At 41.3% G+C, this 129,227-nt stretch overlaps 1 protein-coding gene and 1 non-coding gene across 3 annotated transcripts; both read left to right on the top strand.

The window, feature by feature from the left end:
• Positions 1-7,631: 7,631 nt before the first annotated feature.
• CENPF (centromere protein F) lies at positions 7,632-55,048 on the top strand. Of its 2 annotated transcripts, XM_006089874.3 has the most exons (20): positions 7,632-7,750; positions 10,151-10,352; positions 11,105-11,301; positions 13,347-13,468; positions 14,312-14,403; positions 15,883-16,174; positions 17,285-17,487; positions 21,004-21,129; positions 23,235-23,363; positions 24,555-24,677; positions 30,021-30,156; positions 32,231-35,628; positions 36,835-39,645; positions 40,889-41,041; positions 43,769-43,945; positions 44,295-44,456; positions 46,865-47,030; positions 48,124-48,579; positions 50,464-50,609; positions 54,135-55,048. In XM_006089874.3, exons 2-20 carry the CDS (start codon positions 10,191-10,193, stop codon positions 54,330-54,332), a joined length of 9,249 nt encoding a protein of 3,082 aa, XP_006089936.1. In that variant the 5' UTR covers positions 7,632-7,750; positions 10,151-10,190; the 3' UTR covers positions 54,333-55,048. The 2 variants fall into 2 exon arrangements, with proteins under 2 accessions (XP_006089936.1, XP_023610521.1); XM_023754753.1 differs by lacking the exons at positions 7,632-7,750; positions 10,151-10,352; positions 11,105-11,301; positions 13,347-13,468; positions 14,312-14,403 and having other exon boundaries at positions 15,884-16,174; positions 50,464-50,608; positions 54,133-54,390.
• Positions 55,049-86,664: 31,616 nt separating this feature from the next.
• Positions 86,665-86,787, top strand: LOC111826286. Its single transcript, XR_002829570.1, has one exon. It is a non-coding gene; the product is annotated as a small nucleolar RNA ACA64 (small nucleolar RNA).
• The last annotated feature ends 42,440 nt before the right edge of the window (positions 86,788-129,227 follow it).

The following is a 129,227-nucleotide window of genomic DNA, read 5'->3' as shown; positions in this document are numbered from 1 at the left end:
ATGACACACATTGACCACCAGGGGACAGATGCTCAATGCACAGGATCAGGCTCCCTCCTGTCTGGATCGGGCCAAAACCAGCTATCTGACATCCCCCGAGGAGTACTGGATTGCAAGAGGGCACAGGCCAGGCCGAGAGACCCCTAGTTTTGTATAATTCAGATGCTTCAAAATTGTTAGCTTTTGCAGTTTCATTCCATCCTGGGATAGAATATACATTTGTGAAATAAAAACAAGGAGCTCCATCAAAATATTATTCCACAAGTCAGGATATTTCAAGGCACAATTATAGAATTTCATAATTAAATCCTGTAAATTGATTAAGTTCTCAATGTTTAATTTATTCAATTCTTCCCTTGCTTTTATAGGATAAATTTCAATATCTCCCCATTTCCAAATTTTGTTGTTAATCACTGCAGTTCTCTAAAAGTGTAATAGAGCCCAGCCCACATGGGTCAGTGGTTGAGCATCCACCTAGGAACCAGGAGGTTGTGGTTAGATTTCCGGTCAGAGCACATGCCCAGATTGTGGGCTCAGCCAACAGAGTGGGGCACATAGAAGGCAGCCAACTAATTATTCTCTCTCATCATTGATGTTTCTATCTCTCTCTCCCTCTCCCTTCCTCTCTGAAATCAATAAAAACATATTTTTTAAAAAAGCATAATAGAACATTTCTGCTCTATAGATTTTTTATTTAGCAAGAAATTTATTGACAAGAGAATGTATGAAGAATTTGTATTTCTATGATCTTCACAATAAAAATTTTTTATCTTCATTGTTAACATTTTTAACTGAATTTATGATAGCATTCATAATAAAGTCAGATGAACTTTTTTTACTTTGATTCTATGAATTTTATGAGAAAAACTGAACAATGATTGGAATTAATTTTAATTAGAAGCATCTGTTGACACATAAGAATGGAGTCATTTAGCTGTCTGCAGAGTTCTTCTGTTAATTAAACGAAACACATTAACAGCTATTGCTTCATATTTCATGCTTGTTTATGAAAACCTTAAAATAATGTCTAAGGTTTAAAGTAAATTCTGGGGCCTCTGTAGTATATTTATTACTTATAGTTTTCATTACTACAGGGCCCATGGTAAATGGTAAATGTTGGCAAACATTTTATTTATGTAATGTACTCATCATCAACTTTACTGAGAAATTAAAATTGTGTACTTAATTTTTCACTAAATATGCATTTTTGTTTTGGTTCTTGAGCTCATTGCTGCTGAGAGGGTTCATTAAAAAATCTTAAAAAAGATGAAATAGTAATGAACAATAAAGTAAATAAATAGAGCAGTTGTAGATTTATACTATTTAGTATATAACAAAATCATTTTAGCAGGATTGTTCATGCTACTCTATATAAGCTCTATGGCAGGCATTCTCTCTCTCTCTTTTTTTTTTTTTTGTTAATCCTCACAAGAGGATATTTTTCCATTGATTTTTAGAGAGCGTGGAAGGGAGAGGGAGAGACAGAGAGAAGAACATTGATGTGAGAGAGAAACATCAATCGGCTGCATTCTGTGCATGCCCAAACCTGAAACCTGGGTATGTACCCTGACCGGAATCGAACCAGCAACCTTTTGGTCACAGGACAAACCTCAACCAGCTGAGCCACTCCGGCTGGGCCTGTGTGCTATCCTTAAAGTGGAGGAGTTAGTTTCCTGTGTCAAGTAGGGTTTTGAAAAAGTGGGAGGGGTTATCACTGATAGTTTGGATTTAACCACTTGTTATATGTCTTTGCTTAGGCTATTTCACATACTACCAGAGAACACCATGGTAGAAAGTGGGAGTACAAAGTGAACTACCAAACCAATCTAGCATTATTTTTGATACACCTATCCTATATAATAAAAGGGTAATATGCAAATTGACCGAACGGCAGAACAACCGGTCACTATGACGTGCACTGACCACCTGAGGGCAGATGCTCAATGCAGGAGCTGCCCCCGTGTGGTCAGTGTGCTCCCACAAGGGGGAGCGCAGCTCAGCCACAAGCCAAGCTGACTGCTGGCGAGTGCAGCAGTGGTGGCGGGAGCCTCTCCTGCTTCCACAGCAGCACTAAGGATGTCCAACCTTATGGCTTAGGCCCGCTCCCCGCGGGCCTAAAGCTGTCAGTTGGACAGCTCCAGAGGGCTCCTGGACTGTGAGAGGGCACAGGCCGGGCTGAGGGACCCCCGAGTGCACGGATTTCGTGCACCGGGCCTCTAGTTAATAATAATAATATTCTGTTAAAAGCAGTAACAACAACTCTGGGACACATTAAAACAGACAGATACTAGGACAATAGAAATAAACCAGGAAGTATATTCACCTTATCTACTGACCACAGGAATGTTTCACAGATTTTTTTTTTTTTAACAAGCAAAAGTTTATTTAGAAAGTCACAGAGGTAGAAAAAGTGAGTCATAAAAGAAAGGGGCTCAGGAAACAACTTAGAGAGGCAAAAGAAGAACCTATAAATGGATTTCTGTACTCCACCCCAAACCTTTTTTCTTTCTTTTTTTTTTAGTGTTAACGGTTTTATAGATTTGTGAGAGAGAGAGGGAGAAGGAGAAAGAGAGAAACATCAATTGGCTGCATCCTGCATACTCCCTACCAGGGATTGAGCCAGCAACCTTTTGGTGCAAGGGAGGATGCTCAATACTGAGTCACACCAGCCAGGGCTATACCCCAAACCTTTAAATCAGAACTGGGTATAGCCTAAAATTTTGCATTTTAGAAAAGCTTTTCATGATATCCTTAGAGATACTAAAATTTTATTCCTGTTTTAAGGGAATTTCTTCACCTTTCATTCCAAGGTGTCAAACACCTGATCATAGATGTTGGGAGAATCATGCACTTTATTTTATGGTGAACCTAACACCTGGATCAAAGCTATTATTGAAAATGCGCTGGAGACCAATTGAACTGTCATCACCTTGAACAAACTTGTCTAGCAAGTTGAGAGAATGACTTTTGACTATATGTATATTGTCGTTTTGGAACCTTGGGCCTGTACCAGCCACTTTCTTTCTTTGGGCATCAGGTTTCCAACAAAGGAATAGAAAATATAATAAACATTGATTTTAACACTTTGGAAGAAATAATCACCACGTAAGCACTTCTTCCCTAAGAAATGCTACTGAAAATTTTAAATTATATAAATAATGCCACTTTATTCATAAAATTACTGTTTCAAGACTCATTAGAATGTGTTTTGAATTTTTATAAGGTAATTGATTGCAGAATGATGAGGGTTTATCTGTTTAAGCTGTTTTCTTTACTTGCTTTTTTTTTTTTTTTTGGCCTGTGAATTTTTGAAAACAGCTCAATCTCATTGACCTCAGCTACAAAATGAGGATTTCAGTCTAGAGGGAATCCAATGTTTGTTCTACTTTCCCAAGTTCATCTTTTATATCTTTCTTGAATGTTTGGAATTTCTTATCATGTGCATGTGTTATTACTTTGTTAATAAGAAAGATTATATAAACAGAAGGATTATGGGCCATTATTTTTTCTGTGGTTTTCCTCTACTCTAAACAAACAAATGTTATATTAAAACAAAGTAAACAAGAACATTAGATACATTGAAGGAAGAGACAGAGGGAGATAGAAAAGAGAATGCAGTGAGTCAGGGGGTGGGGCAGCAGTTACTTTTAAAGATTTTTCAAGGCATAGGGAATCACCTAGTGGTTGGAATAGAAAAAGCTTTTTAAAAGTTCAAGATCCTTTTTCTTGTGCTTTAGTTCATGTCACTGAGTAGTGTCCATATGGTTTGTAATCAATTTGCTTAAAACATATAGCCTTGGCTCACTTGGTTGAGTGTCATCCAGTGCACCAAAGGGTTTCCGGTTCGATTCCTGGTCAGGGCACATATCCAGGTTCCAGTTTGATCCCTGGTCAGGGTACGTGCATCGATGTCTCTTTCTCGATCTCTTTCTCCCTTCCTCTCTTTCTAAAATCAATTAAACAACAACAACAAAATGTTTAATATTTTTTTGTAATCAACTTTATTTAAATCATATGAATATGTTGAATATGTAATATTTACCACCCTAAGCTTTTCTTATCAAAAATTCCTTAACATCCAGCTTTGAAATTCTTGTCCCAAAGAATGTGTTAAGTTCACCAGTATTTTAGTCAAAAGAAGTCCAGATATGCACAAAACAAGCATAACCCTTATCTACCAGAAAACCCTGGTCTAAATCCACCTGCTACCAGGCACATCTATTATAATTACACTTCGAATATCACAGGTGAGGTAGGTGAGGTTCCATCTACATAACAGAAGCTTCTGATACATTTGGGAGACCAAGATGGATTTTTCACTCGATGAAAATAATAAATCATATGTATAGTTTGGGTTCTCTCCAAAGCAGAGACTGAGATAAGGACTTAGACGGAAGTTAAGTTGGGTGATGATTCCAGGAAGCAAAGTGAGGAGAAGGGAGAGTGACAGGGAAGGAGGAAAAGCCAGCCGAAGGGTGCCGTTTCACAATTGTTGTGGTCAGTGCCAGGAGTTTGATTCTTCCGGGATCTCTCAGAACAGCCCATGTGAAAGGTGCAACACAAGGCCTTTATTTATCCACTAGTTCCTGACCCCACTCATTGAGGATCACCCCTGGAAGCTCTAACTGCCCTCAAAATTCCTGGCTGTTCTTGTATGCTGGCTTAGCAGGCTTCCTCAGTTTCAGAGAAAGTTCTAGAGCAGGGGACTAGAGTGATCCATGGCTTGCACTTGAGGAGGAAACAGTCTGAGCCCACACAGAACTACCTACCTACCACAGTTGTGGCTGCAATCAAGGTGGGCCAAGGGGATGCCATCAAAGTACTTGCTATAGAACACACCTTAACCTACTCCACTTGCCTTTGTATTTTTTAAAATATATTTTTATTGATTTCAGAGAGGAAGGGAGAGGAAGAAAGAGATAGAAACATCAGTGATGAGAGAGAATCATGGATTAGCTGCCTCCTGCATGTCCCCTACTGTGAACCGAGCCCGAAACCCGGGCATGTGGCCTGACCTGGAATCGAACCGCAACTTCCTGGTTCATAGGTCTACGCTCAACCACTGAGCCACGCCAGCCAGGCTCTCTCTCTCTCTTTAGCATGCTGTCACCTTTTCCCACCCACTTCTTTTCTCAGGAGCACCCTCTCTGAAGCACGCCCACACTTTTCCCCCTCATCTTTCCTCAAGGCAGGTGAGTACCTTTGCTGGGTCTCCCTCTGTCTCTCTGTTTCTCTCTCTCCTAAGCTCCAAGGGCCCTTCTTTTGCCTCTGTAACTTATTTCCTGAGTCTATGCAGCCCAGCTGGCTCACTGCTACTTCTGTGAATTTCTAAATAAACTTTTGCTAGTATTAAAAAAAAATTGAAGTGTAGAAATATCACAAAAGTTGCTAGAATAGTTTCCATCACATGATTGTTCCAGAAGTGAATGGATTTCTTCACTATTTATTACAGAAGAGCATAGCACAAGGCTTGGCTATAGAGTGGCCACTCAGTAGACATCTAATAGCAAATGTAAATTTCTCATTCAAAACTCTCTATTACATGTCTTTCTATTTCTGTTTTCTTTAGGCAGCTAACAAATCTCTCTCTATAAGAAGCTAATATGCTAAGTGTCCCTCCGCCCATCCGACCGGTCGCTATGACGCTCACTGACCACCAGGGGGCAGACACTCAATGCAGGAGCTGCCGAGCTGCAGTGACTTGGCAGCGGCAGTTCTTGGGTGATGCACCCTGAAACCAGAGAGGATGGAGCCCAATTCCTCGCAGGGCCGTGCAATTCCACCTTCAGCCCTGGGTTATGTTGTTGCTGGGGCACTGTCGGCCCGAATCTGGTTCACTGCACACTTGCATTTGTGTTCCACACCCTGTACAACAGCAACTTTGCAGAGTGCCCTCTCACATTCTGGGACCTCTGGGGGATGTCAGAGAGCCAGTTTCGGCCCAATCCGCACAGGCCAGGTCGAGGGACCCTACCTACTGGAGGGACCCCGCTCACTCTGCAGACAGGGGAGGAACCACAGGAGGTTGGCTCCAGGGCGTGTCCGGCCTGTCTAGCCCAGTCCTGTCGGCCAAATTCTAATTAATTTTCTTTCAATGTGCATGAATCCATGCACCGGGTCACTAGTAGTTGAATAATAACCTGGGAAGCAACGGGTTTGTAATTGGTGTTGGAGTCAGAATTTGGTTAGAATCCCAGAATGACCAGATACTAGACTGTATGTGCGAAGTATAGGGAATTACAAGAGACACAAGGATGAACTGAAACAGATTTTACGCTATAGAAATTTTTCAGTCTGGTGGGGAACCAGACATATAAATAAATATAATGTGTAAGCATTATATTTCTAGGAAGTAATTATTTCTAACAGGGTGGATGAGAATAGGAATGTTTTATGAAGAAAATGACATTTGAATTGGGTTCTGAAGAAGCAGAATTTCAGTGAAAGGATAGGGGCAATATAGGTTGCGCTAACCATCTAAGGAAAGGTAGGGAGAAGTTTACACAAAATGTAGACTCTATTGAGGAGCATAACACCAGCAGAGATATATTAATTTAACTATTTACCCTAGCTGGTTTGGCTTAGTGAACAGTGTTGGCCTGCGGACTGAAGGGTTCGATTCCGGTCAAGGGCGCATGCATGCTGGGTTTGGGGACTCATCCCCAGTAGGGGGCGTGCAGGAAGCAGCTGATCAATTATTCTCTCTTACCACTGATGTTTCTCTTCCTCTCCCTTCCTCTCTGAAATCAATAATATATATATATATTTTTAAAAAGACTATTCATTGTTTTGCCCCTGTCTTCAGGAGCTACTTTTTAGATGAATTAGGAAATGAAACAAGTACATAAACACAAGCAAAACAGTGGGCTTCATAAAAAGGAGAGATTACACCTTTTTGGAGATTCTTCTGGCTTCAATGCCCTCCTGTGGAATCCCAGCTCACAAGTGTCCAGAATCACTCTTTAGAATATAATCAAGGCGGGGAAGGGGAGGGGTAGCTACGAAGAGCAGAGGGGGCGGGGTTAAAACCAAAAAAGAATATGATCCATGATCAATAAAGGACAGTAGTTAAGAGGTCCTGGGTTCAATGTCAAATCACATAGCTTTTATGTGCCTCGCTTAACTTTCAAATAAAATGAGAAGACTTACCTAAAAGAATGATTAAGAATGACACTGGATGAAGAATGCATGGCAAGCACAGCACCAAGTATCGATGCCGTACATTATTATATTTAACAAACAAGTAGAAAAGCAGGTGCAGTATTATATGTTTTCACCAGAGAGCACTCTCCGCTGGCAGCAGGTGATAGACCACACCCGCCTAATCAGCGGCCGGGTCCTCAGGCTTTTGCGGAAAAAGCGGTTCAAAACTTCCTCCAGCAAAAGCACGTGGGCTCCGCCTCCCGCCCCCCTCGCCCCCCTCGCCCCCCCTTTCCAACAATAACAACAAAAAGCACTGGAACTCCAGCGCCAGTACCTCACGGGGGGGGGGGGGGGGGTGTCTTGATTTTTAAATCCATCCGAAATGACCAATCAAAGGCGGCGGTCCTAGAGCGCGGACGCGGATTGGTCCACCGCTGCTTACAGCGACCAATAGCTTTGGAAGCGAGTTTGGTCGCGACCGGAAGTGGGCGAATCGTGAACGGGTGGCGGCCGCGGGCAGTTTGAATCGGGGTCTGGGCTCCGAGCCGCGGAGGCTGCCGCCGGCATCGACTCTGCGAGGGGATGTTTCTCCTTCCCGGCCGGTAAGGTGAGCGTCCTGCGTGGGTCCCGGCCCCGCGGCGGGCGTGGGGGACGGGGAGGGGGATGCCTGTGGGACTGCGCTCCCGGGCCCCGGAGGGGCAGCAGACCGCCCCCTCCCGCCTGGAGAATCGGGTCCCGGGAAAGCTGTGCTCGCACGAGGGTCCCGAGACCCCGCTCGGTCCTGAGCTCGCACTTCGGGGGCTCAGTTTCCAAGTCTGTGAGGCGAAGGAATTGGAGGTGAGCGTGCATTTCCTGTAACAGGAGCCAGGGGCTCCCATCTGATAGGCGGACGTGGGTCCTTGGTGGCCTGGAGAGATGCGAGCGTGGGTTTTGGCCTGAGCGGCGGCGGGCGGTGCGCTGCTGATGAGTCGCGAGAGCACGTCCCTGTTGCCTTTCTTTTTATGGGGACGCGTTTCTGCTCCGGGCTCTGCTCTGTTAGAGGACCCAGAAAGAGACGGAGTGAGTCCCGGCCGGGAGCGTGGTCTGCAGGAGCAGGTGTTTGCATTCTCGGGCTCAGCAGTGGCACTCTAGGCGGGAACTGGGGTTTCTCGGTGGAAATGCGGGATTCTGATAAAGAGAAGGCGTACCAACGGGCCTGCAGTGCTGGGGTCTGATGAGTCACAAGTCAGCTTCCTCGGGCACTTTTCGGGGTTGGGTGACTCAGGCATGAAGGGTGTCCTGCAAATATCTGAGATGGAGCATTTTCTGGCAAGGACCTTATTCCTGTAAATCCTCTTTGCAGGAACCTTGACTTGCAGGGCTTTTCTAGACCAAGCCCCCGCCCCGTTCCCCATCCTTTGCCCTCTACATTTTATTTTTAAGGTTTACATATTTTTTGTCACCCCCCCCCCCCCCCAGTGGCCCCGTACAGATTCTTGATGCCTTAATCAGAAGAAGTGTGCTCTAATCACAATTAGCCCGGGTCTGGTAGTTGCTTTAACCCCTTTATAGCTGTATCTTAGATTTTGAATTGGAAAAGCATCGGACATGCCAGCCTTCCTTGCTTATTTCATAACCTCATCTCTGTCATCCTTCTGAATTGCTCCTTTTTATATTGCGATGTCTGTGGCGTCTTGGTGGTATGATTTCAGTGGCGGGCAGAATTGTTGAGGTCAGTCGCAGGGTGTGCCTCTGGGATCCGTACCCCAGGCCCTGAATGGGTAAGCCTATTGGGACAGTGTAAATTGTCCTTTGTTGGTGGAGAGGCTTGAGACTCCCTTCAGGAGTTGTTTGGGCAAATGGGAGGGGAGTTTAAGATGCTGCGTTCAAAGAACTGACATCTGGAAGCAAAAGAATTAATAAACAGGCAGAGAAAACACCGCTTTCCAAAGTGTGATACGATATCTAAATTGTTTTCCCAGATCTTTGCTTCTCTCTCTTAATAATCTTTTTTTTTTATCATTCTTACTACTTTCATCAACTATTTATTAGTTATTCTGATAAAAAAAATTTCATTGATACAGTCGATTGAAATAAAACACTAAAATGGTTTTGGGCTTCATTTAGTAAAAAATCCTCAACCTGTTGCCAAAATAACTGGAAAATGAATGTTTTTTTCTTTCACTTAAGTACTAAAGACTGATGAATAAAGAACAGTTATCATGCTTTTTTCCCAGCTGATTTAAATGTCCTAAGATTTGGCTGAGAAGGAGGTAGGCCACTTCCCTTTTGGTACCATAAGCTGAAATACAGAAATGTGAAAGTGTTCTAAGGCTGTAGGAAGTTGCCATCATTATTATCTCTTTTTTGCAAAGGAGAAAACCTCTGCACAGAGCAAGTTAAATGACATGCCCAAGGTCACTGTTTCCTGGTCAAGGTCTGTCTGCAGCATGACTTGACTGCATATTAGTTCTAGTACTAATGTGAAGTAATAGCTTTGCCACTCATGCATTAATTCAACAGATGAGAACTGGGAAGGTGAGAGGGGTACCTGTGTCATGAGAAACTATGACCAGGTTGTGGATCTCCCAGGGGAAGAGGGACAAAGGCAGTGGGAATTGAGGGCATGAAGAGGGGTCGGGGGGAGAGCATTTACAAAATAACTTGTGTATTTTATTTGCTTATAGGACCCACTTCACCCAAAACATTATGGCAAAATATTCATATTTTATATAATGGAAACAAACAGCAGTAGGAAGCAGGTAGCAATCTAAGAAGCCAAAAAGGAGAAATAAAAACAGAAAGCAAGGGGATGCCAAACAAACCTATTACGTACTTCACAATCAGGCTTATTGGTGATCACCGTTCAGAGGACGGGGAAGACAGATGTTATGCTTTGTCATCTTTTGCAGTGAGAAGTTTTCAGACTTGATTCTTAGAAGTGGTTCTGTAGATTCATTCATCTCTGAGACTTTAAGTGTCCTTTCCCTCTCTATACTTAGATCAACAGTCCGGTTCTTCCCTTCAGTTTACTTACAGATGTTTGAATAACAAAGAAAGGAGTCAAAATGAGCTGGGCTTTGGAAGAATGGAAAGAAGGCCTGCCCACAAGAGCTCTTCAGAAAATCCAAGAGCTCGAAGGGCAGCTGGACAAGCTGAAGAAAGAGAGGCAGCAAAGGCAGTTTCAGCTGGAAACTCTGGAGGCTGCGTTGCAGAAACAAAAGCAGAAGGTACCCCTGAAACGCTGGTGTTTACAGCTGTGCACTGGTTCTGTGGGTGCATTGTTTCATCTTGGCCTGTTCGATTTTGAGCAAAATGATTTTGCTATATCTTTAGGTGGTAATGACCCCTCTCCTTTTTAGAATCATTTTAATTTCAATTACCTCATTTTTCTCCATCCTCTGTCCTCGTTTCTGCTTACCTGCTTATATTTAGGGGGGACAGGATAGAACACTTTGTGATCCAAATAACAACCACTTTTTGAGAGTGGGCTTTTCAACGTGATATTCCCAGACCTGTCTCTTCAGGGCTAGTAAATGAAAACGTAAACAGTCTTTCTTTCTTATCTCTTCACTAACCAGCAAAGTGGTGATACAGTTACTGCTTCTAAAATGTTTTTGACAGTGGGATAATTTTCCAGTTTCTTGCAATAACGGATTTTAGCAGTCAGATTTGAAAATGAGTTGCCAAGGAAGATGTTTAGGGCTTATTTTTTTGTTTTAATTCTTGAAAGCATACTAAAGCTTTTCTAGGAAGGGAACGTGTAGCCCTGACCAAAGGTAATGCATGACTTTGTAGGACTTTTCTTTCTAGAGGCTTAAAGGGAGGTCATTTAAATATCTGCATTCATCAAGCATTGCCACTGGATTATTACAACCCTGTCTCAGAAAATTAGTCGTCAGTGTTAAGCTCCGATTTACAAATCATACCTGGCAAGTTCACAAAGTAAGAGACCTCTTTCCTTTTAAATAATCCCCGTTAGGTTGAGAATGAAAAAACAGAGGGCACAAACCTGAAAAGGGAGAATCAAAGCTTGATGGAGATCTGTGAAAACCTGGAGAAGGCTAAGCAGAAGATTTCTCACGAACTTCAAGTCAAGGAGTCACAAATGAATTTCCAAGAGGGACAGCTGAGTTCAAGCAAGAAACAAATAGAGAAACTGGAACAGGAACTTAAAAGGTAATTTTTAAAATGGTATTTATATAGATGTCTGTGTGTATTCATCAAATGCGTTTCTCTTTTCCTTTAGGGATGCAATTATTTTTCCCAGTGTGAAAAAACCATGATCTCAGGAAAATTGATTCTTATATACTTCAGGCCTATCATTGCATAGCTCAGTACTATATAGATTCATTAAATGGTTGCTCATTTCATTTAAAAATATATTTTTTTATTGATTTCAAAGAGGAAGGGAGGGGGAGAGAGAAACATCAATGATGAGAGAGAATCATTGATCGGCCATCTTCTGCACATCCCCATTGGGGATCAAGTCTAGTGTGCAACCAAACAGTGCACTGACTGGAAATTGAACCTTGACCTGGTTCATAGGTCGATGTTCAACCACTGAGGCATGCTGTCTGGACTATAACAACTATTAAGAGTATAGTTTTCTATAGTCTAGAAACTGTTAAGAGTATAAAAACTAGACTACAAGAACTACTGAGTATAGTGTTTAAATTCTTACTGGTAACCTTCAAGTGCAGGGCAGGAACTTAATTTCTCCATCAATATCTACAGATGTTTCAGGAACATCTCGAACATGTTAGGTTGAACCATTTGAAAGGTTGATCGAAAACTGTTGACTATTGGCAATCTTGTGCAGTTAAACTTAACAGGAAACATCCTCATTGAGTGCTTTTTTTGGTGGTGATGATGGTTTGTGTTTTCTCCCTAAGAAAATGGAGAAACAAAGGTTTATAAAAATAATAGGGTATACTTTTATTTAATATTTAAAATAAACTTTCTGTTTTTAACGAAAGGATAGGGAAAAGGGGGTAAGATGTGAATTTGAGAGAAAAGAAACACCGATTTTTCAAGGTTTTTCAAAATTCACCTCTGGAATCACCAGCCTTTGACATGTTAGGTAGTCTGTAGATACACCTCCACTGTCCAATATGGTAGCCACTGCTACATGTGGCTGTTGAGCTCTTGAAATGTGGCTATTAAAAACTGAGATGTGCTCCAGGTTCTGCAGATTTAGTAAAAAAATACCTTATTAATAATTTATTGATTACAAGTTGAAATGACAGTCTAGAAAACATCTAGTTAAATATTGAGATGAAATCCACTTATTTCTTGTTACTTTTTTTTATGTGAATGGAACATTTCTTTTGAACAGTACTGTTCTACCTACTGAGAGTACAAATCTGAGATCTGATTTGCTGAGCAGTCATTTCCTGCTCTTACATTGCTTCTTCCCAGGTTGAAGTTAGGGCTGGGGGAGCTAGGGCACCGAGGTACTTTCTTCACCCTCTGCTTATTCACGCCCATGGCAAAAAGAATGGTGCACATTGCTAGCCATCCTCATAGGATGTTCATTATATTTCTGTGTTAAGTGAAAATCAGCGACATTAGAGACTTGCGAGAATTGAATCCTCTTTTAACTTAGGTTGCTTGATTCTGAAAGTCGCTCAGAACTGAAGTGGTCGGGAGACTTTGTACATATATACAATATATAGCTTACTTTCCCCATTTCTTTGTAACTGTTTTCAGTCATATGTTTATGCATTATGTTAACTTGATTTTTATATCTGTCTTAAAAATACCATAAAGCACATGGTCCATATATCACATCTATGCTTTTGTCATGTCTGGATAACATATGCCATCCAGTTTTGTGATTTCAGCCCAAGCTTCAGGGATACCAGTTTTCTCTGTTTCTGAAATTCTGGGTTCTTTATATCCCTGTGACTTCAAATGTAAAATTTACTTGGAATATATCCCCAGCCTCCCAGTTCTTGCTTGTACTATCTAGTGGGTATTACAGATCTTCTGTATAGCCTTTATGACATTGTATTTATTGGTTTATATTTCTGTTTCCCTGACTAGACTGAGTGTGTGTGTCTGTCACATAAGCCAGTTTAATTAAATGTCTGTTGGGTAAATGAAGAGGTTAGAATTCTTAGGGTGGGTTTTGTCAGGTTATTGTTCTCTGGGAATGTGTGGTGTTGGCATTCTGTAGCTTTCACTCTGATTTGGCATCCTCTTGGGTCCTTTTCTAACAGGTGTAAATCTGAACTTGAAAGAAGCCAGCAAGCTGCACAGTCTGCAGATGTCTCTCTGAATCCATGCAATACACCACAAAAAATATTCACAACTCCACTAACGCCAAGCCAGTATTATAGTGGTAAGGATTTTTTCCCCTCCTATAAATAGTTCTTTTATTGAGATTTCAATTCTGCCAAAGAAATGAATTAATTCAACTTTGAATTAAACTTTTATCTGGGCATTAAAAAAAAATGCAACTACTTGCTATAACATACATTTGTTTATCTGTTGAACTATATTGAGACATTAGGTTAATAAGTCTTTATGCTTTTTACTTAAACATTTCTTTTTCTTCACCCGAGGATATGCCTTTTATTTATTTGAGCGAGAGAAACATTGATGTGAGAGAGGGAAACATCAATCGGTTGCCTCCCGTATGCCCTGACCAGGGATCAAACCCACAACCCAGGTATGTGCCCTGAAAGGGAATCGAACCTGCCACCTTTCGGTGTGCAAGACAATGCTCCAACCCAACTGAGCCACACTGGCCAGGGCTTAAAAATTTTTTTTTTGCTAACATAGGAATTCCACCAAGTTGTTAGCATTAATTATAGGGAAGCTTTAAAGGAAGCTCCCATTTTCAGGGAATATAATGACCTCAATGTCCACTATTGCTAGCTTCTAAATTTCTGCAGAAACACACTCAGGTAGCAGATTTGTTGACTGGCTTACACTTTTCACTTTATCCTTCTATGGTGTGTTTCAAAAGTAATTCAGTTCCAGAATATTCAAAGCACCTGTGTTTCCATGGATTTTGATACTTGAGTAATTTGTTCAGTATCTGTTGCCAGAACTGAAATGTTCTTTCTGGTGTATTAAGGTAGTCATTTCTCAGCTATCTATTACATTCATTATTGATCTGAGAATTCCTTCACGGAATCAATGATCAAAATAAAACTGTTATCTCCTTGTCTGTGTTTAGGTTCCAAATATGAAGATCTAAAAGAAAAATATAATAAAGAAGTTGAAGAACGAAAAAGATTAGAGGCAGAAGTGAAAGCCTTGCAGGCAAAAGTAAGTCAAGTATGGGCCTTAGAGTATGCCGTTAAGAAAGTACTTTGATACAGGCTAGAGAACAAGATTAGAAAAATCTGCTTCGTGTAGAGCTGGTACATTTTTCTTACACCAAGAAAATAAAGTTCCTGGCTCACTGGTTATGATAGTTCTTAATTTAAAAATAGTAAAGAGTGAATAAAATAGAGTGGAAGATTGCATTATCTCTAAATGTTAAATGTTCACCAAATGCCATGGAAACTAGCAGTATGTTTATTTCCCTATTAAGGTCTAATGATAAGAGTCATGTTTGGAGAGGGTAGGACTAGTTCTTCCGACACTACGTTGTCACCTGGAGGAAATGGCTTCATATTCGGTTCCTCTGAAGGACTGTGGTGATTGCTGCCAGGGTCCTGGGGTTGAGGATACTTATTTATGAAATGTTTATTTCAGAGGAGAATGTTTTCAATATCTCCCCCATTTTTTTAAGTAAGTTGCTGGCAAGGGTTTTAAACTTCATTTTAAAAAGTACATTTTGGCACTTAATAGTGTATTGTAATTCTGCTAAACATAAGAACTGGATAAGATACCACAGTTTTGCAGATAGTTGAATGACAAATTTATAAGTAGATATCTTAATATTGAGGATCAAAAGTTCTTAATAGAGATTTAACAATTTTAATTCTTTTTGTGCCTTTAACCCTTGTTTTGGAGTCACCAGAATTTTCATTTGTGACAACAGCATTGCTTATGAAGATGAATAATTATTACTAATCCTATGGTTTATCCTAGAAATATCATATGCTTCGTTATCTAGTTCAGTCATTGTTATCAATTCTGCCCCTGATTCCCAGCTATTCTGTGGAGTGGGAGTCTCCATAAACATTAAACCTCTCCCTGTGACAAGAAAAGCACTTGCTATAAAAAATGAAATGTAGCATCTACAGCCATGTCTTTAATTGTCAGAGTGGGGGCTGCAAGAAGACAAAAAAATCCAAAGCATTAGGAAAATCCATAGATGCCTATTGTAGAACATAAAATATCTTTTGGACATTTTCGGGGGAGTGGTATGGTGGAAAGTGAGAGTCTTGAAAGTTTTTTAGGTTAATTTTCATTCTCTTTGTGTAAGGCTACTGAGGGGGTAGGGGGAGCAGGTATGATCAAGGACAGGGGGAAAAAATCAAATTTCAGAATTCAAAATTGCAGTGAATACTCACGTGTTTAATGGAGTATTTGAAGGATGTAAGCTAAGTACGAAAACTGAGCTCATGTGAAATAGAATGGGCCTCAGTAGCACTGGCTTAACCCTTCAGTGCTGGTCTGACCTTTAGAAAATCTCACTGGGTATTGGAGCTTAATGGTTCCCTTGACTTGATGAATGTTCTTTCTTGGTACCTAATGGAGATGCTAACCTCTTGGCATGACTTTATGTTCTATTTGAAAATAAGTAGTCTTGAATATTGATTTCTAAAGGGCTCTAAAGAGTTTCTATCTTAACAGAAAGCGAGCCAGGCTATTCCACAAAACACCATGAATCACCGGGACATTGCCCGACACCAGGCCTCGTCGTCTGTGTTCTCATGGCAACAAGAAAAGACCCCAAGTCGTCTTTCTTCTAGTGTTCTACAGACTCCGAGTAGGAGAGATTTCTCTGCATCTCACTTCTCTGGGGAACAAGAGGTGACTCCGAGTAGATCAACTTTGCAAGCAGGGAAAAGAGATGCTAACAGCAGCTTCTGTGATAATTCTAGCAATTCTCATCTTTTGGATCAATTAAAAGCCCAGAATCAAGGTAAACTAAGTTTAAATTTTCCTGAGATAATTTTAGAGGTGATTCCAGGCATTTTTGGTCTTAGAAAGTGCCGATGTGTTTTGTTAGACACATCAGTGGTGAGCATCCCAGTCTGATGATGTTAAATACTGTCTTTTCGATAATGAGAAAAGATATCACAGTTTTGGAGTGTATCTTGATTTGTACTAAAAAGCTGGGCCCCTGAAGCCTTCAGAAGTAGGACGAATGGCTTTGATTGTCTTTCCAGAAGCCGGGTGAGTAGGTTGGTCGACACTCCCCACGCTTCTCATCTGGCTCCTTTGTGCCCCATGGAACAGCCTGTGTTCTGGCCGGTTTGGGCCAGAGGTGTGGCATGTGTCTGCAGAACAGCTTTGCTCTGTGCTGCCAGCTTGTCCATATGGGAGCAAACCTGTAACCTTGGCTGCTGCCCCACGCTGCAGCTGACAGCCAAGGGTACCAGGTGGTGCTTTGGAATCTTCTCTGCAGACTACGATAATTTCCAGGGCTATGATATATTGAAAATCACCGTCACTGTTCACTGGTGAGAGCTGTCACACTGCCAGTGCCATTGGAACCAATAGTGTGTGTATGTGGGGGGAAAATGAGAAAAAATTATTGTTACTTTTGGCGGTAGAGGAGGCTCACACTGTCTTGATCTTTAGTGGAGGTAAAGCTACCCCAGGATATGGGAGGGTGAATTTTTCACTGTTTATCACTTACTTGCATTGAAATGGGCACAGAACACATATTAGTCTGCCAGTGTGTAAAACCAAGTGGTAATTTAAGTAAGGGTGTTATATGTGATGCACTTTTTGCAGCCTCGATCAGGTAATATTCACGATTTTAGAAAAGCATTTTCTACCCCAGGTTTCTCTGATAAGAAGAAAATTTGTTTCTCCTGCTTTCTGTAAGTTATTTAATATACGTAATAATAGAGACTAACCACTGAAATTAAATCCAATGAAAGTAGCTTCTGTGTTTAATGTGAATTGACTTGTGTTTGTCTCACCGAAGATTTCAGAGCAGAGTGACATAAATTCTGAATTGAGTTGTAAGTTTTTTGTGAAAAGTATATGTTAATTGAAGTATGGGTTTTGTTTGTGATTTAAGAGCTAAGGGGCAAGATTGGTGAGTTGGAACTGCGTCTACAAGGACAAGAAAAAGAAATGAAAGGCCAAGTGAATAAATGGCAAGAACTACAGCTCCAACTGGAGAAAGCAAAGGTGGAATTAAATGAAAAGGAGAAAGTTTTGAATAAAAGTAGGGATGAACTGGTGAGAACATCAGCACAGTATGACCAAGCCTCCGCAAAGGTACGTGACTGTTCATGAGTTACTGAAAAATCTCCACTTTTTATGCAATTATTTGGGAAGCGTACTTCACACTTAAATTATGAAATAAATGATAAAATGAACCTTATTAATAAATTCCAGGCAGTATCATGCCCTTGAACTAGTAAGTTCTTTAGAGTTGGGTATATCAGGGCTCAGTTCTGGACTGCCCGTTTTCCCCGCCGAGGGACTTGAGCCAGTTACTTCTCTCTCACATCTCAGAGGGTGAAGAATAAAGATTATGTATGCACAATACCTCCCACAGTTCCCGGCCCATATAAGAGACTTCAAGTAATGGAGCTTTGAATGACATTTAGGAATTATGATAGAATGTAATTGATCTATTGGGATCCAGTATCCATTTACTCCTAAAGCTCCAATTAAGGCCTGTTTGAGGGTTGCTTTTGGTTTTTTTTGGTGGTGGTGTGTGGGGGTGTTGCTTTGGCCCCAACCTATCTCTCTAGTCTTCTGTTATTCACTCATTCACTGACTCATTTGACAGGTATTTATAGACTGCCTACCTATGTCAGCCATTGTTCTAGACTTGGGGATGGAGCAGTGCGGAATTAGACAAAAATCATTGTCCTGTGGAGCTTCATCCTAATGGGTGATGTAACCTCAATATAGAAATCACAGGTAGTGTGGTATATGGGGACGAATGTAGAGAAAAATGAATTATCTTCTAGAACCACTGGACTTATTTGATGTCTCCTGGACGTAATCTTTACCTGGGCTCAGTGTCTTTCTGCTTCGCATACTCTCCTCTTGGAATACTCTTGACATGCTCCTCTTTTCATCCTTTTATCTCGCCCCACTTTTATATAATTTTAAGTGTTTTCTCTACATATATTTAGAACCATATCTGACCATCACTGTTATAATTTTTGCTTCAGCCCTAGCTGGTTTGGCTCAGTGGATAGAGTGCCAGCACTCAGTCTGAAAGGTCTCCAGTTAGATTCCCGGTTAGGTACCTTGTTTGTAGGCTCCATCCCTGGCCTGGTCACAGGGATGTTTCTCTCTCTGTCTTCCCTACTTCCCGTCCACTCTCAAAAAAAAAAAAAAAAAAAAAAAAAAATTCTTGGGTGAGGATTAATAAAAAAATATTTTTTTTCCTTAAACTGTCAAATAACTTAGAAAACTAAAGAGAAAGAAAGCCTATTTTTTAGGCTTGCTTTCCTTCCTCTTCTTTTCTGGTTCCTTTCACCATTTCCTTTTTGTTTAGACAACTTTTTAAAACCATTTTTTTAACGTTGGTCTGTTGGCTATGGGTTGTTTTACTCTGCCTTTCTCTGAGGATGTCTTGGTTTCCTCCTCATTCCTGGAAAATACAGCCTCAGGGTATAGGATTCTGGGTTGACTGAAGTTATTTTCTCTCAGCACCAACATTTTTTTTCCCTTGGGTCCCAAGGTCCCCAGTCAATCAGTCTAATCTCCTTTTAGAGTGTTCTTATGTCTGTTTTACTATACAGGGTTTTTAGTTCTTGATGGGAAAAATAGGGAAGTCTACATCTGTTCTGTCTTCTTGGAAATGGTAGTCTAGGTTCATTTTTAGATACTCTCCAAGTGCAGGGCCTTGCACAGAGAAATTCTTGATAAATATTGATTACATCTATGAAGGTAAAGTGGAGGGTCAATGGGACCATAGCCTGCCTTGATCCTTATATGTATTCTCCTTGTGCAGTCTGAGTTGGTTTTTTAAGTTAGAAAGACTTGGATTTGAGTTCTGGCCTTGCCACATCTCAATTGTATTGCTTTTGGGGCTATTTAATTAACTTCTGAGCCCAGTTGTCTAATCAATAAAACGGTGTTAAAAATGCCTGTGCCATAGGGTTGTTGTTATTATTGAAGTAATTTTCATAAAGGCTTTAGCATAGTACTTGGCACATGTGAATTATATTAATATTTGTAATAATCTTTGTTGCATAGAGTTCTTTGTCAATTAAGCTCATTTTCAGTTGCTTTTCTGCCAGCTCAGGCCTTCCCATATAGAAGAATTATACTTACCCTTTCACATTATGTGCTGTTGGTTTTCGTGTGATAAGATCACTGAATCTTCATTCCATCCGATACATCTGATATAGTGTCTTCTACCAGGTCATGATTGAAAACTGAGGACACAGTTCTGGCTTTCTTTCTATTAGTCGTCGCTCTGGGTTCTTAAGAATTGTTTGTTCCATGCTTTCTGAATTCCATTTTCCTGTGAGCTACAATCCACCTGACTGAAAATTCAGTCTACCTCTCTGGCTTGCCTCTAAGGACAATATAACCTTGTCAGATACGTAGCTGAAATCAAATTATGCATTGTTTATGCTCTTCCCTTAGAATTACCTATTAAATAAAATGGAGCTAATTAATCAAGATCAATATCATGTTCTTTAGTGAACATACGCTGTTTCTAGTTTGCTTCTTTTCCAAGTATTTGTGAACCGTGTGGCATATAAAGCTGTTGAAATCATGTAGAAACAAAGTGTTGGGGCTCGCAGCAAACCCGGAGTTGAGCACCCACATTTTAGAGATGAAACACAGGCCCAGAGCGCTGAGTGCCAGGGTCATGTGCTGCATATTTTCATGGACTTGAGCTCTGGACACTATTTTAGAATATTATGGAACATTCATGACATCTAGTGGTAAGCTACTTTTACATGGACTGTGCATGAGAATGTCATTCAAAAATTTTTACATAAAATATAAATATCTCATGAAAGCTCTTTTTTAACCTACTGTTTCTAGTAAGAAAAAATTATTGCTTCTGAGAACCTTTAATGGAATGAGTTGCAGATTGAAGGAGGGCCAGCAGAGGGCGCCAAGGGTTCAGTCATCTACAATGCCTGCCAAGTGTGGGGGGTTTTCCCATGATTGTCAACCATCAACATTTTGGACCATGTGGGCAGTGATTTTTATCTGAATTGTTTACTCCTGTATCTCCAGTATCTAGCACAAGGCTTGACATATAGTAGGTTTGCAATAAGTATTGAATTCATATTATAAATAATTTCTATAATACTTTTTCTTGGGGATTCAAAAATTCAAGAACAGTTAGGATAATGACAAAGGTGTCTGAAGGTCCAAGGCAATGTATTAATTTTTAAAAATATATTTTTATTGATTTCAGAGAAGAAGGGAAAGGGATAGAATGATGAGAGAGAATCATTGATGGGCTGCCTCCTGCATGCCCCACACTGGGGATCAAGTCCACAGCCCAGGCATGTGCTCTCACCAGGAATGGAACCTTGACCTCCTGGTTCGTAGGTCATAGTGTAAATGATGAAGTATTAAATGGTCAAAGGCTTTACATCCTTGCTACTATTTCCCAAACGTAAATTTTCTGTGTCCTAAAATAATTATAGTGCTTTTGGTATATGGCTAATAGTTTTAAGCCCAACTTTTTATGAAATATAAATGTCAAAGCACAATGTTAAACTTGGTACTAATTTTTCTAAAGTTCAAAATATTCTTTCCTTGAATAGTTTTGTATTGCACATTTTTATTTGTTGTTAGTGTACCGCATTGGAACAAAAACTGAAAAAATTGACTGAAGATTTGAGTTGCCAGCGACAAAATGCAGAAAGTGCCAGATGTTCTCTGGAACAGAAACTCAAAGAAAAAGAGAAGGAGTTTCAAGAGGTAAGGTGGATAGATTCATTAGGAGTTTGTCGGGATGTCACAGTTCCCTCATTGGAAAAGAGCCATTTGTCATCCTTTGGATGTTCTACTAGGGAAATGCTCTTGGAGGGAAAAAGGTCGCTGTATTTTCCTTTAGTCTTTCAGTTTTTGATCAGAGAAGGAACTCAGTAGTCAGAAATGTTCTTTTGTATCCATATTTTCAGATTAGTTTGAGATTATTATTCTGAGTAGGAAAGGGTCATATTCTTTTTTCAAACACTCTCCGTTGTGAAAGAAATTAAATTACAATCTCTGGCTGTTTGTAAAGCCTGTGGGTTGGCAAATACATTAGAACAGTAGCTGATGAAGTGGGGAAAGGCTTTGGCAGGCAAGTTAGAGCTGAGGATGCCCTTCTGTAAGTACAGCTGCCAATGTGAGGCGAGTTAGCCGGGAAGTGTGTGTGTCATACGGATTGAGGGTCTGCAGACTTCCAATAGGAGTGACTGCAGACTGGAGCTCATCTTGGTCAGACACCGCCTCATACATTGATTAAATTGTTTATTCCTTTATTGTTTATCTCACCAGAACTACTGTATACAGCAGGCATGATAGAGACAGTTACCCAGAAGGAAGTAATTGCGCCTCCTGGGGAAATTATAACCAATTGTATATTTAAATATTTTTTAAATTTAGTTTTTTAAAATATATTTTTATTGATTTCAGAGAGGAAGGAAGAGGGAGAGAGAGATAGAAACATCAATGATTAAAGAGTATCATTGATTGGCTGCCTCCTGCACGCCCCCTACTTCGGATCAAGCCGGAAACCCCGGGCATGTGTCCTTGACCGGAATCGAATCTGGGACTCTTTAGTCCACAGGCCGACACTATCCACTGAGCCAAACCAGCTAGGGCTAAGTTAATGTTTTATTTCAGTTGATGTTCAGTATTCTATTAGTTTCAGGTGTACAGCATAGTGTTAAGACATTTTTAAAACTTACAAAGTGATCCCCTGATAAAACAAGTATTTAAATATTGTGTCTATTATTTATTGACCAAATAAGATACCAGGTGCTTTGCTAGTTCTGGGTGAACGGGGTGATTAAGACCATGGGTTTTATAGTCTAGAACGGTGGTTTTCAACCAGGGGGGGATTATTTTCCCCTTCCCAGGGGATATTTAGCAATATCTGGGGACATTTTTAAAAATATATATATTTTATTGATTTTTTTTTACAGAGAGGAAAGGAGAGGGATAGAGAGTTAGAAACATCGATGAGAGAGAAACATCGGTCAGCTGCCTCCTGCACACTCCCCACTGGGGATGTGCCCGCAACCAAGGTACATGCCCTTGACCGGAATCGAACCTGGGATCCTTGAGTCTGCAGGCCGATGCTCTATCCACTGAGCCAAACCGGTTAGGGCTCTGGGGACATTTTTTATTGTCACAACTGGGTGGAGGAGTTGGGGGCCACTACCAGCATTTAGTGGCTAGGAGCCAGGCCTGCTGGTAAACACCCTGTAATTTGTGACAGTCCCTTAGATAAAGCATTGTCCCCAGCCCAGAATATGAGTAATGTCAAAGCTGGCAATCCCTGGTGTAATAGTGGGGTGATAGGGAGAACCCCCCCAAAAAAACAAACAAACAAAACACAAGCACACATACATATAAAAAAGTGACCTGCAAATGTTACTCTGGTGTCTACCTGGTTATCCAAGTTCACTGGTGACATATACTTTGTGTCATTCTCAATTATAAGTGGTGGATGGTATTTGAAATTTTAAACCCCATTTTTGAGTGCCTTTGATTTCTCAGCTCAGTTGTGATGGTTGAAGCTCAGCTCTCCTCTCTTTTGCCCCTGGATCTTTCAGCACAGATGATTGACTTAAGAGTGGAAATGAGGTGGACACAGGCTAGCTTCCATGTGGTCAACTGGCGGGCTCCTTCCCAGGACCTCGGAGACCTGGATTTGAATAGCAGGACCATGCTCTGGCTGATTATGTTCATCATCAAGTGGATGGTCCTCTAGGCTCCCTGTTGTCTCTGGCATTTCCTGTGGGGTGCCTGTGTCACCCTGGTATCTGCCTGGGAACCATCGGCAGTGTGATGCATGTGTTCTTGCTTTTCAGGAGCTGTGCCGTCAACAGCGCTCCTTCCAAACACTGGACCAAGAGTGCACTCAGATGAAAGTCAAACTCACCCAGGAGCTGCAGCAAGCCAAGAACGCTCACAACATCCTGCAGGCTGAGCTGGACAAAGTAGGCGCTCCTTCTCCCCTTTTCCTCGTACCTGTTATTTCTGTGCCGCAGCTGACACAGGCTGCTTGGAGGGAAAAAATGCTCTATCCTCACTTTTCTTTTCAAACAGGAGAGCAAACGGAGCCTGTCTGGGTCTGGATTCTCTCATTTAGAGAAGAGGACAGTGAATGAGGGGGGTTCTTAGATCTGGAAGTCTGTGGAGCTCTGATATTCTGGTTCTTGGTCATGTCACTGGGTTCCCGTCCCAAGTAATTTATGCCCTCAAATCGTCAAAGCCCTGAAGATTACAATCAGTTTACTTACTTAACACTCACTTCAAAAATGATGTCCAGTGTTGTGGCTTTGTGTTTCATCTGTGTGGTGAAGGCTCCCATATTTATATCTCCAGCCTGGACATCTGTTCTCAACTTGAGACTCATGGGTGTGTATCTGACATTGCCACTCGCATTTCTAACGCATCTTATTTGTTAGTAATGGAACTCCAGTAAATACCTCATCCCAGTCAATATCAATTCTGGTCTTCACATTGCTCAGGCCTAAAGCTTTCTGTTATCTTCAGGTCTTCCTTTTCTCTCACACCTCAATGTCATCCATTAAAACTCTGCCGACTATACCTTTATTTATTTACATGTACACATGTGTGTATTTATCAGTGTATATGTGTTTGCATATGTATATTTGTGTGCATGATTGTATGTGTATGTGTGTGTACATTATATAGAGAATGCATTTAAACTTTGTGTGTTAAAAAACAAAATCTGTATAGAATAAATTTTGATGATAAGTCATTATCAGGCGTGCTCTCTAACCCTTCTTGTACTACTTACCTCTCTGCTTAGAAGAAACCTGACTTTACAAAGTCTGTCTGTGGTTTATATTGAATATGACTGCTATTTTCGGTGCTGGTCTAAGACCACATCGTCTCCCTCCTGGATTACTGTTCTAGCCTCCTAACTGTCTCCGTGCCCCCCACTTCTTCCTCAGACTGTTTACAACCAGCGGCCAGAGTGAGTCTATTAACCTGATGTCACTCTGCTCAGATCTCCTCAGTCTCTCTCAGAGTGAGGGTCTTGGCCAACATGGATGGCATCAATTCTTTTATTCCATGACTTTCTTATTATTGGAGAAGAAATGACTATTAAGGAAGTAAAGAACAGGAAACTGAACCCTGACCTTATTTTCTCTTTGTAGGTCACATCAGTAAAGAACCAGCTAGAAAACAAATTGGAAGAATTTAAGCAGAATGCCTGCCGAACCGAGCAGGCGTTACAGGCAAGTCAGAGCAAGGAGAATGAGCTGAGGAGGAGCTGTGAGGTGAGTGAGGAGCAGAGACAAGTGTCTGCCAACTTCCGTTCCGGATGTGCTGGGAATTGCTACACCGATTTTCAGTAGCTTATCATGATCATTTCATTGTCTATTTTATTTGCCAGAAGTATGACGATGTATTTTGTATATAACCTATGTCACAGAACATAGTGCTTTTTTTTTCACTTTCTATTCTGATATAATTTCTAATATGCATGTAGCATTTCTAGGAAAACTTGACTTGTACTAAGGACATATACTACTCTTTTTTTTTGAAAGATTGTTTTAGACCTTTTGGGAGGTGAAGAATAGAAGAAAACGAGGGTTTTTCGAAATGGAAAGAAACAAAATTGGTGAAGGGGTAAATTGAAATCCCTTTTCCAAGGGTTGGCTTTTGAATCATCAAATATTAAAAACCTGGTGGAAAGTCAATGATTTAAATGAGCAGAGTAATGACAGATGAAGAGTTCCTAGATTTCAAATTCTTGTGAAAACATCAAGTAATTGTAAATTATGTTACTCTGGCTTCAAAAGTCAGCATTAGGTTCAGTGTTGAGCATGGTTGACAGTGTTTTCGTAGATTCGTGCTTTTGTGCACAATGCTGGATGATTTCCCCAGTGGTGTGAGTATAGAACTACCTTGACGTTGCTTCCACTGATAGGGTTTTCTCCATACTTATTTAATTTGGTTTCTCCCTGAATTTACTTAGTGGCCCGGAGTTTATTTTAAAGGGCTTAATGAAGAGCCATTTAGGGGCGCTTACTAGCCTGAGACAATTTGAATAGTGACATAAATCAGCGTGGCATCATTACAAAGAAGCACAGCAGAACAGAAGTTTCTTCCCCATCAAATGTCACAGGAAAGAAATTGTTCCACTCATTCTTTAAATATTTTGCAGTCACTTTCTAGATTGCAAAGATTCTCTCTTTGAAATTCTCTGTAAAGAGCAGTCATTTATGCAGGTGAGGAGAGTCGAAAGGTATTTATCCCCCAGCTTTGGAGAGTTAACACGGTTGTAAAATCCGAGCATCTGTCAGTAGCACAGGAGCATGCAGCCAGCCTCAGAGGGGTAATACGGCTGGAGACAGGCGGCCCCAGTTCCAGCCACTGGAGTGGAAGCTTCGTATCAGAGGATGGTTTCAACAGCGAACGTTTTCAAATGGAAGTGTTTTGTTTCAGCAAAACAAATGTTTGCCTTTTGGCCAGTGGGGACCAACCAGCAGATGCTTCTGCTAACATTTCCACAGGCAGACTGGCACCGAACGCTTCCCTCTGTGAGCTCCCCTTTCAGCCAGGAACTCTCCCGCGACGCCACTGGCGGCCTGGTGGAAGCGTTTTGTAAAAGCAGTCATCTGGTTAAGAGGCCACAAACGCTTTTAAAACAGTCTCCTTGGCCGAGGCACAGTTGTGGGCTGGGCGTTGTCTTGCAGGTGTTTCTGAAGACTTGGGTGACCCCACAGGGTCTGGTGTGTCAGCTGAGGAGCTGTCCACAGTGAACGCGCCTATACTGAGCTAACTGCCCACCGTGTTGCACTAATATGTCATCGATCTCTGTGTCCAGTGAGGGCAGTTGTGTGCCAGGGCCTAGCACAGGGCCAGGGGGTTCATTTAGTATCTGTCTTCATTTATGTGTGTGTCTTCTTTTGAAGATGAGAAGAACTCACATTTAGCTGGCTCTTGCATTTTGAATTGGGATTGGGATCAGAAAAGTGATTTAGCCACTTAGAGCGGTGCATAACTTAATGGTATAATGTTGGCGGCTTTAGTGTGAGCGAGAGCTGAAATTGCATTGCTTTTCTGCCACCTACCTGCTGAATGACCTTGGGACAGTGACTTTCCTCCTCTGAGTCTGACTTTCTTCATCTGCATATAGGGACAAATAATACCCCTTCCTTTTCAAAGCTAAATCGATGATTAAATTAAACCCTGCCCAGTACATAAGTGCTCAGTAGATTATTGCAGTCCACCTGCTCATTGCTTTGGTCTTCACAACTGTTATGGCCTGATTGCTGTCACCCACAGGCACAGAAAGCGATGAGCCAGGGGACAGTGCATTTGAGATTTTACACGTTTAAAATTTGCCTGTTCTATCCTATCACTGTGAGTCTCTTTCTCTATCTAATTATAAGTATTAACAAGTTTAGCACGCCGATAGGTTTTGGATGCCGAAATAATGTGACAGTTGTACTGAAATTTTCCTTGTTCGTGTTTAGCAAACTAATATGCCACTCACAATGAGAAAGCATCAGTAATGGAAACGTGATTTAATGGTCCAATCAAGGGTAAAGTTAACGTTTAGTATCAAAGTGAATGGAGGGTTTAGATACACTGCTCATCCAGCATCGGCTGCCAGCCCCATAGCGTTCTGTTAGGCCATCATGTACCATCATTTGACAGCCAAGGTAGGGGGAACACTTGCTTGGGGACCTTTCTGAGCACGGGATCTGTATTATACCAGATCCTCTAAGGGGCTTGGTCTGGCAGACAGGAATGATGAGGTGGAAGGGAAAAACACATCCTTTGCATCCGTCCCTTGTTCATGATACAGACTTCGCCCCAGCAGGGGACGTATTAAGCATCATTCATGGATGGGATCATGAAATAGTGCACAGTAACTGAAATTTGTTTTGTCTGGCCCTAGGAAAGGATGCTTCCCTTGCTGCTCCTAAACCGAAGTTGATTTGGGTGGAATTGCTTGCTGAGCTCAGATGCTGGCTTGTGTTTATAGGGATTTTTGTTGCGTTTATTCAGACTTGTGCCCAATTTTGCACATCATGTCAGGATGCAGGAGGTGCCTAGGAGAACGTATCCTTGTATGCTTAACTCGTTGTTGATAATGAGCTACCCAATCAAGTCTTAAGTGGCTGTAGCCTTGCAGAAAACTAATTGCTGATGGATGGCAGTTTACAGCTCAATTTTCAGATGTTCATTTTCTAAATTCTGGCTTTTAAAAATCCTTGGGTTGGTCTTAGCCATAGCATTAGAAGCCTGCTGGGTCCCAGGATTGGCTGAACGTTTCTTTGTTAGAAACAAATATTTATGGAGCTAATGCCAGAATAGAGAAAGACATGCTAATCTTTCCGTTTCACTTACTGTTCCTGTAAATGTCTCCAGTTAAGGACAGAGGCTGTGGAGATCAGCAGACATGTAAACATAAGTTGCCCCCCTCCCTCTCTGGGATGCACCCAGCTTTAGCTTTGCACATGGTGTCTTCTCAGCTTTCTTGTCACCTTCAGATGTAGATGCCATTTAGTTTGATTGATTTTTTTAGGGTAAGAAAATATTTTATAGGTTGTAAATTAAAATGCTACGTCAACCCAGGCGGGTGGGTAAATGCTAGTTCCTCTCTTATGTTGAAATCATACAGCTGATCTTAGCACTGATCACACAGATCTCACTGCTGTTAGATTTTGGGAAGAAATACTAATGCTCCATTCACTTGTTAAAGTTCTTCAAGGTATTTTTCCTTTCACATTTGTGATATCTTTTGATGATTATCCTGTGTTTGAAGAACAAACAGGTGATTATAGTGTCTATAGTTTAATGATGTTAGTTTAAGTCAATAACACATTTCAAACACACACACACACACACACACACATATATATATATGTATTGATTTTAGAGAAGTGAGAGGGATAGAGAGAGATAGAAACATTGATCTGCTGCCTCCTGCATGCCCCCTACTGGGGGATCCAGCCTGCAACCCGGGCATGCGCCCTGATTGGGAATCGAACTGGCAACCTCCCGGTGCAAGGGATGATGCTTGATCAACTGAGCCACACTGGCTAGGGCACACTGTTGTATCTTAATGATCATTCTTTGCAGACTTGAACACTGCCCAGTATGAATGTCAGCCTCAGTCTTGAGATCAGTTGGAGCGGCCCTTTAGTTCTGATTGATGTCTTAATTTGCCAGCAAGGAAGGGAGGCAGGATTAGGACAAAGACAGGAGTTTAACTACAATGGGTTCTGTCTTATCTTGATGATGAAATGAGCATATATATATATGAACACAGCAGCTGCCAGCAAGTTTTCAAGTACTTCCTCCTAGCCAGATTCCCCCTCTTCTTGAATTTGGCTTTGCTGCCTCGGTACCCATCTGCTGGTAGTAACCAGACTGATAATTGAAGGCAGCTTTCCAACACAGCACTGCCAGGGCCATCTGTTTTCTAACGGTGCAGTAGGGTTTTGGAGGCTGGGTCTTAATTGTTTCTTTAAGATTCAGTATTTTCTCCTTCTCAGAGGGGTATTTTTTAAGTTTTTTTTTTTTTTTTAAGTTAACCTTATGAATTCCCCCTCCCCCAAGGATGTGAGACCCTTAATTCTGTCAGTATATGCCAATTCTTTGTGGTCCAGAGGGTGGCATATCATATAAGCTGAGATACTTAACAGCTATAAAATCATTAAAGGTTGGAAAACAAGTTGAGGAAATAGAGGATTTGTGATATTGTGTGTCTTATGTGGTTAATAAGCAATAGCACTTTTCTTTGGCATACAAATATTGCTTGGTTTTAAGATTCCCCCCCCAATATGTCTCCCTAGATAATACGATGGGGCTACATCTGCGTCTCTGCTACTTTATTTACATGGATGCTTCATTTAATCAGGTGCCCAAAGAATCTGTTTTTACTGTGAAAGCTCAGTTTCCTCTATGTAGAATGAATTCTTCCTTTTGTGCTTCAGCCCGATTTCCCATAGTACTCGCCACCTCTCTTTAGCAGTTAGCACATCCCCATGTGTATTAAGTGACTGGTAACACATCTTCCCTCACTGGGTTACTTGCCCTGAGGGCAGAGACTGTCTCACTTAAATTTACATCTTTTATAATGTTCATTTCAGCATGTGGTTCATTGTAGATTTTTTGATAAACACTTATTAAAGGTAATTTACTCATAAAGACATCCCCTTAACAGTGAACCTCAAGATGTAGAGTCAACATTTGTAGTGTGAATTTTTTTGTTCCTTAGTACATCAGGTATTTGTAAATATGTTTGATATACATTCAGATATGATAAGAACTTGGAGCTTGTGTCCTTGAGGATCTTTTAAATAGGATTTTTCTTATGAGCTAAAGCTTTAACAAGCTTAGGGACAACCAGAAAGCTCAAAGAAATATATTTTTGAAGGAAAATGATTATCGTCAGATTTAGGTTTTTTGATTTGTTTTAACTTCTATTCATAAACTCATTTGGTTCAATAATGTCTAACTTTGTTAAGCACTCAAAGGGAACGTGTGATTCCTCCCCTAGCGAGATACACAATCATTTCCATTAGGGCCTTTCCTAAGGCAGGAGTCGTAGTTTGCTTGAGCATTTGTTTTGATTATAACCAAGTAAATGTGCACTTTAGGAAATGAAGAAGGAGAACAGCTTCCTTAAGAGCCAGTCTGAGCAAAGTGCCAGAGAAGTCTGCCACCTGCAGGAGGAACTGAAGAAGACCAAGCAGTGTTTGACTCATAGCCAGAATTTTGCAGAAGAAATGAAGGGTAAGAAAAACTTGGTGTTTTAGAATTATTTCTCTAAGCTACCATTCCTGAGAGAGAGAGGATGGATAGCATTAGAAACTTTGCATTTTTCCATATATTCTCCCAGAAAGATGTCTGCATTCGATGTGGAGAAAGTTTTCTCTCGTCCACTTTTTAGTTTCCAAAGTGATAGTTGGACATTGTTTTATTAGAGCACATTGAGTCCCCAAACGCCTGGTTTTCAGCACTTTGAAACCAGAGGGGTAAATATTTCCCACACAAAAGTAAATTGTCAGTGCTGTCTATTGCCCGAGAGTACTATTGATTGTCTCAAGTGTGTTTGTTAGTTACATTCAGACAGCTCATCTCCTCGCTCATTACCATTTCCCACATAATGGAAAATCACTTTATGAAATGCATGTGCCCCAGCCCTTAATGACCATTGATTTTTGATGGCTAACTTGACTGAATGATTTTATTTCCTTACTTTAGAGCTACAGAATTATGCTATACACACTAAATGAATCCACTGCTAGTTTCCCATTTATCAGTGTACCATATGTCTTCTACTTCATTTATTTTCTCACCTGGGGTATTTGCACATCTGATTTTTTTTTTAATCCTCAGCTGAGGATATTTTTATTAATTTTAGGGAGAGAGAAAGAGAGAATCATCAATGTGAGAAACATTGATTAGTTACCTCCTATATGTGCCTCAACGGGGAATGGAACCTGCAACCTTTTTTTGGTGTGCGGGACAACACTCCAACCAGTTGAGTCACCTGGCCAGGGCTCTAGGATTTCTTTTAACCTGACCTGTGGATTATGTGTCACACTTGCTGGTGACTGTTTTCTTTTTAAAATTTCCATCTCCCGAAGATAGCTTTTAATTTTTCCACAGCAGTGGTAAAAATGTCAGTCTCTCTTGAAAGAAAACCATGTCAAAAGTGAAGGGTTCCAGTTGTTTTCCAGTGTTAGTTATCAGGGTTATTGTCTCAGGTCCTCGTGAGCAGAGGTGATTAATGGCCCTTGTGGTCAACTGAGAAACCTCATCCAGTAGGTAGAATGAGGTTAGAAGATTAAATATAGGAGCTGTATTGTGACATCTGCATTTAGAATACATCCTGTCCTTATCATCTACTATTAAGTTTCTCAACTTATATTCTCCCTCAATATATTTGGGGTATATAAAGCCTTCCCATCATTGTTGAATGAAATCATTGAGGTTATTCTCAACTGGGTGGGTAGAAGTGTGTTGTTGGACAGAAAACAAGATTTTAATGGAGTTTGAAAAAGCTTCCAGATAATTCTTGGGTTTATAGACACCACCCTTACTGCAAGGGGCTGGGATGTGGGTGACATTGTTCCTAAGTAATATTCCTATATAGGCTTTGAGAGTTAGTGATGATAGGATTTTTTACTCTTTTGTATTTAATCCTATATACTTTGGCTAAAATGGTGGAGTAGTTACTTATTTTCCTGGAAAATCAGTATTACTCCATAGTAACATGAGTAATTCCATTTCAGTGCTGTTTTTTGACACAGTTTTCTCTCTTTAAATAAATATATCAAAAGAGTTGAAAAATATAGTCAGAAATGTGGTGAGTTTGTATCCAACCATTGCAAAAAAGCAGGTATCACAGTAAAGGGAGTCATGATCTTTTACTGGTGGAGGGTCTTGCCTTCAGTTTATAAAACATGCAACATCATTGAAGCACAATAAAATGAGTATTCCTGTACACCTATACATAAACATACACAGAAAAAGAAGAAAAGAAAGTTGCAACGGCTTAGGAAAATAATCTGTTGGTATTTTATATATGTTATGCAACAACCCTTTATTAAGCTGCTTAGAAAGAAGATGAACAAATGTATTACCACTTCTAAAAGGACCATGTCTCTCCTTGCTCTAATTGACTTTATATAAGCTTAGATGATTGTCAGGTGATCTACTTTACAGGAGGTACCTGGGCAATAATGCCAGTTTTTACAGTGCTGAGAAGTTGTTAGTTTGTTTAGATTTTTTTTTTCAGTTTAAAATTTTTATAAAGTATCAAAAACATTGACAGTGCTTTTTATTATTTTATTTTCAATAGCTAAGAATACTTCCCAGGAAACCATGTTAAAAGACCTTCAAGAAAAAATAAACCGGCAAGAGAATTCCTTGACTTTAGAGAAACTGAAGCTTGCCTTGGCTGACCTGGAAAAGCAGCGTGATTGTTCTCAAGATCTGTTGAAGAAAAGGGAACATCACATAGAACAACTGAGTGAAAAGTTAAGCAAAACAGAGAGAGAGTCTGAAGCTTTATTGAGTGCTTTGGAGGTAAAAAAGAAAGAATTTGAAGAATTGAAAGAAGAGAAAACTCAGTTTTCTCATTGGAAAAATGAAAATGAACAACTTATAAAGCAAATGGAATCAGATAAGGAAAGCTTGCTGAGTAAGATTAATCAGTTGGAAACTTGTCTTAAGACACAAAAAATAAAAAGCAATGAATACAACGAGAGAGTAAGCATATTGGAGATGGAAAGAGAAAACATAAGTGTTGAGGTGAGAAACCTCCACAATATGATTGATAGCAAGACTGTCGAGGTAGAGGCTCAGAAACAAGCTTACGCAGAGCTACAGCAAAAAGCCGAGTTCTCAGATCAGAAACATAAGAAGGAAATGGAAAATATGTGTGTGAAAGTATCTGAGCTTACTGGGCAAGTTGAAGATCTGAAGCACAAGCTTCAATTACTTTCAAGTGAAATAACAAACAAAGACCAGCGTTACCAAGACCTGCATGCAGAATATGAGCGCCTCAGGGACCTGCTAAAATCCAGTGATTCTTTGGTGGCAAATGAGGCTCATCACAGAAATCTTTTGGCTTTTGAGCAGCAGTCTGCAGTGAATAATTCCTTTGCAAATATAGGAGAACAAGGAAGTATGCCTTCAGAAAGGAGTGATTGCCATGTAGAAGCAGACCAAAGTCCAGAAAATTCAGCCGTCTTACAAAATAAGGTCATTTCTCTTGAGTTTTCATTAGAGTCCCAAAAGCAAATGAACTCAGATCTGCAAAAGCAGTGTGAAGAGTTGGTGCAAATCCGAGGAGAAATAGAAGAAAACCTTGTCAGAGCAGAACAGATGCATCAAAGTTTTGTGGCAGAAACAAGTCAACGCATTAACAAATTACAGGAAGACACTTCTGTCCATCAGAATGTTGTTACTGAAACTTTAGTTGCCCTGGAGAACAAGGACAGAGAGGTGCAGCTTTTGAATGGAAAATTGGAAAGTGAGCAAGCAGAGATTCAAGAATTAAAAAAGAGCAACCATTTACTTCAAGAATCTCTAAAGGAGCTACAACTTTTGTCTGAAACTCTGAGCTCAGAGAAAAAGGAAATGAGTTCCATTCTTTCTCTAAATAAAAAGAAAATTGAAGAGTTGACCCAAGAAAATGGGACTCTCAAGGAACTTAATGCCACCTTAAATCAAGAGAAGATGGATTTACTCCAAAAAAGTGAGAGTATTTCACAGTGTATCGTCGAAGGGGAAAAAAGTATTTCAGAGTTATCTAATCAGTATGAGCAAGAAAGACTTATTTTATTACAAAGATGTGAAGAAACAGGAAATGCATTTGAGGATCTCAGTGAGAAATACAAAGCAGCACAAGAAACGAACTCCAAATTAGAAAGTGTGCTAAATGAATGCACTAGTGTGAGTGAAGATAGAAAAACTGAGTTGGAACAGCTAAAGGAAACCTTTGCAAGGGAACACCAAGCATTTGTAGCAAAATTAGCTTTAGCTGAAGAAAGAAACCAGAATCTAATACAAGAGTTGGAGTCATTGCAGGGAGATCTGAGAGCTGAGATTGTAGAGATTCAAAACAATTCCAAGAGTGAGGCTGATGATTTAAAGCAAGAGATCAGGACTTTAAAGGAAGAGCACACCAAAATGCAAAAGGAAGTGAATGCCTTATCACAAGAGAATGAGCAGCTGATGAACTTGATGAAGATGAAACATGAGCATCGGAATCTAGAATTGGACCCAATTAATGACTCTGTGACAGAAAGAGACAGCGAGAAGAGTAAATGTCATGTTCAACTTCCAATGGAGCTTGAAGTTAAAGATACTTCTCAAGACAATTATGTTGCACAGTTGGAACAATTAGAAGCTAAGATAAGAAATATGGAATTACAACTTGAGGAAAGTGAGAAGGAAAAGAAGTACCTACAGCATGAATTACAGAAAATTAACAGAGAATTAGAATCTAGAAATTTGCTGCAAGACATTCAATCACAAGAAATTAGTGGCCTTAAAGACTGTGAAGTAGATACAGAAGAAAAGTATATGTCCATGCTTCATGAGTTGTCAACAAGTCAAAAGGACAATGAGCAGCTGCAGTGCTCTCTACAAATGGCATTGAACAAGCTGAATGAGCTAGAGACAATGTGTGAAATGCTGCGCAGTGAAAAGTTTGAATTAATGTCTGAGCTGAATGACTCAAGATCAGAATGTATCACAGCAACTAGTAAAATGGCAAACGTTGAGAAACTAGTCAGTGAAGTTAAAATATTAAATGATGAAAATGGTCATTGCCAAGATAAGTTAGTGGAAGAAATGCTAGAAGGTGAATGTGGTGAACAACAAAATTCAGAGACATCTGTGTCCTTAAATCCTTTAGATAACAGTCACATCTATGAGCACTTGACATTGTCGAACAAAGAAGTTCAAACGCACTTTGCTGAATTGCAGGAGAAATTCTCATCTTTACAAAGTGAACACAAAACTTTACATGATCAGCACAGCCAAATGAGCTCTAAGATGTCAGAGCTACAGTCCTATGTTGATGTGTTGAAGGCTGAAAATTTGGTTTTGTCAATGAGTCTTCGAAACTCTCCAGGTGACTTGGTAAAGGAAGGGAAGATGGAATCCAGGGAGAGGCGTTCACTGTCACTGTCATTCTCTTGTGTGGCTGACAGCCCTAGTCTTACTAGTCTGGGGGAATTATCATTTTGCAAAGATCTATTAGAACAGACAGGGGAAACATCCCTTTGGAATAGTTTGGAAGGGAATGTTTCTACAAACCAGTCCCACCTAGAGGAGGTATCTTGTAGCAGTCTGGAGGAGGAAGATCTGCCCAAGACTGCTGTCCCGTCAGCCTCAGAGAAGAGTGTTGAAGAACTTGAGATCCTCTGTCAGATATACCAGCAGTCCCTTAAGAAGCTAGAAGAAAAAATTGAAAGTCAAGAGATCATGAAAAAGAAGGAAATTGAAGAGCTCAAACAGTTACTAAATTCTGAAATGGAAGAGCTCGACTGTCTTCGGAAGCAGCATTTGTCAGAAAATGAACAGTGGCAGCAGAAACTGGCAAGCGTGACGATGGAGATGGAGTCCAAGTTGGCGGCAGAAAAGAAACAGACAGAACACCTGTCACTGGAACTCGAAGTAGCACGACTCCAGCTACAAGGTCTGGACTTAAGTACCCGGTCTTTCCTTGGCACCGACCTTGAAGATGTAAGTACATGGATTTACATGCTATTTCTCTAATTGCATGTCTAGCAGACACTCAATAAATGTTTGTTGAATGGAAATCAATGTTGTATTGACCTTAAAAATAGTTTTAGGGTTCAAGGGCATTAAATATTCCAAAGTTTTTTAAAAAAAACAATCCAGAACTTTAGGAATATGAGTAAACCTTTTTGGGAGCTAAATTTCCACAGTTATTACATTTAAACACTATTATATGGGAAATTACTAAAGAGGGTTTTTAAACTCTCCTGGAAAAAATTACATGGCATCAGAACAGTGTCTTCAGGATGTGTGTGTTGTATGTTTTCATTCTTTGTGAGTTAATAAAGCACACTTACATAATAAATTAGAGCTTAGGAATGTTATTGTGATATGAATTTTAAAGTCTCTTGCCCTTTCTATTTTTAATGTTACAGAGTTAAAGTCATGAAACTAATAAGAGTATATTACATGTTACTGAATCATTTTCTAACAATTTGCTCTGATACAAATCTTTAATTTGGTATCAGTCGTTTAAAAAGATCTTTCTTTATAGAAAACGAAATTGCCTAGTTACTTATAACTTTGTCCTTCTAGTCTGCCAGCTACACTAATAATTCTGTATGGTTGACGAGTCTCACTTTGTTCCTTCTGCCTCTGTAAGAGAGGAAAGGCAAGTGGTGAGTCAGCAGGAGTAGTCATAGCCGCTGATCCTCGTTTTACAGATGAGAGGAAGGTGATGTAAGCCCTTGGGTTGGAATTCTGGTCAGAAAACATTATTGCCTTCTCTTCTCAAAGAATATCAGAAATGCTGAAGATGGAAGCTGAGCATTTCATGTGGAATTGGTTAGCCTCTTGTTTGATAATCACAGAGATATTTTATATTTAGGCTATCTGGACTATTTCTAGCAAGAAAAACAATATATGAAATTTAAGTATGCCAATGTGGATGATTAAATAACTGGAGGTTTGTCTTCATGATAAAGACCTTACCAGTGCCTTGCCCAGAGAGAACACTTACAGAACGTTTGTTTAATTGTGTGGAGTATTTGGATGGAGAGAAGAGAATGTTGTAGGAAATATTTCATTTGAAGCGATGTATTGAGCCAAGGCAAGAAGCCAGTTGCTATAAAATAATAATTAAGCCTATTTATTCTATTATGATTCTTCCTGAAACATAAAAAGCATTCTTGTTCTATATTACAACTGCAGGCTATTCAGGGTGGAAATGATAACTGTGACACCAACGAATCAGAAGAATGTACTACTTCAGAAACTAAAGAGAGAACACCAAAGCAGGACATGCATCCAATGTGTGAAAAAGAAGCTCAGCAGGACCTCAGTCTAGAGGAGGAGAAAAGCACCAAGCCTGGGGCAGTTCTGCAGGCAGGAGAATGTTCTCAGGAGCTGTCCCCAGAAACCAGTTCTGATTTCCCACTGGAAGATAAAACCCAGGACTTTCCAGAATGCATTTCTAAGTCATCACTTTCTGGTCCCAATCCTTTGGTACCTATGGATTTTCTAGAGGCTCAGGTAACCACTCAGAATCTCCAACTGCAGGTAAAAGAGATATCAAATGAAAATTTGAGATTACTTCATGTCATAGAGGAACGGGACAAAAATGTTGAAATTTTGCTAAGCGAAATAAAAGAGTTAGATTCAAGACTCAATTTACAGGAAGTACAACTAACTACCAAGATTGAAACATGCAGAGAATTGGAGGAAACAGTTGAGGAACTTAAGAAAGAAAAATCCAATTTAATGGAAAAATTGGAATCCTTTTCTTGTGATAACCTGGAGTTCCACCAGAGAGTAGAAAGTTTGGAAGGCCTCAACTGTAGTTTAGAAATGGGCACAGCTAAATTGTCACATGAAGTTACTCAAGATAATGTAGCCAAGGTAAACGACCACTGGAGAGAGAGGTTTCTTGAAGTGGAAAATGAGCTGCAGAGGATCAAGTTGGAGAAAGGCAGCATCGAGCATCATGCCCACTCTGTGGAAGCTGACATAGAGAGAGTTCAAACAGAGAAGCTGCAATTAGAAAAAGACTATGAATCTAAGCAGCAAGTTATAAGCCATCTTGAGGAAGAACTCTCTGTGGTCACAAGTGAGAGAAACCGGCTTCATGGAGAATTAGATACTTTGTCAAAAGAAAATAAAGAATTGGACTTGATGTCTGAAAAGATGAAGGAGAAAATTCGAGAGCTGGAATCTCATCAAGAAGAGTGTCTACAGCACATTGAGGTGGTGGGAGATGAGCTGAAGGACAAAACGCAGCTCCTTCAGAATTTGTCCTCAGATAATGCCCGCCTGCAGGAGCAGCTGCAGAGTTTGGAAAAGGACTCACACACACTGTCTTTGGGAAAAAGTGAGCTGGAAAACCAAATCGGACAATTGAATAATGAGAAAGACTTGCTTTTAAGGGACTCTGAAAGCCTAAAGACCAAGTTTCATGAATTGGAACAGGAAAAGCTGACCATTGCCAAGGCCTTGGAGGCTGCAGTAATGGAAAAAGGCGAGGTCGCCATGAGGCTGAACTCAACGCAAGACGAGGTGCATCAGCTGAGAAGTGGCATTGAGAAACTGAGGGTCCGCATCGAAGCTGATGAAAAGAAGCAGCTCCACGTCTTAGAGAAACTGAAAGAAAGTGAGCGTAAGAATGATTCGCTTCAGGATAAACTTGAGAATCTTGAAAGAGAATTGCAGATGGCGGAGGAAAACCAAGAGATGGTAATTCTTGATGCTGAGAATTCCAAAGCAGAGGTAGAAACCCTAAAAACACAAATAGAATTGACCACTGAACGCCTGAAAGCTTTAGAATCAAACCTTGTCGCAATACAGTCCGAAAAAGAAAATCTGACTAAGCAGCTACAAGAAAAACAAGGTCAGGTGTCTGAATTAGACACGTTACTCTCTTCATTAAAAAATCTATTAGAAGAAAAAGAGCAAGAAAATATGCAGACAAAAGAAGAATCTAAAGCTGCAGTAGAAATGCTTCAAACAGAATTGAAAGAGCTGAACGAGGAGGTGTCGACCTTGTTTGATGACCAAGAAACCAGGGAGGTCAGAGCGCAGAGCCTGGGTTCCCCAGTGCAGGTGGTGCAGCAGCTGAGAAATAGCATTGAAAAACTGAAAATCCACCTAGAAACTGATGAAAAGAAGCAGCAGGAAAGTAAGCATCATGCAGACTTGCTTAAGGATAGAGTTGAAAACCTTGAAAGAGAACTAGAGATGTCGAGAAAAAACCACGAGCGTGCGATTCTGGAGGCTGAGAACTCCAAAGCAGAGGTTGATACCCTAACAGCAAAAATAGAGGAGATGGCCCCAAATCTGAGAGATTTGGAATTAAATCTTGTCAATATAAGGTCAGAAAAAGAAAATCTGACAAAAGAATTAGAAAAAGAGCAAGGACGAGTATCTGAATTGGAAACATTAAATTCTTCATTTGAAAATCTACTGCAAGTAAGAGAGCAAGAGAAACTTCAGCTGAAAGAAGAATCTAAACTTGCTGAGGAGAGGCTTCAGGCGCAATTAAAAGAGCTAAAGGAGAAAGTGGCAGCCTTGTGCGATGACCAAGAGACCTGGAAGGCCAAACAACAGGATCTGAGTGGTCAAGTAGATTATCTTGAACATGAGAAGTCTAAGTTGCTGCAAAGCCTTGATGAGGCCAAAAGTAATTACACTATTTTGCAATCTTCTGTGAATGGCCTCATCCAAGAAGTCGAAGATGGCAAACAGAAACTCCAGAAGAAGGATGAAGAAATCCACGTACTCAAAAATCAAATCCAAGACCGAGAGCAGCTTGTCTCTAAACTGTCCCAAGTGGAAGGAGAGCAGCAAGTTTGGAAGAAGCAAAAAGCAGACCTGGAGAATCTGACGGTAGAATTGGAGCAAAAGATCCAAGGGCTGCAGTCCACAAATGACACTTTGCAGCACACCTTCGAAGCGCTGCAGACTTCTTACAAGGACCTGGAGAAAGAGCTGGAATTGACAAAAATGGAAAAAATATCCTTGGTTGAAAAAGTAAGTGACTTTATCTACATTTTCATTTGTTGTCATGAGGGAGGGAAACCACTGGGTGAGTTGTATTTCCCTGTGGATGGTGCCTGCAGTATTGGACCAAACTTTGTAAAGGTCTTGAACTTGGGGGACATTGAGTTGGCTCCAGTAGTAGTGACTCTTGCTTTGGGACACATTTGTCTGGGACTCATCTAAGGATTGGCCCAGGTTTGCAATATGGCACCTGGACATGGGAGAAGCTCTGGGTCATGCACAGTTCCTGGCTCATTACACTTCCCTTTCTCACAATGCATCAGAATAGTACCCTCCCATACCCAGGTGAGAATCTGCTATAAAGGGTATAACACATACTAGTTAGAAGGGATCCCCTTTGTCCCTGGGCTGCCTTTACTGCCTTTAGGAGAAAGACCTATTAGGATGGTGATATAATTGTTACAGCAGGACCTTCATGGCTCCCAGTGTGTGTCCTGGGGATTTTGTACTTTCAGTTCCCCTCTCTTGTATCTTCTTCTTTAGTCTCCTGTTATTTGTAAGCTGATGATTAAAGGGAAGATCTGCCATCAGGAGGCTCACTTACTAATGAAAAATTAAGTTTTTTGCCTTCTTTGCTTGCTTACTGATCTAGCAAAGTGATTCCATCAAATCACATTTTTACCGGACAAATATTAAAGGAGAAAGGATGTGTCCAGAAAATGTAATCACTTCATAACTTTATTTTCCAAGAATTTCAAGTTTTTGGGTGGCTAGCAAGAGATGGCGGTTCTGGTAGAGATGATTAGAAAAACTATAGCAGGCTGTTTCAACGTCAAGGAGCAGATGCAAACGAGAGCTTTAGCTGGCCGTGACTGATCAGAGCCATGTTTCTTGCAGAGCAGTATGGCATTGGAGGATTAGTAGAGATCCAAGAAATGATAAAAATCTAAGACACTGCCTCATACAGTAGTCTCTGAGGTGTAAGTTTAATTCAAATTAATGCCTTTATGAAGGATTTTAATACTGAGTAATATCTTTTGTTGTCATTCCTTTCCTTATTGTTGTCTTTTATTAAATCTTTGCCGAGAAGAAAAGGTAAGCTCCCCAGTGGGATTTGAGCATATTAATTGAGTGGATTAGTAAAAGGAGGCTTAGCTGGGTCCCATTTTCTTACCAAAGTCTGAAATGATGTCATGAATATGTTGTATGCGAGGGATTAATTTGATCAAAACAGAAAACCAAAAGCATGTCCTGATGAAAGATTAAATTCCAGGTGGACACTATGACTTTGAAGGAAACTGAGCTGCAGAGGGAAATACACGCGATGATGCAGAAAATGACGGGTTTGGAAGAAGAAGTCAGTGGGGAGAAAAACAGGCTCACTGAAGAATTAAATTTAATGTCGGAAGAAATAAAGAACAGCAAAGTAAGCTTCTCTGTGACAGATTGACAATTCAGTGTGCACGCTCTCCTTGTTTGTTTTTGTAAGACCTTCTGTAATGTACCAAACTTTTTTAGCTTTTGAGAAAAATAACCCCACGCATATGTCACGATCGGGCTTGCAGTCATCTCCACCAGCCAGCACTGTCATGAGCCCAGGAGTCACGAGAGGCTTTTGAACACGTGACCAGACCTGTCACGGAGCCCAAGTACTTTTTTTTTCATGGAAGGGGACTCTTGTACTGTATTAACTCACATCAGAAATAGATTTCACGCAGCTTTCAATCGGCCGCTTTCCTAGCCTGCCGCAGATCACAAGCCAAAATGTTGCTAGAGACAGATGCGCATACACTGATCTTGCTAAGAACTAACAAAATACCAGAAAGAAAGCTCAGTAAAATGTAAATTTAGAGCAGTCTTAGGTGCTATTTTTCTTAAAAATGTTTTTTTATTGATTTCAGAGAGATAAAAGGAGAGGGGGGAGAGAGAGAAACATCAATGATGAGAGGGAATCATCAATTGCCTGCCTCCTGCATGCTCCCTACTGGGGACCTAGCTAGCAACCTGGGCATGTGTCCTGGACTCGAGCTGTGACTTCCTGGTTCATGGGTCGTTGCTCAACCACTGAGCCACACCAACCGGTCGTGGATGCTAGTTTAGAGCCAGGTGAATGTGGCAGATCTATAGCATCTGGGCTGCCATTCCTCACTGCTGTTCCCATAGCAGACACTGCTGATTCACGCTGCCTCCTTTCCTCCTGAGTTTCTTAACACTGAGTCCCAGGTAGCAGCCACTGTGCGTGCAGGGCTGGCAGATGTAGGGAAACCCGCTTGCCACTCCCAGATGTCCATATAGTCCTCATGCAGCTTCATCCCTAAGGAGTACTTAGGAAAGGATAGCGGAATGGAGTTGTGATTATGAACCTGAATAATCACAAAAAGTTGAAGTGACATTTGTAATAGCCTGTGTAAGAAAGAAGTTGAGGAAAGTTGTATTTTTCTTTAAAGTACTACATTCAAACTAATGAAAATTTAAATCTTTTGGTGTTTAATCTCGGAAATTGACAAGGAATTTTCTGGCAGTGCTGTGTAGAAGGAGTTCCTAACTGATAAGTTTGAGTATCGCATCTGCTGAAATCTTTGGCACTGAGCATCTTGGGACTATCCCAAGTGTATTGTTATTTCTATTTCACTTATAGGTGTTTAACCTCAAGTGTATACAGATGAGAGTGTTGGCTTGCTATTGCTTCATTCACTCAATTTATTCATTCTATAAATAACAAGCACTGGTAAGGTTAGGGGATAGAATGTCGAACCGTTAGCTCTCCTGTGCTGCTTGTACTCATAGAGCTTGTGGTCTAGACACACAATAAAGCATTAAATAGGAAACATGAAATAATTATAAACTGTTAAATGCTATAAATGAAGAAATAAGATTCATTATTGTCGAACAATTGGGATTGGGCTGTGGGGGTAGGCAACAACCCAATTGAGATCGGGTGATCAGAGAATGTTGCCTGTAGGATGAGGGGTCAGATCTGCAAAGAACCAGCTAGAGCATGGGACCTTCTGGGTCTAGGGAGCAGTATGGTAAAGTCTTTGTGTTTTTCAGAAATTGAAAGGAAGCCATTGTGGCTGAAATCAGATGGAAAATGATATGAGAAAAGATTAGGGAGGAAGGAAGGCCATGGTAAAGTGTTCGAATAAAGTCTGAAGTGACCAAATACACGCGGCTGGCGTTTAAAGGAAAGGTTTGGAGTGGATATATTCATTTGGCTAGTTCAGAATATAGGTCAGATTTCAGAATTATGGCTGTGGTAGAAAATACAGACCAAGCCCAGAGATCCCCCAGTGTGCAGTGTGATTTGCGGGTGGAAGAACAAGCCGGGAAACAGGAGCCATGGTGAGGCCAACCAGGGGCGAGTCGTGTCCCAGCAGCCAAGAGTGGAGGCTCTCAAGGCAGAAGGGTCAGAGCCTCAGATCCTACTTACAGGTCAGATAGATGAGGACTTAAGTGTGTTCCTTGGATTTACAACGTGGAGGTGGACGATGCCATGAAAAGCTATTTTAGATGGAGTTGGGATGAAACCAGGCTGGAGTGGGTTGAGTGAATAGGAGATGAGGCAGTGGACACAGTATGTATATAGACTCTATATACACTCGTATGTATATAGAGGCAGCTCTGTGGGATCAGGCACAGGGGAGGCAGGTGCCTCCAGGGCTGTGGTTCTGCCTGTCCTGCACAGAGGAGAGGGGCTAAAGAGTTCAGGTCATTTGGAAGGAAATTCTTAAAGTGATAGAACATGGAATCTAAGCTGGCCAAGCAAGAAAACTGTAAGTCTGGAATGTGAAGGTCGTCATGGTGGTGCTGTTGATGAGGTCAAGGAGTTACTGCAATGGAAACACTTAAATAAGCGAACCTGGTAGCCAGGAGGGTATAGTCTCAGAGTGGTTTAGTGGAAGTCAGGTTTCGGAGATTCTGTGGTCCCATTGGATGTGACCTAGGAGGTGGCAGGGCTAGAATGGGGGAAATTGTTACTGCAGATGAAATTGCAATTTCAAGTGAATACACTGCTAAGGATTATAGCATTATTCTGTATAGGTTTTTGTCTTGCCTATAAACTATTTCTTCCCCCTCAGTACTCAGTATTTCCTGAAGACGTATATCAAGGTTCTTAATTATTTTCCCATGCTTGTATAACTTTATTCATTAGGGTCAATTGAAGGAATTCATGCTAGAAAATAGTGAATTGAAAAGGAGCTTGGATTGCCTACAAAAAGACCAGATGGAAAAGCAAGAGAAAATGAGAGAAGAAATAGCTGGATACCAGCTACAGCTCCAGGAAGCTGAAAAGAAACACCAAACTTTGCTTCTGGATACAAACAAACAGGTGATCCGCGGAGTTTGGTTACTGGGGGAGCTGGAGAGTGTGTGTTGACCATGGAAGTGAATCATTTTTTTGCAAGAAGGTCAAAGTTCTGCATCATTATTATGCTGGATGACCTTAGGAAGGGTGCCATCATATTTTCCTCACTACCTTTCCCTCCATTACCTGCACATGTCTCATTCATAACTGATTTTTTAAAAAATACCTTTCCATCTCGGGGTAGAGTAGTAGGAGAGGCACAAAGACCATTGGTAATGGCCCTTGAAACAGCAGGTCTATTTTTAGTTCATTTTGCTTGCAATGTTTTTAGCTGAGACTCCTGGCTAGGCTAAAGTAGTATTTTCTGCCCCAGCATGAAATGGAAATCCAGACCTATCGGGAGAAGTTGGCGTCTAAGGAAGCGTGTCTCGGCTCCCAAAAGGTGGAGATCGACCTCTTGAAGTCCAGTAAAGAGGAACTCAATAACTCTTTGAAAGCAGCCACCGAGCTTTTAGAGGAACTGAAGAGAACCAAGGTATGTTTACTCTTTTTTTTATTAAATATATTTTTATTGATTACAGAGAGGAAGGGAGAGGGAGAGAGACATAGCTGAGAGAGAATCATTGATTGGCTGCGCCTCCTGCACACCCCACACTGGGGATTGAGCCCACAACCCAGGCATGAGCCATGACTGGGAATCAAACCATGACCCCCTGGTTCATAGGTTTACGCTCAACCACTGAGCCACACCAGCAGGGCAATATGTTCACTTCTCATTGCTTCATGACCTCGAATGGCTTATGCAGAATCACTGTGGTTTTAATGGTATTGAATTACGAGGTTTCATTTTAATTTTTGTGAAAAAGGTTTTTGCAGTTATAAATAATATCACTCATCAATTCTCTGCTGAGTTATTTTTAAAAGTCAGTGGATGGCCTACAGTCTCATGGCTTATATGAACTTTATTCATTGCTCAGCGAACCCTCTCAAACTACTTCAAGACTTCTTGAGATGGAGGTGAAGGTTGTACCACTGACAGATTAGGGTGGGCCCCTAAGTAATAATTTGGTGGTAATTCCAAATTCTTGCTTAATGGGTCTCCAAGTTCATTGCTGTCATCAAACCCACTTGGCAAAGGTGAGGCAGGGCATTTGGTCAGGCACAGGTAGGTGTGCATTCTCCTCTTCCTCTCCACCCAGGGATCCTAAAACTGTGTTCTTCAGAGACAAGGAGGTGAACCCTAGTCCCAGGGTTCTTAGACTGGAGGTGGCGCTTCAGGAATTCTACTTGTCAAGGGAGGCTGTTTTGATTTCTACAGATAATTTTCACAAAATGAATACCATTCAGAATGTATAATAATGAACCTGGATAATAAATATTGTCCCATAAAAGTCTTTACTGAAAGATGATTTAAATTTTAAAGATTATGGTAACTAATTGTATATTGAATATATTCAAACAGAAAACTAAATACACACTCATGCCTGGCTGGTGTAGCTCAGTGGTTGAGCATCGACCTATGAACCAGAAGGTCACGGTTTGATTCCAGGTCAGGACACATGCCCTGGTTGCAAGCTCAGTCCCCAGTTTTCTCTCTCTCTCTCTCCCTCCCTCGATTCTCTGTCATCATTGATGTTTCTATCTCTGTCTCCCTCTCCACTCTGAAATAAAAATATATGTATTTTAAAAATATACATACTCATAAAATTTAGAATAATGTTAATGTTCAATGATGTTCTGTTACAAAATGAGATGTGTTCGTTTTAATAATGGAAAGATGTAGCTTCAGGTCTACTTTTTTATTCACTTTCTGCCTTTTTAATCTTTGACAGTTTTACTGTGGGGAATGTCTGTGTATGTACCATGTACAAAATGATACATTGTTGAGTCTATTCAGATCACATGTAATTTCAGTGAGGTACCAGTTGATAAGCATTGTTGAAATGGAATTAATCCATCTCCAATCCAATTATGGTTGGATTCAGAAATAGAAAATTTCACAAGTGCAGATGAACTGCAACATGGCTAATACAAGATCTCAAGGTGAAATACACAGAGAATTACTAGCAACGTGATTATGGTGCTCAAGTTCTTTTATTTTAATAGTTTGGTTTGCCTTTATATATTCATGATCTCTTAACAGAAACTCTTAAAGCTAATTTGTTTTAGAATTATGCATTTTTTAGATATTACATAATACAATGCACATGCCACATATTATATAATATCCTAGCAGGCTCTCTGGTAATATTCATACCAATCCATATTTCTGTAGCAAAATGTGTGACTCTTCTCACAAGGTGGGATAAATAAAGATTAGAAATACTTTGGTATCCGGTTAAGTTTTACCTCTAAATCATTTTCAGAGCTTTTTTTTAGGATGTTGCAATTGTGGTGAAGGAGCTTGAACTTGCATTGCTGAGAAGTGCATGAGGCCATAATTCTCCCACCGTTCTATTCACTTTCTAGTTGAGCTACAAATAAGATTTAAATTTGTATTGTGAGCCATAATGTTATTTAGCCTTCACTTGGTGTGACTAAGATAAATGCTATCTTAGGTATTGAAATTTTGCACCAGCAGGACATTACAAATGGGAACATAATTCGCAGAATTTTTGACCCACCAAGAATATGTCCATGGACTCTTATCCCTGCCCCGTGTTGGATAAACACAGGCAGGGTGAGCCACTTAAGAAAACATTATCTTAGCACCATGCTCTATGCTTGCTGATGCTAAGATGGGAAGTGACAAAACCAGCGTCTATTGGGGAGACCTGGAAAACTGAGTAGAAAAGGTGAATTGTTTGATTCGTCTTTAGATGTTTCAGTTTGAACATAATCTTAGATTTACAATATATGATTCTTAGTTATATCTCATGATTATTTTTCTGTGTGCTCACTAGAAGAAGTTGAAGGTTTTAAATTCAAGGTTTTGCCTTGTAGACGGACAATCTAAAATATGCCAGTCAGCTGAAGAAGGAAAAGGAGCGTGCCCAGGGGAAAATCAAGCTGTTGATCAAATCCTGTAAGCAGCTGGAAGAGGAAAAGGAGCTGCTGCAGAAAGAGCTGTCTCGCCTGGAAGATGCTGCGCGGGGGAAACAGAACTCAGGTGGGGTCAGCGGGGCATGGCCAGGCCGGTGCTCGCTGGTGTGTGTGCGCCAGGCTTGGTTTTAGCACTCTGTTTGTTACTGCCCGCTGATTCGCAGCAGATGCTTATTTCCAGTTTTTGAATGTTGTGCTCGGCTTGGGGTCATTCATAGGATTCAGAATGAACCCTGCATTTTGAAATAGGGTTGTCACATCTGCTGTTCCATGAAACGTACAAAAGACCGCCAGCACTTTTTGCTAGTGAGCCATTCCAGGAAGAGTTTTCATGTGATGATGCCCATCTAAGTAGCTCCTACGTCACAGGCAGATTGGCCTCTGAGCTGGTGCTGGTAACTTACAAACAGCTGGTTCTGGTCGTCCTGGGCCCATCCCCATGGCTCAGCCACGTGGGAGGGTGGGAGGCTTATTTTTGGGTGTGGAGATAAAATAAAAAAGACAACTCTTTTCCACTTATGCCCGAGGGGAATGCTGCTTGCCGTGTGGAAAGATGATGGCGAGCATTGTATGCAGGGTGGGTCTTCCCGCTGTGAAGAATCCCAGAGTATATGGGGCTCCAAGGAGGTTTTCCAATGGCTTTAATGCATCTGTGGAGCTACAAGTTGCCCAAGACTCCCACTTCATAGCCTCCCCCAAGCTTTTGTCCATCAAGCTCTCCTTTGCTTACAAATGGTTTTCAGAGCCTTTGGGGCCTGCCTTCTGACAGGTCCCCTTCTGCCTCCCAGAGCCGTCACAACTGGGACTTCATATTCTTTACCAGCTTAGGTTGTTCATTCACGTATGGTGGAAAGAATGGACAGGGATCATAAGGGATGTGCTAAATTAATCCATTTGATCTCATATGAACAACTGCAAGAAAGTTTGATAGGCTGGAGGAAATATAAGCTTGAGATTTGGGTATGTAAGCTGTCCTAATAAGAATATTAACCTTGATGTGAACCCTCCCAAATGAGGGTTGTTTAAACTCTAAGAACATGTATAGATATATCTCCCCAACTTGTAAAAAAAAATAAAAAACACAAGCCCAAGGTTTTCTGCTTTATGATGTCAGGTGTCAACTAGAGGAATGTGAAGTGACGCAGTACGATTTCTGACAGGTCCTGTTGTGGATGCTAATGTAGATGAATTAAAGACCGAGGTGAAAGAACTGAAAGAAACCCTGGAAGAGAAAAGCAAGGAGGCAGAGGAGTATCTGGATAAGTACTGTGCGCTGCTTATAAGCTATGAGAAGTTGGAGAGAGCCAAAGAGATGCTAGAAACCCAACAATCTCAACCTAATGTCCAAAGTTCTCCTTCGCCGGAGTCAGTTGTCCCGGGATCGGCTCCAGTCCCTTCTGTCACTGAAAAGCAGAAGTCGTCCGGCCAGAGTAAAGGTTCAGGCAAAAGGCAAAGGAACAGTGGGATTTGGGAGGATGGGGGAGGAGCAGCACCATCCACCCCAGACTCTTTTCCTAAGAGAAGCCGGAAGGCGGTCCGCAGTGGCGCTCACCCAGCCGAGGATGCAGAAGACGCCGAGTTTGAGCTCGAGGGGCTTCCAGAAGTTGTAAAGAAAGGTACGGCATAGGTGTAGAACTTTCTTTTGAAAGTCCACAGGGCATTTCCCGTGCAAAAGAGAAGCATTGAGTTTCAGGTTATTGTGCAACTGTACGAACAAAAGTTCAGAAGCGGTTGCCTACTTTTAAGGCATGTGTTTTCCTTTCTGTCATGAGACCAAATAGGACCTAGTTGCTCATGTCCCACTACAGAAACGGCTGGTCCATTTACGGAGTGACTGGTTGAAAGCTGTTTGGAATGTGATATTCCTGTGCTGGAAAGTCCCCAACTCTAGGACACCCTCCTAGCTTTCCTGTCTGTAGTCAAGGGCTGGAGGATGGGCCTGCAGATGCTGCCCCACTGGCTGGAGCCACGTACCACTTTTTTTTTGTTTTTTTTTTTTTTTTTGTAACTCCTTACCCGAGGATATTTTTTCATTGATTTCTTTTTTTTTAGAGAGAGAGAGTGGAAGGGAAGGGGAGAGACACAGAGAGAGAAACATTGATGTGAGAGAGAGACATCGATTGTTTGCCTCCCACACAAACCCTGACTGGGGCCGGGGATCAAGCCTACAACTGAGATACGAGCCCTTGACTCTTCAGTCCTCAGGCCGATGCTCTATCTACTGAGCCAAACCAGCAAGGGCAAGGCTTTTTTTTTTAAGTTGTCCTCCAAGTGTGGCCCAGGGAACTGTTGTTACTGGTTTATGACCCGCCCCCTCTCCAAAACAAACAAACGAAATCAAGAGTGAGAGTTTCAAATTTTCATAGCAGTTTGACATTGTCACAACATCCAAGCACATAATCATTTCTCTATTGATTCATTCTTTTTTTTTTTTTAAATATATTTTATTGATTTTTCACATAGAGGAAGGGAGAGAGATAGAGAGTTAGAAACATCAATCAGCTGCCTCCTGCACATCTCCCAGTGGGGATGTGTCCGCAACCCAGGTACATGCCCTTGGCCGGAATCGAACCCGGGACCTTTCAGTCCGCAGGCTGACGCTCTATCCACTGAGCCAAACCGGTTTCAGCTATTGATTCATTCTTAGTGTATTATACAACAGTGTCATTCCATAGCAGATTTAGAAATTACGCACCCCCTCCGCACCCCCAATTATCAAAACTGATTCTTTGCCATAGATGGGTTGAGAAGCACTGTTCTAAGTAACTCTAGCCCTTAGGAAATCTAACTCCAAAAAGGTGAGATATCTCTTTCTTCTTACTGGTTTTTATTTGTAGTTAAAGGGTTAAAAACAAACCAAACCAAACGTTGCTTTAGTTAGTGTAGTTTAGTCAGTGCCACTCCATAGTGTGTGTGATAATCCTGTCCGTTAGTGTCCTTGGGTTGACTTTCTCTTGTCATCACAAGTCACATCGGGTCCTTCTGTGGAAGGAGGGGATGTCTACAGAGTGAGATCGAAATCCCGCTTAGCAAGGTCAGATCTCTGCCCCTCCTGGTCTTCACCCGAGGGGAGTCACCTGATGTAGCTGTAGCATTTTACACTTTCCTCCAGAAACAACAACTGGCCTTTTGGTTTTTATTTTTCTTTCCATTTACCCTCTTCCTCCCCACCCCCTTTAATCCAAATTTTACAGGAGGGATTACCTGGTGTGTTCTTTCAATCTTAGAAAACACAAGAATAGAGATCCTCATAGAAGAATATTTTCTGTTTTCCCCTTCTTTTTCCATTGTGGTTTTTTATGTTTCTAATAAGACAAAACCTGTTAGTTATTCAGTGTGACGACTCCCAGGGTAACTGAGAAGTTAATCTCTGTTCTCTGTGGCTAGGAGAAAGTGTTTTGGAGTCCCGTTTATCTGTTAAATGTGACCTAGTGCATATCTTTTCCATTATGGATAGAATTGGACCTAGCAGTGTTGACAGGCAGCTTTTTTGTCCTTAGGGTTTGCTGATATCCCAACGGGAAAGACAAGTCCCTATGTCCTGCGAAGAACAACCATGGCAACTAGGACCAGCCCCCGCCTTGCCGCCCAGAAGTCAACTCCATCCCCCTCCAAACCAACAGCTGGTGGCAGCAGATCACAAAAGGTAAACGCCTGTGAACAAGTATCTGCCTTTTGAAATCTAGCAAATGACAGTGCTCCCCGGGCGAGGGTTTGACACTGCGCCCACTGAGCTCTTAAAATTCAGGGGTGAGGAGGAAAGGCCTGAAACTTCTTTCACTCGTTCAAGTCTGTATTAGAAAAAATCTGTCATTTTGTGCAAGGATTTCCCCTCCTCCATCAGTTACCCCCATTCCTTCCTCTCCCCCTCTCTCTCACATTTAGATTTAACTTTTGGGTGCTGGTAACAACAAAACACTGCAGAGAGCATACTGCGATAGGCCCTGGCTCTCCAGTGACCATAACAACAGCTTTTCCATAAAGCAACCAGTGCTCTAAAGAGCTTCCGAGCTGGACCAAAGCTGTTACCTGTAAGATGATCCAGGAGTCAGGCTTAGGTCCTGACGGGGCCAAGGCTGGCTGGCCGCTGCTCCTTCCTCAGTGACACGAATACCCATCCTGCTGGTCCCACATTTAGGGGATCAAATGAAGTATTTGGCTCCTAAAGCAGAAAATCATGACGAGGTAGTAAGTACCCCAGACTCCCATTATGTTATGCCAGTCCACTTTATTGTAATTGCCTGCTTGAAAATCTGCCTTCTGAATTGCAAAGTGAGTTCTGTAAGCTTCTTTTTTAAAAAAAATATGTTTTTATTGATTTCAGAGAGGAAGGGAGAAGGATAAAGAGATAGAAACATCAATGATGAGAGAGAATCATTGATGGGCTGCCTCCTGCATGCCCCCTACTGGGGATCGAGCCTGCAACCCGGGCAGGTGCCCTTGATCGGAATCGAACTCAGGACCCTTCAGTCCGCAGGCCGAAGCTCTACCCGCTGAGCCACACCAGCTAGGGCTGTGAGGTTATTGATTATGTTCATGCTTTCCCAGTGTCCCATGTCTAATGCAGCATCTCACATTCAACAGATGTGTGTTGAGTGGGTGGAGCTGTTGCTGATGTCCTGAAGGGACTGCAATAATAAATAGAGGTTTAAAGGTGTGCTAGGAAATCATGTCATGAAATCACCACGCGGGTCACTTTTCCTCCTCTGATGAGGAAGTGATGGTACAGCAGTTTGCGTGTGGAGTTCAGACTTATCTTGGAAAACAGGCTTTGCACACTAGGGGGCCTGCTCTCCACACTGCTGTTGAATTGCTGAGCGCAAAGTCGTAACCATGGTTTCCTGCAGCTCTGCGACCCGTGTGTTCGCTACAGGCGGCGGGAGGCACCAGCGGTTATGAATTGCTAAGCAATTTTGTGCACGTGTGCAAATGAATGGGGGGAGTCCCTCTTGAGAGGAGGTTATAGGAGACTTCGTGATTAGATGCAAACTTCAAAACCCAGCCTGCTGAATTTTAATTTAATTCGGTATTTTCCGAGTCGCCTTATAAAATGCTTGCCTCATCTGTTAAGCATATTTCATTATTCAGCTTGAAAAATATAGAGCGAGGCATCATTTTCCTAAAGCGGCTGCTCAGAAATCCAGGATTACAAGCCTTCACCTGAAGCGACTGGCTTGAGTTTTGAGCGAGATGACTCCCTAGGTCATTTAGCAGGACCCTCAGTGACATCTGACAAGTTCAGAGGGGAAGGTTAGGTGAGGGTCAGTCTCTCTTATGTCTCTGGATGAATAAACCCAGGCGCTCCTCGTTTGCTGGGGGCCAGGGAGCCTGACGTGTGCGGACTTGATCTGAACCTGGGGTTGGTCGGTGCCGGTGGATGGGCCACTGAACTGTGGAGGACGGTGAAGCGTCACCGCAGCATCAGTCAGTCACCACTTTAGTGGGACTTCGAGTTTTTTTCCTTCTAATGAGGTCCCTTTTCACCGAGCCGTCGGCATCCTCGCCCTCTCCCCCTCTGGCTGCAGACATAGCTTGTAAGACAGTCAGGGTTTCTGTGCCCTTAGGAGTTTAAGTACTTGGTGAATTTGACCTCGTCTCATTATTCACAATCTGAGGCTAACTGACCAACATGAGGATCAAATCTATGGTTTAAAATGATCATGGACTCTAATTTCCTCAACCCAGTATCAGAGAAATTGAACCTAGAGGTGGGGGAAGTCCAGGGATGGACCTTGGCTATTGAACTGGGGGTAAGAAAGAATTTTATTAGCTCAGAAAATAGAATCAATGTGATCTCTCTCTCTCTCTCTCTCTCTCTCTCTCTCTCTCTCTCTCTCTCTTCCTCTCTCTCTCTCTCTCTTCCATGATGGACCTAGAAATTTGATTCTCCTGCATCTGATGGGTTCAAGGGAAATGCTTGCCTTTTATATCACTTTCTACTTTTAAAAAAAGTACCATAAAACTCTGTTTTCCCTTCAACTTTCCATGACGGTGTTTTTCCACTGAGCCCTGGTCCTGGCCCTTCGGGGCTGCTGCTCCTTTTACGTGTCCTGCACAGAATCTGAGGTCGGGGCGAGCTTTCCAGGGATTTGATCTGTTGGCCAGATTTGCTGTTTTCTGTAATGAAAAGTATTTAGCTGCCTTTTAAAGCCACATACTTCCTATGGAAAGAATATAAATGGAGACACAATTTCCATTCTTCTTACTGCTGCAGAGGGAGGTCCCTGGTGGCCACCGCACAGGAAGTGACTGTTGCTGAGCTGCTTCTCGGTCGGTGCTGGGCACACGTGGCCCTTGTCAGGGCCCGTCCTCTCGTTTTTTTTAAAGATCTTCCTACCTGACTCTCCCACTCCTACCTTAACTTTGGTTAAGTGGAGTTTTTGTGCATGTCAGCTGTCTTGTTCCTCTTTCTCTTCGACACCCCCCCCCCCGCCCCCGCTCCCATCTTCTTTCGATACTGTGTAACCCTCAAAAAAAGTCTTGACTCTGCTTGACTTCTAAGTCTCATATTTTCTGAGATCCTTCTGGCTTTTAAAAGGCCAGTCATCAGAACGAAGATTTACTATCACCAGACGTGATTATTAGATGGCTGCCCTTCGGCTCTAATCCAAATCCAATATGGAAGCCGAACAATGATGCAGGGAGCAGGAGAAAAGTGCCGTTATATGAGGAATAGGTGGTGGGTCATTGAAATGTTGTAGATAAAGCTTATACCCTGTGGAGGTGGTATTTCTCATTTGGATTATACTCATTTGAATAACAGAAGTGGTTCAGTTAGGGTAAACGGAAGCTGGTTTGGGTTCTCTGAGGTGTATATTGAATGTTTGCCAGGTAGTCCAGCATATTGTGGCACAAGGGATACGGAGGTAACGAGGACATAGTCTTTGCCCTCAGAGAGCTGCCCTCTGGGCTGATGGTGTCACACTGGCCTTGGGAGCACGTCTCTGCCCATCAGAGGCGTCAAGGACAGTTTGCAAGGTGACTCATCGGAGGTCACGTTTGACATCGTCCTAGCTGTTAGGCAGGGCCTGTTCTTAGGGAAGAAGAAATGGTAAAACTATGTACAACTCCTGGGGAAGAAGAATAGCCTTAAATCTGACGGCAAAGGGATTTTTCATGCTGTAGAAATGTGAATGTGATCGAAACTCTAACAAAGGTGCTTGTGTTGCAGATCAAGGTTGCTCAGCAAAGCCCAGCGGATTCCGGCAGCATCTTCCGAGAACCCCCTGCGAGACCTCTCTCGGTCAGTAACCTTCCTGAGAGACGTTTGGCTGGCAGCCCCAGGGAGGGCCTGAGGTCCAAGCGAGGCCAGCCCACCCCCAGCCCAGAAGCCGGCACCAAGCCCAACGAGAACTGCCGGGTCCAGTAAGAGACTTGTGTGTTAGGACCCTGGCCGGTGGCCGACAGGGGCTTGTCTGTGGTCAGGGACACGTCAGTGGGAAGAAAACAGTTCCTTGTCCATCTAACTACATTGACCTCTTTGGATCCCCCGTTAGAAGTATTAGAAAAGTTTGGAAGCCCCGATCACCTTCCTCATTACACTCCTCTTGTAGTGTAGAAGGAAGGCTTTTTGTAATGTTGCATTGAGTGGCAAGAACTATATCATATAACTTCTGTTTGTGTGTGGATTTTATACTAAAAAAATGCGAAACATTTTATACTTCCAATGAACAGCTCCCAGGAAAATGGAAACTTGCCTTACGCTGTTTCCTATGTTTAGTGTTGGGCATGAGATAGTTTCAGATGGAGAATTCCTTTGAGCTGAGTAAAATGAAGGAAAACCATGTTACATGTTCCTAAGGAAAACATGCTCACATATACACATATGGCTGTGTCCACCCTTCTCTTCCAATGTGTTTTCTAAACCTTTGCTTCTACAACATGTACATATTTGTGTGTGGTGGCGGTGGGAGCTGTATGTTTATTTCCAAGTGGCTCCTCAAAGATGTAATATTTCAAATTTTCTGTCATTGTGATGTTTTTTGTTTTTCTAAGACCAGTTTGATGTACATTCTCACAAACAGTGGTGTTATATTAAAATAAGGCTTTTTTTTCTTTCTAATAAAAAAATCACCTTTGTTTCTATCAAAATGATTCCTAAATATAAATGCATTATGAATATTGTGACCACTTCTTGCCAACTTCAAAAACCTCTTACAAAAGTGAAACCAGTCCAGCAAGTGATACTAGTGTATGTAGTGGGTAAACATACTCAGTTATAGTAAAAGGTGATTCGGAATATAGGCCATGAAGATTATATGGGAATGTACTGTGTACAGCCAGTATCTACCATATTGTATGTCCCCATTAAATCATATCAGGGAGTATGTGGTATTTTCCAGCTCATTGTGATGACAGGTTTATTTAAAAAATATATTTTTATTGATTTTAGAGAGGAAGGGAGATAGAAACATCAGTGATGAGAGAGAATTATTGATCGGCTGCCTCCTGCACACCCCACGCTGGGGACCAAGCCCTGACCATGAATTGAACTATGACCTGGTTCATAGGTCGATGCTCAACCACTGAGCCACGCCAGCTGGGCTGATGACAGGGTTTTGAAAATATGCAGGCATTATGAGCCATACCAAATCTAAAAACTTTGGACCGAGACCCTGTGTCCTTGAATCAGGGTAAAAAATTTTCCAGGACATGAGTTAGTAAAAGATCATTTGCTCTTGGCTTTCGGTTCAGATTGATGTATAAACCTTGACCAGTGTTCATTTGTATTTTAACCTCGTCCTTTGCAAGGTGGCCACTGTTGGATAATGCTGCTGTGATACTAAACTGCTTGGTATTCATGTACTGAAAGCTGATACCCTGACTTTCCTCCCGTTTCTCCAATTGCTCGAGGTTGTGGTCCGGTGCAGTGTCCTTATCACAAATCATCCCGAGGCTGCCATGTGTTCAAGGGCATGACCCTGAGCAGACCTCGCTGGGGCCAGCCCATCAGCTTTGTTGGCTGTCCTCAGTGACTGGAAGATTCCACTCAGAAGGGCTGGATGAGTTGTCCTGTGGGTCCTTGAAAGCCTCTTCACCTTTTCCTGGGTGGGCCGGAGCTGCGGCTCCTTCCTCGTTACAGGGAATACTGGCGTGCCTGCCATTTTCCTGTTCATAACCCTATGAAGGGACAGCCAGGACATTGTTCTTTCCCTTGGCCTAACAACACTCGTAGACTAGGAGCTGAGCTGCATGTAAGATGAAAAGTAAGGCCTGGCCAGTGTGGCTCAGTGGTTGAGCTTTGATCTATGAACCAGGAGGTCAGGGTTCCATTCCTGGTCAGGGGAACCTGCCCAGGTTGCGGGCTTATTCCCCAGTGTGGGGTGTGCAGGAGGCAGCTGATCAATGATTCTCATCATTGATGTTTCTCTCCCTCTCCCTTCCTCTATGAAATCAATTTAAAAAATAGTTTTTTTTTTTAAAAAAGAAAAGTATGCTACAGTCCCAGCTCTGAAATACCTCATAAACAGTCGATTCACAAATAAGATCCCAGCTGACAAATCTATGAGGAAATAGACCAAGCCCAGAAGTCTAGGAATTGAGTTCCCATCTGCACTATGTGGGGGTTGGCTGAGATGATTCTTTTGTCTTGAATATTCTGTAGGCATTGAGATGGCTGTGTTTTGGGGTATTATCAAGAGTCCAAAGGGACTGCATCCTCAACAAGATGGGCATAAAACCCCACGTTTTAACATAGTCTGATTTCCTAAGAGTCACCCCTCCACCTCTGCACACGTGAGAACCTTTGAGACTTATTTGTGGTTTTTCTCATTTGATGCCGATCTATTTTGTTGGAACCACAGTATCATTTTCACACATTTGTTTGGACCTGGAAGGATGTCAGGGCACATCTTCCCAGGGCCCCCCTCACTCTAGGAGGGGAGGTGTATTCTACTTCCCAGCAGTTTGAATCCGCAAAGATGCCTAACTGCTCTTAGCATGACTCAGGCCATTGATCGCCAGTTCTTCCAGAGTCATCCAGACTGTGTCTGTACATCTTGAAATTAATTTAAATGAGAGATAAACTATGGTCAATTATTATTTTTTAAATATAGTTTTATTGATTTCAGAGAGGATGGGAGAGGGAGAGATAGAAGCATCAGTGATGAGAGAGGATCATTGATTGGCTGCCTCCTGCACACCCCCTACTAGGAATTGAGCCCACAACCCAGGCATGTGCCCTGACCAGGAACCGAACCGTGACTTCTTGATTCGTAGGTCACCACTCAACCCCTGAGCCATGCCAGTCGGGCCTATGGTCAATTATTTTAAGTCAGAAGTTGTACTAATCATTGTTTTCTATTTTATATTTCTCTTCTGTGGCTGAGAAAGGGGGGAAATGATTTCTTGGAGGACACTAAGTGCTGGAGTAGGTAATTGAGGATCGTTAAACTCTGCTCTCCCTCCCACTTCTATTCCCATCATAGAATAGAGGAAGGAGCGCTGCTCGGTCCACTGACGAGAGAGAACAGAACTTGGAGTACGTCAGGACACCCAGGCTGTTCTCATTAGAAAAGTCTGAGGGCCTCAAGCTAGCATCCTACCTCCCGGAAGAGCCAGGTATCTAATGCCACCACTCACCTGTGCTATGGCTCAACTCAAAACACTGTGTGCAGAGTTATAGACATTTTCTAAAGTGGTTTCACATGTTGCTCAAACCTTTCACCTTTGCATCTAATGGAGACATTAGGCTCTCCATTGTATAGGCTGGGATGAGGTAAGAAACACAGAACTGACTCATGTCTGGGGACACCGTGTTAATAATTATAATGTATCTCACAACAATATTGCAAAATGGAGATTATCTTCATTGGATAAAAGCTGGAATAGGGTCAGAGTTACAGTACAGATATTCAGGTGACAGAAGAATTTCTACTTTTCTCTGTGCAGTGCAGACCTCCTCAAGTCTAGGGCGATGGCATCTGACTGTTACCTTATATTACAATTTTAAACATGAAATTATAACTACTAATTTAATGCATAAGCATTATTTACTTTAAATAAATCCTTTTAAAGAGTGTTTTAGAAAACCTTGCAAAATCAAAAAGATTTGTAAGGCTTTGGATATGAAAGTTTAGTATAAAAGTAGACATTTAATATATATGTATCAGAAAGAAAGGGAAAGGGAGAGAGAAACATCCATGATGAGAAAGAATCATTGATCAGCTGCCTCCTGAACGCCCCTTACTGGGCATCGAGCCTGCAACGAGGACATGTGCCCTGACCAGGAATCAAACTGTAACCTCCTGGTTCATAGATTGATGCTTAACCATTGAACCACACCAGCTGGGCTGATATTGAATCTTGTGAAATGGGTCCTATTTTAGCACTCAAGAAGAGACCCAAAGACATTATTAAGTTTGTGGCTCTAGTCTTCATCCCCAGTCCACAGCTCCTCGACTGGTACCACTAAATCCCCAGGGGAGAGAAAATGGATCCAGGGCCCAGGAAGCCAGACAGCAATTTGACAAGTTCTTTTAGAATCCCATTCTGAACCCAGTGGGAAAACTTTCCTTCTTTTCGGGCCTTGGACAACTCCACACCTAAGGAAAATGTGCTTTTTCAACTTCATTTAACCCTTTGTTATTTAACTTCATTTAACCCTTTGACATCGTGTTTGGGTTTCCAGCCAGAGTTCCTCTGTTGTAACAGTAGGAGATTTCCCTTCTTTTGCTCTTCCCTAATGCCCCTTTTACAAGCGGGTTGGAAAATAGCAGCTTTCCATAGACGTTTTAGCGAAACACTGGGATATTCCTGAGTTTTAAACGTGAACAGATCTTGCGAATGGAATTGCAGCTGTGTTATCTAACAGCACTTGCCCCCTGGGAGCCCACCCCCTCCTGCTGGACGTTGGGCAGTCCCTACGAGGGTGTTCCTTGTCCTGGATACCACCTGCTGGTTGCTTGAATAGTCACCTTGGACTGAGGCCGGCAGCGGGTCCTGGGGTGCCCTGTGTTAGCCCGCAATGCTTGATCTCCTCTGTGCTATTTAGGGCAGCCTATCTCGCATGCCTACACGGTGGGCTGTGGGCACTTCCCTTCGAAACACAGACATGCGGGGAAGGAAAGAAGTGCCCTGCTGTGATTTGTACTCGGGTGTTTCCTTCTGAAACAGCCACATTCAGAGCAGATAAGTGAGCTGCCTCAGTACATTCAGAGGTGGGCATTCACCTAGGAGACGATCGGGCTTCTTCCATGTGGGTAGACCAGATGATTACAGACTTGCTTTTAACATATTTTAATGGAAGAACTAATAAATGGAGGAGACCCATCATGCCTAGAACTTAAAAAAAGTTCTTATTGAGAAGATTTACTGCACACTCCACTTAACAATTTGTTGTTTTGAAAATCAGAAGCCCAAATCAGCATCCTAAGCCTTGTCCAACATGTATAACAAAATTAGATTTTTTTTCCTCCCTGGAGGTTATCATAAACTCATTCAAGGAGAGAATATGTTGCTTTGTAAGAGTCACACTGATTTCCCAAATATGACATAGACTGTAGTCAATAAAGACTTACTTTTTAACCAAATTCACTCAATTTTTTTGTTTTGTTAATCCTCACCGGAGGATATTTTTCCCATTGATTTTTAGAGAGAGTGGAAGGGAGGGATGGGGGGAGAGAGAAACATGGATGTAAGAGAGTCACAATTGGTTGCCTCCTGCATGTTCTGGGGATGGAACCTGCACTGCAATTCATATACATGTCCTTGACCGGGAATTGAACCTCTGACCCTTCAGTATGAGGGCTGATGCTCTAACTGCTGAGCAACACTGCCAGGGTCCAAATTCACTCAATTTTTAAAAATTATTATCCACAGACAGAACATTTTGGTTGCTGTGGTAGAGATGATTGCCTACCCAACTGTCATTCCTACTTTCTTGCCATTAAAACCCATTTTTGTCCAGGCAGCATTTGCTCAAGAAACATGGCCCTATCACCAGAGAAGGCACATACTTAGCATAAGCCAGTTGTGGTCACACCATTCTCTGGTTTTGATGACCACCTTCAGTAGCCAATGCTGAGACCAAAGAGAAAGCATTTCCAAAAAACAGGGTGTCCGATCAGAAAGATGGGTGTTTGTTAAGCCTCTGGACCAATCGTGGACTTCTTGTCTTATCAAAAAAGACACCATTATTTTTTTAAAGCAACTTTCATTTGGAAATCCTGTTACTTCACCCACAACCTTCTTGATTCAATTGCAGAGTCTGTTCTCTGCTTTTTTGTTGTTGTTAGTTGACAACTACACTCTGTACATTTCCTTTGAGTTTGACCTGCTACCTGGGCAAGAGAGCTCTTTGAAACCCATTTGCTTAATAATCTTTCTTTCTCTGTCGTGAAAAGCCATTCTGCTTAAATGCGTACAGGGCACTGTCTGAAACCCAAGTTACACAAGGGGAGACATGAAGAAAGTATGTAATTTTCTAATGACTCCTGATGCACTCCTTGAGGTCAGTCATTATTCTGCCTATTGTGATTTTCTAAACATGGGGTAATTTAAATTATAATAGCTACCAGTCCAAAATCAAATGGCTTTTAGAGCACCCACCTTTTCTATTATAACAATACAGTTTGATGACCTAGGTTTTCTTTATCACTTTGAAGATGAAGAAGTTGAGATCCTGAATAAGAAATCATTTTCTCTGCATCCCCCACTATGCCCTAAAACCTAGTCACCCACACATCTCTTTACATTTCCATAGCTTCTCTTTTTCACATCTGATCTCTCCAAATAGCACTTACCCTAAAATTCTTTGTAAGCTTGGGAGTCCCTAACACTGCCCTGCGTGGAGAAAGCTTCAGTAAATAGTTATTAATCAATCTATAGCTGAATGATTAAAAAAGCAGAACTATAATTGCTCATAGATTTCTTTTTCCAGTTGGAAAAATCAAGAAGGTAATTGTGGTCTTAGATTGTTATAAAAAGAAGAAAACTCCAAGTTAAATAAGTGTTATTTCTAAGGCTGCCATAGCCATGATCGCCTCGCCAAACATTTTTTCACTCTACTTCAGACTAAACATCAAGTCTGTCCAGATTAAGGGTCTATAGTGCCTTAACCCACCATTCCTACTCCTGCTTCCAAACTATTTCTCACCATTCCTTGGGGTCGGTCCTGACCCCTAGTTCTACTGAATCCTCCAGGGCCCAGGTAAGCCTGCCTTTTCTGTGCAATCTTCCCTGACCATACTCCCTGGCCCTCACCTCCTCCTGGGAGTAACGGCCTCTCTGGTTGGCACTCAATCACAGCAATGGAACATATGCTATGCTCTTCTGTATATTCCTGTTTCCTCATCTGAATCTGGCCCTATGCCTTTTTATTCTCCTAGGCTAGGACCTAGGGCCCTTACAGGCCACGCCTATAAGGACTTACTGATGATTGCCCCCTTCTATCAGTTGCCCTCCCTTCTATCAGCACGTGGAGGGGTGAGGACTGGCCAGGTGCACTGACTTCTCAGCCATCCTCTTGGGCTTTTGACAGAACAAGACCAAATGGTTCTTAATAAGCAATCAAATCTTCGCCCACAGCTGTTTCAACTGATGGACTGGGTGAGTGTCTTATGGGAACTTTCCACGTGATTAATCGCTGCCTCGGAGTCCACAGAGCTAGTCCCGTTATCCAAGAGAATGGGGCACTTTTCTCTCATTAGTTGGCTCACCATTTACTCCTGGTCCAGCTAATTTTCCATCTTGCTCCGAGATAAATAAAGATGGCCTATAGTTCAAGGATCTCATCGCCGAAAGGTCAAGAGATGGAAGCCCAGGAGGTTTGTATGCACTTCATCTTTTCCCTTTTAATAAGGTGACCTTACCGGGCTCCCCAAGTACAGTACAACCTAATGTATCCGTTCCTCCTAGCTTGGAATTGGTGAAAATGTCATATGTACTTCAGATCTCCGTCTGTCTGCCTTGTCAGGGAGGAACAGGTTCCCAAAGGAATGTTAAAAGGTGTGTCCGGTCTCAGGAGGAATGTTTCACCTATTTAACGTTTGAACTTATTTTTTAACATCCCTTTTTCGACTTACATGAGCTTTCCTCCCTTTCCTCAATGGTGATTTTCTCTCGGCCTCAAACCTACCTTCCTTTGTGATGCCGCTGCGGGCACTCTGGAATCCATACTTACGCTTTGCCCTCTGATTCCCTGATGGCTTTCGGGTCGTGGGTGCTCGAGAAACCTGGAGAGTTGGAGGCAGGAGTCAGCGGTTCTCAACTTGTGGGTCGTGAACAATGAAAATACATCCTGCATATCAGATATTTACATTACGATTCATAACAGTAGCAAAATTACAGTTATGAAGTAGCAACGAAAATAATTTTATGGTTGGGGGTCACCACAACATGAGGAACTGTATTAGAGGGTTGCAGCATTAGGAAGGTTGAGAACCACTGGCTGCTGGCCTCCTCCCAGCATCACCCTTCGGCTCACTCTTCGCTCTGGCCCTGGCACTTCATTTCAGTAGCAGCATCGGGGTTCAGTTCAGCATTTTCCCAACAGGCACCAGCCTCATCACACTCCCTCAGAGCCCCAGCCGGGCCTTCCCCAGGTTCTCTCATTCTAGTAATTTTCACGCCTCCCCTCTGTTCCTTTGGCCTTAAGCAGGGCAGCTGCTTATTGCAGTCACAGCCTCTGTGACTCCTTGGGTTCTTTTTTTCTTTTTTCTTCTCTTTCAGTTCTAGGATACTTAATTAACAATACTTGATTAAATTCACTCGGTTTAAATAACTGGTGTCATTTCTGTCCCTTGATTGGACCCTGCCTGACACAGATGACGGAGGTGGTTTTATGTGTTTGGTGGTAATACAACTAATTTTAAATAAATTCTTTAACCCATATTTTTCACCATTTAAAATTTCCACCGAATGTGTTGGAATGCATGACATGTTCCAGAAACCATTGTTCTCTCCACCAAAACGTACTGACCGGGCTTTCTGCTAATACTTCAGGACTTAAAACAACACCACTACAAATATCCATTCCTAGCAAGTGAGAATCGATACTGTTCTGTGTTGCCCTGTCCCCCCAGATCCCAGAAAGAGGGGCGTATCCAAGTCAGCCCCACTCTCGCGACTCCTTGCAAGTCCCGGGAGGGAGCAACACAGGCCGCCCCAAGACTTGTCGCCCCCAGGAGGCTGAGGGTCATGGGCCGTTCCTGCTCCTGGCAGCTGGAGGAGAAGCCCCGGGAGGAGCAGCGGAATTGACTTAAATATTCCTCCCACATTGCGCAGCAGGCCTCGCGGGCTTGAGGGCAGGTGCTGTCCTTGGAGCGGCTACTGTGAGGTCAAGGAAATGTCCCCCTGGAGAACTCTGTGCTCAGAGGTGCTGATGCCATTACTCGTTCGGTAGCTACTTCTGTTTATCATATTTTTATTTCTTGTCATTGGGGAATGGAATCTCTGGCAGAGCTGAAGTTTTTAATTTTAATGAGGTCTAATTTAACAATTTTTTCTTCTATGGGTCATGTTTTTGGTGTTGTATCTAAAAACTCGTCGCCAAGCCCAAAGGCACTTTCTCCGATGCTTTCTTCTAGAAGCTTATAATATTGTGTTTTATCTTTAGGTCTATGATCCATTTTGAGCTGATTTTTGTGTGTGAAAGACGTAAGGTGTCTGGATTTTTTTTATTTTTATTTTTTGCATATGAATGTCTAATTCTTCCAGCAGCATTTGTGACAAGGATATCCTTTATTGAGTTGCCTTTTCTCCCATTCCAAAGGTCAGTTGACTATATTTGTTGGGTCGATTTCTGATATCTCTATTCTGTTCCAGGTTCATTCATTTTCTGATAGTGTTTATTTAAGCACCCACAACAAGAATGGAGGGCCATTCTCTTTAGGCACAAAGATGAAAGACAAAGGTGCTGCACGTAGGTAGCTCTTGCTCCTCATAATCAACGCAAGAGCTCACAGTAGAGCTTGGTAACTGCTACAAGGATGTATGCGCAGGTACCAAGAGTTTCCAGAATGCACACAGAGCATCCCGCCATCTCTTCCCACCTCTGTCATGACTGTTTCCATCAGGGCCCAAAGCGCTGTCAACTTTTTAAAAAATATATATATTTTTATTGATTTCAGGGAGGAAGGGAGGAGAGAGAGATAGAAACATCAATGATAAGAGAGAATCATTGATCAGCTGCCTCCTGCACGCCCCCTACTGAGGATAGAGCCACGACTCTGGGCACGTGCCTTTGACTGGAATCGAACCTGGGACCCTTTGGTCTGCAGGCTGACGCTCTATCCACTGAGACAAACCAGCTAGCGCAGCACTGTCATCTTTTCCCTGGATTTGCTCAGTCATCCCCTAACTAGGTTCTCTGATTCTGTGCTTGCCTTTCCTTTAGAGTAAAGTGGAACTGTGTCACTCCTCTGCTCAGAATCGGCAGTGGACTCCCTTCCACCTTGGAGTGAAAGTCAGTGTCCTCACAGGAGCCTTCACACGCTGCTCCCATCATGTTCCTGACTCACCTACTAATTTCACCCCATCATTCTGTCCTGGCCTCTGCTGTCCCTCAAAGGTGCCAGGCAACCTTGTTTCAGGGCTTTGCACATGCGTGGCGCCCTGCCAGGGAGAACTGGCCAGGTGACTGCATGTCCTCTTTCCCACAATCCCTTTCGGTGTTGATACTCTGTACTATCACCATTCATTACCTGCTCAATATTTTCTTTCTTTTTTCTTTTAATCTCTCTCTCTCTCTCTCTCTCGTGAGTTTCAGGAGATTATGGAATTTTGTGTCTCCTTTCTTTCTTTCCCCTCTTTCTCCTCATCCTTTCTTTCCCTCCTTGTGGTGCTTAGAATAATGCTTGGAATATAGTATGAGCTCATCAAATATTTATGAAATGAAAGCATGAAAAAGAAATAGGGACACTTTGGGGTAACCCCGGGGCAATATCAAGGAAAGAGGAGCTTATAAAAACCATTATGGGCATGAGAGCCTGGACATGAAATAAATGCTGAATAAATAAAAAACAACTATTTACTGATATACCTATTTTACAGTTGAGAACACTGAGGCACAAAGCCTTAAATGGTTTCCTACAATCATGCATCCAAGTAGGGGCAGATGTGACATTTGATACTGTAGAGATATTGTGTTGTTTTCTCATTTCCTCATTATAAAACCATAATCACTAAAGCAAGATGAACTAACTGGGTCAAGGGGACTCATTAGAAGCCAGGAGGCGGCTTCATGAGTTAGAATACTTCTCAGTAGGACTTTGAAGGAAGAGAGCCTCAAATGAAAGACAAGGAAAAAGAGTTCTCTATCTTGCTGGGATGCCTGAATGCAGGAGTGTGCACCAGAGGGTCCTGGCACAACCTTGACAAGTAGTCTGGTGACTTTTGCTTGCCAGCTAGCAGAGGCCACGGAAGGAAGGAGGGAGCTGAGTGGCTTTAACATCCCAGCAAGGCCTTCTTCCATTTGCACCACAAGGCAAAATGCTGGAGGATTAGGAACACCTGCCGTAGCTGAGAGAACGACACACGTTTCTCACTCCAGGGCTTGTCCCAGGGCGCACCGGAGATGACCTGGAGAAAGCCGTCCTTACCCGAGTCCTTCACAGAGCATCTCTCTGGACCGCAGCCTGAGATCCCCACTCCAGCACAGGCCTTCAAGGACAACGTGGGGAAGAGGTGAGTGTAGCTGACCACCCAGCATTGTCCAGTGTAGAGGTACGCGCCAGGGGTGGGCATGTCTGCATCCACACCTCACTCCGAGTTCAATTTAAAAGCAAGTGGCATTGAGCTGCTACCATGGTATCACCAATACTCTTCTTGGTGCTGGTGTAGGTCACTGGGTGTGGTCTCAGCAGGCTCTCCATCAATGGTGTTCATAGTCCTTCTTGGTTGGTATGACCTGTTTTACTGAAAACTTATACTCCTAGAGAACAAGTAACACTGACTTGTATTTCCAGGTTTATATAACTGATTCCATGTGGCTTTGATAATCCCATCATATTTTTAGACAGTTACAAAAGATATTTTTCCTCATGGAGTGTCAGGATCATAACTTGAAAAGTTGAGGGCTGTCTTATGAGGAACGTAGAAGATTAGAAAGTCAAACGACTAACTTCAATTTTTTTTTTTAACCAAAACTGATCTAGGAAGAAATGAGGAGAGAGATTCCTTTTGTAAATTCCACAGAGTAAAAAATGCTGCTTTCTTGTTCAAGACTGCTGTAAATTTGTTTCTTAGTTGATTGTCTATCAGAAAATCATAACGTGTTTTAAACATGTTCAGAGTTTCCTCTTTAAATTTGCCATGCTTCTCATGACTCAGTGTACTGGATTGAAAGTTTGCTTTTGGAAATTTAGAAGCTCGCACTGGATTCCTCATTCAATAAAGTGCAACCGAGAAAGAATGGGAACTTTTTTTTCATAGCATACAGTTTCCAGGTCTGCTTTCTTTTGTTATGGTTATTTTTGGACATTCAATATTACTTTGTATTAGTTTCAGGTGTACAGCAGAGTGTTTAGACAATCATGTACTTTTCATAGTGTTCCTCCTGATAATCCAAGTGCCCGCCTGACACTGTAAGAACGGAACATTTTTAAAATTAATGTATTGCCTTGTAATTTTATACTTTTATATCCATTATAAGAGAAAAAAGAGTTTTCTCTGTAATGAATGCATCATGATACCAAATCTCCTCATCCAATGTTTTTATTCTTAGGACCACGTCAGTAAGTCAACTGCTCTGTAAAATCAGTTTTAGGCCGGCCGCAGTGGCTCAGTTTATTGAGGTTTCATCCTGTGCACCAAAAGGTTGCTGGTTTGATTCCTAGTCAGTGCACACACCTGGGTTTCGGGTTTGATCCCTGGAAGGCAACCTATTGCTCTATGTGTCTCTCTCTCACTCTCTCCCTTCCTCTCTCTAAGCATGTCCTTCGGTGAGGATTAAAAATTAAAATAAAAATAAAGTCCGTTTCAGGGATGGAAAGAACAGCTTCATTTTCACTCTTCAGGGTCTGACGGACAGCATCGAATTTTTTCTTTGCACATGGCCACATTTTCTTGTACTCACAGAGAGAGAAAAAAAAGTGTGGAACTCTTTTTTTATTCCCTCTGAGGGTTCTTCTCTTTCTCCTCCTCCTCCACTCGGCTGAAAGGAGCAAAGATAAATGGGGATGGTTATTAAAGGATCACTTGTTACAAATAACTGATTAGGAGTTGGACCGTGTCAACAGTTGTTGCTCGCCAGCCACTTGGCAGAGCTCTGATCACGTTAGGTTTTGAGTAATCAATTTCTTCTAATATGAACCATATTGGATGATTGGGGTTTTATGCCTTCTTATTTCCTTTAAACAGCCTTGTGAACCAAGTGCTTATTATTTTGAAATGCAGCCAAATCCTGGCCACCACAGGAGTCCAGGATTAAGATGGAGAGCTTAGTCCTCTAGATATTTTCTTTTAAAAAAATATTTTTTCTATTGTTGACAGTATTATAGATGTCTCCCATTTCCCTCCCCTTTACCCGCCTCCACCCTGTCCCCCCCCCAGATCTTCTAGATATTTTCTTATGCAGAAAATTCCATTTCTGATTTTATTTTGTATCTGCTGATTATTCAAGTTTTATTAGGAAAGTCACAGTAACCCTATAATCTATGGAACTTTTTCTGTAATAAAGCCATGCTCCTCTTTATTTTGCCTGTTTTAGGTAAACAGTAACCCAAAATTTAGTATTTGAATTCAGTAATAAACAGCAACCCTGGGATGGGTGGAGGCCCAGAGAAAAGAGCATAGGGTTTTTTGGGGGGAAAGCGGGTTTTTTTTTGTCATGCAAATTGACAACCAGCAATGCAGAGGGTTAGACAAGCTGAGAGATTGTGCTTAGAAGTTGTTTGGGCTCACCATGGGAATGGAGCTATAACAGAGTCATGTTCTAAAGGTTACAGAAGCCAAATATTTTGAGATAGATGGGGGAGCAGAAGAAAGAGAGGAACTTCATCTGAGCACCTAGGGATGAGGTGGAGAAGCAGCTAAGATTTGAGCAGAGGTGGCCAACTCAAATGCCTGCATTTGAGCTATGTCAGGCGCAGGCAGGCAACCTACATGCAGGGATGCTATTAATAACATTAAACAACTGATATGGTACCAACACTGACCAATCAGAGCGGACACTGGCCATATCCTTTATTTCCTGGATCTTGGGGAGATTTGGAGGATCCTCAGGGAAGGGTCTGGGACAGCTGGAGAGGCAGGGATACATTTGGAAGGCACAGGATAGTGCTGACTGATCAAACAATGTAAAGTACTTCAAAAGTCTAACAACTCATTGGGATAAACTGTACTGTGGATTATCAACCCCTCCCACAGGGGTAAAGTGGGCTCTGCAGAGACAGCAGAGAGTGGTGTGGACTGTGGTAAACTTGAGTCTCTCTTAGTTGCAATCCAATGGATTTTATGTTCATTGGAAACGTATTTTATAAAAACAATTCTTTAACTCTGTGAGGGTAAAACAGCACATCTACAGGGTGATTGTGGGCATTCGTCATCATATGAGACTTTCTACTCAGATTCTGTCTTCATAGCAGATATAATATAATACCAATGTTTCAGGTAAGAAGCCTCAGGTCTTTTTGACCCCTTCTTTCATTTCTCCATTTCTTTGCTTATTGACTCAACGCTACTGGGACATTATTTTTGTTCTTCATGCTTTGTCATTTACTTACTAATACCTTGGCTCTTTATCTTCATCTCCCAACAAACTTCTTGGAATAGTATCTGAGCCCCGTCTTTCTTGAACCTTGACATCATACAATAATTCATTTGCTTTTTTGTTTATGTATTTAACATTTATTGGACAACATCCATGCACCAGGCACTGTATGAGGTGCTGATATAGAAAGACTTATAAGGCAGTCTTTACTTATTGCTCTCAGGAGCTCACTGTCTATCGAAACTCAACTATCCACTGACAAAGTATTATTGAGATTCTGGTTGACATCATCTTCCTCAGTCCTCTGAGATGTTGATTGAATGGCCTTCTCTCTTTTTTGTGTCCCACTCGCTTCTATACATGCTACCAGAGTGGTTTCCTCGACATCTCATCTCACCTGAGGGCCTCATTCTTGTTCGGTGTTTTAAAGTTTTTATTAAGCTACCTTGCTTTGCAAACCTCACCTCTCCAGGCCCTTCACACCCTTCTCCCTTTCCTTTGTGGCTTTCAGACTTGCTTGCTCAATGCCAAGCCCTCCTAGCTGCCTCAGGTCTTCACCAGGAAAACTTGCAGCAGCCCAGTTCCTCATTGCCAATGGCTTTCTCTGAGCTGCTACTGAGATCACACTTCACACTTGCTGCGTGGCTGGTACATAATGTCACACGTTTCTCATGGTCTGGCTGAAGGTGAAATACCATGTCCAGTAGTGGCAGGATGCCGCTTGGCAAAAAGAACCAGTAGACACTCAGACTGACTTAGCAGAGGGAAATGGGGGAAAGACAAAAAGAGAGAAGGGCAAGTGCGCTTTTTTTTTTTTTTAAAAGGAAATGCTTCCTTCATCTAAATGAGTCGCTGTGAACAGTGTGAGTTTTGAAAGCAGCGCTGCGCAGGCCAGACCATAGAGGCTGGTCTGGTTCCATTCAAAGTTGCTCGCTCCTCACTTGACTGCCAGACCTGTGCCAACCCAAAGCGGAGAAGATACTAGAGAGGGTTGTTCATGGGTGGATGAGGCTTCTCCCTTTCTGCTGCTCAGAGTTGTCTGGTCAATGCTGCTTATATGGACCTCTGAGCTGGTCCTGCTGCCTTTTAAGGATTAGAATAGAAGAGCTATGCCAGCTTCCAGAGATCTGCCTACTTCTATACAAGGAAATGACTGCTATATGGAATGCTATGTGTTGAACTAGGTCCCTCCAAGAAAGATATGTTGAAGTCCTAACCCTTGGTATCTCTGAATGCGACTCTACTTAGCAATCAGTCTTTACTGATATAATCAAGTTAAAATGAGGTTATTAGGGTTGGTCTAATCCATATCACTAGTGTCCTTCTAAAAAGGGGGAATTTGGACATACAGACAAACACAGAGGAAAACGATGTGAAGACACAAAGGGAAAAGACAGCCATGAGACTCGAGTGACACATTCACATGCCAAGGAATTCCAAAGGTCGCTGGTAAACACCAGCTGCTAGACGAGGCCAGACAGGATTCCCCTCCAGAGTGTCAGAGAGAGCGTGGCCCTGCCAACATCTTGACTTTGAACTTCTAGCCTCCCAAACTGTGAGACAATGCATTTCCATTGTTTTGGCATGGCAGCCCTAGGAAACTCATACTCTTTACTTTGTCAACATTCCCACAGCAGGCCGGCCTATGGTCCACCACAAGCCATATAAGAAAACTAGTGGCCCGGTGCATGGATTCATGCACATTGAAAGGAAATTAATTAATTAAATTGCCAGTGTGCATCATATGTACTGGCTGGTCGGTCAGTTATGGAGAGAACCACTGTGTTCTGCAGACTCATTTGCACACAAGGCAGTATTTGTCTATAGGCTAATAATATACAGTACCTTCTTGGTTATTCTAGACCAGTATTATCCATAATGCAGTAGCCACTGTCACATGTGGCTCCTTTTTTAATATATATTTTTATTAACTTCAGAGAGGAAGGGAGAGGGGAAAGAGAGAGAGAAACATCAATGATGAGAGAGAATCATTGATCGGTTGCCTCCTACACCCCCCCCCCCCCCACTGGGGATCAAGCCTGCAACCCGGGCATGTGCTTTTGACCAGAATCAAACCCAGGACCCTTCAGCCCACAGGCCAATGCTCTATCCACTAAGCCAAACCACCTAGGGCCACATGTGGCTCTTTGATTTCACTTATATGTGTAATCTAGAGAATAAAATAAACATGCAGAATAGAAACAGAATAGTAGATACAGAGAACATTCTGATGGTTACCAGATGAAAGAGGGATTGGAGGAATGGGTGAAAATGATGTGAAGGGATTAAGAAGTGCAAAATGGTAGTTACAGAATATCATGGGGATGTAAAGTACAGCATATTAAGTGCTCAATAGTCACATGTGGCTGGTAGCTAGTGTGTTGGACTATATAGTTAGGGAACCTGTCCATCAATGCAGAGCATTCTTTCTACTGGACAGAAATGTGCCGGAGAAGGGGCCCTTCCAATCAGTTGAATGTTCTGGTCAACAGAGACACTGCATATGCCTAAAAAAATAAGGATATAAAACAAGAAAGAGCGAAAAAGGAAAAAGAAGCCAATACAGTGAACACTGAAACTGTACTTTGATAATTATGAAAGGGTGTTATCATCTTGAAGGGTTTTAGAGACAGGAGTGTAAATTTCACCACTCACTGTACTGACCAGGGCCATGATGCTGGCGAGTTGAGAGCTGGGTTGATTGAATGCTAAATAAATCAGCCTTTGCTGTCTCAACTATGGCCCAAATAGAAAACCTAACCGAGCCTGGGGAATAATTTAGGAACATTTAAAGTCATTAGATTCATTAGCTCTGACTCGAGCAAGACAAAATAAACAACCCTCCCAGCCTGACTTGGAACCAGTTCTTCCACCGCCTTCACAGTCAAAGCTAAACCCTCTGAGTTTAAATATTTTACAAATGTTTTTCTTTGTTTGGCTATGTTGATCCTCATTTCTACGTTGTTGTTTTTTTTCAGTGTTTGTTCCATTGTTTTCTGTACCCTAATTACTCACTGTCTCAGAGCTATAGGATGCTAAGGACTGGGGAGTCTAGCTTGTCTTTTGCTTCCAGTCTGCATTGCAGCTCTACAGACTGTCTATCCCTCCTGAGTTCTGGGCCCCAGCCTTCATGGGAGCAGCATCAGGCCAGGAGTGGACCCAGCAGCTCGACCCCTGGCTTTTTTTCATAATGGAATTTTTACATTCTTTCCAAACCTTTGGGTCAGAGTGACATTTAGTTTGCCCCTCTGACCTCTAGCTGCAATTTTCTTTGTCTGGTCTATGGGGAGGGAGACTACATTTCCCTTTTTATTGTGGTTAGAGGGTTCACCAAGGAACAATGGCAGGAATGCAACTCGGGATTCTTTAAATCATGGATCACTAGATAACACTTCTCAGAAAGAGGGGACTCCAGGAATACATCTATCCTTAAGTGACTGGTTGGCTTCAAGAAATGAACCCCCTTCTCTAAAGAATCATTTTATCTGGATTCAAAGAGATACGTGGTGCTGAGATTTGAAATACATTCCTGGAGAAGGACTTCACCCCAACTCCTCAGGGAGAAAAGTCACTATATTCGGCTGCACTGATAACTGTGATTTGGACGTTTACTTCTTTTTTCTCCACCAGAAAAATGTTGTGTTAGTTATGTTGCCAAGAGCTACAGAGCTGAGTGGGCTCTAATGAAGGCTTATTAGAGTGGGATGACGGAGAGGCTGCTGGTAAAACAGGCTAATTGTCTGCTGGTGCCCTGTGTGCTCCTTAAGAAGACTTGGCCAATGGGCTGCTTACCTTCCCATGGCCAGGCATCTGATTATGTAATTGACAGGTTATGATGTCAGCCAAGAGGGAGGCTGAATAGATGAAGCAAGAGAGAGATGTTTAATGGGAGAACATTTTTGATGTTGAGGGTAGAGAGGTTCTACCACATTTTCAAGCCGTCCCCTCACCCCAGGCTTTCTGTCCTCCCCCTGAATATGGAAGATACATGGTATTTCTCATCCTAAGAAATTCAACAAATAAAAATCCAACAAAAGGACCCAGAACATCTTTTGAAAAATAGCCATTATTGGGGGAAAAAACTGTCAAAATTACCAAAGAATAAATACATATGCAGGATTTCTTTGAATAATGAGATTTGGCAGAAATCTGGTTTGATGCAAATTCATTAATTTTTTTTCTCCACTTGGCTTCTGGCCACTTCAGGATTCATTCATATTGGTTTATAATGAGATGCCTTTTCTCTTATATCAGAGCCCTTCTAGACAGACAGTTCTTGGTTTCTACTCCCACATTTGTAGCTGCAGCCCAGACCGCCTTCTTGGAGTCCAGATCTGTACACTCAATCATCGCTTTGGCAGCTTTTCTATTTGATCCCATGACATCTCAGAATTAAGTGTCCAAAGCTGTCCTTCAACCTCAAATCTGTCAACCAAAATTCTTCCCATGTCCATTTTTATTTTTTTAAAATATATTTTTATTGATTTTAGAGAGGAAGGGAGAGGGAGAGAGAGAGAATCATTGATTGGCTGCCTCCTGCATGCCCCACACTGGAGATTGAGCCTGCAACCCAGGCATGTGCCCTGACCGGGAATGGAACCTCCTGGCTCACAGGTTGACGCTCAACCACTGAACCACGCTGGCTGGGCCCATGTCAATTTTTAGTAATTCCCAAAATTCACCAGCTTAGGCCAAACACCTTGGATTCAACCTTCTTTTTGCTCCCACATCCCACATCTACCAGACGGAAAATTCTCTTCGAAAAAAATCTCCAGAATTTGACCACTTCCCACCTCCCCCACTGCTACCATTTGCCACCACCATCTCCCACTTTGGGACACTGTCACAGGGACTTAAATGACCCCATTTGATGTTCTACTAAAATTCTGACCTTCAGTCAGATTTAAAGTGCTTCCCGTCCCCACTTTCTGAATCCTGCACTGGGGAGGGAGAACGGATGCTTCTGTCCATGCCCCCACCTTGTTCTACTTTTCCAACCCCTGTTCACTATCCCAGGCTTTTGACTCCGGAATTGGGAAGAATAAATTAAGAAAATGGACAGCATTCAGAGATGGGTAGTTTTTTATGCTCTGCCCTTGATGTTCATGAAGACATAGGTCTTCCCCTTGGGATGCATTTTGTGGTTTTTAGGAAACTCGCCCACTGGGAACCCCCAGTGACCAGCCCTGTGATGTGGGATGCGGTTGGCCATTCAGCAGCACAAGCTCTCAGCCCCTGACATGGGGCCTTCACCCCATGACTCTCTGGTAAACCTCTTAAGCAAGGTCTCTTTGAAGATGGCTCCAGCCTGGCTCCCACGAGGCCCATGTGTGGTGGGTGGGAACCTCTCCTACATCCTTGCCTATGTGGAAGCGCAGTTCACTCCCAATGCTGCTCACTGACTTCCTCTGAGTGCTGCTCCTTAGCACAGCTGAGCCCTGGCCTCTCCCCTTTAGATACTTCAGCTGAGTCAGACACCAGTCCACAGGGACGCCCCTGGAGCCCCCACACTAGATCTCAGAATGGGGAGGAGGGCAAGACACCCCTCTTCTTCCCTTTGTCGGGGGGACAGGGCAAGGGAGTGGGTACAGAGCCTAGTGAGAGCTTCTTCAGAGAAATTCTTGCTCTCGGCCTCTTTCAACTCCCAGCCTGTTGTACGCTCAAGATTGGTGCTAGGTTAGGGATTGACAAATGGGGGCCTTGCAAGGCCTGTGGGGCATGTGACAGCTACTATTTTGTTGTCAGTCTATGGGGCAGACAAACAGAAAGAGCTCCACACTTTAAAATAACAAGAAACGAGTTGGGGTTGTCAGGGTGTCCCCTGGTTCTCCCTCGCTCTCACCTGCCTCCTCCTCCTGGGCTCGGAGCCTTCAGGTGGTCACTTTCTCCTCCATGTCAGGTCTCTGCTTAGACAGAGCTTCGCACAGAGACCTGCGTTGCCCGCCCAGTCTAAACCAGCCCCTCTCACACTCTCTCAGCTCCCTCTTCTTTTCCTCCATGGATTATGAACGTGTGTGATCAGCTGTGTATCGATGTGGTTGATTTCTGTCTCTCACACCAGACTGTTGGCTCCAGGACACAGGCTCAGCTCCTTTGGTTCACAGCAGCCTCCTCGGGGCCCAGGACAGAATCCAGCACACAGCTCCTGCTCAGAAAGGGTGGGGACCTACAGCGCAGTTTCATGCCATGTTGCCCTGTGTGACTATTGGCTCTGCTGCTGACTAGCCATGGCTTTCAGGGAAGTTCCTTTCTTTAGCTGTAAAGGTGGGGCAACAGTGATATCAGTTCTTAGGTGATATTATCTGGATGAAGACAAATAAGTGTTTAGAAGCGGGCCTGGCACATAGCAAGTACTTTAAAAGTGCTGAGGCCTGGCCGGCGTGGCTCAGTGAGTTGTATTTTATGGTGTGGAAGTGCACAATCTGTTTTCCCACTCACTCCTTGGAGGGCATCTGGGTTGTTATAGGAACAATTAAAATAGAAATATGACTGGCTAACACGAGTATATGAAATTTGATATCAAGTTCAATTTGAAGCAAAATGATGACATTATAGAAGTGCTACAGATTTGATGATGAAAAGATTTAGTAAAACATCAGTTATTTTATGGTGTCTTGAAGTTATAAGAAACTTTACATCACTCTGGAAAAATGTTCATCCAACTATGATGTCTCTAGTTGTTAAAAGAAATACAATGTTTATAAACCCAATGATAGTTATCAATTTGCATGGCTCTCATAGAGCTATGGGAGATTCTTTTAAAACTAGAGATGTAGAGAATGTTCTATTTTTTGTTATTTTTGTGAAATTCACAAAAGATACATAAAATTAAAGCACTGGAAGTACTTAGATAAGAATTCCTTTCAAAGGTGTACAATTCTTGATAATTTAGGTAAGATAAATTGTCTCAGTGAGAGTTAAATGATCCTTTTGGGGTATAACAGAAACATGCTATAATTTACTAAATGCATCAAATTACTGGGCCCCTACATAAAGAAAAAAATATCATCTAAATATAAGTTTCCTTTTAGGGTAGTGGCTTACTTTTCCTGTTTCCCAAGATGCCTGCAGTTCTTATGTGCTTTTTATATGTAGCATTAATTTCGCAACACAATGCTCTTGAGAATTCACAGCATATCTCGTTTCCGCAGAAAAGTATTTTAGAGGATTACATTGCTTGGTTTTGTGTTACTGGCCCCACATAATCTCATATGCTCTATTTGACTGGATGAAAATTACCTTGGACGGTTTGGGAAATTTTATGGATGATGATGTAGATATCTATTTCACCATCATATCTGCAACTGACATTCAGTTTTCTCCAAGGAAGCGGACATAGGCACTGGTTAATCTCTAAACCTCTTGATCATGATAAAAAGTTAGCCAACTATAAGCAGTCAGGAAAATTAGTTTTATTAATACCTGCTTCCTGAGATTTCCTGAGACAGTTGCTAATGCAATATTAGGTGGGAATAATAACAAAATGACTAGATGAGCCACAATTGGCTGGGAAAATTCTCTTCTCAAGTGATGGAATCTAAAATGCCAATTACATGTCTTCATGTCATGATGTAAGCATAAGATAAAAGTAATGACATGTAATTAATTAGTAAATTGTGGGAAAATGATGGCAAAGCAATCTTTGACAGCCTGGAAAAGGAATATTTCTTAAGCTGACAGTGTATTTCACTGTACTGGAAGGTGTGTTTGAATAGAGCCATAAGGAATTGTCATTGTTGTTGGTCAAAAACTGACAATTGTATGTGGTCCGGTCTATACAAACCACACATTGGACAAGACACTTCTAAACAGCAAAATCGCAGCCTGCTCTCATTGTGGCGGGTGAGCAGGGATGAGATGGGGAGAGAAGGTGTAGCAACTGGATCACATGACACAGGAGACAAGAAGTCAAGTCTTTTGTGCAGCAAGCTAGTGATTTTTAAAAAAATATATATTTTATTGATTTTTTACAGAGAGGAAGGGAGAGAGATAGAGAGTTAGAAACATCGATGAGAGAGAAACATCGATCAGCTGCCTCCTGCACATCTCCCACTGGGGATGTGCCCGAAACCCAGGTATATGCCCTTGACCGGAATCGAACCTGGGACCTTTCAGTCTGCAGGCCGACGCTCTATCCACTGAGCCAAACCGGCTTTGGCAGCAAGCTAGTGATTTTAAAATGTTGAGCAACTGTCAGTCCTTCAGCCTCATCAGCACCTCTGTGCAGAGAGGTGTTCACAGGTGCATTGAAGTGTGAGTCTGGATCAGTCTAGAGAAAGAGGAACCAGCCATTCCCAGCATGACAGGGACCTGCAATCGATGCTAAAACAGTATGGAGAAAAAAACATGGAAAAGGCAAAAAAAATAAATAAATAAAAATCATGGAAAGATATGGGTACTACAGGGAAAGCAGCAGTGCCTTGTATATATTTCTATCCTGGTGTGTGACATGTTTATTTGTTGCTTTATAAAATAGCTCCTGTCTTCCCCTCCTCCCCCCCGCAACAGATCTGTGGGCGGTACTTGTGTCACTTGAGAACTGCTTTGGATTGATGAACTAGCACACTCCAGTGAGGAACAAAGCCACGCTTCTCTATTTGAAATGTGGCTGCGTTTCCAGAATGAGTTGTTCTGGTTGTTGGCACAAGTAGCCCATGTCAGTTTTAAAAATCATACAGCGTCCTGGATCTGAACTTCTGTTAGCCGCTCTGCCCAATCCCCTGTCTTTGGTGCATTACCAGACGTGCAGGGGAGACTATCAGAGGCTCCTGCGTGCGGAGCATTGGCTGCACACAATAGGAGATAAAAGGAAAGCAGTCGTTCTGTTTCGTGTGCAGGGCTCAGTAATGGTCTATGTTCTCTCTAGTTGAAGAGGGAAAGCAAGGACATGAGGCCAGACAGAGTTTTGGAGTTATTCTCAAGGCACTTTCCTGGTCCCCCAGGGAGCATAGATGGAGAACAACCACCACACAGAGTAGGTAAAATAAAAATTTAACGCGCAGTTATAAATCCTGTAGAAAGGGGTCGTGTTTATATCCTTGTCTGTCTCTGAGTGACTGTGGGGCATTGACTGGCGCTGACTTTTAAGAGAAGACTCAGACAGCGACCAGTTGAAAATCCACACGCATGGCAGAGAAGCTATTACAAAGGAGAGCAATGCTGAAGTGAGGCTAGGAGCGGGGAGGGGAAAGCTTAGATCATTACAGGCACCCTTTGCTTTCTACAAAGTTCCTTTCTGCTAAAAGATGAACTCAATGCTCAAAGCTTTCGACTCGTTTTTCCTTAAGAGGCTATTTACAGCCTACTATAGGTCACTCAAATGAAAATGTAAACAACCATGGGAAACATCAATTCTATATGAATTGAGACCTCGTGAAGAATCCAAGTTATTTATTTATTTTTTAAATATATTTTATTGATTTTTTACAGAGAGGAAGGGAGAGGGATAGAGAGTTAGAAACATCGATGAGAGAGAAACATCGACCAGCTGCCTCCTGCACACCCCCTACTGGGGATGTGCCCACAACCTAGGTACATGCCCTTGACCGGAATCAAACCTGGGACCTTTCAGTCTGCAGGCCGACGCTCTATCCACTGAGCCAAACTGGTCAGGGCCCAAATTATTTTTGCTTTTAGAGCACTTTCAACATGTGTAGATTGTAATTCAACGTTCATGCACTGTGCACATTTCACTCCCACGCATCTATCATGTGCAAGAATGTAACACCAGGCATCAGGCTGCTGACATTGTCTGTGTTTACAAAGATAATGCAAGAAGAAAAAAGTCATGGCAAATCTTCAAAAAAGTAGAGTTGACCTGATTCTTCCTCAGTCTGAATCACTTTAAAACCACATCACATTCTTCTCGGAGATGTCCTCTGCTTCTGATTTGGTCACCAGGAAATAGTTAAGCTCACATGAGTATTATTTATTTTTAAAAAAATATATTTTTATTGATTTCAGAGAGGAAGAGATAGGGAGAGAGAAACATCAATGATGATAGAAAATCATTGATCAGCTGCCTCCTACACACCCCGTACTGGGAATCGAGTCCACAACCTGGGCATGGGCCCTTGACTGGGATCTCCTGGTTCATAAATCGATGTTCAACCACTGAGACATACAGGCCAGGCTCAAGTTAATATTATTAGGAAATTCTGGGGAAGCCAACATGACTAAGATTGGAATGTATCATTATAATTTTAGATAACATGAAATTGGCTGCAAACACGTTTTCTTGAGGACAGATTTCTGGTTTATTTCTTAGGTTTCACATCCCCGTGGCCAAAATAAGTACAAATATTTATCATCCCACTGTATTTTACCAACCATTCCTCTCCCTTCGCAACGCAAACTCAGTCAAGATAGTGAAGCCTGTTCCCTTCCACATGGCCTGCCGTGGGCCTGCCAAGAAGCAGGCACGCAAATGGCAGTATCTGAAAGGCTGCAGATTGAACGAATAAAGCGGGTGTTTGAAAGATCAGATGAACAAATCGCACCATGTTAACCACGTGGTCGGATTTCATCCTCCCCCTTCATGTTTTTCTATTTATAATATTTATTTAAACATATCTCAGGGGTGAGGAAACATTGTCGGCAGTCACATTTCAAAACCTTTCTGCTTTTTTAATGTTTTCAACCATCTCTTGACCAATAACCTTGGCTTGAATTTTACAGACGAGGCTGAGCTCCGTATCACTCGCATGCTTTCACTTTCCTCCCGGTCACCTCTAAAATCCCTGTGTCCATTGACTGGTGTCGTTGTAAGAGAAATGGGCAGGGGACTTAGACACAGAAATACAGGCGAGAAGGCCACGTGAACACAGAGGCAGAGACTGGAGCTGGCCTGTTGTAAACCAAGCAAACCTAGAGCTACCAGAAGCTGAACGAGGCAAGCAAGGATTCCCCCAGGGCCTCGAGGAAAGGTGGTCCTGCCAGCACCTTGATTTTGGACCTCCAGCCTCTAGCGCAGTTAGAGAATAAATTCCTGTTGTATTAAGTTACCAAGTTTGTGATAGTCTGGTATGGCAGCCCTACGCAACGAATACAGTTTGATGAAGGTTGTATTTGTCAGTCTCTTGACTACCAAGTTACTAGTTTTCCCTCTCCATTCTCACCGCATGAAAGCAAGTCGCTAAGTCCAGCCCACACTTGCAGGGCGAGGAGGTTACGCTCCACATTTTGAAGTGGGGGAGTATTTGGCATTCCTCTACAGGAAAGATTTGTCTCTTTTTCCCCCATTTATTTATTCAGTTATTCATTTATACTATTATGGCCTTACGTATGTTTACCTTAAATTTTGGTCAATGGGAGTTCTCACCAATCGGCTATTGTGTCCCTTTGACATGTCCCCATCCTTTTTTTTCTTTTTTTTTAGTATTCCTTTACTTACTGGTATCTCCATAGATTTTTGATGCCACTAATCACATACCAAACTCCCAAGCACTTTTTATTCTCTCCATCTGGATGCATTAGTGTGCGTGTGTGTGTGTGTGTGTGTGTGCATGTATGGGTATGTGTACGCCCATACCATGTTGTCATTACTATGGCTTTTTGGTTTGTCTTATTATGTGGTAAGGAGAGTTCCTCCATCTCCTCTGTACCTGCTGTTCTTCTTTCTCAAAATTATCTTAGTTATTTGTATTAGAGTTCTCGAGAAGTGTGAACATTATCTGTGTCACACATTATTGCTTGGATGACCCCAAACATTATTTCCAGCCTATTTTTGAGCTACCAAGGATTCCCTAATGAAATATTCTGATTTCCTAGTTAGGGATGGTTCTGCCAGTGAAATGTAAGCTGGAGTCTGTTGTGAGGAGCGTTCCTGTGGGGGGAACAATAGTTTTCTTGAAAAATGAGATGGATGTACCTGGCACAACCTTCCTCCTTCCATTTGCCCTTAAATGTGGATACAATGCCTGAAGCCATGGCAGCCACCTTGTACCCAAGATGGAAAAGACAAGAGTTGCAGAAATGATCTCCATGGTATTACTGCATCCATGAATGAAGGCAAGCACTATTTGCCTTCAGATAGTGAGAAAAATAAACTCTCATTTGATGAAATTACTATAAGTTGAGCTTTTCTGGTATGTGTAGCTGAACAAAAGCTTCAACGGCTATGTAGCTTGTTTTCTGATCTATTTCCTAATTGGATATTGCTGGCATAGGGAAACACCACTAATTTATGTAGTTGGGTTTTGGGTCTAATGATCTTGCTGAGTTTTCTGGTTAGTTCTATTGAACAACTAGGTTTGTCTGTTGGATTGATTTGCTCGCGTTTTCTATGTGGAGGATCAAATCATATAGAAGTAATGTGAGTCTGTGTCTCTTCCCAATCCTAATCAGAATTCCTTCATTTCTTTACCTCAATGTACTAGCCAGGACTTCACAGTTCCAACAGTTATTCATTCTACAAATATTTACTGTTTTAGGCCAGACATTGTTCTAGTCACTGCAGTGACCGACGCCTCCTCCACTATGCTAAGGATATTCTTTTGTTGCTTATCCTAAAGAGAATTCAAGTAAAGTTTCTCTTTACCATGAAACATACTGAGGTTTTGGCAAATAGCCTTTCTAAGGCCAAGGGAATTCTATCTATTTCTAGTTTCCAATAATTAGAAATTAATTTATTAAATTGTATTAGGATCTTTTTATGGACTGATCATGGTAGTGGTGTGATTTTTCTTCCAGTGTTAATTTGCTCTAGGACCCATTTGTTCATCTTTCTAACAGCCTAGAGCAGTGGTCGGCAAACTGCGGTCCCTTGAGTGTGGCTCTTCCACAACATACCACGTGCGGGCGCGCACGTACAGAGCGATTGAAACTTCGTGGCCACACTCAAGGGGCCAAAGAGCCGCATATGGCTCTCGAGCCGCAGTTTGCCGACCACTGGCCTAGAGTATCCATAGAGCTCTCCTCCAACACCATATTTCAAATGAATCAAATTTTTTTTCTATCAGACTTCTTCACTGTCCAACGTTCATGTCCATACATAGTAATTGGGACTCTATTGTGTGAACAATCTTAGCCTTGGTCTCTATTGATACATCTTTGCTCTTGCTCTTTCCTGAATCTTCCTTTGTTGCCCTGGTGAGTCTCAGCTTTCTGTGGATTTCTTGGCTGCAATCCCCATGTCTTCATTGTCTATTTCTTCCGTAGTGAAGATTTTTTACTTCTTGATGTTCAGATGCAGTTCTGCTTTGGCACTTTCTTTCACTCACTTCCCTCCGAAGTTATTTCAAATCCCTGTTACTTTCTGCACGCAACCATTTCCCTTGTAATTTCTTCTTTAGCCCAGGTGTTATTTCTTAGAATATGTTCCTGTTTCCAAATATGCCAGCTGTCATACTTTTTTTTTTATCACCTCTGGCCCAGTCTGGTCGGTAAGTTCACTGAGACTGTCTTTCCTTACCTGCCACGGATATTTTATGCCTCTATACGGGCTTAATGCACTTTTATGATAGAACTGGTAGTTCTCAGAAAATTACAAAATTGATGTTTACACAGCATCGTTGTCATTGCAGGCTATGCTGATTGATTTTTTTCTGCCAGACTGTAAAGAATTATCCTCTCAAGAAAGTCATATCCTATAAATCTCTCAGCTGAAGAGGACCATTGAACAAACAAAAAGCTTAAGAATTGCAAGTAGATGATTATATTCTTACTTTTGATGCAGCTCATATATCAACCTAGCGATTGAGCAACTCTCTCCCTCCTTTCATTATGAGGGAAGCATGCCACAAAGCTGTAAAGGCCTGGAAAAATAATGACACAGCACTGTTTTCAGCTCTGTATCTATTTGTTTGCTCAACCCAATGAAGCCAAATGACGTATATAGATCTATAGATGCCATTTCTTGTTTTCATATCCCTTCACACATGTGGCTATTTCACTGTCTGCTGAAGATATTTGAAACTCCTCTCCACCTTAAATAAATTGTTGGGGGTTTATCACTTTGCTAGAAATGATGAACTAAGAGTCATTATATGTGGGTCCCTGAAAGACATAAATATGTATAAATTTCCGTTTAAAATTTCTCTGTTAATTTTAAAACACAGAGACTAAGATATGAATTACGGACACATCTTAAATCACTTACTGGCACAAGGCATTCATAAATAGTTTGATCAAACAGTCCTTCCATTGCTAGTTCTATGCTATTTATTATCCCGACCCTAACTATTATTTATGGATGACAGCCTAAAGACAGTGACCTCGGATGAACGACTGTTCTGCGGCATCTATTGGTCACAGTGAAGAAGTCACTATGGAAACTGTGGCCTCTTTCCCCCTCCCCTTGCCCACCCTCCTCCCATTCACTGTTCAAGAGCTTCTGGATACATTCATGTACACTGCACGGGCAATGAGAATTGTGGAGCAGATGACCTTAATTTTGAATGCAGAGCCAAGTTCCTTGGAGGAAAGAGGGATGTCTCTGATGTAGGGAGATGGACTGGGAAAGAGATACATCCTTGGCCAAATAGAATGTATTTCAAAGAGCCCCACCTAGTCCAAATCAGTTAGGGGACCTCCAACCTCCCCACCCCCAGCCAAAGGCACGTTTATCTGTAGGACTTAGTTGTTTATAAGGCACATCTGTTTCTGCTTTTTTTATCAATTCTTTGGGTATGAAATGTGTTTCCAGATATGAAAACTCAGTTTGTAATATTGTGTCTATAGGGAATGATGATTCAGCTTAAAACATCATGACTTGTGCCAGTGGTTGTCCAAGGAACCAATCAATAGGTTGTAGGTAGGGGATCATAGGCATCTGAATATTTCTGTGTTTATTTCTTTTTGTACAGGGGCATGTCTCAGCACAGACAATGTGCTCTTTATCTCATGAGCATGTTCAGTCATTCACTCATCCAACAGAGGATGTCCATGTTCTGCCTCATATTTTTAGCAGAGGTGAATGCTACCCCTTTCCCACTGGGTGGGGGACTAGCGGAGTGAACACTTCAGTGTCTTTCTCTTTGGATTAACCAATTTTATTGGTCAGTGCCATGGCCTGACAATGGGAAATTTCTCTCTTTAGAAATGCTTGTGGTCCACGTTCATGCAAAACGGGCCCACATGACTGTTCTCCACATCATAGCTTCCTGGAAGGGGCTTCTTAATGGACTAGGGATAGAGAAGGGGAAGTCTGACATTAGTCTGAGGTTCTAACTGCGTTATCAGTCTTGGTCCTTCCTTACCTCCTTCCTCCCTCCCTTCCTTCCTTCCTTCCTTCCTTCCTTCCTTCCTTCCTTCCTTCCTTCCTTCCAAAGAACCGAAAGATACTTACTACCTTTTGGACTCCTAAGAAACCTATCTGAATGGGAAGTACTTCTACTTGGTCTTCATCCATATTTTGTTGACAATTTGCTCAGCCTCAGATCAACTCTTTAAACATCTGCTGTGGGATCAGTTTCCCTAAAGCCTCTCAATTATGTCCCACCCTGGAGTAGGTTACCAGACTTGCCTACTGGATCCAGAGATAGGACTCTTTTGTAGGCACTGGAGTCATCTAAGTTTGGGTTTGCACATTTTACTTACATGTGAATCCCTGGTTGGGTTTTGTTAAATGCAGATTCTGACACAGGACCTCCGGGTGGGCTCTGAGAATCTGCATGTCTAACAAATGCTCAGGTGATGCCCATCTGCTGGTCTGCAGACCACACTCTGAGGAACAGCCCTAAGTTTTAAGGACCTTGAGTAGTAAATTTCATGTTTTATTCCTTAGAACACGTTTCTATCTTTTTTTCTGTATCCTCTCTGGTTTATTAGAGATTCAATCATTTATTTAGCAAATTTTTTTCCAGCACCTACAATATGACTGGCATTACTGTTCACAATTAGTGAACAAAACAGGTAAACACCCCTGCCTTTCAGGGAATACCATAGTTTAAGTATGACTTCTAAGTAAGAAACAAATGCCATATGTCTGTTATACTACCTTTCTTCTGTCCCTAGTTTCACAAAGTAACAGTTTAAATTATTATCACAGGACAAAGACACATAGCCCCACTCTTTCTTACCCGTGGTTGTATGTGGTGGTCTCTACTTAATGCTGTTTTAATTTTAATAGGAGCTTTAAGAATACTCAAACTGCTTACAATATTATCCTTTTTTTTTTTTTTTAAAGAAAAATCAGCTTGTATCTTCTGGTTGAAAGTTGTTAAAAGGATAAACCATGAAGAAAGAGAATGCTAAAACTTTTGCAAAATAAGCATTTTTTTTTATAAAAGAAAATTTGAGTTCTATATCTCTACAAGTTTTCTTTTAGACTGACTTTCCCTCACTTATTATTTTGCTTTTCTTTTTCACCACAGGAAGGAATCCTCAATAAATGTTAAAATTCAGGGTGTCCTGGTGCGCGTTTCTTTCCACAATACATTTCAAGGCAAAGCATTTGAAGTGGAGGAAACTTCAAAGTTGAACCCCAAGCTTTTGAAGTGGCTCCCCCCGAGACTGGCTTTTAAAACAAGAGACTAATGTGCTTACTCTCCCTTGTGCTTCACACATGACGGAGAGGAAATCTGTAGTGATAATCAGCGCCTCTACCAGGGCCTAAAGAATTTAAACCAACATGCATGAGTAGCCAAATGGTCATTTAAGATTTTGGAGGTGAAGTAAAAAGAAAATGTGTTTGAGAGTATAGAAGGAAGGTTGGAGGCTCTCTTTACTATCTGTGAACACTGGGTTAAAACAACTTTAATTTTCAAGCTTGGTTTGGAAGATTATTTTTCTTAATCCTCACCTGAGGATAATTTTTTATTGAGTGAAAATGACTGTGAGGTGACTATAAAAAATGCAAATTTAAGATATTTAAACTAACCCACCTCATAGAGCTCAAGCCAATCTGTTTTTAGTATGTGTTTAAAATGAGGTCAAATGTCCTTTGAAATAGAATAAAACAATAAACAGAGATTTTCAGGAAAGTACAATAAAACCACAATATCTAGTTCCCTTTTTTTTTTAAAAAAGCAAAAATATTGATAGGATAATTGGTTGTGATAAAATAGTTCTAATAGGTACAAATCATAATTATATGGCAGGTTCCCTTGTTTTCTAAATGAAGTTGTAATTTTCTAGAGCTTTCTAAACTCTAAATTTTTATGTTAATCAATGACATGTCATGCTGGAAAAAATCTCAAACTCGATGTCTTTTAATTTTGAATTTATCGTCTCCAACAAGGGCTGAAAGAATTAAATACAAAGGAAATACAGAAGCATAAATCTTACAATGCCAAACTATGATAAAAAGATACACGTTGAGAAAATAATATGTGATTTCTATCTGAGCATCACCTTAGAAGTGAGGCCTCTGCTATGCATGTTACACGCATTAAAATGCTCAGTTTCCTAAATTCCTGTTACCTCATTTCATTGGTGAGAAAACGGGCTTATTGAACTGAGTAACCTGCCCAAGGTGACATGGCTGAAGACGAGGAACTGAGTGTGGTCTGAACTCTGTTGATTTCGCAAATCCATTCACTCTGCCCCTGAGCAATCACTGTTTTCTCAACTGACCCGCGCCCCGCCCCTCTGTGAAGAAGACAAATTGTTACAATGTGATTTTATAGATGGAGAAACTAAGGTTCAGAGATGTATTTTTTTTCTATGAAGAAAAAAAGTTAAGAAAAACAAAACTAGTAAACAGCGGCAGCAGGACTCAGGCGAGTTTATAGTTCCATCTCTTTCTGCAAAATGGAAGTTCACAAGTTAATTCCTGCCCTGGCCTGTGTGGGTCAGTGGTTAGAGTGTAGGCCCAGGCATCAAAGGATCAGGGGTTCGATTCCCAGTCAAGGGCACGTACCTGGGTTGCAGATTCAATTCCCTGGCTCCGATTGGGGCATGCAGGAGGCAAACAATTGATGTGTCTCTCTCACATCTATGTTTCTCTCTCTCTCTCTCTCTCTCTCTCTCTCTCTCTCTCTCCCTCCCTCCCTCCCTCTGAAAACCCAATAAAAAATTATCCTCAGGTGAGGATTAACAAAAATAACAGGTTATTAAATTGGCATAAACTGGGATAGTAATTTGGCACTATCAAAAATGTCCAATGGTCGGCGTTGGTTGAAAATCACCCGCGGCCTTGGCCGTGACTGTGGGTGAGATTCGGCGCCCAGAGCCACCTGGGGCCTCAGCTCACTGTCCACACGATGTGGGGAGGTGAAACCCAGGCCCGACACGCGAAAAAAAAAATGTCCAGTGGCCCTAGCTGGTGTGGCTCAGTTGGTCAGAGCATCATCCCATGCACCAAAGGGTCACAGGTTCAATTCCTGTTTGGGGCACATACTGGATGCAGCCCATCAAGGTTTCTGTCTCTCCCTCCCTCTCTCTTTACAAATTAATAGAAACATATCCTCAGGTGAGGTTTAAAAAAAAGAAAAAGAAAAAGGTGACTAAAAAAACAGTCGATTCCTTTTCTCTGTTTTTTTTTTTTATCTCTACATTATTAAATGCTAAAAATTATTTCTTCACTCACTTGTCAACAAATATTTCTGGTATTTTACTTATGAGGCGATTAAAATATTTAAGGGAGTTAGAATATTTAAGATGCTTTTCACTAATTCTTGTCTCCAGGAAAGTAAAAAGAAAACTTTTCTTGTTTGAAGCAAACACCAACGAAATCTCAAGGTAGTACCTGTCTCAGCTTCCATATTTATTTTTAATTTTTATTTCAGGCCTCCAATAAGTTGGATCAAATTTCAGTCAGCTGAGGCACGACTTAGTTAATTTTGCTGGCACATTGCCTCCTTGACTCGGGAAAAGTCAAGGCCTGGTCGTGTCTGTGGCCAGAATGATCTCTTTGTGCCCTGGAGGACATGCTTGCCTACTTTAAAGCAGGAACAAACTCAAGTCAAAGGAGGGCTTTAGTGGGGAAGACTGTCTTTATGCTTGTGGCAGTCTGAAATTGAGGTGGGAGCAACAAGTGTGTTATTATCAAGAGTAAAAGATACTTGGGATCGGGGCAGTATTATGTGTCAACCTTTTCCAATTTCTTTGATTTTTAAATTTGTATTTGTAAACTAAGGCTTATGACAACACTTAAGCTTAAGGCCTGTGTGACCTTTACATCCCCATGTCTTTTACAGCTATGGTCTGATAGTGGGGGGAAGTGTTTGGGGTGGGGTATGGGTTGGGGTAGAAAGTTTATTGTTAAAGTTTTATTAATGTTCAATGAACTAAAGGACAGCTACGCAACTGAAATGGCATTTTGGAAAAATACATAGAATATGCTCATGAAATAATGAAAACTAAAAAATGAGAAGACTGCAGATTGAGACCGCAGGCATAATAGAAAAGACTAGCAGGTAAAACATAAAATATTAGCTGTTATCTCTGGGTGGGGATGTTTACTATGATCTTAATGTTTTTCTAGTACTTTTCCTCTGTTTCTAAACTCCCTGTGGTGATCATGTATTATTACTTCAGAAAAGATTCACCAGGAGAAATCATTATTTTCTGGTTTTGGGGCTCAGTCAACAAGATTGCCATTATGTTTAGATCTAGTTAAAATTTGACTCACAAATCTTGTTGACCTCACTGGCTTTCTGTTTATTTCTTTTTAAAATATGTTTTTATTGATTTTAGAGAGGAAGGGAGAGGGAGAGAGAGATAGAAATATCAATGATGAGAGAGAATCATTGATTGGCTGCCTCCTGCACTCCCTCTACTAGGAATTGAGCCCTAAATCCCAGCCAAGGCCCCTGACCAGGAATCAAACCATGCCCTCCTAGTTCATGGGTCTACATCCAACCACTGAGTGACGCTGGTGGGGCATGGTTTTCTGTCTCTTTATCCCATTAAAGAATGCTGTGTAGTCATATAGTACTGCTCAAGAAGAGATGGAAAACAGATGAGACACTTTAAATAACGTCCCCAAAGAGAGAAAGTAACGAAGAAACGGGACATCATAGAAAAATCAGAGGAATAACCAGGGCAAAGATTCAGAAATCTTGCATTACGGTTTCAGAAAAGTCACCCAATGATTCTCTTGACACCCTTCTCGATCTTTCCTCATGTGCTTCTTTCCTTTTTCCCTTTCTTCCTTCTTTCTCATATTCTTCCCTTCTCTTTCAAATCTCTGTGTTTTTGTTTGTTTTGACATTGACACTAATTAGAACTACCCACTATGTACACTGCAATGTAAGTTCATAAGGGGCTGAACCAGGTTTCCAATTTAGGTCCTCGGACTCCCAACCCCTACTTGCTTCTCCTTATTGAAATCCAAGGCAAGGAACTAGGGTTTGATTTTTTTTTCATAGCAGCACAATTTATAATAACTAAGATTTGGAAACAGCCCAAGTGCCCATCAGCAGATGAGTGGATAAAAAACAAAAACAAACAACAACAAAAAAACACACCTGTGGTACAGCCCTAGCTGGTTTGTCTCAGTGGATAGAGCGCCGGCCTGTGGACTGAAGCGTCCCAGGCTCCATTCCAGTCAAGGGCACATACGTAATACTTTCAACAATAAAGATTAAAAAACAAAGCCCCCCTCCCCCAAATAAAAATAAAGGAAAATGCAGATTGCAAAAATGCTTGTGATGTTTCCAGATCCTTTTGATTTTCATTCAAACAAAAAAGAAAACTACACCAAAAGCAATCATATCTTCCAGCTTTTCCAATATCTAAGGGCAATGCAATATGTGCAACAGATTCAGATGCCGTCTTCAAAATCAGAATACAAATGCAAGCTAGGGCAGCCAAGTGCATAAGCTGCTGAAAACAAAGGACTGGACCACAAGCCACGGACATTTATATTCATGTTTCTAAATAGCTCTCATTCATTATTCACTTAGATATAATTCTCATCTTCAGCTGAGATGAAAGTAGGAGAAATTTCCACTGGTTATGGGTGCAGTGGAATCAAAAAGCAATTTGTTTTTTGTTAAAAGATAAAGGTGCTGCAAAGCTTCCCTGTACAAATGTGGCCGAGACTCAGCATCAACACATCCTCCCGGTTCGTTCTCTTGATAATGTTTGTTTCTTCAGTAAATTGCAAACAGATTTACGACGTTGCTTGTTATGTTGACGACAATGATGTTTTAGCAATGATGCCTGTCTTTTGCTGTGGATCTAATTTTTTGGAGGTCTTTCTGTCAAGATCTTTGAAGAAAATAAATGGTGTTAGTTACTACAAAGCTTAGTTACCATGCAACTAATTGGCAATTCACATCTAAAGCTTAATTGCCTATGGCATCTATGTTCATTTTTTGTTTAACAAGTGTTTAAAAATAGCGTAATAAAGTGAAATTCACATTGTATACAGTGAATCCTTTTAAAGTGAACAAGTCAGTGGCATCTAGTATAGTCACCAAGTTGTGCAACCACCATCTCTATGTAGTTCCAAAACATGTCTATCACTCCTGAGTAGACCCCTATCCATTAAGCAGTTTCTCTACATTCCTTCCTCTCTCCAGCCCCTGGCAACCATCTCTACATTTATCTTTTCTGGATCATTCCTATAAATGCAGTCATATAACATGTGACCTTTTGTGTCTGGCTGATTTCACTCAGCACAATGTATTTGAGGTTCTTCCACATTGTAGCATGTATCAGCACTTCATTCCTTCCCCCCACCCTCCAGCTTTACCGAGGTGTAACTGACTAGTAAAGTTATAATATATTTATAAGGTGATTTCGTATCCATCTACACTGTGAAATGATTTCCACAATTGAGTTAACACATCAATCACCTCCATCACTATATATATATATATATTTTTTTAACCTTTTTGTGTGTGTGTTAAAACACCTATTGTCTTAGCAAATTTCAAGTATTTAGTACAGTTTACCAACTGTAGTCACCATGCTGTCCATTGGTCTCATAGAACTTATTTATCCTCTTTTCCTCATCCCCAGCCCGTGGCAACCACCATTCTACTCTGTTTCTGTGAGTTCAATTAAAAAAAAAAGTTGTTTTAGATTTTACATACAAGTGCTAAGATTTGGAAGTGCTGTCATGCAGTATTTGTCTTTCTGGCTTATTTCACTTAGCATACTTTCTTCCTGGTTCATCTAGGTTGTTGAAAATGACAAGATTTCCTTATTTTTTAAGACTGAATAATATTCCTTTGTATTTTCATGCCACGTTTCTATGTTTACTTACTTATTTATTTTTCTTGTATTCTTTCTTTCAATGCCTCTTCTGCTGCCCAACCCCTAATGCTCTGGGAATCACCTAATCAATAATTAGGTGCTGTGCCCAGGTTAATTCCAGGCGTAGCCTTTGTAGTTACAGGGTATCAGGTGCCTCCGAGTGAGTGCACTGTTTGCAGTGGCCTGAAGACGCTGAATGCTCCCCCAGACTACTCTGTGGGGTGATGAAGAGGAATGCTCTTATATATCACAATCTTTCTGGAACTCCCGGTGTGTCAAATTATCATCTGGGGACAAAATGGAGAATTCACGGGCCCCTAAAAGTATATTAAATGTCATTCTTAAATGGTAGAGTTTTAAGGAAACACCTGTTAGCATGATAACCCCCCTTTTAAATCATCTTGCCCCATCCATGTGGCCGTGCAAGAATCATTACAAGATAAAATAGGAAGGTACTTCACAAATCACTTAGCAAGAATGGCAATAATTAACATTTTTCCTAAAGAAACACTTTAAACTTGAACTATCCAACGATCAAATCAATCCATTGCTAACAGAGTAACCTTGAGAATATTTCACTCTAAGGAGTGTTACAAACAGTTAGGCACCGTTTTGCATATCAATTCGTAGCTACTCAACTCTCAGCTGACCTTTGACTAGTTCTGGTCCCTGAATTAAACATAAAGATAAACTTGTGACTCATCTGGATTTTAAATTTTGGATGCTGCTAGGAGAAGACGTTCAAGTAAATATTGCATTTTAATATGCTTATTTTTCTGAAGAGGGTGAATTGAGCATTTCAGATTTTCAAACCCATAATTCATTTCTCCATGTTTTTCAAACGGAAAAATGAGCAGAGGAAAAAACCCATCTTTATGACTTTAGCTCTTTGTATTATCTGACTTTGTGTTCAGTGAGATCATTTCCAAAAGGTTAAGTGACTTGGAAATTTACAAGATGTTCTTAGTTTCATGTCCTATTCAGTGTGTCTCCCAGGAGAGGAGGTTGGAGACACTGCCCATGTTAGTCATCCGGATTTCTGACCTGTGGAACCATTTAAGTCAAGCTGTACTCAAGGAGAAGGGACGAGAGTAATAAAGATAATATGTATCTGGAGCTATAGCAGACAGAATGAAATATCATGTGATTCCTGTACATATGGTGCTTTTAATAAGATACTGTATTTCAGAGTGACATACAAATTATAGAACAAAGAAGATGGTATATAATTAAGAGCTCAATCATGTGGTATAAATTGTAAATGCTAAAAAGATTCAAAGAAAGGAGACATTAGTGTGGGTTTGGAGGATGTGAGACAGACAGCAGAACGATCTGGGACTTTGTTATTGAAGGGGAAGTAGAATTTGTTCAGAAGCCAGGAGGAAGGAGTACAGGCTCCCCAGCGGGAGAGATGAGGAGGTGGCAGCCTGGCCAGTGCAGCTCAGTTGGTTGAGCGTTGTCCCATGCACCAAAAGGTCACTGGTTCAATTCCCGGTCAGGGCATATGCCTGGGTTTTGGGCTTTATCCCCAGTAGGCGGTGTGCAGGACACAACCAATCGTTTCTCTCTCTCTCTCTCTCTCTCTCTCTCTCTCTCATCAATGAAAACAATTTTTTTTTAAAGATGAGGTGACAAAGGAGTGTTTTTGCTCAGTGGGAACCTGCTGGAGGAAGTTCTGATTGGAGAAAAGCCATCGCATGGGAATAAAGTTGAAGAAGATGCTTTCTCATGATGATAGAACCACTAAGCCACCCAAGCAGCTGTTGGTTCTGGAAATAATTTTTTCCTACCATGTCAATATGGAAATATATACCTGAAGAGAGGGGTTGTGAATAGATAATGCAGCCGTTTTGGTGGACTGCATCCTGGCCCGGGCTCTTCCTCGCTGTGTGATCTTGGGAAGGTTTCTTCCTTCGTTGAGCCCCCTCACCTCTCTTCTGTCTACTTATCTTGCTTCACTTTCTCCTATTTTTCAACACACACCTTTCACACATATCCAGCTGATTTCTGCCTTGGCCCATACACTTCTACCTTCTTATCTTTATACTGAGGTCAAACTTTTTCACGAAAAAAATCCTCCTGTGGCTTGAGGCCTCTGCAGGTTATGCGGTCCTCTTTGATGTCCATCTCCTTTAGACTCATGACATTTTGAATCTATATCATCCCCCATTCAGTCCTTACTCAGGAACTCTCACATTATTTTTGAGTGTGTGTTTCACACTTGGTTACAATTTTTTTTATAGCTGTGACCATGATAGAATATTAAACCCACAGGTGATGCTCATTGTGTGCATGTCAGTGAAGTCACTGGGCTGATACATCTCAATTTTGGGTGTATTTTTTGGTTATTTGTATGGACATTCTTAAGGATTGTGTACTAAAGTATGCTTTTAGAAGCTGGGGTCAGGAGGAAGATGTTGTCATATCCACCAGAGTTTTTATTTCCGTTTTTTGGAGATCTTTCATAGCAAAAATTGAAATAGGAAATAAGAGAATGAAATCCTGGAAATAAGTCTAGTGAGACATTTAATTAAAATCTATTTATAGTGTGGTTTTTATTTTTATTTATTTTTTTATATTATGCTTTTTAATGAATATTTCCCATATGATGTTTTCATAATTTTAGGTGAATAGTCACACAGCTGTGTTTTTCTCCCTAAGAAATTTTATATTTTCATTAGATCTCCCAAATATTACCTTAACAGAGTTTATTATATTTTAATGTTTATTCTTTATATAATGAGCTTTGAGGATTATCACATATTAAAAGCAATTGCCATCCCATTTCCTTAGGTATTTTTATGGAAAAAAATCAAAATTTTGTCACTAAAATAATCATCATGAAGATAATTATGATCAACTCATAAAATTGTTCACATCTTAATGGCTAAAACAGATTTATAGGAATTTTGTTAATGAATATAGAGGTATCATATTCAGTACATATGGAACATCTTAATTGGTAGTTGGGTGGAATAATACATATTTTTCTTTTAATGTGTATTTTCTAAAGACCTGTAAGATTTTTTTAAAAGCGCCTGAATTAAAATAATTTTGCTCTTTTATGTGATTTACTAAATTCTTCTTAAGAATCTTATCAGAACAATTGTTGCAAAATTATACTCAAATTACCAATGTGGCTTTAACAGCAGAGCAAATGGATTTATTTTCCTTCATGTAGCATTTTATTCTTCAAAATCTGCTTATACTAGTAATGTTAATTTTGAATCCTCCAGTTGGCAAAAATGAACTTCTCTTTTTGTTGCTGTTGTTAAAAAAAAGTGTGTAATACTTGAATTTTAGGGGAAAATCCTACAAGCTTTTCACATGGTTCTTCAGAGTGTACATGTTATCAAGCTACACGGCACAGCAAACTTTATTTTTTTGAGCATGGCGACTATGTGTATTACCTTTAAAAATTAAGTTTTGAATAATTAATGCATATATTTGGTACATAAATTCAAGAGTTTCAAAAAGAGATACAAGTAAAATACTTTTCTACTTACTCTTGTCTACCAGCAACCCAATTTGCGGAGTTAGCTGCAGTCAGTTTATTATATGTCCTTCCAAAGAGCTTATGTTTAGAGATATTTTAATATATACATATTCTATGTTTCACTCAAATAGTGGATAGCACAATTCTCCATCTTTTTCACTAGACAATATTTAGTGGGGGAATGTTTAGTTTCAGAACCTGAGTTATACTTTTTAGTGGCTGTTAATTAATCTGTTATATGTATGTACCAAGATGTACCAGTCCCCTACCAATGGGTTAGCTTCAGTCTCTTTCTTAATCGTTTGCTCAACAAATCGCTTTGCATCTACAATGGGAATTCATTTTAGAGTATTTCCAAGGACAAATTTGTAGATGTCAGGTTGTTGGCACAAAGGGACTGTGCCTTTTATAACTTGGTGGACATTGATAAGCTACCAACATAAAAGTCGCACTAGTTTTGCAACAGTGAGAAGGATAAGGGCGCGTTTATCTCTGTTCTCACCCAAAAAGTGTCAAACGTTTTGCTTTTGGGAGTTCTGATTTAGTAAGTTCATAAACAAGGTAATAAATGATTTCATAGTTTTATGTAGAATTTCTTTTACTATGAGTGGAGTTCAATATCTATTAAATGCTTGAGCCATTTCTATTATATTACAATTTATCTGTTTATAGCCTCTGTCCATTTTTTTTTCTATCAGTATGTTGTTGGCCTTAGTAGGAATGACTAAGGTTGGCCATTTACTCAGGCCTAAAGTTGTATCTCTTCATAATGTTTAAAATATGTCTTCATATAGAGTTTTTACATTTGGATTAAGTTTATTTCTAATTTATTCTTTTGAGTGTGTGTGTTTTCCTCTCTAGAGTGTCTTCTAACTGGTTTTGAGTGTTTTTTGAATTAATTTTGAACTCAGTTGTCTTTATGAATTCTCATTTTTTTTTTTGCAGTAGAGTAGTTTTGAAGTGGGTTATCTTGAATTTTCCAGGTTTATAAGCATGTAATTTTCAAAGAATGGAAATGTTACCTCCTTCTTTCTACTGTTCATACCTTGTAGTTCTTTCTTTTATTTAATTGCATGGTTAGCAGGTTGAGAACAATACTTAGCAGTTGTGGTGATAGTTAACAGCCTAGCCTTGTCCTTGACTTAATGGAAATTATTGCTTTTTGACTCTTTTAGAAAGCAATTCATCTCATCTGTGTTTCCATATTTATTTGGACATAATTGAGAAGTCTGTTTTGATTTGCGGTCCCCCCACCCCACTTTTGTTTACTTTCTCTTATCTTTATTAATTTACCGTTTATTTGCAAAGGGCCACCTACTAAAACTGAAAGTTCATGTTCACCAGCGATAGCAGCTGCTGGGTTTGGCCTTCATACCCATGATTTTACTTTATTTTTCACATCTGGATATTTGTCTTCTTTTCTTACAGCCACAGCAATGCATTTACATGTGTTTAAACTATTTTATATAGCATTTGCAGGTGTTTTATGGCCAGTGGCTTTTAGTCTTCTATATGCTGTTAATGGAAATCCTATATATTTTTATAAAAAGTTACCAATATTTGTGTTTTAGGAAGTACTTTTCTTTAGCTACTCTCACCCCTTTCTCTCTCACTGTATTTCTCTCTTCCATTCTTCTCCCCCTTTATTACGATTTTCATCTTGTAAATATTGGCTTTTGTTTGGTAAGTACTGAATTTCTTGGATTTGAAACATAGTTAGGGAAGCACAGAAACCACGAGGCTTCACTGGCTACACATTGTGGATGAGCTGCAGTTGTATTTTCAAAGAATCGTGAAGAAACTGTTAGTGACAACACCAGACTCTAAGATGACCCTCAGCCAAGGAATGTGGATGCAGAACTTTAACCCATGGGAACGAAACTCTTCCTAATGGTCAGAACTTTCACAAACTCTGAGAAATGTGTGACACCCCCCCACCCCCCAGCATTTTTCTGCGAGATTGCATGCTTGCTCTACAGTCTGTTCCAAATGTAACAGTGTCTAACATGTAGCATTGGGTTCTCTCAGCTCAGGAACCTTGTTTCGAGGTTTAGCTAAATATGCCCCAGGTTCAATGTTCTACTAAAGTTCAATGTTCTCCTAAAGTTTTTATTACTATCTGGAGGCTCTTATCCTATAGTCCAGTGGTTCTCAACCTGTGGGTCGCGACCTCTTTGGGGGTTGAACGACCCTTTCACAGGGGTCGCCTAAGACCATCAGAAAACACATATATAATTACATATTGTTTTTGTGATTAATCACTATGCTTTAATTATGTTCAATTTGTAACAATGAAATTGGAGGTCACCACAACATGAGGAACTGTATTAAAGGGTTGTGGCATTAGGAAGGTTGAGAACCACTGCTATAGTCAATTTTGACTCTGACAGTCATGTATCCCATTCTTGGCACTAACTGTATTTTTAATTTCTATTAATATTTGTTACTGGGTGTTATTATTTAATTTCTCATTTAAAAAATTACTCAACTAAATGGTAAAATCTTTGAGGAAATGCATAGTCTCTGTACTTCCTTGAATCACTAACACAGTGCCTTGCTCATTCATATTCATGATTATTTGACTAATGTTGGTCTCATCCTTGGCTCCCATGTTCCATGATGGCAAGAGTCTTGTTCATTTTTGTTGGATATTGAATCCCTAGGGCTGAACACAGGAGTTAAACCCCATAGCAAGTTCTCAAAATATTAATATCAATACTCACTCTGCATTCTAAGGTATTAGAAAATACACTGACTTTTGAAACAGACAGACTTTAGTTCTGTTCTTAATAGCAACAGGAACTTGTACAAATTAATTAACCTTTTTGAAACCAGTTTGTAAATGAAATAATGATAGTGCCAGGCACACATGATGGTTGCAGTAATTTAGCACTTAGGATGAGCTTAATAAATGGTTTGCTTGAAGTAGACATGGAATACAAATGAACTGTTGTCGAGAATTACTTCATGATCCAGAAAGTTCACTATAGAATAACATAAAAGTGTGTTCCTTCCTGAAAGTCCTAGAACACCATACATCAGAGGATCCTGGGTCACATCCTAGGAGGACTCTGAAATATCATCCATACAATCTCTGCCTAACCGCTCTTTACTCCAGCATTGCCCCATGGGCCGGCCCCCAACGATCGATGTTTAGAATCTATAAAGATGTTCTGTGTCAAAAGGGTTTTGTACTAAAGAAAAATTTACAAGATCTAAATTAAAAAGTCGTGTTCTTGAAGGAGTACTTCTCATACTTTTTAATATGCCTTGAGTATGCCATAACTTGTAGCATTTTCCATTCTTATTTGCCCACCAATCCTTTTTTCTTTACTTGCATCCTGTAGGATTACTTAGTGAGTGTTTCTCAGACTGTCCTTGAAAAAAATTTAGGGCGGTTGGTTTCTAGTCTTGTGCCAAAATGCTATGAAAGTAACCCATTCCAGTGAACAAGAGCCTTTATTTAGAATATAGAAGAAGGGGTTAAAATAGACGTATGGCTAAGTGTAACAGATATTCCTAAAATTCATGCTTTGTGAGAACAACCACTGTGATGCTTAAATAATAAGGCAAGTTAAAAAAAAATTGCCTTAATCTCCTGACAACCTTTAAGAGACTCAGATCACCACCTCCCCTTAAGTGTAGAAGATTTAATTGGCATGCTGGAGAGAAACAGAAAGCTTGTTGTCATTCTAAATGCATGCCTCTGAGCAGAGAAATTTAAGCATAACAGCAGTAGAACCCTACGGGTGGAACTAGATAGAAATGAATAAGAATATAACATCCTTCATTGCATAGCCAGGAGATTTATTTTTGACTCTTTATAGGGGTCAGAAAATGACAAAACTTCTATTCATTGGAGATTATATGGTGCAAGTTGAAGTCTGGTTGCCATGTTCAAAGTTTTGAGATGCTTTTATGAAGCTGAGAAATTGCTTCTTTTTTTTTTCACATGTCATGGCTGTGAATCTGTTGGAAGCAGTACACAACACTGTGGCTATTGTCCTAAACCAACATCTTTTATTATTGCAGTTTACTTTTTAATGATTTCCAAGGGCTGATGTTGAAAAGTTAAGCTCTCTCCAGAATGTTTTGCTTGGACTCTCCACGTGATAATCTGAGATATTGGGAACAGTAATCCCAATAACATTCCCCCCTTTTTAATATTTTCTTTCATTTTTTAAGCAAAAATCTTTAACTTTGCAGGCTTTTCCCTCCAGAGGCAGAAACCATTAAATTTTTTCTGAATAAGAAGTTAAAAGGTAAAAAAATGGTCAGTGTGGCTCAGTGGTTGAGCATTGACATATGAACCAAGAAGTCACCGGTTCGATTCCTAGTCAGGGCACATGCCCAGGCTGTGGGCTTGATCCCCAGTAGGGGGTGTGCAGGAGGCAGCCGATCAATGATTCTCTCTCATCATTGATGTTTCTATCTCTCTCTTCCTCTCCTTTCTTCTCTGCAATCAATAAAAAAATAAAAATAAAATAAAATAGGCCTGGGGAGACAAGAGCTGAGGATCTTCTGTGACGTTGTCCACACATCTTAAAATTATGTATGTATCTCAGAAAGGCAATCTTCTATAAGGTAAGGAGGTCTACAGATACCTTTTAATTTTCACATTTGCTTATAACAGGCAAAACAAAGAAAACATTCTTTCTCAAAACCTAATTTTTCTATCATGAAAAACATTTATTGAGAGTTTACCATATGTCAGACTGCCGTAGACCAATTCCAGCATGTCATAATTTCAAGAGTTTCATCAAAAGGTTGATGAAACTTGGGGACTCAACAGGGTTGAGTCACACATGTAGTCGCCTGTTGGGAATGGCTAAAGGCATTTCCCCAAACCTGAATAGTAAATTGATTGTGACTGCCAGACAGCTAAAAGGCATCTTAATTTACATGTTATTGCCTCCTACTGGCCAAACACCTGAACAGCCGTAGGCTATTCCCCAAACTGACAATGCTTTGTACCCTTTGAAACCTTACCCTATGAAGTGTATTATCTCCACCTTGCCTTAGGACAAATTGTGTTAATAAAAGCAAGGGTCCTAGACAAGGAGGCACTCTTCACTTCCTTTAGCTGAAGGTCCTCTGACCCCCAATGTCATTCAAAATTATAACTCGTCTCCGGACTCTTTATTAGTCTCTGGATTTCTATGTCATCTACGCGCAGCCCCTTTTCCAGATTCCTGAACCCTTCTTAATGCTGGGACATGAACCCCGGCATAAATGGCCGCCCGAAGTGGGACTTTCTGAACCCTGGAAGCACCAGCATCAGACTTCAAAATAATGGTCAAAACATCACAACAGAAAAGCCGGGATGTCTCCCAGGTCCTCAGAGCCTGGTTCTTCCCATCTCCTGCTAATGCCTGGCCAGCTGCTGCCACAGAAATCTATGCGAATTACTGGGGAACAGAGCCACACCTTCCACTCCATTCCCCCTCCCACCCCTCTCTCTCCTCCACCCTTGCCTGTAAAGTAAAAGTACCCTGTTTCCAATGCAAATAAATTGGTAACCGTGAGTAGGGGGAAGGTGTATAATTGAGGATGGGCACAGAGCGGATACCTGTCTATTCCTCATGTTTGGACCCCAGCTCAGCCAGCCATTCCTGCCTGGTTAATGATGGAATGTGAAAGGGCGAGGGCTAGGCCCTCCACCTTGCCCCAGGGTAAGGGCTAGGCCCTCCACCTTGCCCCAGGGTAAGGGCTAGGCCCTCCACCTTGCCCCAGGGTAAGGGCTACGCCCTCCACCTTGCCCCAGGGTAAGTGCTCCATCTTACCTTGGCCACGTGCTTGGCAAGGAGCTTCTTCCCGGAAGTCTAAGCCTCTGCTAGCCACACCCAGGAACAAGACACAGACTTGTGCCTGGCCAATCGGCAGAGCACAGTCCTTTCTCCTCCCCTTCCTCCAACTCCCCCTACATAACCCGTCTCCACACAGAGTTATCTCTCTCTGCTTCCTGTCGCTGCGTCGGCAAGGTGGGGGAGCCGAGCTAGCTCGAATACAGATTCTTATGCTTTTGCATCGGATTGGCTGGCTCCCTGATGTGGTTTCTTGGGAATCTTGAAATCTGGGCATAACAGAATGCAGGTTAGCATCTGGCCCCCTCTCCTAAGAGACCTTTGCCAATGCCTTAGGGCAGTGGTTCTCAACCTTCCTAATGCCACAACCCTTTAATACAGTTCCTCATGTTGTGGTGACCCCCAATTTCATTGTTACAAATTGAACATAATTAAAGCATAGTGATGAATCACAAAAACAATATGTAATTATATATGTGTTTTCCGATGGTCTTAGGCGACCCCTGTGAAAGGGTCGTTCGACCCCCAAAGGGGTCGCGACCCACAGGTTGACAACCACTGCCTTAGCGGAAGAAGCTGAATAAGAAGTTAAAAGGAAATAAAATCAAATAAAGTAAAATGTGCACCATTCAGTATCTCTTTAAGAAATGGAGCGAAAATGCAGAGTTGGTTAATAGGATGGAACACCAGTGGATTTCCTCCAGGTTAGCCCAGTGACAGTGAGAACGGAAGAGGATCCTGGCGGGGCCCTCAGCGTGGCACCAGAACCTCTTGAGAATGGGAGCATCAAGGGAAGGCGTGTCAGTCATGACCATTTGTGTGCCTGTGAGAGAGGCCCCTGAATGGCCCTGGACTAGAGAAGCTGGTCTGGTGCTAAGAATTACAGTGAGCCCTAACTGGTTTGGCTCAGTGGATAGAGCGTCGGCCTGCAGACTGAAGGGTCCCAAGTTCGATTCCAGAAAAGGGCATGTACCTTGGTTGCAGGCACATCCCCAGTAGGGAGTGTGCAGGAGGCAGCTGATTGATGTTTCTAACTCTCTATCCCTCTCTGTAAAAAATCAATAAAATATATTTAAAAAAAGAGAGAAAATTTTAAAAAAAAAGAATTACAGTGAACCTGGAAGTAGGTTTGTTACTGTCACTGTGACCTTTTTGAATCCTTTAGGCCAATTTGTTTCGGGGAGATTTGGGTCATACAACCTGATGTTTATAAATCTGTTTGTGAGAAATGTAGGTAAGAGGTTCTATACTCTCAGTATGCCAGTGCTGTGCTTACTGAGTTATTCGATCTAATGAATTTTTCTTAATCTAGGAATGAGAGAATCTAACAAGGATTCTGTTGTTCATTTTCATTCTCTTATTTCTATTTTTGACATATATCATATTTTCATTTCCTTATGGTGGCCTTTAAAAATCCTATGAAAGATTCACAATATTTTGATTTGAATAGTGAGTAAGTGGGTTAGAGTCTGCATCTACATATATGACGCAGAACAAGGACTCAAAATATTTTTTAAAAGTTCTGGTTTCTGAACCACAAATTCCTTCTTTGCTGAAATTCTCTCGTATTATCATATTAAATCCTGAAACTCTCAAGCAGAGAGCAAGCATTGTCTTTCTAACAGGAAATGAATTATCTGCCATAATTTTTAGAAACACATTTAATAGGGTCCCTGATGGGTATATGACAAATAATTCCCTTCCTAACTATTTACTTTTTCCTGGCTACCGTATATCAGGTGATGCTTACATGGATTATTATAAACTTGACTTCTTAATCTATCCATATCTACACAAAGACATACATTATTCTGGTTCAATTGTTGACAATTGCTAATAAATAAAGGTGATTTATATATTTTTAACATAAGTCCATGTTTTCAGGTTTGAATAAGAGCTAGATATTCAAATAACTGTTGGTTAACTAACCTGGACTTAGGTGAATAATTATGAATAATTTGTATTTTCTAATTAGGTGCTTCTCCCTAGTTAAAATATGGTTATGTCACTGACTTTCTCCGTTTTAAATTCTATGGCAGAGATGAATTTATTTTCAAACATTACTATGTAGTTGTCATGAAAAAAAAGTCAATATTAACCTTCAGTCCTCAACAAATACGAACCTTCAGTCCTCAACAAACACTAGTTTCTTCTATCAGGTTGGTCTCCTACCTGTTTCTTAGCCCCCCTGTGCTCAGCCTACCTTGAGGCTTTAAAAAATGTATTTACACAAACTGGAAGGCCTTCCCCAGTCCTATTTTGCCAACATCCAGTGAGGCCTTGTTCAGGATATCTACACACTTTGATAATTTCCTTCTTCAAATTCTTCCAAGTTTGTTGACACAACCCAAATGAATCTTAATATATTATCGACTTGTTCTCTACGTGTCTCTACCATGTATTTTAACACAAGTATTAATGGATATTGGTTTTGGTCATGATTTATTTCATTGTATATATATAATATATAATATATATTAATAAATAATATATATATATATTATTTAATTGTACTCTAAGCCTTTAGAGAACAAGCTCTATATCTCAGTTTAATTATGTTGTATTCCCTCACACCTGGAGGAGGGCTAGTCTGTGAGAGGTGGTTTAATCATGCCTTAGGCCAGTGACGGCGAACCTATGACACGCGTGTCAGAGGTGACATGCCAACTCATATTTTTGGTTGATATTTCTTTGTTAAATGGCATTTAAATATATAAAATAAATATCAAAAATATAAGTCTTTGTTTTACTATGGTTGCAAATATCAAAAACTTTCTATATGTGACAAGGCACCAGAGTTAAGTTAGGGTTTTTCAAAATGCTGACACACCGAGCTCAAAAGGTTCGCCATCACTGCCTTAGGCAGTGGTTTGGTTGCCATCTGATATTTTCTGAGAATAGCTTTTCATTAATCTGTGGGCAGGTTAATTCATAGACTAATTTAGGTAATTTAGTAAGCTTACAAAGTTAAAAATGTCATTAGCAAGATATTGCTCTGTTAAATATAAAAGACTATATTTTTAAAGAGTTTTATTTCCAATATCGTTACTCAGTCACTGAGTTCTTACTGAATGTAAGGCATTTTTTGAATGTGTCCAGGCTGAGAGAGAGTATGCAGTGGTGGTTATTTTTTAAAATTATGTTTTAGCCCTGGCCGGGTGGCTCAGTTGGTTGGATCGTCATCCCATATACCAAATGGTGGTGGATTCGATTCCCCGTCAGGGCACATATCCAGGTTGCCAGTTAGATCCCTGGTCAGGGTGCATGCGAGAGGCAACCAATCGATGTTTTTCTCTTCCATCAATGTCTCTTTCGATCTCTCTCTTCCCCTCTCTAAAATAATAATAATAATATTAATAAACTAATTTTCAAAATTAGGTTTTAAATTCAGCCTCAGGGGTTGGTTAAGATATAACATGTATTGTTAGTACTTTGAAATTCTCTAAATATTTTTATGATATGTTTTTTACGTTATAAAGTAATACATGCTTGGTGTAGAAAACTCGGAAAACATGGAAAATTAGAACAAAACAAAATAAGAATTCCACATAATCTCTCTGGTTTCCTCATCACTAATATTATGGTGTGTTTTGATACGTACAGGACTTTTTCTATGTCAGGAATGAATCTAGAACTTTCTGAGGCCCAAACTTTTACATTTTGGAGGACTTTATTTAAAAACATACAAAACTAGAAATACAAAATTGAGTTCAAAAGAGAATATATATATATATATATATATATAAAAGAAATCACAAAATTTACAAATTTTATCAAGTTAAAAACTACCACAAATGTCACACAATCAAGAAAAATAATTATTGTGCTTAGTATTTTGCTATGTGATACTCCTCTCCCCTGCATTTTGGGTTGAATACTCAAGGATTGCTTCTTTGTAAGATGATTTTATAATACCATTTTCTATAGAGAAGCTACTTCAGTCTTCCCTCTCACATAGTTGATCAAAATTCATGTGTTATTTTTGGTTACTTAGATGTCTAGCTTTTAGCTTCACACTCAGTGATCTTGCCTCCCCTGTAACTTTTTCTGTTACACGTTGGGGGAGGGATGGGTGTTTCTGGCTGGGGCAAGCCCTGCTCCCACAAAGACTGTCTCATCTGAAGGGGATGGAGGTAACCATGAGACCGGGGTCAAAGCAGCTCTCTGAACTGGAAACTGGGCAGTGACCCATTCAGATCCTTCTCCTCGGGATGAAGATAGCATCTGGATGTTGTAGAAGATTCTCCCGGGTATGTTCTTGCTGGGCTTGGGGAAGTGAAGGTAGGTCTGACAGTCTGCAGGCTCTTGAACCCTCAGATGACCCCGGGGGTAGAGAGGATGACCTCTATTCTGGGGCAGTGGCTGAAGCTTCTTTTTTTGTTTTTCTTGGAAGCAGACATGTCTGACCTCGGAGGGGCTGGTGCAAAGGGGTGCCTGGAGCTGAGGGGGGTGGGGAGGGGTGGCTTGGTAACCCATTCCTCTTCTTGACATATATTTAAACAAAATAGTACTTGAGTGCCCTGATTTTGTTCACTTAGCAGTGTATTGTAACTTTCCCCCATGATAACAAATATTTGTCTAGAACATGATATTTAATAGATGCTCAGTAACCATCATATAACAAAAGATACCATCGTTTTCTTAGCCAATCTCTTATTGCTAGACGTTTAGGTTCATTCTAATTTTTTAAGATTGTAAACAAGGTTACATTCAAATGATTATTCACAGGTCTGACACCATCTTTCAGGGTAATTTTTTTTCTTAGGATACATTTTTGGAAGTTGCAATGTAGGTAAAAGAGTGTACAGAATTTTTTAAGGCGTACTAAAGCTTGGCATATTGTCTAGCTGTTCTATACAAATATTCTAACAATGTTATCTTTAGAAAGGAAATGACAGCTGATGAGAGGGAAGGACTTTGCACTTCTTGAATGAAAAGCACTACAAATTAAGACTCTTCACACCTGAGAGAGAGCCGTTAGGAACTGCGGACTGTTCTGAGAGCCATACAGAGGCACGCCTGCCTGACGCGTTCGTCAGAATAAGGCCACGTGGGCGCAGCCTGCGTGAGCAAGGCTCCAAAAGCTATTCACTGCCATCAAAAGCCTGTGAGCTGTCTCTAAGTCTTGCTACTTAGGCCATATATATGATGTATGATCTTATCCTGAAAGACATGTAAGATGGAATCTTGAAGGTTTGGGTGTCTTTCTGAGAGAATTTGGTGCGATAGGGGTTCAAACCCCCTTCAAATTTAGGGTCTCCAACGCAGTATTAATGTCCTTTGGTTTTGACAGATAGTAACAGCCAGGGGTTTCTAGTCAGGCATTGCCATGGTTTTATACTGGCAAGTATGATGGTGTGATTATTTTCCATCCTATCGTATTTACTATGAACTATGAAGAAGCAAGGGCATACAGCATAATAAAAACTACAGAATGCTATTAGTGAAAGATAAAGACAAGGAAAAGCAAAGATTAGGAAAAATAAAGAACATGTTTAGCTGCTAAGCAATGAAATCAATTAGCCTTTAACAATGACTAGAATTTCTACATGATACACAGAAAAGATTTAATTTATAACGAATTTTATGGTTGTGGTTATTTAACATCTCTTATATGAAGCCCACAATTTAAAATTCATTAAAGTTGAGTGTCTAGGGGGGATACTTTAGTTTTATGTGTTAAAAATAAGCCAAAGAAATGGAATCAAAAATTTCATTTCAGATGCCATGAAAACAAGAAAGGATTTCTTTCAGTAATGGGCTCATGTGTCTATTCTAGGAAGTGCAGAGTGAAAAACTGCCAACGTAGGTACCAGCCTCAGATAGATGGATTAACATTGAGCTGGAAGAAAGAAAAGGAGCATCCCCAGTAAAACTTGTACATAAGCCCTAACTGGTTTGGCTCAGTGGATAGAGCGTTGGACTGTGGACTGAAGGGTCCTGGGTTCGATTCCGGTCAAGGGCATGTACCTTGGTTGCGGGCACATCCTCAGTAGGGAGTGTGCAGGAGGCAGCTGATCAATGTTTCTCTCTCATCGATGTTTCTAACTCTCTATCCCTCTCTCTCACTTCCTCTTTGTAAAAAATCAATAAAATATATTAAAAACAAAACAAAAAAACTTGAACACAACAGTGGGACAAAGGGAGAGGAAAAGAGAGGAAAAGATCTGTGCACCTGGCTGAGAGGCTGTGGTTAGAATTCATGACGTGTCTTTCCCACAGCCCTTTTGATAATCCATTGTCTCAAGTGTTCAGGCATCAGGATAAACCTTATCTTGCCTTTAAAAAAATTCTGTATTCAAAATGCCTATTGCAGCGCCTGGAGAGAGTAGGCTTATTAATTGCCATTTCCCCAGGATGTGACTGTAGAAGGGGGTTCCACAGATGATGTTCTGGGTTCCAGCCATACTCTTGTCCTGTCCCCCAGATAGTATCTGCCTGTCTATTATTTTTGCTAGAAAATAATCACTAGTACCATGACATTCTTTCCCTCATTTTCACCCCCTTTCAGGAGGAGCCTGAAATTGTCGGCTTCCCATTTGTGGAACCCTTTGTTATTTTCCACAAATTTGCTTCTGTTTCAGAGCATTTACTGCATCTTTGCAAGGTTGAGTCCTTTAGGGCACCTAACCAAGTCTCTCATAGGCTCCTTATATAATGTCTGCTGCCTGTAGACGTTGTGGAATACGATGAAACCATATTGCTCCTTTTACTATAATGTGTGTTTAATGTTCAGAAGAGATGTTTGGTATATTCTCACCATGAGGATTGTTCAGGCAGTTCTCAAGGGTAGTTGTTCTATGATTTAGTTGTAATTTTGATGTGGTGGTGGGAGGAGGCGAGGTCAGTGTTTAACTATCCCACCATCTTGACCGGAAGTTACCATGAGGGTTAAAAGAGCAGGCAGAGCAGCAGGCGTAGGCAGGCTGGGAGGGGTCAGCAACCTGTTCAGGCTTCCTGGTGTCTCTCACACTTTCTGGGGCCCAGTTCCCTGTATATCTTTTGCACTTGAAGCTGGATATGAGAGAATTTGTGCCACCCCGGTCATATGTACAACTTAGATCTTGTGGTCACCTGTGTCCTGTGTAAGTCATTCACTCTGAACCTGGACTTAATAGCAAGCCATGAGCTTCTAAAGAAGGCCCTCCCCTCTGCCTCCCTTTGAGGAGCTTGTTACGGTCTCCATACAACATCCTGATCTACCTGTGGCCCTTCAGGTTCCCCAACATCGTTGGGTCCTAAGGTTGATGGCAGAACTCCTGGCTCTACTGTCTATCCAGCCAGAGAACATTATATTGCCCTTGGCCTCACTCAAGGCCAGTGGCTGTCAGGTCCCTTGGTAAATGTATCAGAGCATCTCCCCAAATGTGACGTATTTTGCCTTCCATATTGAAGAGGCGCACAGTAGACTGTGCCTCTTTTCTTATTGGTGGGGTGAGGAGCTTGTCTTTTCCTTTGGAGGGGATACCCAACACCCCTAACACCAATGAACCCGGACTTACCTTCTTCACTGAGTTACCGGGCCTCCTTAATCCTGTAGGATCTCTCCCCTGCTCTCCAGCACCTGTATCTCTTTCTACGGCATTGAGAGCAACTGCTATTTCCTGCTGCCCAGGACCTGTGAGCATGAGATGATGTCATCAAAGTAGTGACCCAGCCTAATGGTTAGGTGGCCAACGTTCTGTAGACTCAGTTACGGCACAGGTCAGACGGGTGGTTGAAGCGTGGGGCAGGACTGTGAAGGTGCACTGCTCTCTTGCCAAGTGACAGACATTGACTTCTGGCATCATCTCTACATTGGGATACAACGGAAGCACTTGCCAGATTAAGAGCGGCCTTCCAGGGGCCAGACCTCTATTGCTTTGCTTCTATAAGGAGACAACTTCCAAACAAGTCCTTTTTATTGTCATGTGATTCAGCTCCTCAGAACCCACTTCTGTTTCCAAAACCTGTTCGGCACTGGCCATGCTGTAAGAATTAAATGGGGTGTATTGGGTCACCAATCCTGCATCCTTTTAATCTTCGATGATGACATTTTCTCTACAGTATCCCCCAGGGAAGCAGTTAGCTCTTGGCTCTTTAGGTTTGGATTTACTGTTTTGGTGAGGAGAGGAGAAGAGGAGGTGACTTCTTCTCTTTTTTCCATCTTATCCCTTATTTTCGTAGGCTAGTGAGCCACTACAGGGGGACTTCTAGTTCCTAAAGATCCCCAATTCAGTTCTTGGCTCAGAAACTGGGGGGAAAAACCCTTAAAATGTGTTGGAAGATTTACTGAGATTACCATGTCTGGACTCCATTTATTGTTTGTCACATCAGGACTCTATTTATTAGGTTTGGAATATTTTCCCTTGAAAACAACAATTACTATCTCAGTGAGCTACCCACATAATCTGTTTTGTGGATGCCCTGGTCACTGCCAAAGAACTGGATCGTCCGATTGCTGGCCTTGATACCTATGAGGAAAGGTACCCTACTTGGCTGGCGGAGTTGAAGGCATTTGCTACTCCAGGATCCTTCAAATCCAATTAAAATCAGAAGGCCCATTTCAGGATGGTATCTTGCCATGGAATCCCGAACTTACGCAGATCAGTGACTCAAAGAGCTTTTCATGGAGACTGGCACTGTCCTCAAAGGACTCAGTGGAGGGCGTGCCTCCTGGATCACACTGGGGCACATAGTCCGAGAGTGAGTGGGCCTGGGGCATGTGGTAGAAACACTTCAGAACTGCCGTCTCCCAAAGTCTTCCGGGCCCATGCACCATGTTACACCGAGGCATTCCTGACACTTCAGCTGTGCTCTGTGTGGCTCGACACGGAGGCGAGGGTTCTGTGAGCCAGCTGAGCACACTGTTAGAACCACTCCCAGCTACCAGGCAAGGGCATCAGACCCCGAATTTCTGCTAAGTGTGCTCGTGTTGATAAATTCAGCCCCACTATCAAGCTACATTCTTTTCTTCCTCGGCCAGATACTTCAAAATACATTCTTGCACATATTTCCCAGAGTTTGGCCAACATAATAAGCAAGCAACGATCTGAATTGTTTTTGCTGTATTTTAATTTTTTATTTGGGGGCTTGATTTTTTTTGTTGTTGGCCTCTTGGGGCATGTTTAGATCTGGCTGCCATCATAGCACTGGTGATAACAAGGTGCGTGTGCATGCATGTGTTTGTGTGTGCTTGTGTGTGTGTGTCATGTGTGTGTGTGTGTGTGTCCTGTATCTACATTCATGTTGGAGTAGAGCATGAGGAGAATTGACTTCATCTTTACAGGTAGTTCTCTGAGGCAAGGAAGATACCTTAATTTTTCCCCCACATATGAATATCCCATTTGAGTTCATGCAGCGAGATATGTAAACTATAGAGACATAAAGACCACTCAGAAACCTTTGCCAAATTGTTGAAATCTAATTTCCCAAAGGATTTATTAGCATAACATCTCTTTTCCAGTCTGAGGTGGATTTCCCTGGGTCAGTGGGGTTAGATTGCCTGGGATAGAACTGGTCTCTTACTTTCTAAATCAAAATCAAGACCCAAATTATTCCACCGAGACCTTGCCTCGAATCTGATAGTCCTTGGCATCCAAAATTCCCTCCTGCTCTCTGTAACCTCGGTGTTTTTTTCCTTTCTTTTCTTTCTCTTGCATTGAAGCATTCGGTCTTCCCTGAGAAAAGGAGATGAACTTGTTTACCATACATATTAATATATTAGACTCAAACATGAACTTGACTTTCATATACTCTCATGGGCATACAAACATATAACTGCAAATTTGAATCAATAAGGAACTCAACGAACATGCTTAAAAGTAGAAATAGAAACCCTTATACATCACTTATAACAGTGCTCATTTTTATACAAAAATAATCAACTGAACTATAAGAGAATATAATAAATCAGACATATTTTTTCAGTAGCAAATATAATAAGCAATTTAAAAATTCAGACAGGAACCCATCCTATGCAAATTGTACCAAATAGACGTTTCCCCCCTCCCCCTAATAGCATTTGTGCTCACTTGCCTGGGGATCTGTGGAAACTGGCAGCAGAGACAAGTTCTTTTGATTCCTGTTGAGATTCCCATGATGCCAAGTCACTGCTCGCGTCCCTGACCTTGGGCTGATGTCGCTCGGGAGAATGTTATTTACCTAAGAAAGAACAAAGCAGCCACCAGAGTTTACATTGTTATATATTATTTCTTTATTTTTATGAAGACATGATTAAGACAACCATAAAACATTGTGAAAGGAAATAACTCTGATTTCACCTCTAATCTGAACTCGGTGCCAGAGCAGCTGTTTTCATTCTCTTGAGTTCCCTTCATCTCTGGACCAGTCAGGACACGCTCAGGCTGCTCTCAGGCTGCTCACCTTTCCTGGGTACTTAGTAATTCTAATCAATTTCATGTACCAACAACCATACCACAATTTCTTTCTAGACTTCCATACTTTTATTCCTCTCTCTCTCTCTCTCTCTCTCTCTCTAACTCCCTCTCTCCCTCTCTCCCTCTCTCTCCCTCTCCCCAGCCCCCATTAAAATGCTTTCCTGACCCTAACCGGTTTGGCTCAGTGGATAGAGCGTTCGCCTGCGGATTGAAAGGTCCCGGGTTCGATTCCGGCCAAGGGCATGTACCTGTGGGCACATCTCCAGTAGGAGGTGTGCAGGAGGCAGCTGATCAATGTTCCTCTCTCATCGATGTTTCTAGCTCTCTATCCCTCTCCCTTCCTCTCTGTGAAAAATCAATAAAATATATAAAATAAATAAATAAATAAATAAAAAATAAATAAAATGCTTTCCTGGACACCACACCATTACTATCTGGTACTCTAATCCATTCAGAGATTTAAGCAAAGGGTATGATCCTTTTGACTTGATCCCTGCTTCAAGACTGGGTTTTAACCAGCTTTGTGACTCCAAGCATTTCTACATTTTGCACTTTCCTGTTAGGGGCTCTCTGAATTTATGGACTCTGTTACCTTTCTTTCTTGCTTTCAAACCGGGACAATTAGTTTCTGAGCTCATCTCGCTCCTGCAAACCTGGCCCAAAGCAACAACAGCACGAGGACACAGTATTATAACGTCCTTTCCTCACCGCTTCCCCCAGAGCTACAGTTCAGTAGGTGTGTGATCTGCTCCCCCAAGTTACCACCCATGACAATTTTTTGCAAGTTTTTGCCACCGAATAACACCAATTACCACCTTTCCAATGGCTAATAAAATCTGTTCACAGGTGAAGCCAGCCGCGTTCTGGCTGTCTGCCAACGGACCACTCGGTTAAGGTTTTTATTTCGGTAGCGCTCCGCCGGTAGGTACGGGTTTTTACCTCCGTCTGAACAACTCGGTTCTGGTGCAGCAACACACATCTCTAAAATCTTGATGACTTAACACAAGGAGAATTTACTTCTTGTTCCTGATGCTCGAAACAAGTATACAAGATGAGTGTGGATGGGAGAGTTGGAAGGGGTCAACTTCAGCGAACGTACCTCAATCAGATTGAGGACGTTTTTAGCAAAGGCCAGCTTAGGAGTACCCTAATTAAGTTAATAACAATGTACCTACCTATATAGTTTAAGTTTAAAAAATGTGGCTCTCAAAAGAAATTTCAATCGTTGTACTGTTGATAGTTGGCTCTGTTGACTAGTGAGTTTGCCGACCACTGGTCTAAGAGGGTTGACTCTCACAGTGACTCAGGCCATCAGACTGATGGACAGTCGCCTGAGCATGTCCCTGGGTGGCTGCTGAGACAGGAAAAGGGAATGTGCAGGGCCATGGGCTGAAATGACACACGTTCGTGCCGCTCACATGTCACTGGTTATGATAAATCACGTGGTCGGGCCTAACTTCGATGTGCAATCCTACTGTACTGGGTTAAATTGCACCCCCCAAAAATATGTGGAAGACCTCACCCCCAGGACCTGGGAATGGGACCTTATTTTGAAATAGGGTCTTTACGAAGAGAATCAAGTTAAAATGAAGTCATCAGGGTGGGCCCTCAACCACTATGTCTGGTGTCCTTATAAAAAGGGGGAATTTGGCTCAGTGGATAGAGCATCGGCCTGCGGACTGAAGGGTCCCAGGTTCGATTCCGGTCAAGGGCATGTACCTGGGTTGCGGGCACATCCCCAGTGGGAGGTGTGCAGGAGGCAGCTGATCGATGTTTCTCATTGATGTTTCTAACTCTCTATCTCTCTCCCTTCCTCTCTGTAAAAAAACAATAAAATATATTTAATATATATATATATATATATATATTAAAAAAGGGGGGGAATTTGGACAGAGACAAACACGCATAGAAGGAAGATGATGTGAAAATACAGGGAGAACATGATCTGCAAGCCAAGGAATGTCCGAGGTACCAGAAGCCAGGAGGGAGGCCCCCAGCGGAACCCACCCTGCGGACTCCTTGACTTTGGACTTCCAGCCTCCAGAACTGGGGAAAATACATTTCTGTTCTTAAGCCACTCAGACGGTATATGGTACAGGAGCCCTAGCCAACTAATAACTGACTGTGTCCGGAAGGAGGAGGAAGCTGGGATATTTGCGCACAGCACGAAGGACCACCAGAATGTCTTTATTTACATAAAATATAAGTAATTTTACTAGTTTTTAATCCAAGTTTATAGAAAAGTTCCTTCGCTTAACATCATGTCACATGTCTTTGTGGGTTTTTTTTTATGCTGACATCTCATATTCATTATTAAATTGCTGCATTATATAGTCTAAAGTCTTCAATTGACAACTTTTGTGCTGTGAATAAGTAGTATTAATTGCAAAATCAAACATTTAAAAAGGCTATAAAGTTTTCAGTTAACATCAATTTCCAATAAATCAATAACTATGAGGTACCTAAAGGGGAAATGCATTATACAGTATTGCCAGGAATATACCTGGTGCCGAGTCTTAGAAAGTCAGAGAATCATTGCCAGAATATGACTGAGTTTATTATTGTATAGATAACATGTACCAATCTGTTCTGTTACTAGGCTGTCTCAGAGCTGATAAAAAAATTAGAGATAAAAAATTTCTATCTCTAAATATTTCCAGCAGAATTTCATTTTTATCCCTTAATTCAGAGATAAATAAAGCAAGCCTTGGTTTTTCTAGGGAATAGTCCATGAAAAAAAGTCCAAATTAAATTTGTTCTTATTCTCAATACCTGGTGTTGCTCAAGAAGAAGACACTTTGATCTTGAACTCTACTCAGATACATTTACCCTTGAAAGGGAAGTTGTATTACATGCTGGAACACTTTCTTCTTTCCCGCTCCAGCGTTAAATTATGTATGACTCCCTGGTGTATATAAATATTTCCTTCTCGTTGGAATCTCACTTGCAGATAGCAGAATGTCATAAATATAAGTAAAAAAAATAGCAACAGGCTCAGCATACTCAAGGTATATTAATGTCACACATGTATGAAAAATGCATGAGATTCTTTCTTAGAGTGATGATGATGCCATTTTTATTTCTTATCTATATCTCACCCCAAGACGAGTGAACCACATTACAGAACACAATGAAATATTTTCTTTAGGCTACATTTCATGGTTTCAGGGTTGAATTAAAGAAATTATTATTAAGTGTCCTGAAATATGGGTAGTATGCTGAGACCATATCTATACCAAGCCTAATTTAATAAACTTAAAAAATATATTTCAGCACAGTATGTGGGAAATAAGGTTCTGAATTCTTGTTCTTGTAATGTGTGTGCAATTTTTCCTATCTATAATAATAAAAGCATAATATGCTAATTAGACCTAACGTCCTTCCAGATGTTCTTCTAGACGACCTTCCAGATGAAGCCAGGGCTTTGAGGGCCGAGGTAGAGGCAGCCGCCATGGCAGGCGGGGGCTGATGGCAGCGGGGGCTGAGGCAGAGGTGGCCCCCACTGTGGCCGGGGCCGAGCCCCTTGCACGAATTTTGTGCATTGGGCCTCTAGTATTTCATAAAACTCCAGGTATGGGGAAATCAGAGTTCTGGTTACCTGAGAGTGTTAAGGAAACGCCCTGTAAAATCAGTTTAATAATTTTTCCATCAGCATCAACCAACACCTTTGTCTTCACTACCATCATGATGCAATTGTTTACTGAGCAATTACTACATGCTGGGCACTGCACCAACAGCTTTACATGCATCAACTCATATAATCTGCACAGGAGTTGGATCAAGTAGTTACTGTTATCCCATTTTATAGATAAAGAAAGTACATTTCAGAAATACTTTATCCAAGGGTACCTATAGCTAGTGAGTACCTGAATGCAGATTTGAACCATCTTGCTGTCTCAAACTCTGACCATTATTCCAGTAATTTCCAAAATTTGTTCATGTAATAGCACCCATAGAAAGTGATATTTGTATGAAGATTAGGAAAACTGAAGGGGATTTGGGGAGATTTATACTGGGGCTTAGGGGAAACAAGTTATTATATTTTCCACATGTTATATAAAACTATTACTTGTTATAAAAAGCAAAAAATGAGGATAATATTAAACTTTAATTTTATAAAACTTATAAATAAAACCTTGTCACAGTTTAAATAAGAGACATAAACCCACTTCCACAACCATGAATTTTTGGTATCAGGTTTTAGACTTGAAACAATGAAACAATTTCTGACCAGATTTTAAAATGACAATTGCATTTTTAATGACAATCTTGATAGGTATCATCACGTAGCAACATTTTACAAACAGGTGAAAGAAATTTAAATTCATTTGAATAGTCGTTTATAATGTTGAGTTATATTTAATAAATCTGAGGATTCCTTTTATCATGTTGAAAGAATCCGCGGTAAATTTCATGTGAAAACTTATCGGTTCTGAATCCAATTTTTGTCAGCTCAGGGATGTCGGTGTGATGATAAGCTGTGCTTTCTCCTGGAGCTGTTTCCACAGGAGTCCCATCCCCGCCCCCCCATTCGCATGGACAGTGCAACTGGAGGCTTGGAGCAGAAGCTCTTACCCTACAGGGGTCACTGAGTGTTGTGCTGAGAATATGCGGTATAGAGGCAAAAGGGGAAGGAAGGAGACTGGATATAGTTTTCCAATATGATTTTAAAAAAGGGGTTTTGGCTTAGAGACTTGAAGTCACTTGTGCAAGTTCAGAGAAAACAAACTTGGATTTGAACCCAAGACCTGGACTCATATTCGCCCATCAGATAACATTGTGTGCTCTGTGCTCCTATCAGGATCCTTCCCTGTTGACTGATGTTTAACATTTAAAAAATGAGCAATTTCTAAATGCCGTCAAAGTCTTTGTTCATCTCTTAAACCACGAGGTTTACTCCTTTGCCATGTTTCTTTGCTTATACGTCTCTAGTTATGAATAGGGTAAAGGGACCGTCCTGCCTTATATCCATCAACAGTGCATTCCCAGCTAATAGATGGCAGCTATCGCCCAGAACCGTATCGAGTGAGTATGTATTCATGATTATTGATTATCCAGTATGTGCCAAGCATTGTGCTAAATGGTGGGATAGTGTACTACTAATTTAGTGGGGGAGGGGACGGAGAAAGCCCCGTAAGTAGAAAATGGGTTGCTGCATATCGTATCATTACAGAGGCTAATGCCATTGAACTCTAATTGAGGGCACAATGAAAAGCTTCCCAAAAAAGGTGACATTCAAGCTGGGTTTTGAAGTGTGAATAGGAGTTTGACAAACAAAATACGTATGTGCATGTGCATCAAGATCATCTGAGCTTTAGCCACGTGGTGAGGTGATATCATGATACTGTGTAATGGAAAGAATGCTGGGCAGGCAATCAAGAAGCACACGGAGTCATTTGTACACTCTGATTTCTGGACAAGTCATTCAACATCTCTATCCTGGAGACTGTTTTGTGAACATATTTTGAAAAAGAAAAGAATACCGGGCACACCTAAGGAGATTATTCTCTCCCAGGACCGGCATGTTGACCCTCACTCTTCCATACAAGAGTTCCGATGATGCCTATTTGAAATTCACGTTTCCTCCCTTGCCCTCTCTGTTCCCCAAAGTCATCTTTTTTTTTCCTTTTCATGAAGCATTTCAAAGTTGATTCTCACTCAACACCGCATGCTCACTGAGGAATGAAATTTAAAATTCTAATTCATGTTTGAGCTCCCAGTATAGGTGCAACATTGGGCTTTGCACTGCGAGTCCTGCCTCGGGAATTCCTAACCCAGAAGAAGAGACTGTTACATGCAGCGATACCTCGGACACAGGCAGACAGGGACAAAGGCAGGGAACCTGTGATGGAGTGAGGGACACATGCCCTGCACACGGGCAACTCTCCTAGAAATCTAAGGTTAAATGAAAAGTCGTGATAGGTGCCCCCAAAGGGCAGCATGAACATAATGCCCACAGAGCATTATTCGATGTACACCCCACTTTCCTTTACATGGTTTCGTTTGATCCTCACAACCAACGTGGGCTGTAGGAAAGGTATCATTTTAGTTTGTGGGTAAGAAATCCAAACGCGGGGAAGTTAACGCACCTCCTGAGTTTACAGCAGTGGGTGGAGGCCTTGGGGATTGATTTCTCAATTCAGTGACTTTTTCATGACACCAGCCGGCAGGGTCCAGATTTTAGAGACTGGAGGTGGGATAGAACTGGACTGATGGACAAGTTCTTGATACGGCTTCTCCTTTCAGAGAATTGTTGGTTGGTTGATTTTTGGTGAGGGGATGTGGGGATGAAACGAACTACCCACATCGCCAGTTTCATGGATTAACCAACAGGTGGCACCAGGTCCCAATGCAAACCTTTCTCCCTGAAGCTGGAGCACGCAGACCACTGATCTTCCCTGAGGCCTTATCAGTTAAATCAGGCAGATGAAAGCAGGGCTCAGAGCTTCCTGAGATGGTCAGGGCCTGCTTCCTTACGCACTTCAAGTCAGTAAGCAAGGACTGGAAGGCAGGCACCAGGAAGGGGAAGGCATCAGGGCTTTGGAACATACTGACTTGAGGATATCCACTCTGCCAGTTGGAGCTGGATGCGTTGGACAGGCACCCCAATACGCTCAACTCCAGCTCCTCACCTCTCAAGGGAAGTGGCCGGTGCCTACCTTTCACAATGGTTGTTGTGAAGATCAATCATAATGTTCATACAGTGCCTGGCACATGCCAGCGTTCTGCAAATGGTAGTGATATTTATCCATATCTATAAAAGAGATAACCAAGGGGTGGGAAACCTTTTTTCTGCCCAGAGCCATGTGGATTTTTTATAACATCATTCGTGGGCCATACAAAATTATCAACTTAAACATTAGCCTGCTATATTTGATCAAACGTTTAATTAACTCACCCCGAATGCCTTGGCTTAACTGTGGTGCCCTAACTTAACTGTGGTGCCGTGTTGCTTCCCGCATGTGCTGGAGGCCTTATATGGCCCGTGGGCTGGATGTTCCCCACCCCTGAATAAGGAAACCATGAATATAACCTTCCTAGAACTCCCCACCCATTTGTTCTCAGAAAGACATGTCCAAATAGTCTGATGTCTACTATTGGAGGGGTATTATTCTTGCAACAGGACTACTAGTATTTGGAAGAGGATTCTTTCCTGAAGAGTGAGCAAAGTGAAGAGTATTAGGTGCTAGGAAGGCAGGAAACAGTCTTTATGCTATGAAGGTTTTGGTCATCTTTCCCAGAAACAATATTATTTTGTCAAAAGTCCCAAAGGGTAATAGACCAATGCATACTTATTAATTAGGTATAAAACTAAATAGTCTACATTATTGAAATATAAGCTATAGACTCTCCCTTTTCAAAATTTATGGTTTAATAAGGGAGAAAAGACTACTACATGAAATGACTGAGAAGATCAGATTATGATTATGTGTATAGTTAGTTGTTTAGTGAGATGCTTGTCTAGGATTAAGGGTGATTTTTGTTTCCTGCTCATCTAATCTGACTCTGCTCATTTCTGTGATGTTTGGAATGGTTGGTTATCAGAGTAATATCTGGGAAATCATAGCCAACCTCAATAAATAATCTGAAGGACAATAATGAATGACATCCACAGAGGTCTCTGTGCTCTGAGCCATGTGGCCCAATACCTTGGACAGAATTAAATGAACTAGAGAAGGACACCTGACCTAAGGCAACCAAAACAGTTCATCAGAAACTTACTGGGTGACCCAGGAGCATGGTCTACCCCATGGTGAATGCACAACACAATCAAATTTTCTATTCAACATCAAAAGAGTCATCACAAAGACGGTGCTAGATAGGAGGAAAGAGACACAGAGAAAAGTGATAAAAAGAGAGAGAGAGAAAGAGAGAGAGAAACATGGATGTGAAAGAGACCCATTGATTTGTTGCTTCCCGCATGTGCTGGACTGAGATTGAGCCTGCAACCGAGTTATGTGTCCTTGACTGGGAATTGAACCCGGGACCCTTCGGTTCCCAGGCTGATGCTCTAATCCCTGAGACAAGCTGGCCAGGGCAAGGGAAGTTTTTTGTTGTTTATTTTTTTAAAAAATACATAGGTTAAACTGTGTCTTCCATGTGTAGGTCAACTTTTGCTTTTGTAGTTCCTGTTGCTTTGTTATTTTGGAACCTCTTTATCTGCAGAATTCTCTTTTGAACCCTGTTTCTCATGTAGCTGGATGTGGTAAGCGATGCTCCAAACACCTCACTAGCAATTAATCCAGTGATGGCGAACCTTTTGAGCTCGGCGTGTCAGCATTTTGAAAAACCCTAACTTAACTGTGGTGCCATGTCACATATAGAAATTTTTTGACATTTGTAAAACAAAGTAAAACAAAGACTTATATTTTTGATATTTATTTGAAAAATCAACCAAAAAAATGAGTTCGCGTGTCACCTCTGACATGCGTGTCATAGGTTTGCCATCACTGAATTAATCTGTCTCTTTAGCCTCTTCCAATTTGTGACAGTTCCACATTATTTCTGTATCTTTCATGACCTTGACACTTTTGATGAGTACTGGTAAGTTATTTTGCAGAATATCTCTCAATTTGGGTTTGTCTGAAATTCTGTCACAATCAGATGAGGTTATGCATTTTTGAAAAGGGTACCACAGGTGATGTTGTGTCTTAGCACATCATATCAGGAACTAGATATGTCTTACTACTGGTGATGTTAATTTTGATCACTTGGTGAAAGTGGTGTTTGCTGGTTTCCACCCTAAACTTATTATTATTTTAATATGTTTTTATTAATTTTAGAGAGAGAAACAGTATTTGTCCCAACCTATTGATTAATTAAGTCAGTGTTTCTTTGCAAATTACATTTCTGAGACAGATTTCTTAGACCGATTTGAACATATTTGAGCCTTGACATTGTGTCACTAAATCAGTTAATATATAAGTAGCATGACCAATATTTTTAAGCAATGTCCTCGGGGGTGCTGGAAATATGACTTAAAAAAAATAATTCGACCTAAGCCTCAATTTCTTCCTGGTAGTAGAAAATTCACCTGGTTAATTCCAATATTGGTTAAGTGTTTCAGATCAGGTATAAATTAGGGCTTTTTCTGCCCAAATGACTTCTCAGAGATTGGTTCGGAAAGATTGGTAATCAATCACTTTTTTGCAGTAGGCCAGATTGGTAATGCATCCTCTCATCTCCTTCCCTGCCTCTCTCCCCTCAGCCTTCATTTCAAGCTTCTTCGTACTCCCTAGAAAATAGTGGCAAATAGACCTTTTTATCTCTCTCTCTCTCTCTCTCTCTCTCTCTCTCTCTCTCTCAAACAAATACTGCTTATTTTTATGGGACCCTCTTGGAAATGAGTCGGTCCTCCTTTGCTCTCTGAATGCTAAAATTATGGGGAGAGGAGCATTTTCTTCTAGCTTTTCCTTTACTCTAAGAACTGAGCTTGGATAAAACCGGTTTGGCTCAGTGGATAGAGCATCGGCCTGCGGACTGAAAGGTCCCAGGTTCGATTCCGGTCAAGGGCATGTACCTGGGTTGCGGGCACATCCCCGGTGGGAGATGTGCAGGAGGCAGCTGATCGATGTTTCTAACTCTCTATCTCTCTCCCTTCCTCTCTGTAAAAAATCAATAAAATACATTAAAAAAAAAAAAAAAAAGAACTGAGCTTGGATAAGAGATATAGGGCTTGAAGTTTCTTCTTTAAAGATGCAGATCCCCCTACCGCACCCACAGATCATCAGGTATGGAACTTCCTCATTCTTTCCAATGTCACATTTCTGCTCTATGTTTATAGTCCATTATTTATTTAACAGATAACCTGTTGATGGATAGTCTTTGCTATTGCAAACAATATCCTTGTACATTTGATGGGCACTTCCAAACTGATCTCTACATTGTCTGAATGCTCTCCATTGTCTCTACACTCTTCTTAGAAATGTGTGAGATTACTTTTCTCTACAATTTCACCAACACTGAGGCCTATCAAACTCTTGATATTTGGCAATCTCATAGATAAAAAAGTGTGCCTCATTTTAGTTTAAATTTTCTTTTTTCTTTTTTTGACTGAGATTGGACATCTTTTCATGTATTTAAGAGGCATTTATAGCTTTTACATTAGACTTGTATATTTCTGTCTTTGCCCCATTTTTCTATTATAGCTTGTATATTCCTCTCTTTTGTCCATTCTTCTATTTCCTGAGGTCATTGTAAGGGAAATTATCCTTTTGTCTATGGCATGAGGTTCAAATATGTTTTCCCTTAATTTTTCATTTGTATTTTGACTTTGCTTATGGTGAGTTTTGCCAGGCAGAATTTTAAATTTTGTTATTATTGACTTTATCAATTTTTTTCTTTGATATATTAAAACATCTGTGAATATTTAAAGCTAGAAACATAATAAAAGAAATTACTTTTCCTTTTCTTCTCTGCCAGAACGGAAAGCAGGGGGCAGGATTACTGTTTCTCTGAAACTTGATCTTAAATAGCTCCTCTGTAGGACTACATCAGAGTGGAACTGAAGTGTTGTATGCCCAGTTTTCACACACACACACAAAACACCTTTCTAGTTTGTCCCAATTTATAGACCTAATAATGTTTTGTATATTCCTGCAAAACTGTGGACAAGTTTGTTTTGTTGTTGTTTTTCTTTCTTTCTTTTTTTTTCTCTGCAAAAAGCTTTATTGTTTCATTTGGTCCAATGCATGGGAGAGGGCCTCGGGTGGTTAAAAGAATGGCCAGTAGTTTCGGGGAGAGGCTCAGGCACAAGGCGGACACCAGGGGAGGCAGAGGGGCCCCTCACAGGCCTCGGGGCTCCACAGGCCCCTAGTGGTGCTGGAGGCTGAGCCTTTCCTAGAGCCACTCGCCCCGCCCCGCCTGGGGCCGCAGCCTGCGGAGGGAGCCAGGTGTGGCCCATCTTCTTGATGAGCTTCACCTCCTCACCCGGAAGTGGCTCTGCCGGAAGTCAGAGCTGAGCATTTGCGGGGGCAGAACCAGGGCCTGCAGGTCCACCAGGGCCTGGTCAGGTTCCTCCCCAAGGCCAGGCGGCCTCCCTGGCGCCCCGAGTTCTGCCCACTCATCTGCGGAGGCCTCAGCGCGCCCTGGGGGAGAGTGCGGCCACCGCGCTGGGTTTGCGACTTTAAGACGCTCAGAGCCCTGGTGCTTCTTCTCTGCCAACTCGAGGAGGAAGCGGCCCACGTCCTCCAGAGCCACATCCTCAGGGGCCAAATAGAAGCCCAGAGAGAGGTAGGTGTGGGCAGCCGCAGAGGCAGGGGGGGCAGGGAGGCCAGGCGGTTGACCTCGGTGGGGTAATTCTGACGAATTTGGGAGCTCATGGTTGTTCGGAGATAAGGAGTTAAGGTTCGCAGACTGGTCTCGGGTGTGGTGCCGAAGGGGGTGATCCGCCGCCATTTTTAATCTCTGTTGTTTTTTAGTAAAGAGCCTTTTAAAAGAGTCTGCACTGCCCGGCCAGTGTGGTTCAGTGGTTGAGCAATGCCCTATGAATCAGGAGGGTCACCGTTCGATTCCCAGTCAGGGCACATGCCCGGATTGTGGGCTTGATCCCCAGTAGGGGGCGTGCAGGAGGCAGCCCATCAATGATTCGCTCTCATCATTGGTGTTTCCATCTCTCACTTCCTCTCTAAAAAAATCTTAAAAAAAAAAAGACTCTGCATCCCCCTTGACTGTTTTGGAAAACACTATTTATCCTTCAGCTCAGCTCAAATCTCACATCTCTAGATCCTTAATAAATCTTTCTGGACAAGATTTTCTGGAAAGAAAAAGAAAAGAATGAAAGAACCAAAACTGAACCAATGGTGTAGAGCAGTCAGCTGACTCAGTGCCAAGCATGAGAGCACAGGCAGGTTGGGCATCCCTATTCCACTATGGGTAACCACTCTCCTCTACTTCACTGCCCGAGGTCATGGACAAGAGTAATACAGAGAAGAAGAGCACGTAGTGCTTTTTGCTTTCATTTCTTGATGGACTTCAGTGAAATAGAAAAGAATATTCTAGAACATGTTTGAGCATTTATAACACTTTTTTTCCCAAAACTTCTAGTATGATAATGCTACTGGGTTAGGGAGGGTACAAAATGTCTTCTTATAAAAGAAATTTCATTTCTTACTGCTGCAAACGGGAGCTTGTCATTTCCTCTTTTCTTACTGGCATAATTTTAGATAATCTGGCAAGACTATTCAAGTAATTGGATGTGTGCCCTCTTGTAACCTCTTCCATGTCGACAGCATGGTTTATTGTTAGGAACAAAGTATGGCCTTAAAAATAAGTGAGCCTGTGGGCTCATTATTGTCAGTAAGATTGACTTAACATGAGCTAATGAAAGCTGAAATTATAGCCTTGGCTAGAAATTTCTCCAAATGTAAATGTAATGCACCCCTGCAGCCACCTCTCAACAGAATGTAGCGTAATGACAGGAAGAAAACCACTGGCATTGCAACTCGTTAATAAAGAGATTGTAACACATTGTCTTTTAAAACGTTTAAAGCCATACATTGACCTGTATTTGCTATTTGTTAGAAACTCTCAAACTCTCCTGAACATCACTGAACATGGCTTTCTTTTCCTTCCTTCCTTCCTTCCTTCCTTCCTTCCTTCCTTCCTTCCTTCCTTCCTTCCTTCTTTCTTTCTTTTTGTTTTGTTAATCCTCACATGAGGATATTTTTCCATTGATTTTTAGAGAGTGGAAGGGAGGGAAAGAGACGAGAGAGAAACGATGTGAGAGAGACACATTGATTGGTTGCCTCCAGCACGTGCCCTAACCAGGGCCGAGGATTGAGCCTGCAACTGAGGTATGTGCCTTTGATTGGAATCGAACCCAGGACCCTTCAGGCCGCAGGCCGACACTCTATCCACTGAACCAAACTGGTTAGGGCCCACATGGCTTTCTTAATGAAGGGGCAGGGGCTGCCTGACTTAGGGATCAGGAGGGGGTTCATCAGAACTGCCAATTTATTTTCTTTTCCTTTAAAATTATTTGGCTCCCAGATAGGATTTTGTTTTCTGTTCCTTAAGAGTATTTGGAAAATTACTGTTAAATGGCATAGACCTATGAAGCTGTGACTTAGTGTCCAGGTGCTTAAGCTATGTAATGCTTCAAAAAGAAAAATTTTGGCCCTGGCCAGGTAGCTCAGTTTGTTAGAGTATTGTCCTGATACCCCAAGGTTGTGGGTTTGACCCCCTGGTCAGGGCACATATAAGAATCAACTAATGAATATATAAATAAGTGGACTAACAAATTGATGTTTCTCTATGTCTCTTCCCTTTCCTCTCTCTCTAATATCAATAAACAAAAAAAAATCTTTGTCATCTATCTCAGCATTTCTTGCACAGCAGAAGAAAACACATAGGCATCTAACTTAAAAAATGTTATAAAATTTTTCAAAATTTTAAATTGAGGTATAAATTTACATATAATAAAATGCACCGATTTTAAGAGTTTAGTTTCATGAGTTTTGATAACTGTGTACATCCATGTAACCACCACCCACAAAAACCATCCAGGTCATTTTAATTTCCTCTAGAAAGTTCCCTTGTGTCCCTTTATAGTCATCCCACCCCGCCTTCAACAAGAGGCAACCTGTTGATGGACATTGTGTTGTTTTCCTTTACTTGCTGTAATGAGTAAGTTTGCTGTGAACGTTGTTATACATACCTTTTTGTGGATATATGTTTTCAGTTCTCTTGGATAAATTGTAGAAATGTAATTGCTGGTCAGGGGGCAGATATGTGTTAATAGAAACTGCCAAACAGTTCTCCAAAGCAGTGCACCATGTTCCATTTTCACCAGCGAAGGCGAGTTCTAGTTGCTCCACATCATCACCAACATGATGTTAACCCTTCTAATGAGTATGAAATAGTATCTCATTCTGATTTTACTTAGAATTTCTCTTTGAGTAATAGTGAGCTTTTTAAAATATCCTATTGGTCACTTGTGTATCTTTGTGAAGCGTTTGTTCCAATATTTTTCCATTAAAATATTAGGTTGTCATTTATTTTTTTTTAATACTCGATTTATAGGAGTTCTATAATCTGGATAGCAGATTTTTAAAAACAGAAGTTTAGCAAATATATATCCTCCTAGTGTCTGCCTATTAATTTTGTAAGTGATGGTTTCCAATGAGCGGAAGTATTTAATTTTGATGTATCTAATTTATCAAGTTTTCCCTTCTATGGTTAGTGCTTTTGTGACCTAAGAAGTCTTTATCTCTCTAGAGCAGCGGTTCTCAACCTGTGGGTTGCGCTGTATGATCCACCTTAAATTAACTTGTGTATATGGAATGAGATGACAGTTGAGGTTTATGTATTTATTTTTGTGTGTGTAGATTCCAATTTTCTATTGCCTTTGTACAAAAGATTTCTTTTTTTGTCCCATTGAATTTCTTTGGTATATTGAGGGGAACCAACTGACCATGTATGTGCAGTTCTATTTCTGGAATCTCCATTTTTGTTCCATTGATCTCTTTATTTTTGCAGCAATAGCACAGTTTTGATTAACATTTTTTAACATATTTTCATTGATCTCAGAGAGGAAGGGATAGGGAAAGAGAGATAGAAACATCAATGACATGAGAGAGAATCATTGACTGACTGCCTCCTGCGTGTCTCACCCTGGGGATCAAGCTGGCAACCTGAGCATGTGCCCTTGACTGGAATCGAACCCAGAACCCGTCAGTCCGCAGGCTGACACTCTCTCCACTGAGCCAAACCAGCCAGGGCTTGATTAACATTTTTATGGTAGTTTTGTTAGTGCTATGTCCGTGGTTGGCAAACTGCGGTTCTCGAGCCACATGCGGCTCTTTGACCCCTTGAGTGTGGCTCTTCCTAAGCCTTAGGAGTACCCTAACTAAGTTAATAACAATGTACCTACCTATATAGTTTAAGTTTAAAAAATTTGGCTCTCAAAAGAAATTTCAATCGTTGTACTGTTGATATTTGGCTCTGTTGACTAATGAGTTTGCCGACCACTGTCTATGCCATTCTTCATTTCTGACTGTTTTTTTTTTCATGATTACTATTCTTTCTCATGCTGTTGAGCATCCTTGCCATCATTATTCTGAACTCTATATCTGATAAATTTCTCATCTCCATTTCATTTAGCTCTTCTGGAGAATTCTCTTGTTCTTTCATTTGGGGCTTGTTTTTCTCTCTCCCCATTTTGGCTGCCTGTTTGGGTTTGTGTCTCTGTATTAGGTAGATCTGGTATGAATCCCAGTCTCTAGTGCGGGACAATGTCAGATGCTGTCTGTGACTGGCCCTGAGTACCCTGTTTGGAGCTATTAAAACCCACAGCTTGTGGCTCCCTTTGCTGGGTCTGGGCGCCTTTGGAAAGGACCAAGATGTGCACCAAAGTCTGCGTTTCCTAGCCCCAGGCCCAGAATTAGATCAGGCGGACTCAAAGCTTCCAGAGACCTGCCTTTGCCTGAAATCTGATTGCTTTTCAGTCTTGATTAGCTTCAGGCTGTCCACCACAGGGTAGGAGGAGAGGTTTTCCAACATGGTAGGGCAATTGCTCGCCTCCCCTGCACACCTGTCTCCCCCCCAGGCAAAGGCTACCTGGATGATAAAAGTCCCCAGGAGAAAGATTCCATCTGCAGCATAAGGGACTGACTGTACAGAAAAGTGGAGTATTTGCCTTCCAAGCTCTAACCCCAGAGCCCTCAACCCTGGCTTCTGCTCACACAGCTCCAGTTTACTCTGCCCTACCTCTGCCAGAGCCCCAGGTGAGTGGCTGCACGGGGAAATTTTGTGCATTGGCCCTTTAAGAGAGTGCCTGCGTATCTATCTGTCTCTCCCTGGCAGACAGCAGCCCTGCTGCTTTTCCCAGCTAGATGTTGCGTGGGCACCTTTCTCAGTTCTGGTGCTCTGGGCTGGGGAGCCCAGCTTTGGGTTTAGACCCCAGAGTTCTCAGTGGCAACCCCCCACCCCCCGCGCGCCCCCCGCTGAAACATCTCTCCAGAACTTCAGCTGCTGCCTGTGGGGGCCTTTTGCTCCTCTGCACTGCCTACTAGTCTCTTTGTGGTCTCCACTTTCTGTCCTTGGTGATCAGGGTTCTCTCCAGCTAGTCTTCAGTAGATCATTCAGAATGGTTGATCTCTTCCCACCCCTTCCTGCCTTGTTCTTTTTCAAAGAAGAAAACTACTTCAGATTCTTCACATTTCCATAAACATTTTAGAATCATCCTGTCAATTTCTTCAAAAGAGCCTGCTAGGGTTTTAGGATTTTAAAGAGATCAAGTTGAGTAAAACAGACATCTTAAGTTCTTGAGTTCTTCAAACTATGAACAGAGAATATCTTTTTATTTATTTAGGTCTTCTTTAATTTCTCTCAGAAACTTTTGTAGTTCTTAGTATAGAGCTCTTGCACATCTTTTGCTAGAATTATTCCTAGGTATATGATGTTTTGTATTGTTATTGTAAGTAGTATTATTTTAAGTTGTACTTTATCATTATTTTTTGTTAGTATATAGAAATATAATTGATTTTTGCAAATTGCCCTATTGTTCTCCAACCTTTCCAAATTCACTTGTCAATTTTAATGGGATTGGTTTTAGTAGATTCCATGGGTACACAATCATTTTATCTGCAAATAAGGATAGTTTTACATCTTCCTATCAAAACTACAGGCCTTGCTTTTTTCTTTTTCTTGCCCTATTATCCTATTGCTTTTAGTACAACATTACTAATGTACTAGAAGAGTATAATAAATATAAATTGTAAGATTGAGAACAACGTCCTGACCTTGTTCTCAATCTTAGGAAGAAGGCTTTCAATGCTTCACATAAAGTATTATATTAGCTGTTAGTCTTTTTTATTTTTCCCTTTATTAGATTGAGGTTTTTTTTCTATTCCTTTTTTGCTGTGTTCTTTTCGTAAATCATGAGTTAATGGTGAATTTTGTTAAATGCTTTTTTGGTCATCTCTTAGTTATTACATCTTCTTAAGAGACAATGTTTAATAAATACTAGGAGTCAAAAAATTTGTGGTTGGATTTCACTGACCAGTACAAACCTTACATTCACTGATTTAAAATAATACATGATTTTTTTTTCTTTGCAAAACTGAGATGATAAAAAGGATTTTAAAAAATTTCCCATGGGGGCTCTGCTTTCTTGCTTTTCTTGCTCCCACAAAGTGTGATGATCATAAAAAGAACTTTAAGCCCTAGCCCGTCCCACTGACTGAAAGGTTGCAGGTATGATTGGTTGCAGGTTTGGCTCAAAGGCATGTATCTCGGTTGCAGGCTTGATCCCTAGCCCCAGTTAGGCGTGTGCAGGAGGCAACCAATCGATGTGTCTCTCTCACATTGATGTTTCTCCCCCTCCCTTCCACTCTCTCTTAAAATCAATGGAAAAATATCCTCAGGTGAGGATTAACAACAACAACAAAAAAGTTAAGGTGCCAGGCTTCATTAACTTTTCTAGTCGCCATTTTTACTTTTTAAATGGTGTTTTTCCTATTTGATGTCTTCTAACATTGTGAACTAACATTTTTACTAGAAGGGTTATAAAGGAAATATATAACAATATAAAACATTAAACAGATTGTTGTAAATCATTTTTATAGTTCTTCCCGTAAGAAGGGTGTAGAACTGTCATAAGTCAGAGGCACGGTCACCCTTCCTGAATTGTCAAAATATGTAGTATTTCTGCAGGGAAACAAGAGGTATTGTGGAGAAATGTAATGAATACATAGACATGTGATCCTGTGTTCCAACAACTTTACATTTGTATCTACTGCCAGACTTCTCCTTAGCTCCATCTTGTACACCCAACTGCTAGTAATGTTCTCATACATATCTCAATGGCATCTCAAGGTTAACATGTCCCAAACGGATTCTTGATCTTCCCCAACATGTCTTACTTTTCCACGACCTTCTCCTTTCAATGCATGGCAAGTCCTTGGAGCCATTTTTAATTCCTCTCTTTCACTTATGTCTCACATTTGATCCACACCCACCATATCTGCAAATTGGACCCCAAAACGGACCCTATGCAATCAGTGTTACTGCTACCACCATGGTCTGTCATTGTCATTTCCTACCTAGATTTTTGCAATAGTTTTCTAACTTCTGTCCTCTTTTTTCTTTTTTCCTTCAGAATAATGTCAACAACTCAAAGATCTTATTAAAATACAGGTCAGATCCTGTCACTCCTCTGCTTCATTCTCCTGTTCCAAACACTACAAGAGCTCTGTTCTGTCTGATCCAGAGTAAGAGCCAGAGACTTTACAGCAGCCTTATAGCATTTACATGGTCTGCCTGCCCATCACCTCCCTGAGCTCAGTTTCTTCTCCTCTCCTCAGCTCTCTTTCCACTCCAGACTACTTGCTGTTCTCTAAACATGCAGGCATTTCCCAGGGCCTTTGCACTTGCTCTTCCTCCTGCCTGGGACACCTTTTCCAGGTGTAGTCATGTGTGACTGCCTCATCTCCTGTCTTGAATCAATGTTACTTTTACATGGAGGGTTTTCCTGGAGAATGTAACATTGCTGCCTCTCCCTAGGACTCTCTATCCCATTTCACTGCTTTATTTTTTTCCTTATCCCTTATCATCACTTACAGATTGTGTTAGTTTCCTTGGGCTGCTGTAACAAAGAACCTAATTATCTCATAGTTCTGGAGGCTAGAAGTCCAAAATCAAGGTTTTGGCAGGGTTGGTTCTCTCTGGAGGCTCTGAGGGAGAATCTGATCATGCCTCTCTCTTAACTTCTGGTGGTTACTGGCAGTCCTTTCATTTTTTGGCTCAAAACCACATCATCCCAACCCCCGCTTCTGTCGTCACATGTTATTCTCCCCGTATTTCTCTGTGTCGAAATCTTCTTCTTCTTAGAAGGTCATTGGTCATA

Source organism: Myotis lucifugus, unplaced genomic scaffold (genome assembly GCF_000147115.1).
Source record: "Myotis lucifugus unplaced genomic scaffold, Myoluc2.0 scaffold_65, whole genome shotgun sequence".
NCBI lineage: Eukaryota > Metazoa > Chordata > Mammalia > Chiroptera > Vespertilionidae > Myotis > Myotis lucifugus.
Note: the sequence above shows the minus strand (reverse complement) of the source record. Positions and strands in the feature narration are given on the sequence as shown.

Coding starts and splice junctions, on each gene's coding strand:
- CENPF (XM_006089874.3), top strand. CDS start 10,191: ATGAGCTGGGCTTTGGAAGAATGGAAAGAAGGCCTGCCCACAAGAGCT. Junction 41,042..43,768: donor AAGAAATAAAGAACAGCAAA/GTAAGCTTCTCT, acceptor TTTATTCATTAG/GGTCAATTGAAGGAATTCAT. Junction 47,031..48,123: donor GCGGGGGAAACAGAACTCAG/GTGGGGTCAGCG, acceptor GATTTCTGACAG/GTCCTGTTGTGGATGCTAAT.